The 144,179-nt window shown below is 39.2% G+C and overlaps 1 protein-coding gene across 2 annotated transcripts; it reads right to left on the bottom strand.

The window, feature by feature from the left end:
• Positions 1-800: 800 nt before the first annotated feature.
• Positions 801-58,697, bottom strand: EDNRA (endothelin receptor type A; the record flags this gene model as incomplete). 2 transcript variants are annotated; one of them, XM_079698391.1, is made up of 7 exons in its annotated part: positions 801-941; positions 3,472-3,580; positions 4,231-4,364; positions 8,967-9,119; positions 13,872-14,070; positions 27,758-27,885; positions 58,266-58,697. In XM_079698391.1, 7 exons carry the CDS (start codon positions 58,683-58,685, stop codon positions 801-803), a joined length of 1,284 nt encoding a protein of 427 aa, XP_079554517.1. The 2 variants fall into 2 exon arrangements, with proteins under 2 accessions (XP_079554517.1, XP_079554516.1); XM_079698390.1 differs by lacking the exons at positions 13,872-14,070; positions 27,758-27,885 and having other exon boundaries at positions 58,266-58,685.
• Positions 58,698-144,179: the final 85,482 nt, after the last annotated feature.

Below are 144,179 nucleotides of genomic sequence, written 5' to 3' on the forward strand. Positions count from 1 at the left end.
ATAAAAATATGCACAAGGTCTCCTGTAATGAAACACCATTAAAAAAAGAAAATATAGATTCTTAAAAATTGTTTGAATAGCAGCTATTAAACTGCCATGTGTGGATATCGGTCTGTGCTTTAAATTCTTGTAAGCTCTTGCAGCTTGAGAATTTATGTTTTAAAACTAAGCCAGTGACATGAGAAACATTAACCTAATTGCTCACCTGAAGTCCATTTTATGTCTTCTTCTTTTTGGGGGGCAAACTATGTGTAAATAAGCTCAAATCATCATTTGTATAGGCAACTATGCAGTTAAAAAATACTGGCACTGAATGACATTTCAAATAAAGGAGACTTAAACCCATACCGTGTTTGGCCAAAAAAACAAAATTACTTTAAAAAAATAGAAAACCTTGTTATAATTTCTAAACTTTTCATGGTGACCAGTTCTTACGGAACATTCTACAGAACCGCCATGAAAGCTAGCCACGTACTCGAAAACTCTATTTTCATGCAAAGATAGTATATATCCTTCTGGTTTAACTGAACAATCTCCTTTCCCCCACCAACTCCCACCATTTTTTAGGGCTGAATATAACATGCAGAATATGTAAATTAGATAAATCAAAGTAAGATTCGTTGAATTTGTGGGTATAAACCAGTCGACCCTTCAACGTTTTGGAAAACATTTTTCCAGGGGGTGGTACTGAGTCATGGGAGAAGGATGGAGGAAGAGATTTCTGGAGATGCAGTTGTGTTGATTTTTTTTTTTTTCTCCAATAGGATTTGAAGTATATTGATGAATGTTCCTTAAGATATTTAGTTTATACTGTCCTTATGGCTGCTCCTCTCTGTGTTATGGTTGTTTTGTTCATGGTTCTTCCATTGGATGCTTGTTCCATTCATGGGGACTGAGGTCATCAGACTCTTGGACTGGTAACAGCAGCAGCAGAGGCAAGACTGGGAGAAGGAATAGACTCAAATTAAGACGAGGCCACCAGGGCTTCCCTGGTGGCACAGTGGTTAAGAATCTGCCTGCCAATGCAGGGCACATGGGTTCGAGCCCTGGCCTGGGAAGGTCCCACATGCCGTGGAGCAACTAAGCCTGTGAGCTACAACTACTGAAGCCTACAACTACTGAAACCCGTGCACCTAGAGTCTGTGCTCCGCAACAAGAGAGGTCACTGCAATGAGAAGCCCGTGCACTGCAACGAAGAGCAGCTCCTGCTCACCACAACTAGAGAAAGCCCACGCTCAGCAATGAAGACCCAACACAGCCAAAAATAATTAAAAAAAAAAAAAAAAAAAAGATGAGGCCACCAACCTGTTCCCTGCAGAACCTGGAGGCCTACCAACAAGGGGTGAATGTCTGTAGACATTTGAGGACAGAGTGTGAGCCTTACTAGTAATGCAGGGTAGGGAGTTTGTAACCTCTAGGGAGAACTTAAACAGTGTATTCTAGTGCAAAGCGACAGATCCCTTGTTTCTTGTTTGAATTTATTCACCAAGTCAAAGAGTAAGGGAAGGCAGTGTTGGTGGAGGGAGAGTGTTCAATGATTTGGGGTGGGTATGGGTGGAAAGCGCTGGGAGGGTCCTGGCATTTCATTTTTTTAAAGTGTTTTTAAAAATTATTATTATTTAAAAAAATATTGATTTGGTTGTGCTGTGTCTTAGTTGCGGCACACAGGATCTTTCAGTTGCGGCACACAGGATCTTTCAGTTGCGGCATGTGGGATCTAGTTCCCCGAACAGGGGTTGAACCCAGGCCCCCTGCATTGGGAGTGTGGAGCCTTAGCCACTGGACTACCAGGGAAGTCTCAGGCCTGGCATTTCTTCAGTGTGTACCACCTACTTGGCTCTCTGCATTGGCCACCTCATCTGATGCTCTTAACAGCTTTTGGGGGTAGGTGCTATTTTCCTCATTTTATGAATGAGAACAGGGAGGCTTAGAGAGGGTAATAAGAGGCAGAACTGAACTTAGAACCCAGGACTCTCTCTATTGGGCTCTTACCCCTGGGGATGCTGCCTTTTTATGAAGATCAGTCAAAACTGTGTTCAATGTCTGAGGGTTTGCACCTTGATTTTTTCCCCTTCCCCTCTAGTTAATGTGTAAACGAATTAGAAACTGATATTAACTCCAGATGACATCATGTATTTGTTAGGACCTGCATTTTAGTCAATCTTTCTTAGGGCATTTCATGACTTGTAAACATGACCCACTAGACTTCAAAAGTGTGGCAACAAGAACTTCCACACCAGGTTTCATCAATTTGTATGATTTTTAAAAAAAATATTTGTCTGTTTCCTTCTAGATTATAAGTTCCACAAGGGCAGTCGCTTGTGTTTTTCCTCTCTTCTACCCCTAATAATAAGAACTCACACTGAGCACTCTCTGTTCTCTCAAGCACTTAAAATATATTAACCCACTGCATTCCACCTTATGAGATAGATACAGTGAGCATCTGATTTTACAGATGAGCAAACTGAGGAAGCAGGAGGCGTACCACTGGGAACTGATAAGACAGTTAGCTAGGGCAGAGCTGTGATCTAAATCAAGATTGTTGGCCTCCAGATCCTGCACCCTTGAACTCTATGCTACCCTTTCTAATACGTACCATAAACTGAAGTTAAACATCCTGGCCAAAGATAACAGAATCCAGTTAGGATTAACTTTAGGCTAAAATCATTCTAGGAACTGGAAAAATGACACCTCTGTAAGAAGTGCTTGGAGCTTCGGGAGGACGTGGGTTGGCTTAGCTACAGGGAACTTTGAAGAACGGAAGGAAACTGATTTCGAATTAAATGACATTAGTTCAGATTTCCAGAGCCATAAACATTTACTTTCCTTGAAAAGGCTATTATTAAGTGTACTATTAAATAGCATTTAGCAAGAGATTTCTTAACAATGAGTTTATGTTTTGTTGAGATCATGAATAAGTTTTATCTATTCTGTTGGCCTAGAGCTCAAGTTGGAGCATTTCTTTTTTTTTTTTTTTTTTTTTTTTTTTTTTTTTTTTTTTTGTGGTACGCGGGCCTCTCACTGTTGTGGCCTCTCCCGTTGCGGAGCACAGGCTCCGGACGTGCAGGCTCAGCGGCCATGGCTCACGAGCCCAGCCGCTCCGCGGCATGTGGGATTTTCCCAGACGGGGGCATGAACCCATGTCCCCTGCATTGGCAGGCGGACTCTCAACCACTGCGCCACCGGGAAGCCCTGGAGTATTTCTTTTTAAAGCAGGACACTAAATTGGCATGTTATTAAGTTAGCTCTTTTTGCTTTAACCTCTGAATATGTTGTTGTCTGAATAGATATTGCTTTTCTGTTATGCTGACAATTTGACCCCCTTTCTGGGTAACAAAATGTGATTTTTCACTTCTCTACTGAAAAGTACAGCTAATGAAAGTGATATTTACAACTGGAATGAACCATGCCTGTTGGTTACTTAATATACTCATTCGGTTGTTCTTAAAAAATGCTTGCAAAACGTCTTACCTGGAAACAATTTTTAAATTTCTTGCTCACAAAATATAGAGCTATTGGGTTTATACATGAATTCATGGTTGCCAAGTTAATACCGATGTAATCCATGAGCAGCAAGAAACTAGAGCAAAAGAAAATAGAGGAGATAGATTAGAACATGTTTTCAAATCTGCTAACTAGCATTTATCTCTAGAATAAGCATTTTTCTTGCCCAGAAGCCATTTCTTATAGGTGCAGTCAGAATTTTTCTTTTTAAGTCCTTTTTTTTTTTTTTTTTTTTTTTTGCGGTACGCGGGCCTCCCACCGCCGTGACCTCTCCCGCCGCGGAGCACAGGCCCCGGACGGGCAGGCCCAGCGGCCATGGCTCACGGGCCTAGCCGCTCCGCGGCATATGGGACCCTCCCGGACTGGGGCACGAACCTGTGTCCCCTGCATCGGCAGGCGGACCCCCAACCACTGTGCCACCAGGGAAGCCCTTAAGTCCTTGTTTAAATGGTCATTTCAGTTCTGCAGAACATTTACACATATACCCAGAACTTGGTTAACCCAAACTATTATGCACAGCCCCAGGAGGGGACCAGCAAAATTACTGATATGGCTTGTGCACATTTTTGAGATCAGTTATGGGCTATGTCAGCTAAAGAAAAACAATCAACTTTGCAGTTTTAATTTTCAGGGCTATTGAGAATGTAGAGTAGGTGGTTTTGTAAAAGTCTTATAAGTATGAAATCAGAGAAACTCCAATTTCCTCCTGAGTACAGAGGATCATACCTAAGTAATTCACATCGGTTCGTGTCCATTTCATCATACACGGTTTTCTTCAAAATACGGCTTAAATGAAGAGGGAACCAGCACAGAGCGAAAATTACGACCAAACAGAAAACTGTTTTTGCCACTTCTCGACGCTAAAGGAAAGTGAGAAAAAAAAAAAAAAGACAATAAGTTTAGTGTTTTTCTACTAGAGGAAAGAGCTACACAAAAGGAAGTCGTAAATTGGGGAAGAGTAACTCGAAGAAATGTCAGAACAGCCTGCCCCTCACCATGCCTCCAGCTCTTCAAGATTTGGAGTCCAGGGAATTCCCTGGAGATCCAGTGTTTAGGACTCTGTGCTTCCACTGCAGGGGGCACAGGTTCTATCCCTGGTCGGGGAACTAAGATCCTTCACGCAGCACAGTGTGGCCAGAAAGAAAAAAAAAAAAGAAAAGATAAAGAAAACATTTGGAGTCCAATTTCTAAGCAAGGAGTTGCTAGTGATTCTTTTGGGGCAGCTTCCAGGAAGGATGTTGGTCTCAGGCTGGTCATCAGGGCCAAGACAGAGGTTCGATGGTGGGCAGAGGTGGAGACTGGCTGGGGTTGAGCCAACACTGTGGCTGGGTCTGTGTGTGTGTGTATGTTGAATATGTGGGGTGAGGGTTAGTTAAAAGTCTCAATAGCAGTTAATTCACCAGCATTAATGACACCATGGCAGTCAAGGTGACTGACCCTAGCATGATAAAAAATGGACAAATCTAGGGAATTCCCCAGTGGTTCAGTGGTTAGGATTGTGTGCTTTCACTGCCGAAGGCTGGGTTCAATCCCTGGTTGGGGAACTAAGATCCCGCAAGCCGTGCAGCATGAGGGGAAAAAAAAAAGGACAACTCTAAAAAGATATTTGGAAAACAAAACAGGAGTAGGAAACAGAAAAGAAAAAGGAAGAGCAATGTATTTTTTCCATTTCTTGATCTTAGAGAAACCTGGCATTGAGATTTTTTTGCTTTTAAAATTCTTTCATTAATGACATGGACATGTAGTTTCCAAGGATATATTGTTTACAAATAGAGGGATGAGGGTAAAGGATTATCAGCAATGACGATTAGAAAAACTGGGACATGTTGACCCTGGCTTGACTCCAATGGCAGGTTTACATGCTTTGGGGTCTGCATAGGATCAGCAAAACCATAGGTTAAGAATTATCTGCAACCAGTCATTTGTGTGCATTGTACTTGAGTATTACAGGGCATGCGTTTGGAAGCCCAACTGGGAATGTAAAATGCAACTTGTCTGTAACTGGAATCACTTAATGTCAAAATAAAACTGATTGAAAACAGGGTTTGGAAGGGTAATGCTGGTTCAACCCGAAGCATATAGTGTTAAGTATGGGAAGCCTACAATAAACCCACATGATTAATAGAGCCATTTAAAAAGATTTCAGGGCAGTTGTCACAAATTGTGGCTCTAGTCCCAAGAACTGGGAGTTCTTTAATCTTGCAGGGTTAGCTGGCTAGTTAGCTGGGCTATGACTTCAGAGAATGTATAAACTGAACGATGATTGAGAGAAATAAAGGATTCCTTTATTTATTAATCTACAGGAATGAGGGATCATTTTAAAGGGCCAATTTTGTATACACAGAAAGACAGTGTGCCCAGAAAAATAGAAAAGGAGGGTATTGGGGAGAGGTTACATCCCCTGTGCACATCCTCAAAGAGGATAACTTTTTTTTTTTTTTTTGGCGGTATGCAGGCCTTTCACTGTTGTGGCCTCTCCCATTGCGGAGCACAGGTTCCGGATGCACAGCCTCAGCGGCCATGGCTCACGGGCCCAGCCGCTCCACGGCACATGTGATCCTCCCGGACCGGGGCACGAACCCGTGTTCCCTGCATCGGCAGGCGGAATCTCAACCACTGCGCCACCAGGGAATCCCAAGAGGATAACTTTTTAAAAGGTAATATTAGTACGTTGCCATGATAGTCTGATATTTGGTTAATCAATATCCATTCTTCTGTTTTCCTTACTATCAGTCAGATCCTTGATTTTGTCATGGCAGCACGGGAGCCTGGCCTCCTCATCTGCATAGTTCTTACCAATTACATTAAGGAGAAATCGTTGTGTGGAGTTTCTGGAAAAGCTACTTAAATGTGGGGGATAGGACTTCCCTGGTGGTCTAGTTGTTAAGATTCTGCTCTTCCAGTGCATGGGGCACGGGTTCAATCCCTGGTCGGGGAACTAAGATCCCACATGCCGTGGGGCGTGGCCAAAAAAAAAACGTGGGGTATACTCCTTTGGTGCACACACATTAATGTGATCTGTGTTCTTCCCTTTCTTGCTGCCTGGATAGAAGATATAATGGTAGAGCTATAGTGGCTGTCTTCCAATAAAAATGGAAAGGTCAGTACACCAGCAGAACCCTGGCTTCTGAGTCCCTTGACCACTGAGCCAATGACATCTGAACTTCTTGCCATGGGAGAAAAATAACCCCCTACTTGGTCTACTCCCTGTTATTTGGGGTTTTCTGCTACCAGCATCCAAACACAATCCCTAACTGATAAAGGTATTGTTGGGGGCTTCCCTGGTGGTGCAGTGGTTGAGAGTCCGCCTGCTGATGCAGGGGACACGGGTTCGTGCCCCGGTCTGGGAAGATCCCACATGCCGCGGAGCGGCTGGGCCCGTGAGCCATGGCCGCTGAGCCTGCGCATACGGAGCCTGTGCTCTGCAACGGGAGAGGCCACAACAGTGAGAGGCCCGCGTACCACAAAAAAAAAAAAAAAAAAAAAGGTATTGTTGGTATAATGAAGAGAAATTTGAGAAAAACACACAAGAAGCAAGACCAAAAGCCATATTGGGTATTGGACAGGGTGGCAGGGCCTTTCACTCTGAGCGAGCTCTCCTGCTGTTAGAACCTGCTCTAGCTTTGAGTGAGACACGAGGGAATGTCTATTGCATGGGGGCCAAGTCTTGGGTTCTAATCTCCATTTGGTTGAGTCAATCTCTTAAACACCTGTATAATAAGGGTAATGCCTGTCCAGCTTATCTCACAGGGTGTTTGGAGGAATCAAATACGAAAAGGACATGGAAATGCTCTTTAAAAACTTTAAAAAATGCGATGAAAATGTGAAGCAGCAGCATCTTATTACCGCTCCCAATCCCTCTTCAATTATTTTCAGAGCAGTTACCACTCATAGCTTAAATAGGCTCAATCGTGGTGCTAGTGCAAAATCAACATGTTAAAACACTGTTTTTCACAAATCTATTCTAATTAGTTATCTTCATTGCAGGAATGAGCCATAATAATTGCTTAATATGTTTCACATCTGGAGTACTTGAAACATTCATGCCTGGATGATGTCATACTAAAGTTTCTCAAGATAATTTTCCTGTTAAATTATAATAAAAGATAATAGCTACCATTTGTATAACATGTTAGATTTTATAAAGTATGTGTATGCACATTGATTCCTTAGATTCTCATAATAACACTGGTTCATATATTATTATGTCCAATTTACAGATAGGGAGCTGACGCTCAAAAATAATCAGCCCTCTAGCTGAAAAGTGTTGCCGATGAAGAATGATGCTTGTTGTATGGTCATCATACAGGGCAGATTTCCAGGCTCCATCAACAACTCACGTTAACTTTTGGTGTGGTTCGTCATTCTTATACACTTGTCTGTTGAAACTGAAAACTTATCCACAGTCCTAGTTTTACTCTTTGAATTAATATATATCAACATTTTCTGACTAAACTATGAGTTGGGTTCTATTAGACACCGCACATGCATTAGGTCATCCCTTTGATGTATTATTATATACATTTCATTAAAAATTTTTAAGACTCAAAATTAAGTTGGTATTTGTACAGAAAAGCGCAGGTATTATTATATACATTTTCTGAAGAACTAAAAGTTCAGAGAGATTAAGCAATTTGCCCAATGTCACAGAGCCAGCAAATATAAGCGTCACAGTGTTATCTGTTCTGTTTCCTGCCTGGGAAGGACCAATAGCATCCTAATGACACGTTCAGATTTCTTCTAGAACTTTGGGCCCTCCAAAATGTGGCTTCTTATGTACCCAATCCCATTTCCTATCATGAGTCTTACCTTAGATGTTGCTCTAATGAGGTCCATCTTTTTTTCCAGTTCCCCAAATGCATGGTGCCCATGCTGTGTTCTACTAGACCCCTGTCCACCCACCTGAAAGGCCCCCTGTCCTCTTCTTCTTCCCCATGGAACCCACTTATCCTCCATGAACCGTTCAATCCCCCTCATACAATTTCTCCATGACTTTATCTCATATCCTCCTTGGCTTTCTATAGCAAAGGCTACTTGTTACCACAACTTGTGATTCTATTTTCCAATTATTTCATGTTTGTGTTTTATTTCCACAACAAGACTGCAAAGCCTGCCCGTGGAGAAAGTCATATACTTCTTTTTTTGTCCTGGCACAGTTCCAACCCCAGTTCAACGTACTGCTAATCACAAACACGCATGTTTGATACACTCTAGGCAAAAGAAATGAATAGCTTCTCTCTGTATGGGCCCTGCCCGCAGGGCCACCTGTTTCACAGGTCGGATCCCTACTTCACAGAAGAAATGCCGAATACTCTAAAGAAAACAAGACATACAGACAAACAAGACAGTCTTTTTTATTTTTAGAAAACCAGGCTAAATCTGCAAAATACCGTATTCATAGGCCTTCTGTTGTCAAGGACAAAACGGTCTTGGCCACATCTTCATGATCGTATTAGATTTACCTGTTTCAGGTGTTCACTGAGGGCAATTCTCAGGCTGCCGTTCCTTCTGTTTAACATCTCACAAGTCATGAGGGTGTAAAAGATCGCCGTGCACACCAGGGGCATGCAGAAGTAGAACCCAAACAGCCACCAGTCCTTAACATCTTGGTAGAACTGGAACGAGAAGAGAAGGGAGAGAGGACGAGGAGCATTATAATGAAAATTAGCTGTACAGCGCCTCTGATGGCTTCAACGTTTGCATGCTTGCAGATATGTTTGTATATTCATGCTCTCTGGTTGTGGTAATGGGCTTGGAGGTGGTAGTCAAAACAACTAAATTGGAAACTCCAGACATTATCTTGGCTTTATAATAGCACACAGAGAAATTGCATTAAAAATTATCCTGACAGGGCTTCCCTGGTGGCGCAGTGGTTGAGAGTCCGCCTGCCGAGGCAGGGGACACGGGTTCGTGCCCCGGTCCGGGAAGATCCCGCATGCCGCGGAGCGGCTGGGCCCGTGAGCCATGGCCGTTGAGCCTGCGCGTCCGGAGTCTGTGCTCCGCAACGGGAGAGGCCACAGCAGTGAGAGGCCCGCGTACCGCAAAAAAAAAAAAAAAAAAAAAAAAAAAAAAAATTATCCTGACAAACAGCGCTATTCACCATAGCCAAGACACAGAAGCAACCTAAATGTCCATTGACAGATGAATATACAATGGAATATTGCTCAGCAATAAAAAGAATGAAATAATGCCATTTGCAGCAACAAGGATGGACCTAGAGATTATCATACTAAGTAAAGTAAGTCAGAAGGAGAAAGACAAATATCATATGATATCACTTATATGTGGAATCTAAAATATGATACAAATGAACTTATCTATGAAAGAGAAACAGATTCACAGACATAGAGAACAGACTTGTGGTTATCAAGGCGGGGGAGGGAGGGATGGATTAGGAGTTTGGGATTAGCAGATGCAAACTATTATATATAGAATGGATAAGCAATAAGGTCCTACTGTATAGCCCAGGGAACAATATTCAATATCCTGTGATCAAACATAATGGAAAAGAATATGAAAAAGAATGTATATATATGGATAACTGAATCACTTTGCTGTACAGCAGAAATTAACACAACATTGTAAATCAACTATACTTCAATAAAATAAATGTAAAAAACTATCCCAACAAAGATATTTTGAATAAACTGAAGTTGGTTTTAATTACACAGGGCAAGAGCCCTAATCAATAAAAAGAGTTCCCTTCCAAAACTCATAAAACATGATTTTGAGACATACAGACTCTTATCTTTGTTGGTGATTCTCAACATTTTGCTAGTGCCTGGCTTACTTCTGACTATTGTGGTTAGAGTGTACTTAATGTGTCTGTCTAGTTTGGAAACAGTGAGGGTTATGAATGGCTTATCTGTGGAGTTTCGGTTACTGGGAATTAACCCTTTGTCTGGTATGTCTGCTATGTGACCTCGCAGCCAGCCAGTTTGAGCCATCAATAACTGTGCCCTTTCTCCCTCTCTTTTAATACTTACCACCTGGAAACTATTGAGGCAGTGTAGCTTATCTGAAGGCATACTGAGCATTATCTCCCTGAGGACAGGATTTGTAAATACCAGGATTACTCAGTTTTATGTGTTCTTGAAAGAGAAAATATAATACCCCAAAAAAATGGAAATTAGAAAATTACATCTAAATTCTTCATCCCACTAAATTAATCACCAGCTTGGGAAGAAATGCTGTTCCTTTTCTTATGCTGTTTCTCCAGATTGTTTATTTACTAAGGATAATGCAACCTCCTGTAATATCTCAGTTCCCACAGTAAAAAATAATCACACTGCTCTGTGAAAAACTGGAGAGCTTCTGAATATAGAAAGAGGCCCAGTGGGCTGCACTTATAACATGTCTATTAAAATGTTCTTTAAATGGTTCCTGAGGAAAAAAAGTTCTGGGCAGGGGCTCTTAAATATTTTTATGCCATAGATCGCCTTCTGGTGTAGACTATAATTCTTTCTGAGAATAATACTTTTATGTGCATGAAATAAAATATGTAAGATTACAATAGAAACCAATTACATCAAAACACAGATATCAAAATATGAAAAAGAAAGTTCTGATGTAGTAATATATGTGTTTATTAACAAATTAAATCACAGATCTAATGGTGGTTCTATCAGAATGTAGAAGCAATGATGAATGTAAATGATATTTCGAGATTATACAACTGTTATGTGGTATGAAATGCCTGTTATTTCTATTAGTGAAAAAATCATGGTACTGCTAAATACTACTGTGGTTTGTTGCCTACTTTCATATTAGAAGGAAATGATAAATTTCAGTTAGAAGTTAGTGAAAATAAACATGTAATTTCCTTTCGATTCAAGTTTACAAACCTCTGAATTCTAGCCTCAGGTTAAGTGCAGACTCCCAAAGGGGTTGGTTTATTCAAATCTGTTTATACAAATATTTTCCTATTCACATCACACTGTAGAAAGATTTTAGTCCTGAACTTAAAAAAACAAACAAAAAATCAGAAGGACTCTCTCTTCATTTAAGTGCCACACAAACAAACACTCCTTGGAGGACCCCCTTCCTTTGTACTCCCTTCTTCTGGGTGCATTGCTGGCTGGGTGTGACTGCCTAGAAGCAGCTGCGGAGGGCCTGGAAGTTGACCCTACCTGGAGGGGACTGGACGGAGTTCCCTGCCCCTTCCGTGGTAGAGGCCTGTCGAGAATGGGGTCACACATTTCTTTTGAAACGATGTCACCAGCAAGGGTATGGAGGGACCTCCCTCCAGTCTAGGTTAGAGCAAAGTTGAGGAGGAAAGAGTGGAAAAAGAGGGGGAATCACATTAGAAAAAGAGAACAGGAGGGGAAAGAGAGTCCTAAAACTGTAGACTTGGACTGAAATCTTCAAAATCATCAGTTCAAACTCATACCCTATACTGCAACCCTCTGGGCGCCCACCAGCCACAACGCCCCCGCCAGCCTGAAGGGCAACTACTCTTAGCTTCATCTCTAGAAAGGATATGCGTCCTTGTGAAGAAACCCATTTCATTTTGTCCAGCTGGAATGGTCACTAAGTTCCTCTTTTTTTTTTTTTTTGTTTTGGCCACACTGCGCGGCTTGCGGGATCTTAGTTCCTTGACCGGGGATTGAACCCATGACTTCCATGAGTCCTAGTCACTGGACCGCCAGGAAATTCCCAGTGAGTTCCTTCTTATGTTGAGCCTCTTCTCTCTAATGTTTTAGTCAGGGGTTTCTAGATTGCTCATTCACACTGCCCAAATTCTGATAGCCTCCTACTACTTTGCTTTTCACTGTCGAGGTTGACTTCATAAAAAAGTCAGTAGATCAGCAGAAGACTTTAATTTTAAGGCTGCTAGTTTGGCTGTGTTCATGAGCACTTTTAATTTTGAAACAAGAATTTCCAAGCAGGATAACTGGTCAACTGTAAAACCACTAATTTTGTGAATTTTCCATGGAAGGAAAACATACCTTAAGATGTCTGTAAATGATTAAATGTGGAATCTGAACTGCATGAAACTTACATCAAAGTACTAAATTATGCTGATTTAAGAGAAATAGTTATTCTTGGTTTTCCTCCTCGTTCTACATGTGACTAGTTTTGCAGAGGAAATATGCATTTTAAATGTGTTTCCTAATACTCTCAGTTATGTAATTAAGCTTTTCAGAAACATTAATGTGGTCAGGTGTATTAAGCAACAATTGAATTTGTTACACTAAAATGCTTTTTAAAAAAGTTCTGGGGCTTCCTTGGTGGCACAGTGGTTGAGAGTCCTCCTGCCGATGCAGGGGACACAGGTTCGTCTCCCGGTCCGGGAAGATCCCACATGCCGTGGAGCGGCTGGGCCCGTGAGCCATGGCCGCTGAGCCTGCGCGTCCAGAGCCTATGCTCCGCAACGGGAGAGGCCACAACAGTGAGAGGCCTGCGTAACGGAAAAAAAAAAAAAGTCTGCAAATTTACATTATTTGGGGCTTCCCTGGTGGCACAGTGGTTAAGAATCCTCCTGCCAGTGCAGGGGACATGGGTTCGAGCCCTGGTGCAGGAAGATCCCACATGCCGCGGAGCAACTAAGCCTGTGAGCCACAACTACTGAGCCCCACATGCCGCGGAGCAACTAAGCCTGTGAGCCACAACTACTGAGCCTGCGAGCCACAGCTACTGAGCCCGCGTGCCACAACTACTGAAGCCCGCACACCTAGAGCCCATGCTCCGCAGCAAGAGAAGCCACTGCAATGAGAAGCCCGCGCACCACAACGAAGAGTAGCCCCTGCTCTCTGCACCTAGACAAAGCCCGTGTGCAGCAATGAAGACCCAATGCAGCCATAAATAAATAACTAAATAAATATGTTTTAAAAAGAGAAAAGAATCCAAATAAAATAAAATAAATATTTTTTTAAATTATATTATTTATATATTAGACAGAACCTGTACTAACATAAGCACACATGAGAATGACTTCCTACTTTGAATTAGTAAATCTGTCTTTAAAAACTGTGTGAGCAATGTGCATTTCCCCAAGTAACATCCAATAAGCATCAGCGTGTCTGTCAGATGGATATTGTGCTGTACTCCTTATTATCAAAACAAGTAGCACTACCTGCATACACATCAATCTCTCTTAGTAAATCTGTTTCAGAATTCTGAGTTGTTTGGTGCAGAGCAATAGTTGTGTCTACAGTTGTGCTATAATACAAGAGTGAAAACAAAATAGTTGTTTTATTCAAGAAGCTAAGCCCTGGTTTACCTCTGCTTTTCATGCAATTAAAGAATATTTGACTGAACTAACAGAGTAAACCACACTCGGCAGTGTAGAGATATCAGTAAATCTTGGTGATGGTAAATGAAGACCTTCTCCCCTCCCCAATTAATTTCCTTTAAACTTTTCATACCTCCATGAATTTTGACGTGGCATTGAGCATACAGGTTTTGTGCTGTTCACCCTTGTATTCAAAGGGCACCATGACAAAGCCGATTGCTTCGGGGATGGCCAGGATAAAAGAAAGGATCCAGATGGAGACAATCTCAATGGCTGTGACCAAGGGAATCCCAATTCCCTGAACACGACTCCAGGAGGCAACTGCTCTGTACCTAAAAAAAAAGGGGGTGATGGCACCAAGTGGTTAGGAAATTTTAAGTTTATTTCAATTAAATGAAAATTATAAATGCTGGAAAGATCCTTCCTTTGGCCAGTGACCAACCATTAGCTTTTTAGGAATTTTCTGTGAGTCCTGGTGTGAAAAACAAGGGGGGCTATTAAAAGTTCTACTCATTTGGAGTTCAACTGCCTGGCAGGCCTGAGTCTGAGATCTTCACTTGGGGCCTATCGAAATCTCATGAGAATTTAGGATGTGGCAGCAGAGGTGGGTGTGCTATGTTTATTAAGCTGGGGGGAAAATTGGATGATGGAAGGGGTAGTGAAAGCTGCTAGTACTTGTTATGGTAATGTCTTATTTCTGTTTCTGTATTAAAAAAACTTGAAATATTATCTATGAAGTGGATCTAGATATCCTTAAGTGAATAGTGACCATAGATATTCCATTGTTTTCTCCCTTCCTCTACCCTCAGAATATGATCACAGTGGGCTTGTACCAGGTGGCTGTTTTTTAGTAAATAAATATTTCTAATAATTATATTTGAAAGTCTCAAAGAATAACTATATCTCTCCCATATGGCCCTGTGCTAGACTATATAAAACGGAGCTAAAGATAGCTTGGTTCCTAAACTTTAGGGTTTACAGTTTAATAGGAAAGAATGGTTCATACAGAAGCATAAGATATAAATATAACTGAACAATCATGCCAATCAAAGCACTAACTGGGGGACTTCCCTGGTGGTGAAGTGGTTAAGAATATGCCTGCCAATCCAGGGGACACGGGTTCGAGCCCTGGTCCGGGAGGATCCCACATGCCACAGAGCGACTGAGCCCGTGTGCCACAACTACTGAAGCCCATGCACCTAGAGCCCATGCTCTACAACAGGAGAAGCCACCACAATGAGAAGCCCGCGCACCACGAAGAAGAGTAGCCCCCGCTCACCGCAACTAGAGAAAGCCCACGTGTAGCAACGGAGACCCAACGCAGCCAAAAATAAAAAAAATACATTAAAAAAAAAGCACTAACTGGCATTAAGAAATTGTGTTTGCCTTATATTTTACCTTAATATTTTATGATAATAATCACATTTAAATGTTAAGTCTAAAGAAAGTTTGGTTTCAGAAACTACGCTCTTTGACCTGAGATGATGGTCTGGTGCTAACTGCTTTCAGACTTACTATTAAGAAGGGACCTGTGGTACGGTATTTTTGTGACTTCATTCTTGAAATTTTTGCTGCTGTTGTAATGGAAAGGAAACATTTTCTTTTAATAGCTTTCATTAGATAGTGCCAGGAGAAGGCTGTAAAACAGACCAAGGCATCGAGACAGGTGCACATGGGTTTGCAGGCCAGGCAGCTTAATGGGAAAGATTAGTCAGCAACGCCAAGACAAGATACAAGCTACCCATAGCCACCAAAATGAGCCCCTATCATTTATAGTTAGTGTTCTGTCTCAGTACAACTAAAAGGTACACCTGTGAAAACACAGCTCCTAGGAATTATGCTACCTCGTTCTTCACTGTAGATTAGAACCTATAGTTTTGGTATGCACGGTGATGCCACATGGCATATATACAGCACATTTTGCTGGAGAAATGGTTTGCAAAAGATTTTTAGGATAAATAAGATTGGTGTACAATAAGAATCTCTGAAAAAGTCCAGATTAGCTCAGAATGGAATAAAATACAGCTATACAAACAGACCAAGAAAATCCTTTTACGATGTAGCCAACATTGCATTTTAAAATTTATGGTTATTACCAGTGGGATGAAGACTGCTATATATTCTGCTTTCTATTTCTGTTTACTTTTCTTTGCTGCCTTGTTAGACTGGCAGCCTGATGTCCAGTAAAAGCTAAAAGGAACGGAGACAGAATGTCTATATCCCAAGGTTGTCTGTGAGTTATAGCTGTTTCTTCTCCCCTCCTCTTATCAGGAAAGGTGATGTAAATAAAACACTTTCTATCTTAAGAGAGAAAGCCCGATTTCTTAGGCAGGATTGGAGATAGAAGGTGGTTTAGTAAGAAAGTGTGATCTACATGTTCTAATGATGAATATATTCACAGACCAGCTTCATTTTATAATGTGCCCATGAGTTCCCAGAATATGACATAGCTATAATCCAATGTGAATTCAACGTTTAAAAATAAATAGAAGTAATTTTTAGTGCCTAGTTGAGCAAATGATTCATAATCAGTCTGCTCCTTCATTAACCCACATGACTGAGAATTAGAATATTTCCCATTTGTAATCACACTGATCTTGATAACATCTCCAGGAGATGAGAAAACAACCATAAGAGCAATTAGAAACACTCACTTGTGATGATGGAGGTGCAGAAAGGTGTGGAAAATAAGAAATACTGGATGTTCCCAAAATGATTTCTATTTGGGTGATAATGACACAACAGATAATATACAATATGTTCTCCTTACTAGGTGTGGTTATGAACAGCCTGCCACCAAAAACTATTCCAGAAATAATCCCTCCTCTTTGAAATGTTTTCTTCACTTGGCTTTGACCACATTCTGCTAGTTTTCCTCCTGCTGATGGGATTGGCCACTCCATCTCATCTCCTTGGCTGGATCATGCCCATGCCTCAAATTCGTAGTGTTGGATTTCTCCTTAGTCCTCACACCTCTTTTCTTTTCTATCTACACCCTCTCTCTTTGTGATCTCATCTAGTCTCCTGGCTTTAGTATCATTTAAACTCTCTATATGCTGATAATTAATTCTCAAATTTATAACTCTAGCCTAGAGCCTCACCTCTAACTCTAGACTTGTATATCCACCTGCCTACTTGAGGTTTCCCCTTGGGTATCTAATAGGCACTGAACCTCACCCAGACCAGACTCCTGGTCTTCTTCCTTGACCCCTTCCTTGCCTTCTCTCTAGTCTTTACCATCTCAGGCCCAGAACTTTGAAGTTAGCCTTCCCTCCTCTTTTTCTCTTCCACCACACATCCAATTCTTTAGCAAACCTTGCAACCTCTTCCTTCAAAATGTATCCAGATGCAACCACTTCTCACCATCTCGCCAGTTACCACCTGCCTGGATTATTGTAATAGCTTCCCAACTGGTCTCCCTGTGTCCACTTCGCCCTCCTGCAGTTTGCCCTGAACATAGCAACCGGGGTGAGCCTGTTAAAATGAAAGCCAATCATGTCACCTCTCTGCTCAGATCCCCCAGTGGGTTCCCACCCCAGTGGGAATGCCTACAGGTGTCCTCAGAGCTGCCTCCTCACTTCCTTCAGATCTTTACTCAATGGTGTCTTTTCACACAGGCCTTCCCTGAATACCCTATTTAAAACTGCCAGATTCCCCTCCAGATGTACCCTGTCCCACTCAGCCTGATTATTTTTCTCCATAGCACTTACTACTATGGGACCAGTCAAATATTTTACTTATTTATTTTGTTTATGGTCTATGTCCACCTCTCCCTTTTGAATATAAGCTCCATAGGGTAGACATCTTGCATGTTGGTCACAAGACCTACAACAATAGGTTCTGAATAAATATCTGTTGAATTAGAATCTTTCTTTGTTCGTTTCCTTACCATGCATTTGTCTTTATTGGCCAAAGCCAATATACATTCCAAAGAGTTTCTTATTTTTCAAGCCAGCCCTGAATTAGGCAACAGATAAAGAGCTAATACTTTCAGAATCCTAGAACACAATAATTTAAAACCAAGCAGGACCTCTGGGCTGATCTTTCTCCCTTTGTGTTCTCTTTGGGAACCTGAGGAGGGGTGTGTCACCGAGTCCTCTGCCTGGTCTCCAGTGAATGTGGGGCGCCTGGGCCAGGGCTCTGGTCTGCTAAGTCCCAGGGGAGTCTTTTCCCATGACACCACCGTGAACTCTGTCATGTGACATGCCAAAATACAAGAATAAATTGCATGTTTTGTTTATGTAAAGATGTTTGTTACTGTATATGTCTATAAATAGATTTTTACATGTTTTCAAGGCTAGAGGCATTTAATGCATGTCTTTGAATCTTTAAGGTATGATCTGGGAAACTCATTAAACTGAAAATAAATATTATTGAATGTACTTTAAAACAGTGTAAAAGAAAACTTCAATTCAAAAGATCACTTCAGCAAAATCTATTTTCATTTCTTCTTATTCTTTGCCCATTTCTATTCTCATAAGTATAGTTTGAATATAATTATATTATAATCTTGTCAGTTACAATTTTGTTTTTGGCTTTATTTGCTTTTCATGTTTCTACATAAGCATGGCATTTATTAATTTCAAGGCTACCCAGTATAACAAGATATTGATAAAATTTACCTAAATCTTCCTCCTATGGTCACATCATTTCTAGTGTTTCAAGGTTGTGAATAACATGCCTATAAATATGTTTGCGCATACAGATTTTTTTTCTTTTTGAATGATTTTCCTGGGTTAATTATCTTGAGTGAGATTACTAAATCAAGGGAATGAAAGAGTAGCTTAAGTACCTTTAAAAAATGTTTCTCTTAAGTGCCTGTCAATGCTTGCTTTCATTAAAATGTATTTTTCTTCAGTTTTGCCACTTCCATAAGGTAAAGTGGCACTTATATCTTTATGTCTGCACATCTTTTTTTTTTTTTTGCGGTACACGGACCTCTCACTGTTGTGGCCTCTCCCATTGTGGAGCACAGGCTCCGGACGCGCAGGCTCAGCAGCCATGGTTCACGGGCCCAGCCGCTCCACGGCATGTGGGATCTTCCCGGACCGGGGCACGAACCCATGTCCCCTGCATCGGTAGGCGGACTCTCAACAACTGCGCCACCAGGGAAGCCCTGCACATCTTTAATTGAGCAAATGTGACCCTTGGTAATGTTTGTTTATGACTTGTGTCTCCTATGTGTTAGGCAAACCAGTTGCCATACAGAGGTTTGGGAGCAAAATGCCAGCAGGAAGAACTTTAAAGAGAAGCCAGATGAAGTGGATTAAAAGATAGCTGCAGGAAGGAAACCATAAACAAGATGAAAAGACAACCCTCAGAATGGGAGAAAATATCTGCAGACAAAGCAACTGACAAAGGATTATCTCCCAAATATACAAATAGCTCATGAAGCTCAATATCAAAAAAACAAACAACCCATTCCAAAAATGGGCAGAAGACCTACATAGACATTTCTCCAAAGAAGATATACATATTGCCAACAAACACATGAAAGGATGCTCAACATCACTAATCATTAGAGAAGTGCAAATCAAAACTACAGTGAGGTATCACCTCACACCAGTCAGAATGGCCATCATCAAAAAATCTACAAACAATAAATGCTGGAGAGGGTGTGGAGAAAAGGGAACCCTCTTGCACTGTTGGTAGGAATGTAAATTGATACAGCCACTATGGAGAACAGTATGGAGGTTCCTTAAAAAAGTAAAAATAGAACTACCATATGACGCAGCAATCCCACTACTGGGCATATACCCTGAGAAAACCATAATTCAAAAAGAGTCATGTACCACAGTGTTCATTGCAACTCTATTTACAATAGCCAGGGCATGGAAGCAACCTAAGTGTCCATTGACAGATGAATGGATAGAGAAGATGCGGCACATATATACAATGGAATATTACTCAGCCATAAAAAGAAATGAAATTGAGTTATTTGTAGTGAGGTGGATGGACCTAGAGACTGTCATACAGAGTGAAGTAAGTCAGAAAGAGCAAAATAAATACTGTATGCTAGCACATATATATGGAATCTAAAAAAAAAAAAAAAAAGGTTCTGAAGAACCTAGGGGCAGGACAGGAATAAAGACGCAGATGTAGAGAATGGACTTGAGGATACGGGGAGGGGAAGGGTAAGCTGGGACAAAGTGAGAGAGTGGCATGGACATATATACGCTACCAAATGTAAAATAGATAGCTAGTGGGAAGCAGCCGCATAGCACAGGGAGATCAGCTTGGTGCTTTGTGTCCACCTAGAGGGGTGGGTTAGGGAGGGTAGGAGAGAGATGCTAGAGGGAGGAGATATGGGGATATATGTATATGTATAGCTGATTCAATTTGTTATGCAGCAGCAACTAATACAACATTGTAAAGCAATTATACTTCAATAAAGATGTTAAAAAAAATAAAAGATAGCTGCAGAGAATGAAATAATGCCATTTGCAGCAACATGGATGGACCTAGAGATTACTAAGTGAAGTAAGTCAGAGAAAGACAAATATCATATTCACTTATATGTGGAATGTAAAAAAAATGATACAAATGAATTTATTTACAGAACAGAGACAGACTCACAGACATAGAAAACATATTTATGGTTACCAAAGGGAAAAGGGGGGGAAGGGATAATTTAGGAGCTTGGGATTAGCAGATACAAACTACTATATGTAAAGTATATAAACAACAAGGTCCTACTGTAGAGCACAGGGAACTATATTCAATATCTTGTAATAACCTATAATGCAAAAGGATCTGAAAAAGAATATATATTTATATATGTGTAACTGAATCACCTTGCTCTACACCAGAAACTAACACAGCATTATAAATCAACTATACTTCAACAACAAACAAAGAAAAATTAATAATAATAAAAAAGAAAGATAGCTGCAAATATTTGGACATTTCTTCAGTTGGGTCTTTCATCTGGGCTGGCCTGTGGCTCCTTTGACCAGCTGAGCACAGCTGGAATGATGCTTTGTCAGTTTCATGCCTGGCCTCTGAATGGAGCAGCAGGTTCCACCCTGGAGCCCTGAGCCCGCTGGAGGGGTGTTGAACAGCCCTGGACTTCATGGAGAGGGAGATGGGCTCCGCTGAGCTCAGATGTCCAGCTGTTCTTGCCAAGGGGCCCGTCATGTGAGTCTAGGACCCATGAAGCAAGCTCAGTGGCCAGCTGAAATCCACCGTGAGACCGCAGTCGAAGTAACAATGAGCTGAAGAACCGCCCAAATCCCTGATCCGCAGCATGGTCAGATAATAAGAAAATGGTGGTTGTTCTAAACCCCTAAGTTTGGGGGTAGTTTGTTATCAAAGAAAAATGAGGTAGCAAGATTTAACCAGTCACCTGATCTTGACAATACAAATAAGATAAAAGAATGAATAACTATGTGCGACAGGGATCAGACCCCCAAATGAGATCCCAAGTTGCCCTACACCCAGTGTGAAAGGAAAATCATAGCACCAGGAGAATAAGGAGAAACCAAGCCCAAGTCTAAGTAAAAATGAAGTTTTTTAGAAAATCACTTCCATGCCTTCTTGAGTTAGGATAAACCTTTGAGAATATCATAGAGACCACTAAGCAATTACTTGAAATGAGGGATGAAGAACTGGCTTTGAGTTTGAGGCAAATCAAAGTGCATTAGTAATGGATCCTTACAACTTTCCCAGGTATCTAATTACACATCATCTGGAGTAGTTGTTAAAAGAGTTATATCTTTTTACAGCCTCTTTCCCTAGGCAACTTTTAAGTACAGTCTGGAGCTGTACCCAGACCTTTTTTACTGGTCTGACCCCCATCATTTTCAACTGTAAACATGACTGTTAACCTTACAAGGAATAGCATTGAATTCCTCTTCCCAATCCCTGCCTCTTCTTTTTTTTCCCTCTGAAGCAAACTCAAGAGTAACCTGTAAAGCTTGTCACTTATGGCAGGTAAGAATACCTATTTGCACTATTGGTAATGGCTGGTTATTCATGTTTTGTTGGGAAAAATTCATTCATTTTAGAAGTATACTGCTTTAGCATTAGACAAAACTATTTCACTGATAAAGCTTGGATAGAGGTCAAAATATGTTTCTGAATTTCCCCAGTCTTTTTCTGAAATTCCTGTTTTATCTTATTCTTAAGTAACTAATGATGTGAAATAAAAATAAATAATAGATTTGAGGAAGAATTAGTGAAAAACTTTAATAAGACAAGTCCATAGTTGAAATGAACAATGGGAAGTCATCCATTCTGGTACAAAAGATGTGCTTTCTCTGTCTTGTTTACTTTATTCAGATTAAAAGCCTGGAGTGAGGAAGCTAGACTTTTTCTTTGATCCTAAAGTATTAGTATTCACTGATCAATCAATGAAGTAATGGAGAAATTGTATAAAACTTGGATGAATATTTACATTCATTATTTTCCCTCAAAAACAACTCTGAAATGAGAGATAATCATCATATTTAAAAAACAAAACCAAAAAAATCATGGGAACTCTTCCTGGGCCGTAATTTGATTCAGCTCATAGAATGAAAGCAGGGATTCCCAAGTTGCAAATTGTTTCATGACAGGTTCCAATTTCCCTCTTTTTACTCCTTGCTTTGTTTTTTTTTTTAAGTAAAGGCATTTTCTTATTTTTAGAAGAATATAATGCAACCGAATCAAGATTCAAAGCAAATTGTATCTTATCTTCAGAAATCAAGTGTGAATGATTCATTCTCTAGTGTGAAAGCTTTTGAAATAGAAATGTTCAAAATAGATTCCCTACATACCGGTCCCAAAGTTGAGAGTCAGTACCAAATGAAATGTAAAAATAATAAAGAAAGGACCCAGGGAACATAGGACGGTGAGTTGATTACCCAGAAAAAACCTCCTGGATTCAGGCAGATTTTTGCAATAGTGGAATTTTAAAACTGTTCTTCTCGTTGATGTAAAACTGAGGTTAAGCCTTAATGAAATAAATGCTTGACATTCTTTTTTCTTTCTTTCTTTTTTCAAACCAAGAATATTTCATGTGCTACATAGCTGACAGCTTGTGATTGAACACTGAGTTAATTTTTCTCCATGCATGAGGTGGGGGAGGACATGGTGTGGGTGAGGTATTCCTACACCAGAAACAGGAATCTATTACCTAATCCCTCCATTTCCCCATCCCATCATCTCCCACCACCCCCTTCTCCCTGCATACAGGTAGGGTTTATACTGGGGAGATTGAAGCTCAGCAAGATCGTCCTCTGAGGTTCCCCCAAGGAAGAAAGAGGCAGCAGAACAAGGTGAGCTAGAGCAGGAATGGAGGGTTTTGATGATTTAGCTGGCTGGGGAATCCAACTGCCTGAACACTTCACTTGTGCACTTCTTTCTCCATTGTTGCCAGGTCATTGTCTTCAACCATGGAAACTCCTAAAGACCAGCAGCCAGGCCTGATTCTTCATGTCTGTACCTCATACTCTTCTTGCCAAGTCTCTCTGTTGAACTAAATTATGAATTATGCTTCTCAATCTAGGGATAATTCATGATACAGTATCTCACTGAGGAATAAGTGCCCTAAAGTATTTTTCAATCAAGAAAAAAAATTTATTAAATAGATTCATACGAACTACAAAAGGGACCACTATACCATGGTACATAACACTATTCAGAGCATATACTCTAATTTTTGTAGCAAGAAAATATATTGCAGGGATGAAAAGTTGCCTATATTTCTTATCAAACCAAGCAAATTCTCTCCTCTCCTTGGTCTCTCTTTTCATCAATGCCTCTCTTCTCAGAGGATTATACCCAGCTGCCTTAAAAAAGGTTTTACTATTTATAGGAGCCAAGCATCTTCCTTGTCTTGCTTCTCCTGTTTTTCATTCTTGTTTGTCATGGGCTGTTCTTGTCTGGGTTTGTTTAGATGTTTCCTTGGAGGTGCAGTTTTCTTAGAACACTGAGTGGCCCTTTCCTAAAACTCGTTATCATCCTATTTTTACCTAAACTTTGGGACAAAGTTTAATTTTTTAAATAAAATACTGTTTTCCCAAATTTGATGGTGCTTTTGTAAAAGCAAGTGTAGGCATGGAAGTAACTCTGAGCTGGGCACGTACCTGTATTTCTCCACACACACACAGGCCTACATATGCTTGCATTTTACAGCCACCCAGTCATAGGAAATTAGTGTTAATTTAAAATAAAGGTCATAAGAATGAGCTGGGCAGATGAGAAAAATAAAATGTAGGGAATAGCATGAAGTAAATAAGGAAAATGGGTCACAGAAAATAAAATGAAATTTCATAAGTTTTTTTCTGCTTGCAGAAGAATGTTACACCTGTTACTCTATCCCTTGACATAACTACTACTAATATTTATCATATTCCTTTCAAGGAATTTTATATTCATATACTTACACATATAAATTGCATTTAACATCCCTATCCATTTCCCTAATACAAGGCTGCTTTCAACTCTTTCTTTAAATGATCTTGTAAAGCAGGGGTTCACAACCCCTGGGCCACGGACGGGTACCAGCCCATGGCCAGTTAGGAAGAGGGCTGCACAGCAGGAGGTGAGTGGCGGGTGAGCGAGAAAAGCTTCGTCTGTATTTACAGCCGCTCCCCATCGCTCGTATTACTGCCTGAGCTCCGCCTCCTGTCAGATCAGCGGCGGCATTAGATTCTCATAGGAGTGCAAACCCTACTGTGAACTGTGCATGCGAGGGATCTAGGTTGCATGCTCCTTATGAAAATCTAATGCCTGATGATCTGAGGTGGACCTGAGGGGGTGACGCTAGTGCTGGGGAGTGGCTGCAAATACAGATGATCATCAGCAGAGAGGTCTGACTGCACAGAGACCATAATAAATCAATTGCTTGCAGACTCATATCAAAACCCTATCAGTGAGTGGCAAGTGAAAACAAGCCCAGGGCTTCCACTGATTCTGCCTTATGGTGAGTTGTATAATTATTTCATTATATATTACAATGTAATAATAATAGAAATAAAATGCACAATAAATGTAATGCGCTTGAATCATCCCGAAACCATCCCCCCGCCACCAGTCCATGGAAAAATTGTCTTCCATGAAACCTGTCCCTGGTGCCAAAAAGGTTGGGGACTGCTGTTGTAAGGAAAATCTTTGTACCTGACTTCTTTGTTCAAATTTTGGATCATTTCCATAGAATTGATTGTAAAAATTGTAATTACGGGGTCAGAAGGCAAAAACATTTGTAGGACTTTAGTTTCTGGAAGGGCTATTCAATTCCCTACTACCACCAGATTTTGAGAAACATGCTTTTTAATGAGAATTTCTTTGATAATATGAATATGATTCATATGTTAGTCATTTTAATTTTTTCTTTGGTGATTTTTACACTCATGCCCTTTTTATATGGAAATAGTAAGATTTTAATTACTATTTGTATGGCTTCTTTAAATACCAAGAATATTAACATGTTGTAGTTTTGCTGCAAATATTTTCCCTGGATTATTGCTTTATTTATTTGTTTTTTAATTTTATGAATGTTTGATATTCACGTTTTAAAATTGTATGTCCTGAGATGCATTTATAGTTTTATTTAGATTTTCTACCATCCACTTTAGGTTCAAAAAGTCTTCCTGGGCTTCCCTGGTGGCACAGTGGTTGAGAGTCCGCCTGCCGATGCAGGGGAAACGGGTTCGTGCCCCAGTCTGGGAGGATCCCACGTGCCGCGGAGCGGCTGGGCCCGTGAGCCATGGCCGCTGGGCCTGTGCATCCGGAGTCTGTGCTCTGCAACGGGAGAGGCCACAACAGTGAGAGGCCCACATACCGCAAAAAAAAAAAAAAGTCTTCCTTTTCTAGAGATCAAAAAGATATTGGTTTATTTTCTTTTATTGCTCTATGGTTTGAGTTTTTGCATGCTTGTGCATAGTAGTTAAGAACTCACACTACTTTTATTTGATATGGCTCCAAAACTTAGTAGCCAGTTGGCCTTGATTAAGCCCTTTTGACCTCAGCTTCCTCATCTGTAAAATGGGGATAATTATAGCACCATCACAGGTGTTGTTATAAGGATTAAATAAAATAATTTCTGGAAAGTATTTTTAACAGGCCCTGGTACATACTGATACTCAATAAATGGTAATAATTATAAATGTTATTACTGATATATAGTACAAAATAAGACTTTACATGTTTTTTTCCCCAGATGGTACATAGCACTGTTTATTGATGAATCTTTCCTTTCCCCATTAAAGTGATTTCAGCCTATAATATGTTCTTGTACACTCTGACACCTGTTTCTGTTTTTCCCATTGATTTGTCAATGTGTTTAGTGTGTGTACTGCATTGTTTTAAAACTGTAGCTTTATAACATTTAAGAATATCATATAGGAAGAATATGTGTATAGGAAACATAATTCTTTTTTAAATTATCATGATTATTTTCTTATTTCTTTTCCCCATATGGGCTTTAGAGTTATATTATAATTAAAAATTTTAATTGGATATTATAATGAAAATACCTAGCTACATCTCTAAATATACAACTTGATAAATACAGGTAGGAAAAATTTTTCATGTATTAGTAATGTAATAGATATAATTTAATGACTTTAATCTTTAGATATTACAATACTTTAGTTACAAGAGGAAATGATATTATTGGCGTGCTAGGAGTGGGAACAGCAGAATGAGAATTCATTAGTGAATAAAGTCCAGATTATATATGCTTGCTCAATTTTTTAGGACATGGTCACAGTAGCATAATCTATTATTTGTCAAGTGAAAGTGATACAGTGGCCATCTATTGTATGTAAATATTTTTATGCAGCAGCACTTAACATCTGATATGATACAGAAGAAACCTATGTAGACCTCAGGTTTTCCTGGGAATCACTGTGAATCCTACTAATAGGTGATGAAATTATTTCTGATCTTTGTGTTTACCACTGCAGTGGTAGCATTTTTGTCAATAGCATTACTGCAATTTAAACTACTAATGGAATTTTTGTTTTAATTTCAGCAATAAATTTATTTTTAATAACACTACTAAACATTTTGTTTAGTGTTTCACAATTATTATAACCATAAATTTATAACAAGGATACCATTATAATTTTCTACTACCAATGGAATGAATATTTTTATGTTTTAACACTTTTGGTCCTGAAAATTAATTGTTAATGATAAATAATGAATATCTGTAAACACTAAAATGTTCTTTATGAAAGTGGGACTTTTATTTCTATTATGATGGGACTTAGGTGCTCTGATAAAGTGATTGTCAGAGTGTGAAAGGAAAAATGAAAACCTCTTCTAAATTGTAGGTAAACCACCTAAATAAGACATTAAACAGCATTTGCAAAGGATTATTTTCAATATAAAAAAGCACCACAAAATGTGTTATAGAGTTCCTAACTTCATTTTTTATAACTCCTGCTATGAAAATTAGAAGGTATAGAAAATACCTTCTAGAAGTTCATGGAATTCAGAAGGACTTCTTTCTTGACGCCTTGACATCCATGTTTGAGAAGAATTCTGGAAAGACTCTGAGATACTTGATGGTTTTTTTCAGAGTTGGATCAAGGGGTGCTTCTGTTGTCCTCTTTTTAAAAATTAGGAAGCATTTCAGGTATTCAGAAAAGCATAGATTAGAACATAATTCTGAGTACTCACCACTCAGTTCAACTAATCAAGCATTAGAAACACAATTGAACAGTATCTTCTTTTTTCTAATGAGAAATCTACCATTGAAAATACAGAATTTGGATGTCCTAGAATTTCCTTTTCCAACATTCATTCCATCTAACATGTTCCTTTTTCCTTCGTTGCCATAAGGATGTCAAATGGATATAGTTGGTGAAATGCTCTCGGTACAAGTTGCCTGAACCAAAGATGGCTGGTAATCAGCAACTGTGGAAAGCAATTCTAAACAGTAGAGCAAGATTGCTAGTATTTTCATTCCTGGGAACTAATGAACAACTGTCTTGAACACCAATTCTCAAGGCTCCTCGAGTTCTCTTCTTTCTGACAAAACTGCTTTTCTAAAGCCAACAACAGAGTAAAGGGAAAGAACCACGTTACCTGTCAACGCTGAGAGCGCAGAGATTGAGGACAGTGATCCCCACTGAGGACTTCTGCAAAAAGGGGAACAACTTGCAGAGAAATACGCCAAAGTCATTGTGATCAAAAGGCCAGCGCCCAGCCAGCAGCTGAAAAAAGGAAAGCGCATGGTAAGAAATGGCAGAGCCAGCATAGGATACACGGACACTTATATTTCTAACTAGGCTTCCAAACTTCTAAATTTTATCGTTCACTATGCTTTTCAGTTAGTGTGGTAGCAATAGAGTATTATCATCATTTTTTTTCATATTTTAAAGCCTCAGCAATTTTTTAATCCTGAACAATGTGGAGAGTGATAAATATAATAACAAGAGATAAAACTTTGATCTTATAGGAAGTAGTCATGCCGCCTAATTTTCAAAGAGGAGCAAAATTTGGGGGTTTGGATGACAGCTTAACTGAGAAGCAGTCAGTCATCTCTGATCAAGTCTTACTAAATCATGAGTGAAATGAATCATTTTCAGCTAGTGGCATTGGGAGATTATATTATCTCCTGACAAGCAGCCAAAGCTCTGAATAAGATGTTCTGGAGAATACTGGGAAAATGAAGTGGTTTAGAATGTACTGGCTTTGCCAGCTGGTTAACAGCTAAAGCCACTTGAAACTCACCTTTTCCTCCGTGCTTAACTTGCCAACCTGCTTCAGCAGGTGTGACACCAGTGGCCTATGTTTATATAGGCTCAGATTTTCCTTTATCATACAAGAAAATGTGGTTACTGTGACCTGTTTGTAGCCTTTGCAGGAACATCTATTCTTCCATGTTGACAATTTGAAATTTTTGCTCCAGGGAGAGGGTGATGACCCTCTAGTGGCTGTGGTGAGTAGTAAGAACATAAATCCTCTGTGAATTGCTGATATCTAATTAGGTATCATTCTAGAAGCATGGCCTTAAATAATAGCTCAGCTACCTAAAAGGAGGCAGTCTCTGCTGAATATCTATGATGGCTTTTCAAGAGTAAAAATGGTATTGATGTCCTTTCTTATGTTTGCTTAGTGACTCAGAATTTAAACTTACTCCACTCAATAGGAAATAATATTGTACTAACTTGACAAACTTCTTTTTTTGCAGAGTGCTTATCGCCATAGTAACTCTAAGTTGACCTTCCAATTTCGTTCTACCATTTCTAAAAGAGTAAGGTTTAATTTCATGGTTGGCGTGGTCATTAATATGAGTCCATGGAAAGAGGATAGGAAACTATTACCCGAGAAATACAAAATCAGAACTTATGCATTTTGAGAGTTTATTAACATAAGGCTATCTATAATTCTATTTTTTATGGCTAAGATCCTGTTTGACTTAATTTCTGATGTTCTCTCTTTTTGGTTTTCAAACATATTTCCCTTCCTCTGAGTAGTTTTCTAAAAGACCTTTTCCTTCAATCCAGCCCTACTGCTTTTCTCTTCTTCTTCTCACTCTAACTGGTCTTGGTTGGTGTTTTCTCAGAATTTCCATAAATACCTTTGTCCAAGGACAACCAGTAGGCTCTTCACAGAAATACTGCCCTAAACTCTGACAGTTCTCACGAAGCTAAAAAATAATTATACCATTGCTGATTGCTAGTTATGAATGCCTGATGCAAGTAAACACATAAAACATTATTTCTGAGATGAATCACCACCTAAAAAGAAAACCTGAAAATTACTTTTTACACAGTGAGAGTTTACTATTTTGTCCCAGAACTTTAATTCTCCACTAAAGACTAGAGAGATGTAATTAAAATGTGTAAGGATTATTATAGGATAAGTTTTGGAACAGCTGAATTGTTATGGTTGGTTCATTCCCGGAGACAGATGATCCTGAAATCTATGTGGATGGATTTCCCAATTCACACATCCAACAATGAGAGAAAAGAAAAGGATGTTTTTGGCTTAACAAGGGAGACTCTGAAATCCTGTGCAGGTCTAAGTAACAAGTGCTAAGAAAAATGATCTGGGAGAACACACAACAGAGCATGTATTGTCTCAGGCCCTTCCAATCTCAACTGAAAATTTTTTTTCATGCTTGCTTAAACTTTTAATTAGGATTAGGTGTAAAGGAAGCACTCAAGAGAAAGGTGTCATGGAATTGGTGAGCACCAAATAAATCACAGAGTTGTCCTTCTTTGACACAAATAGGTGTTTTCGTTATTTTTTTTTTTTTCTGTGCCAGCATTGATTCTTCTTGGGAATTACTGACAAAGGAGAATGAAAGAAATCATTGGAAAAAGATTTTAGGTACAATCACGGTGTAGACATCCCTGACGTATATCCACTTCATCCTCAAGGGATGTATGGATAGTAACTGTTCTCATGCTGCCAGCAGGAAATTAGGGTCCTACCTGCAGGCAACTTCCCTTTCTGGTTAAAGCTGGCTTCCTCAAAGAGGCCCTGCTTAACTACCCAATCTCAAGTAGGACCTGCTTGTTAACCTCTTTCATGGAACCAATATTGGAGTAATCTTAGATTCAAAGACTCCTTTCAGCCCACTCTGTCTTAGCAAGAAAACATATACAAAAGGAAGACATCAAAGAGACATAGAGTATAGCTCACCTATTTTTCTCTTATTTAGAAGAGGCATTTTGGAGCTTATGAAAGACTACAGGAAATGTATCCTTTCTGTTATTCACTAGCGTTTAAAATGGAAAATACAATATTTAAAATGGTAAAAGTTATGCTGTATAAAAACTTGTATAATGAAAAGTTAAGTCTCCCTTCTATTCAAGACCCCTTAATTCCCTGCCCAAAGGCAACCACTGTTAATTATAAATTGTGTTTTCTTCCGGAAAACTCCCTATGTACATAAATCCTGTTGTTTTTTTTTTTAAGTCAGAACATTATGGAAATAATACCTTTCAGCAGTCTTTTATGATTTTGTTTCCTAGAGCAGACTTCTGGGAAGCAGTTCTATTGCCTAATTAAAGTGTTTTGATTTTTTAAAAGCACGTTGAGGAAAACCACTTAGAGTAGGATAGGAAAAGATAAAGAACTGCTTAGCATATACAGACCATGGTAAAAGGACTAGTTGATTTCATTATTGTTAAGAAGCTAATATCAATTCAATGAAAGAAAAACCAAACCAGTCTGACAAACTAACAAGTCGGATTGGTTCAAGGGTAAATCTGGCACCTTGGAGCAGTCATAGCTTATTTTTGCCATAAGAGGGTCTGTGCTTTTATGTAACCCTCATATGTATAACTTCCAATGGCATCACAGAGTACCTCGTATGTAGTAGGTGTTGAACAAATTAATGATTTCAACTCACGAATTCAGGAAAATATTTTCACATTTTGAAATTTTGATAGCACCAATTTTCCACAGAAAACACATTCATCTTATAATTTACTTTCTATTTAAAAGTCATTTAACAGTATCTGAAAGTAGTATTTCCACTCTTTATGTTGAAACAAACAGTGCACTGTTCAACTAGTTGTTGGAGGAGGTGGGAGAATACAGTTCTGTTGAAAAGTCCACGGTAAAGAGGGGCTGCCAAACACTTTGCTTGGAGAGCCCTCCCTTTGTGCTGAGACTGTCCAGCTTGGTAAGAGCCACAGAGCAGGCACCTGAAGATGACGCCCGTCCTATGGTCCAATCGGGTTCTCAACTGGACCACAGAGGAACAGCCCAGGGCAACCTAGGCAGCAGAGGGTCATCTGCTGAGCATGGATTTTGCTTTAGGACTTTTCTGAGGGGACTTTAAAGCCCTGATCTCCACCTGAAAACTAAAGCACTACTAAATGGCACAAATTAATATAGAAATTCTGTATTTGTGTGGCTCATTCAGATTGTGGAAAAATCAACATAAAATTGATAGGCTGCATTTTTTAACCTGTCGCAACAGATTTACCTAAGGACTTGTACCACATGATCCACCAATAAGCACCCTGTTTTTAGAATGACTAGATCCAAAAGCAGGATGTCTGGTCACTACTATATTTGGTACAAAGCAATTTCTACTTAGTTGTGATCTTTTATCAATAGTATGTACAACGTACCTGCTTATGTCAGCTTTCTGGAACAAACCTGACAACCAGAAAGTAAACAAAAATGTAAGGCGCCAAATGATTGCTGTGAAATTTATGCCCTGAAGTTCACGTCCTTGACTTACGGGAGAACGGTCTGAGTCTTCCCTGCAGGTTGATTTGTTTTTACTTTACACCCATTTTTATTGTTCTTTTTAAATGGTTCTGTTATTTGTGCATTGCACATCCAAAGATACTCATTAATACGAACCCTCCTGAGTAATGGTTCTCAGCCTTGGCTGTACGTTAGAATGATTGAGGGAGCTTTTAAAAATACCAATGCCCAGGCCATGCCCCTAGATGACTGCTCTTCATTGTGGGGTGCTTTATCTCCCAGGGAACATTTGGCAACGTCTGGAGACATTTTTCGTTATTACAAGTTGTTGGGAGGCTACTAACATCTGGTAGGTAGAGGCCAGGGATGCTGTTAAATATCTTGCAATGCACAGGCCAGGCCCTCTAATGAAAAGTTATCTAGCCTAAAATGTCAGTAGCGCTGAGGTTAAAAACCCTGTCCTAGGCCAATTAAATCAGGATCTCTGGAGTTGGAACACAAGCCCGGAAGCTTTTAAAGCTTCCAGGTGATTCCAATGTACAGCCAAGGTTGAGAATCACTGCTTTAGCACACTTGTTTTCAAGCTTCAGCAGGTTCAGAATCATCTGGAGGGCCTATTAAACCACGCTGCTGTGCGCCCCCCACCCCGAGTTCCTGATTCAGTAAGTCTGAGGTGGGGCCTGAGACCTTGCACTTGTTTTTTTTTTCCTTTGGCTGCATTGGGTCTTCACTGCTACGCGTGGCGGCTACTCTTCGTTGCAGTGCGCAGGCTTCTCATCGCGGTGGCTTCTCTTGTTGCGGAGCACTGGCTCTAGGTGTGCGGGCTTCAGTAGTTGTGGCTTGTGGACTCTAGAGCGCAGGCTCAGTAGTTGTGGTGCATGGGCTTAGTGGCTCCACGGCATGTGGGATTTTCCCGGACCAGGGATTGAACCCATGTCCCCTGCATTGGCAGGCGGAGTCTTAACCACTGTGCCCCCAGGGAAGTCCATGACTTTGCACTTCTAATGAGTTCCCAGGTGATGCTGATGCTGCTAGTCCACCAACCTCTGCTTTGAGAACCTCTGCTCTAGAGATGCCATGATCAGTAAAAAAATGATAGTTGACAGCCAGATAGTGCAGGATGAGCAGAAAATAGAATATAATATAGACATAAATAAAAAATCATAATGGCTTGGGGCCACATAGCTTGCATCCCTCTCATGCCGACAGTGCCTAAAGCCATCAGTATAGAAAGGTACAGCTCAATAGCAGGTGACCTAACTGGTATGCATGACTCTCATGTCCCAGGCCTAATGTCCCAGGCCTCACCAGCTTGGCATTATGAAATAAGGCTGTTCTTTCCTTAAAATCAACTTAGATTGTCAATTCATAAGACTTAGGTTCAAATACAAGGTTTATCTCTTAGCAACAGTGACCTTGGGTAAGCCACTTACCCATTGTTATGTCTCATTCCTGTATTTGTTAAATGGGGTGGCTCTCATACCTGCCACAGTGGTATGATGACCATCTGGGAGGCTCAAATGGGACAATGCTTATGAGAGAATCCACAAACTGAATGTACACCGCACAGATGTTAGTTATTTTGAACTGCTATAGTTTGTAATTATAAACTGAAATGTACCAATTATTCATGACCATGAAGAAAAGGATAATATAAATGAATTTACCCCCTCTTTTTATCCATTCCAGATGCTAATGCCATTACTTGGATATTATCTTTGTTATTGTCATGGCATCTTAATAATGCGATAAGTAAAACCAGCAGTGCGTTTTTCTTTGTGCTAATTTTCATTCCAGCCCATCCGGTGAGGACGAGGGCTTCTTCTCCTTCCCTTCATCCCACCCCACCCATCTCAGGAAGGAATGAGGGGTTTATGAATATAGTCTGTAATAGCTGGAAACCTCAAAGTAAATAAAATGTTCTCTTCCCCTCAACATGGATTATTGTTGGGTCACTTGAAGCTGGACATGACGGACCAGGTACCAGTCTTCAGAAAGTGGGGTTCTGAGGTTTTCTTTCTTTCTGGGGCAGGGGCTGGGATGTAGAAGTTGGTACATAGTCCAATCAGCAGTAAAGATGTTCTACATCTCCTGACAGTACAGACTGGGATGGTAATAAAGCCTGTGATGCCCAGGACAGGCCTTCCATGAGAACATATTTTCTGGCTGTTGCAAATCTCAAATTGGTTACAAAAAACTAAATCACTTTGCGTGACTGAGAATGAATTTTGCCTTTCCCTTATGCTTTAATTGCTTCCGGATTGAGGCAGAGTTTTCTCAGAAATCAAATCAAATAAATAAAACAAAACCCATGGCTTCCACCCTAGCCATACACTTTTTCCTTTGACAGGTTCCTCCTGCCTCCTGACCAGCCCAAGAATTTGGAAAGCATGGCATCCTCAGAGCAGAGCAGACCCTCCGCAGATGTTCTCGACTCTGGGTGCCCTCCGTGACCTGGGGGGATGGAGAAGCTCTCCTTCTAACGAAAGCAAGTGGCTTGGTGTAGTAAAGAGTGTGGGCCCTGAAGCTTGACTTCCTGGGTTGGACTGAATCCCAGCTCTGCTATATTTCACACCATGTGACCTTGGCATGTTGGTTAACCTCGCTGCTTCTCAGTTTCCTCCTCTAGAAAATGGAAATGGTGATGGCAGCTACCTCACAGGGTTACTGTGTGTGACAGAAGAGACAATCCATAGAAAGCGGTTAACAGAAGTGTGAGCTATTTGCACGGCCTGTGGTTATCAGTCTCTACTTTCTGTCTGTTTTTTCCAGTGAGATTGTGAAGGACGGTCATCCAGGTTACCAGGTACAGGGGGGTGGCAGACCCCACAGGTACCAAGGGCCCCATTCACAAGGAAATGACTACCCAGAAGATGAACAGATGTGACGGTCCCTAAAGCTGCAAGCAACATTCTGTGGGAACTCAGCCAAAGAAGGCTCTGGAACCGGCTGCCTTGTACCCTACATGACTTATGCAAGTGAACTGTGCCTCAATGAAAACTGGAGATGAAAACTATGCCATATGATTGACGGGAGTGTGAAATGAATTAATCCAGGCAAAGCCCTTAGAACAGGGCCTGACCCATCGCAGGCTGTAAATGTTAGTTCCTGTAAGAGATGGGTTTTGAGGAACTGCTCCAGCTACTCTGCACTTAGATTAGAAAACTTGAGGTTGTTGCTACTACCCACTATCCATCTATTTCACCATTGAATATTCAGTGTTTCGGTGTTGGCTGAGGTCTTAACTTTTTAGAATCTGAAATACATAGATGTTAATAACAACCAGGTGAAGGAGAGAAAAAAAAAGAGGAAAAAATACTTTTAAATTTTTTAAAATTTATTTATTTATTTATTATTTATTTTTGGCTGCGTTGGGTCTTTGTTGCTGCGCATGGGCTTTCTTTAGTTGTGGCGAGTGGGGGCTACTCTTTGTTGTGGTGAGTGGGGGCTACTCTTTGTTGTGGTGTGCAAGCTTCTCATTGCAGTGGCTTCTCTTGTTGCGGAGCACGGCCTCTAGGCGAGCGGGCTCAGTAGCTGTGGCTCGCCGGCTCTAGAGCACAGGCTCAGTAGTTGTGGCGCACGGGCTTAGTTGCTCCACAGCATCCCAGACCAGGGCTCGAACCCATGTCCCCTGCATTGGCAGGCAGATTCTTAACCTCTGCACCACCAGGGAAGTCCCAAAAAAATACTTTCTAAAACCAAGTTCCAAACCCAGGAAGGTTATTTCATTAGAGGAAAGATGGTTCACCCAAGATATGGGCTTATTATCCCCAAGAACCTCAGTCACCTGAAGGCTGGGAATGAAAAGAAATGTCTCTGATAAAGCTGCTGTAAGGATGCCAATCTAGAATCAAGGGATTTATGACTTCTACTTTTTTGGTATGCCTAAAACCAAAGGATCATTGGATGGAGAAGAATTAAATGTTTTTAAAAAAGAAATATTAGAAGCACTCAGTATCAAAATTATATAGGTTAGTGCCAAATGTATGTGTCAGTATTTTAGGATTTAATTCATAATGGAGAGAAAATTTACGCTGGAAAGAATGAACCCGACTTTTCCTGGATGGAGAAAAGATAGTTAATTATAGAAAATAAGTGCTCTGACCTGGACACACAATAAGACCCAAAACCTATTGAAAAAATGTTATTGTTTATTTTAATCAGCACTCCCTATGGTAGTACATGCTAGTGCTTATTTAAAAGAAACATTCAGGCGAAAACAAAGCAGAACAAAACAAAACAAAAAATAAACTGGTAATGATTTCCACATGTAGATTTAGGTAGTAGCCCCAAAGAACTTATCAGGAAGGTGGTAATAAGTAGAAAAAAGCAAAAGCCAACGGCATATTTGAAAGCATGCTGCCTAGTTAATGATGTAATGTGTGAAATCTTAAGAACTGAGGTTAGTTCTTCATTGTAAAGTATGTCATGTGGTCACAATTATCCTGTGTTGACGGAAACGATGACCCAACTAAGATATGGTATGCGGCATGAAGAAAATGATACCATATGTGTCTTTTGGGGAAAAAAGAACACTATTGATGCTGAAGCTGATGTGTTCAGTAAATAAGGTTGAGGTGATTTTGAATATTTAATAACAAATTCATTAAAAAATAAGACAATTTGCAATAGCTGAGGTATAAAGTGAATTAAGAAGACATGCTCAAGATGGCTGAGTTACCAGTCATGTAATGATGCTTCACATAAGAATGACATGCATGTCAACAATTCACCCACTAAAGTTTTAGAAGAGGGAAGGATGTAATATACTGCAGGGAAGTTAGAAATTCTGGCTTCCAGCTCTAGCCCTGTCAGAAATCTTTGGGCTTTGCCTTCCTCCTCTGCCATATAATCTCGTTCTGGCCCAACATTTCTTATCTCTAAATTCTCTGCCAGCTCTTAAATTGCATGAATTTTTTTTTCATATCAGAACTCCAGTCTGCAGCTGGTTTCTCTGAAACTATTATCAACTCCATTTATCCTTAAACTCGCTTAACCTCAATCCCTCCTTTCATTTTATATGAATAATTTTGTCTTCCCAAGCTCTCTTTTATTCTTCCCAACTATGAGTATTTTAGTCCTTTTTGCCTTTCTTTTTTCTACCCAGTAGGATGAAGGATGTCAGTACCTGTGGAATCCCATAGGTGAAGTCTTGAGACTATTTATTTACCTCAAATGTATGAACAGTATTTTATTCCTCTCCAGGGAGAAGCTAAAATATACAGAAAATTTGCCCAGTGAGCTATAAGCACCATACTGTAAATCCTGACTATAAGTAAAATGCAGCAAAAACAGTAGGTAAGTGGCTATTTTAAGCTTCCAGTCAAGGGTCTGTTATAAATCATAGTGTAAAATTAAGAATTAAAAAATTTGAAAATGAGTTTGATCCTACTTTGTCCTATTTCCAGTCATTTGGAAATGAGATAACATTAAATTGTGTAAGTCAAGAATAATAGATTTTAACCTAGTTTTACTTCTCAATCTTGATATTCGACACATACTGTATCTCCATTATAAGTATTTTGTTTATTTTTAGTGCTACCTAGAACAGGAAACATACAAATTTGGAGTCTAATGTAATTAGCCTACTAATTAGCTGGGCTTCCTTTCCTAGACACTTGAGTACTGAGAGAGACTTGTACCATTTTCTTGAGATTAGGGCCAATGTTCTATTTCCTTGTCATCTCTCTCAGAACACTTGGTACATTGTTTTACATGCAACAATTGTCTAAGGAATATTGACTGCCATGAAATCAGCGACTTAAGCAAATGTTATTAAGACAAGTTTGGTAAATGACATTTATCTTAGATCTGAAAAATTACAGCATGTTAGACTTTGGACAGGTGCTTAGAGACCATCTAGATCAGTGGTTCTCTAAGTGTTGCCTGAGGACCCCTGGAGATCCCTTTTCACGGTTCAGGAAAACCTTTCATAGGACCTGCAAGATCAAGATAACGCTGAGATGACTGCCTTTTCTACTGGTTGACACTTGCACTATTGGTGCAAAAGCAACAGTGGTTAAAACTACCAGTGTCTTAGCATGAATCAAGCAGTGGCACAAAACTGTTCTAAGAGTCACTGCATTCTTCGACATCACACACTAGCTGTGGAAAAAAGTTGATGCTGCAAGTGTAATGGTGAGGACTTCAGAAAGGTCATAGGCTACAAAAGCAATATACAAACATTGGTTGCATTTGTATATACTAGAAATGAAAAATACAAAAATGAAATTGAGACAATTCCATTCAACATATCATCAAAAAAAAATAAAATATTTAGGAATAAATTTAACTAAAGTATAAGACATGTTTGCTGAAAGCTACCAAATACTGGAGAAATCAAAGACCTAAATAAATGTTTTTGCATTGGAAGGATGAGTATTGTTAAGATGGCAATTTTCTCTAAATTCATCCAGAGTCAATACAATTCCTATGTAGATTCAAGGAAATTAGCAAGTTGATCTTAAAATTTATATAGAAATGTAAAGGACCCAGAATAGCCAAAAATTTTTTGAAAAAAAAAATCCAACAAAGTAGGACTTATAGTACCTGTTTAAAAAGTTACTATAAACTACAGTAATCAAGGCAGGATGGTATTGGCATAACAATAGACACATAAGTCATTGGACTAGAAAAGAAAAGACAGAAATAAACCCTTACATTTATCATCAATTAAGTTTTAACAAGGGTGCCAAGGCAGTTCTTTGAGGAGACGATAGTCTTTTCAATAAATGGTGTTGGGACAATTGGATATGTATATGAAAAAAGTGAACTTAGATGCTTACCTCATATACTACACAAAAGTTAATTGTGATCATAGATCTAAATGTAATGGCTAAAATTATAAAACTGTTAAAAAAACATAAGAGAATTTTTTTGTGATTTTGGCTTAGGCAAAGGTTTCGTAGATATGACACAGAAACATGTCCATAAAAGAAAAAAAATTGATAAATTGGATTTCATCAAAATTTTAAAATTTTGCTCGTCAAAAGATACCATTTAGAAAATGAAAAGAAAAGCTATGGAGTGGGAAAAAAATATTTGCAAATCATATATCTGATGAAGGATTTCCGTCCAGAATATGTAAAGAACTCCTACAATTAAAAAATGTAAGAGAAATAACATAATTAAAAAGAGTAAAAGATGTAAATAGACATTTCACCAAAGTAGAAATACAAATAGCTAAGTACGTGAAAATGAAAAATGCTCAGTATCATTCATCATTAAGGGAAAAGTATATTAAAGCCACAATGAGCTACCGCTACACATCATTAGAATAGCTATAATAAAAACGACTGACAATAATAAGTTGGTGAGGATGTGGAGAAATTGGAACCCTCATAGAATGCTGGTGGGAATGTAAACTGGTACAACCATTTTTTTGACACTGATATGATCCAGTGATATTATTCAGATTTCTCCCGTGTTACTCATTGATTTGTTTGTATTTATGCAATTTTATCACATGTGTAGGTTTGTGTATCGACCTCCAGGCAAGACATGGAATAGGTCCATCACCACAAGGACCCCTTATAATGACCTCTTATAACCACACTCCCTTCCCCTCTCCCTTGAACTCCCTAGCCCCTGGCAACCATTAATCTGTCCTCCATCTCAATAGCTCTGTCAGTTCAAGGATGTTATATAAATGGAATTCTAGTATGTAATCTTCTGAGATAGGCTCTTTTTTTCTCCCCACTCACCATGATTCCCTTGAGATTCATCCAAGTTGTTGTGTGTATCAATAGCTTGTTCCTTTTTATCACTGAGTAGTACTCTATGGAATGGATGTACCATAGTTTATTTAACCACTCACCCACTGAAGAACATCTGGGTTGCTTCCAGGTTCAGGCTATTACAAATAAAGCTACTATGAACATGCCTGAACAGGTTTTTGCATGAACATAATTTTCATTTCTTTGGCATAAATGCCCAAGATTGCAATTGCTGGGTCTTATGGTAATTGCATGTTTAGTTTTATAATAAACTTCCAAAGTCTTTTCTAGAGTGCTTCTACAATTTCTCAGTCTCACCAGTGATGTATGAATGATCCAGTTTCTTCTCATCCTTGCCAGTATTAAGTGTTGTCACTATTTTTAAAATTTATCCATCCTGATATGTGTGTAGTGATATCTCACCGAGGTTTCAGTTCTGCATTTCGCTAGTGGCTAATAATGATGAACATCTTTTCATGTGTTTATCTACCAGCTTTATATCCTCTTCAGCAAAATTTCTGTTCATGTTTTTTTGCCCATTTTCTGCCTGGATTGTTTGTTTTTTTGCTGTTGAATTTTGAGAGTTTTTAATATGTTCTAGAAACTACTCCTTTGGTTAGACATGTTGATTGCAAATATTTTCTCCCAATCTGTAGCTTGTTTTTTCATCCTGTTGATTGCAATTACTTTCTCACAGTCTGTAGCATGTTTTTTCATCTTCTTAAGAGGGTCCGTTGCAGAGTAAAAGTTTTAAATTTTGATGAGGTCCTATTTATCAGTTTTCTATAGATTGCGCTTTTGGTGTCAAGTGTAAGAACTCTTTAATTAGTCCTAGATCTCAAAGATTTTCTCCCTTTTTGTCCCTAAATTTTTATACTTCTACATTTTCATTTAAGTGCAAAGTTTAAGATTTAAAAAAATTTCAACGGTGGTAAAGTATACATAACATAAAATTTACCACCTTAACCATTAGTCATGGACCATGTATGTCTTTAGAAAAGAAGAGGTAGTCTAAACAGAATGTGGAGATCCACTGAGGGTCACAGAACCTAAAAAGTGATCAAATAACAGATATTAAGCCCTAAGGCACTTGCTTCTCTCCAGTTGTTCAATTATCCAAAGTTTCTGGCTAAGAAATAATACTTTATTAGACATGTTCAATTCTAGTGCCAGCTTTTTCTTCTGGGCCATTTCCACAAACTAAGTATTTATCACTTCATGAGAGTTAATCAGAGTTATGGCAAACAAGTAAAAATTTCCAAACCACAGTAGAGGTAGGATCGGGTCTATCAGCTGAGAGACTGCCTTATTATATCAGCCTGCAAACAGGGCCAATTTGAATTAGTGTCTCTGTAAAATTATAAATAGCTCCAAGTTCTGGTTCACATAATTGGAACTACAAATGTTGACTCCTCACATTCTGAGAGTCTAGGTTCCCTCCCTCTCTCCCTTCCTCCTTCCTTCCCTTCCCCCCACCCTTTCTTAAATATATATGAACTGTCTTGGGTGTGACTGCTGAATTACAGAGTGGCTAAAAGTAGAGTCCCAAGGATGGATCTCCATCACCCATCTTTGTCTTCTTTCTCCCATCCCTGAAGCTCCCCCTTCCTTCACCAACAATTTTAAAAGGTCTGATGTATACAAGTAATACCTGTGCCACAAAATCACATACACACATACACATAGTGTTAAAAAAGAAGGAACATGGACTATCTCATATTTTTTCCCACCTCCCCCTTTGTCTATGACATGGCCTTTCTGTCCATTACCAAATATATATTCCTTGAATTTTATAGCCCAGAGATAAAAATTCATCTATCTTTAGTTATGACTGTATAATTTAATTGTTCTGTCAAAGAAATATAAAATATAGTGATTTTCTGATCAAATAATTTCAAGTATGTAAATCTTTTATCTTTAAGATCTCCGGGGAGTACCTCTGTTTTTTTTTTTTTTTTTTCCTTTTGTTTGGGATTTCCCTAAAATAAATGGAAATGTCATCTTTACCTTGTTCTTTTTCTTGTTTAACTGCAACATGAATGGCTGCTCAAAGATCTAGCCTCCTGGTTCAGTGCTGCTATTAATTGCTTGAAAGACAATGTAATGGATGTCTCTAAGCACATGACAAAGAATTTAAAACTTCTTCAATTTTGATCAGAAAATGCATGACTTTTTCCAACAGGTTTCAAGGATACCCAGTTGCTACGACCTTCAAGGAGGCCAAGTTCAGATGTTTGCTAACATAAATGCAGAAGACAGAGGGAGGGTAGTAGCTGTTCATCTCATTTAAGTCAGCAGTCACCTCAGGAACAGGCTTACTATGTGTCACTGTGCCTAATGGGATTCCATGAGATAGCCCGTCTTTATTTTTTCATACAAAGATAATGACTTGAAAGATCAAGTGATTTATACAAGATCAGTCACAAACCATTTTAAAAAAGAAACATACTTTGATTTCTTGGGATTATGCCCATTTACTATTTTGGGTATTGTGGGTATAAGCCACTTAAGAACAATAAAGGTTATGAAGCCTTATTCCTATTTTTGAAGCTCAGACCTTGAGCTCTGACCTCCTATAGGACAAAATATAGGAGAATGAGAGGCGAGGATGAAAAGTAGGGCCAGGGGACTTCCCTGGTGGCACAGTGGTTAAGAATCCGCTTGCCAATGCAGGGGACACGGGTTCGAGCCCTGGTCCGGGAAGATCCCACATGCCGTGGAACAACTACGCCCGTGTGCCACAACTACTGAGCCTGCGCTCTAGAGCCTGTGAGCCACAACTACTGAGCCCACACGCCTAGAGCCTGTGCTCCCCAGCAAGAGAAGCCACTGTAATGAGAAGCCCGTGCACCGCAACGAAGAGTAGCCCCCGCTCGCCGCAACTAGAGAAAGCCCGAGCACAGCAACAAAGACCCAAGGCAGCCAAAAATAAATAAATAATAAACTTAAAAAAAAAAAAAAAGTAAAAAAGTAAAGCAGGGCCAGGGCAGCGGGTGAGATGCCGCAGGAGTGGATAAACTTTTTCTGTAAATGGCCAGATAGTAAATATTTTGGGCTTTGCAGACCATCTGGTATCTGTCGAAACCATTTATGTAAGCAATGGTTATGGCTGTGCTCCAATAGAACTTCATTTATAAAAATAGGCTTTGGGCCAGATTTGGCTCATGGCTGTAGTTTGCCCACCCCTGGGTCAGAGAATCAGACAGGATCAAGCCGAAGTGGTGAGTACTCAGTGCTTGCAAATTAGGCCCTGGGATATTACCTTAATGTGCACAACTTCCCCCTGGATTTACTTCTCCTACTTTACGGTAACCCAGGAGCTGGAGGCATTTTAAGGACACTCCATGAAACCAATAAAAATATTACTGTGAAGGTAACTATTTCCTCAGAACAAAAAGCAGGAAAAATTTCAACAAATCCTCTAAGTTTAAAGGCACAATCATAAGACTGCAAATCCCAGTGTTCACACATTTCACAAAGTTCTGAATACCTTCTTGGCAGTACGTATTCAGGGCCTTGTAAGACCGCCATTGAATTCCATTTAAAATCTACTCCGTGGTTTTGATACGTAAAATTTCTTTTTAGTGATGTTGCAATGCAAATTTTGGTGTTGATGTTAGGAAGGATTTTCTTTTAGATCTGTCTTCATATGCTACAATTTGGTAAATTTCTATAACAACCCTCCCTTACCATTTTGTCTTAGAATAATGTAGTAACCAGATTACAACTAAACCTCCAAGTTTTACCTAGCAACTGGCATCCCAAAATATGTCATTTAACCAAAATAACCTCATAGAGATTGTCTGGAAAATTTCATCAATCCAACTTAAACTCTCAGAACATTTACTGTCTGAAATCAGTGCTTTTTAATCTGTGTTTCATGGGGTGTTTTAAAGTTTTAAAATAAATGGCCATTTACTGCAGCAGTAATGGAAAATGCTGAAACCTAATTTTATTTCTGTGTCTCTTGAGACTAATTTGATTGATTTTGGTTTAGCTGTATATATTACTTTAGGAGGAGAGATGACAGTTTTTCTGTTTTCAAAGAAAATGTTAATAGGTGTTTTACATTCAAAATGTTATTTTTTTCAGTAAAATTGTGTTCAATGGTCTCAAAAATTTCAACAGAACACTGGACTATAAAATTCGCCTGGCATTCAGGCTAACTTGATGGAATATATGTATCCTCACACAGAATGCAAGCCAGTCAGAGGCATAGCTGTCCTAGATTTCTTTGTGTTTTCTATAGACACTTAGTAAATGTGTGAGTTGATTTGGGGATTATCCAATATGAAGGCAGATAATAGATTTGTTTGAAAGACCAAGAAGAATTATAATGAACAAAGTTCAGACATATGCCACACAAGCCTTTAGAGCTTTTAGAAAATAATTCCGTCTAGGAAATTCTGCCTAGTTCCCAGTACTGTACCATGCCCTGGTGGCTCTCCAAAATTACTGATCAAAATATAAAAGGATTATGATAAAGATTTATGTTAAAAGCATATATTTAGTATATAAATATATATGTTGATATTTAAGTATTCATGATCAAGATTTATATTAAAAGCATTTATTTAGTATATAGGTATATATGTTGATATTTAAGTGTTATATATATTTATATATACATGTTAAGTTTTATATATCTGTATATATTTATTTTTTTCAGGAATATATATGCACACAAAAAGATGCATGTGAGAATGTCCATAGATGCACTATTCATATGAGCTCAAAATTGGAAACTATTTAAATGCTTACCTAAGTAGAATGAATAAACACATTGTGGCATATTCAGACAGTGAAGTGCTATACAATAATGAGAATGAATAAGCTACAACTAAACTCAACAGCATGGGTTACTCTCACAAACATAGTGCTGATCAAAGGAAGCCAGACAGAAAAGATTATATGTCATATGGTTCCATTTACATAAAACACAAAAGTAGGCAAACAAATTCATGCTGTTAGAAGTCAGGAAAGTGGTTGCCTTGGGAGTTTGGGTAATTAGTGACCGAGGGACTTCTGGGTGCAGGTAATGTTCTGATTCTTGATCCGGTTACACAGACGTGTTCATCTGGTGAAAATTCATAGAGCTGACACTAAACGTACTTTTTTTTTTGCATGTATATTACACCTCAATAAAATGTCGAAAATGTTTACAAAGTATTATGGCTCTTAAATGATGTAACACTACCCTAAATTTTCATAGAATTACCTTCTATAAGAACATCAAGGGCCTCCCTGGTGGCGCAGTGGCTGAGAGTCCGCCTGCCGATGCAGGGGATACGGGTTCGTGCCCCGGTCTGGGAGGATCCCATATGCCGCGGAGCGGCTGGGCCCGTGAGCCATGGCTGCTGAGCCTGTGCGTCCGGAGCCTGTGCTCCGCAACGGGAGAGGCCACAACAGTGAGAGGCCCGCGTACCACAAAAAAAAAAAAAAAAAAAAAAAAAAAAAAAGAACATCAAATTTGCGGAAACAAAGGAAATAGGCAGAGAAACACAGCATTTGTGACATACATGACATCATTTTGAAAGAGAAACGCTGGAGTATTCTAAACATTTTTGTTTTGTGAAACTAAGCTAAAAGTTCACAGTGGCCAGATTTTTAAAAATACACACACATTCTACAGAATTGCTTTATCTGACGTAAAACTCATGTGGGATGGGGCATAGTATGCTATTCAATATTTGGCAAAGAGATGTGTGCCTGTTACCTTTTATATTTTGAAAGGAATGATTTTGGATATTTTGAACATGCTCAATATAGTTTGCTTTTAAAATTAGGGATATTAGGGACTTCCCTGGTGGTCCAGTGGTTAAGACTCCATGTTTCCAATGCAGGGGGCATGGGTTCGACCCCTGGTTGGGGGACTAAGATCCCACATGCCGTGTGGCATAGCCAAAAAAAAAAAATTAGGGATGTTAGTAAAGTTCCTTATTCAAATAGCTTCAGATTTAATGAAACTATTTCATTAAATTTCATTGTAAATTTTTTTAATTGAGGATTTCTAGCTTATTTTATTTTATTGAAGTATAGTTAATTTACAATATTACATTGGTTTAAGGTGTACAGCATAGTGATTCAGTAGTTTTATAGATTATACTCCATTAAAAGTTATTACAAAATAATGGCTATAATTCCCTGTGCTATACAATATATCCTTGTTGCTTATCTATTTTATGCATAGTAGTTTGTATCTCTTAATGCAATGCCCCTATCTCCCCCCAAACCACTGGTGACCACTAGTTTGTTTTCTGTATCTGTGAACCTGTTTCTGTTTTGCTATATACATTCGTTTTATAGTTTAGATTCCACAAATAAGTGATATCATACAGTATTTGCCTTTCTCTGTCTGACTTACTTCGCAAAGCATAATATTCTCTAGGTCCATCCATGTTGCCGCAAATGGTAGAATCTCATTCTTTGTTTATTGCTGAGTAATAATCCATTGTATATATACATACAACATCTCTTATTTTTTTTTAATTTATATTTATTTATTTATTTATTTATTTATTTTTGGCTGCATTGGGTCTCCACTGCTGCACGCAGGCCCTCCCCAGCCACGGTGAGGGCCACCCTTGGTTGTGGTGTGCGGGCCCCCCACTGCAGTAGCCTCTCTTGTTGCGGAGCACAGGCTCCAGGCTTGTGGGCTCTAGAGCACAGGCTCAGCAGCTGTGGCACACGGACCCAGCTGCTCTGCAGCATGTGGGATTCTCCTGGACCAGGGCCCGAACCCGTGGCCCCTGCATTGGCAGGCGGATTCCCAACCACTGCGTCACCAGGGAAGCCCTACAACATCTTTTTTATCCATTTATCTGCTTCCATACCTTGCCTATTGTAAATAGTTCTGCTATGAACATTGGGGTTGCATGTAACTTTTCAAATTAGTATTTTCACTTTTTCCAGATATAAACCCAGGGATGGATCATATGGTAGTTCTATATTTAGTTGTTTGAGGAACCTCTATACTGTTTTCCATAGAGGCTGCACCAATTTATATTCCCACCAACAGTGCACAAGTGATTGCTTTCCTCCACATCCTTGCCAGTATTTGTTATGTGTAGACTTTTTGATGATGGCCATTCTGACAGGTGTGAGGTGATCTCATTGTTGTTTTGATTTGCATTTCTCTAATAATTAGCAAAGCTGAATATCTTTTTATGTGCCTGTTAACATATGTATGTTGTCTTCAGAAAAATGTCTATTCAGGTTTTTGGCCCATTTTTTGATTGGGTTGTTTATTTTTTTGATACTGAGTTGTACAAACTGTTTATATATTTTGAATATTAACCCCTTGTTAGTCATATCATTTGCAACTATTTTGTCCCATTTCGTAGGTTGTCTTTTCATTTTGCTGATAGTTTCCTTTGTTGCACAAAAGCTTTTAAGTTTAATTGATCTCATTTATCCATTTTTGCTTTTATTTCTTTTGCCTTAGGAGATAAATCCAAAAACAGATTGCCATGATTTATGTCAAAGCATATTCTATGTTCTCTTCTAGGAATTTTATGGTTTCAGGTCTTACATTTAGGTCTTTAATCCATTTTGAGTTTATTTTTGTATATGGTGTGAGGAAATGTCCTAATCTCATTGTTTTACATATATTAATAGCTGCCCAGTTTTCTCAGCACAACTTATTGAAGAGACTGTCTTTTTCCCACTTTATACTCTTGCCTCCTCCTTTATCAAAGATTGATTGACTGAATATGTGTGTGTTTTTATTTCTGGGCTCTCTATACTGTTCCATTGATCTGTATGTCTGTTTTTGTGCCAGTACCATACTGTTTTGATTACTGTAGCTTTGTACAGTAGTATAGTCTGCAGGCAGGGAGGGTGATACCTCCAGCTTTGCTCTTTTTTCTCAAGATTTTTTTGGCAATTCAGGGTCTTTTGTGGTTCCATATAAATTTTAGAATTATTTGTCCTACTTCTGTGAGAAATTTCATGAGTATTTAGATAGGGATCACATTAAATCTGTAGATCGCTTTGGGTAGTATGGCCATTTTAACAATATTAATTCTTCCAATCCAAGAGCATGGGGTATCTTTCCCTTTCTTTGTATCATCTTAAGTTTCCTTCATCAGTGTTTTATAGTTTTCAGAGTATAGGTCTTTCACCTCCTTGGTTAAGTTTATTCCTAGGTATTTTATTTCTTGCTTCTTTTTAAATATCATTTGAGATATATTCCCAAATGTCATACATTATGCTTTCACATTACCCTTTTAATTCCTATGCATCTGGTCAACTCCTAAGGAGGAAGATCTAGAAATGCAACATTTAGTTTTATCAATAAAACCAGATGTTTGTACCCCAACCGAAACCTTGGGATAGCCATAGACACTCACTTTTCTATCTCATGCCACAAATTGCCTAGCCTTTCCAATGATAACTGGATGAGACACCAGTTTGGCAAAAAGTGTTCCTCTGAGCAGATAAGTAGATGTATATGTCTAGGCAATCAGTCCATCAAAGAACTTAACATTTCTTTTCATTTTTAAAAAATTTTATTTTCTGGCTCCCTTCCATCAGTTGATCTCACCAACATGACAATGAGTATGGAATACAAAAATCTGTTTGACAGATGTTTCCATGCAATCTGCAAGACTTACAACATGAATGCTATTCTGGAGAGCAACCTCTGTTTCATACACATCTTCCTTTATAGTGTGTCACTTCTGTCTTAAATAAGCAACTAAAGAAGTATTGGGTTTAATGCAGGAGAGAAAAGGGGATGACTATTTTTGAACACAGTCTTTGAAAATATATTTCTGTACTAAGGAGGACATCTGGATGACTATCAAGTTTGCCTTATGAGGCATATGGAAGAGAAGCAGTGTGGCAGCTTAGCTAACAGCATGGCCTCTGGGATCAGACTGGATCCAAATCCTGGCTCTGCAACTCGCTAACTGTGTAGCCTTGAGGCCATTCCTTAAACACCATGCCTCAGTTTATTCATTTTCAGGCAACAGTCATATAGGATAAGTTTACTGTGAGTATCAAAAGAGTTAGCTTGGTACAGAGTAAACAGTAATTAGGCTTTAGGTCATGTTATAAATTGGTATACATAACATACTTTAAGACTGCATATTTTTCCTTCATCGATTCAGGAAATGCTTCTCAGCACAGTAGCCAGAATGTTTTTGTTAAAATGTAAACCAGGGGCTTCCCTGGTGGCGCAGTGGTTGAGAGTCCGCCTGCCGATGCGGGGGACGTGGGTTCGTGCCCCGGTCTGGGAGGATCCCACATGCCGCGGAGCGGCTGGGCCCGTGAGCCATGGCCACTGAGCCTGTGCTCCGGAGCCTGTGCTCCGCAAGGGGAGGGGCCACAGCAGTGAGAGGCCCGCCTATCGCAAAAAAAGAAAAAAAAAGTAAACCAGATCATGTCACTCATCTCCCCATAACCCTCCTTTTTTAAAAAAATTAATTTATTTATTTTTGGCTGCTTTGGGTCTTCATTGCTGCGCACGGGCTTTCTCTAGTTGTGGTGAGTGGGTGCTACTCTTCATTGCAGTGCATGGGCTTCTCATTGTGGTGGCTTCTTGTTGCGGAGCACGGGCTCTAGGCACGTGGGCTCAGTAGTTGTGGCACGCGCGCTCAGTAGTTGTGGCTCGCGGGCTCTAGAGCGCAGGCTCAGTAGTTGTGGCACACAGGCTTAGCTGCTCCGCGGCATGTGGGATCTTCCCAGACCAGGGCTCAAACCTGTGTCCCTTGCATTGGCAGTTGGATTCTTAACCACTGCGCCACCAGGGAAGTCCTGCTCATAACCTTCTAAAACTTCCTATCTCACTCAGAGAAAAAGGCTAAAGGCTTTATAAAGGTGTATACATAGGGTGACCACGCTTCCTATTTATTCCAGGAATATTGGTTTATGCCTATTGTCCAGGTGCAATTATTGATAGTGTCTACTTTCACTCTCAAAGCATCTTGGTTTGGGCAATAAATTATATGGTCACCTATTGTTAGGCCCCACGTTATCTGTTTCTCCCTATCACCTGCCCTACCCCAGAATCCCTGTGATCTCATCTGTTACTATTCTCTTCCTCCCACTCAACCACCATGGTTTCCTTGCTGCTCCTTTAACCCTCCAGGCACATTCCTGCCTCTGGGCCTTTGCACTTGCCATTTCCTCTGGCTGGATGCTCTCACTTTGGATAGTGGCATGGTTTGCTCCTTTTAAGTTCTAGTTTTTATTCAAGGTCACCTTGTATTGAGTTCTTCTTCAGCCACTCACACTAAGATGAATACCCTCTTCCTCTTCTTTTATTTCTCTTCCCTATTTTACTTTTCTCCTTAGCAGTTATCTCACATACTATATATTTACTTGCCTGTTGTCTTGTTCTTCTACTAGAATGCAAACTCCACGAAGACAAGGATGATTGCTTTTCTTCACTGCTATTTCCCCAGTAACTGGTATATAGTAGGAGCTCAATAAATATTTATGAATGAATAAATGAAGAACATTCAGAGAAGAGAGACATGATGTAACTGAGTAACCAAATGGCCAATCAGTTGCCCATCCACATTATTTTCTAGTATAAAATTTGATCTAAAAAATATTGGGTTGGCCAAAAAGTTCAGTTGGGTTTTTCCGTGAGATGTTATGAAAAAACAAAATGAACTTTTTGGCCAACCCAATAATAGGACTCCCGTGTTTAAGATAAGTGTTATGAGAAGCATGATTTGAGTAAATTCTGTTATCTATCCTAGTCTCCAAGTAAGTCATGATGGCAAAAAACGTGGATGAAACTTTTAGAGAAGTTTAAATTATACAAAGCAACCTCTAAATTTGCACATCCACAAAAATGGTATTAAATCTGAGGGCACACTTGATTTTTCTTCTTGAGTTCAGGAACACTGGGGATTTCAAACCTTCCAAATTTAAATAAATATTTTAGAGCATGTGGTTTTGTAAAATCTTTGATGTTCAAATTTAAAAATAAGGCTATCAAATATTAACATTGAATGATAGTTCAGTTCTATTATTGAGTTTAATTTCAACTATTAACTTTATAATGAAGGAAAGTTTTTCCAAGAAAAACTAGACCTAGTTAAAAATAAAACTGTAGCTATAGAAAGCAGTTACTCTAGCTCTCAAGAGAATACGGTAGCTCCAGAAAGCAGTTGTAGAATTTCTGGCTGTATATCAAATTTATTTTGACAGAATTTCTTAGAACATTCCTTATCTAACCACTCTAGTCTTCAAATCAACTTCAGAGACAGTAAACTTCATACCTCTTTCATTTCAGTTCACACACGCTTTACACGAACTGTATAAACTTTGTATGATAATAAAAAAATAACACTCACGTGCTAGCAACTCAAAAGATAAAGACACTATAGAAATATTTCAGAATAAAATAGCCAGGACATCTGCTTTTACTGCACACAGTGCTGGAATTACTGCAACATTACACACACACACACACAGTGTATATGTGAAAATTCTTTTCTCAAAAGTAAAACATTTATGCATCACTATTTAAGTGAAGTTTAGAATACAGCAACCTCTTCTGTGATCTGAAGTGTCTGATGGAGGAATATCTTCAGCCACGATGCTTTATACAGCCTAACACCTTCCTAATGAGAAGGGGACTGAATCCATCTCTCCCTCCTCAGCCATGGGAACGATCTTGCAGTTACGGATGGTTTCCATCCCCCATCACTGAAACGGGAATAACTGTGCTGTGAACCAAATGCTGAGGGTTAGCCCAGTAACCTCACATGAGAATAATTACTTAACAGGACCATGAGAGAAAGCAATGAGGTTCCCAGACACAGGAAACGAAAAGTCAGAAGGGGAGGTAGAGTTGGAGAGGGTTCTGAAGCCTTTCCAGACAGCAACTTCCTTATAACAAACAGCAAGTTGGGTAATAAATGTATCACTCTGTTATTTTATATGTACATATATCCTTAAGTCAGCTGGTTAGCATAATGAACTTTTGCAATGTGCTTGTGTTTTAGCCATGCTAGAAAATCAACATATTTCCTGTTCTCTAAATTAGTAACTAAAATCTTTTGTGATATGAATGTTCTTTTTTTTTTTTTTTTTTTTTTTGCGGTACGCGGGCCTCTCACTGTTGTGGCCTCTCCCATTGTGGAGCACAGGCTCCAGATGAGCAGGCTCAGCGGCCATGGCTCAGGGGCCCAGCCGCTCCGCGGCATGTGGGATCTTCCCAGACCGGGGCACGAACCCGTGTCCCCTGCATCGGCAGGCGGACTCTCAACCACTGCGCCACCAGGGAAGCCCTGAATGTTCATTTTGATATTCCAAATCACTTGTAGGTTTAATATTTCAATCAAAACCACAATTAAAACTATGCTCAAAGAATGCATATTGCACAGAAATCTTGAAAAGTGACTCTTCAATTGGTTATATGTACTGGAGAGAGAGGAAATTAAACAATATAATTCTGGAACCATAGAACAAGAACTCTTGACTTCTAAAGACAAAGGGACAAGGGGAAAACAATCCTGTTATGTGTCACTCAAGGTTGACAGATTTTTCACAGATTTATGGACCCTGAGACATCCCTGGTTTGCAGGAAAAAAGTAGAGTTCAGTGAATTCAAAAGGCAAGTCTGCCTTTAGATCTGGAATTGCATGGGAGAAAAACATTCTTACAGAGGCAAATAGAGTATTTGAGCAAAATGAGTATTTTGCTCATGCATCAAATATTTTGAAAGCTGGGCACAGTGCTGGATGTGGAGATACAATGATAAATGAGAATCATGGCAGTGTGCCTCAGGGGACTTGCAGTCTAGTGGGGCAGACAGGCAAGCGAATTGGCAGGGACAACAGAGCGTGTGTTAGATGCTCTTAGGGGGTTACTAGAGGGTGTCATGGGAGCACATGAGAAAGGCACTGACCTAGTCTATGTTAGGGATACTTGCCAGACAAAGAGATGCTTCAGCTGAGATCTGGAGAATAAAGTGGAATAAGCCAGAGAAGGCATGAGGGAAAATATTCAAGGTGGAAAGATCATCTTGGTACTCTTGGTTAGCTGGAGTGAAGAGGGGTAGATGAAAAACATGAAGAGAGAGGTGCCTGGAGATGAGGTAGGGTCAGAGCTATCTAACAAGCCACGATGAGCTGGAGTGCAATGTACCTTCAAGGGACAGAGAGCTTGGTGAAGGGACACATTTTCTCTCTTAAAATTCAGGGAATACAGTTTCTATACCTAATTTTACGATTATAGCGCTATTACTGGAATACCTGAGAAAGGCCTGTTTTTATTTGCTTGATGCTGAGTAAAAGGCAAACATCTATCACATATGCAACGGTGTGTAATTGGATCAGCTTGGGGGAGTAGTATGTGCAGACCACAGATAATACCCTGTGCCTTGTCTGTAAACAAAGAATCCCTCTGACAAATCAACATCATCATCATCATCAATATTTTAATTTGAAGGCCTCAGAAAAATTTGATTACAAGTATATTTTAGTGCTCCCTTCAGGAGCACATATACTAAAATTGGAATGATACAGAGAAGATTAGCATGGGTCCTGGGCAAGGATGACATGCAAATTTGTGAAGTGTTCCCATATTTTTTACTTATCTATGAAACAGAAACAGACTCACAGACATAGAGAACAGACTTGTGGCTGCCAATGGGGAGGGTGAGTGGCGGAGGGATGCAACGGGAGTTTGGGGTTAGCAGATGCAAACTATTATATACAGAATGAGATAAACAAGGTTCTACTGTACAGCACAGGGAACTATATTCAATATCCTGTAATAACCTATAATGGAAAAGAATATGAAAAAGAATATATATATAAATGAATCACTTTGCTGTACACCAGAAACTAACACAACATTGTAAATCAACTCTACTTCAATTAAAAAAAAGAAGTTAATTTTAATCATATCAAAAAACATTAATTGAACAGCTACTATATTTGAGACATACAACTTATATGTTGTGATATGTGTTTATCACAACATATATATGTGTTTCTTGATGTGTCAAGAAGCAACTTTTGTATGGCTGCCCCAACAGGATGGATCCCAGTTGCACAAGATGTCAAAGGCTGTGTGAATATGGAGATAAACTGGCTTTGTGTGAATGTCTCTGGTTTCCACATTGCTCAGATCCTCTGCCAGAGCAACATATTGGGAATCTTGGCTTTTCATTGCAAAATATTCCTGATAATTTCATACAGAAATTTTGTTTATTTTTCATCATTGTCCTCAGGAAGAGGTGGTTGCTTAGAGTGGACTAAAGTAGTCAACAGCTGATTACTGGATGTATCACTGGCTTCTTCGTTTGTTCTCAGAGATCTGCTTTACCCCACACACTAAGTGGAGACATTATTCATCTACAGTATTATCTATGATGTCACTGGTTCCAACTCCCTGCTGTGCTGACATTTCTATGTCAAGTCATTGGACTCAACTGCCTCTCTCTTCCCATGGCCATCATTCTCATCCTCTCCATTCTACTTCTCTCCTACATATATTTCTCCACACTTCTGTTTCTACTTAAGAGGCTAAGGTGCAGTGGTTTATGGGCATATCCGTGTGCACTTCTGGGTGACGGTTATCTTGAAAGCACATGACACCAAGCTTTGGCCCACCCATGCACAAACATCACTTTTAGGGTTTCCACTCTATTCAAAATTAAAACCCATCTCCCTATAGATGACACTCTAGGGCATAAATAAATCATTAAAGAATATGATTATTAAATTCTATACTTCTAATCTATATTGGCATTTAGTCACTGGGGGGCATTTTCGGATTCTAAACACAGATACAATGCTTTAATTATTTTGCCATTGTAATGAAAGTAAATATTTTATATACAGATTAACCTACTTGCGTAACTTTTTGCATTCCTTGAAAATTCAGGATATCAGATAGTGTAATTTCTTGACAAATTGAATCCATCATCAGTTTAGGTTACAAGTGTGAACATTTGAAAGGGTCTACTAACTCCTTTTCTTTCCTCTCTCCTGGTTTTGTCAGTCTGCTCATGAAATTAATGGTATGTTTTTTGCACAATTCCAAATTAGAGTAAGCCTTTGATAAATAATACCGTTTCTTTAACATTGCCATTTGAAAACCAAGAAGGTAATTGGCATTTATTTGCATCTTTTGGTGCCTTCTGTTTTACATTTTATTGTCTCAGACTGTCCGATTTTTATCACCAGGTAGTGTATGTATGTATGTGTGTGTGTGTGCATGTGCACGAGTGTAAGCAAGGGCTAGAGGAATTTCTCTCCACTTTCTGGGTTATTTCTTCTCTATGAAATGTATATAACTCCAGACCTAATTCATTTTTTAATTTAGGATCTGTACATGCTTCAGCAGCAGCAATTCGGCGACTATATCCAGCCTCTCTGAGAATGACATTTAGTGCAGAGAATGTTACTTAGGGGTAGTGATGACATTTGGACAAGAGCTGCACATGCGTGTTAGGAACCAGTAAGAAGCAGGAGCTCTTGGGGGTTTCTGAGCAGAGCAGCACTCGATAAGTACAAGCAAAGTCCAGTACAGCCTGGCAGAAGAAATCCTGAAGCTCTAGAGATCAACTAGGAAACTTGGAAATTCAGATGTGTAGTGAACCCCTCTTCCATGCCCACAGACGATCCAAAGCTACCCAGCACTAGCTGCATGGGATAATGACAGAACAGAAACAGCCTAGCCATCTGATATACTTGCTGCATTGATTTTCAGTTGTGTTTTACAGCATATCAATATATGAAACAGTTTCAGTACAACTCTTTCAAAGTGAGAGAAAGATAATAAAATGTGACTAGAAAGAACACTTTATCATGTGCTCTCCTTTTTCTTGTAATATAACTACAGTCTAATCAGCAAGTCTCACTTGCCCCAAGATTCAATCTTCATACTACTTTCACTCACTCTGACTCTAACCTAGCTCAGTGCAACGTTCTCCCTCTGGGGACACCTTAAAACTGAGTCTAAAGGCAATTGATAGAATTGTTAAACACAACGACCTGTGTGATTTGAAAACTTATCTTTCTTTGATGAACATAGCAGATCCTTTAAACCATTCTTCTTTCAACCTAATTCTAATAATAGGGGAGATAAAGAAGCTTCATGCATCCCTTTAATAGAATGTTCTTCAAGTCTATGCATTTTTCATCAGTACCTAAACGTAATGGTAAACTGAGACTGGATGGCTACTACTTTGCCCTGCAATGCAGAGGTAGCTTGACATGGTCAGAGGAATCCACAGGTCTGATATATGAGACTCCAAAGCATCAGACTCTTAGAGCAGGAGGCAGCTGTGGAGAAAAGGCATGAGGACCTAGAGCACACATTGCTTAGAAGGATTTCTCTTGACTCTCCTGGGCAGAAGTCAGAGAAACAGTAACATCTTATGGTTTCCTAACCTAGAGGAATGGACTGCCAGGAGGAAGTAGAAATAACGCTCAAATATTGTGAGGCTTTTCTGTTTGCTCCAATGCTTTTCTCTTTTCCTCTGGAAGAAGATTGAAATGACTAAAGAGTATTTCTTTCTTTAACCCCAAAGGTTTACTTTCTAAAATTAATGTTGGTTAAAGGACTCATTACATGAGTTTTAGAAAAACAGGAATTATACAAATGTACTCCTGCTATGAAAAAACACATCAAACTGTCCACGTTGTTGAGAACTACAATAAGGTATATAAAGTATTGGATTCCCAAGATGGAAGAATCATAAGGTCAAATAAGGAAGTGTCAGTTTTTGTCCATTGCTGTATGAATGTAAAACAAAGTTTTATTGGAATTTTCACCGAATTTGGAGATATTTCAGATGATCTGACTTAAAACGTTGCTACGGAATAGAAATGAAGTTTAGTCTCATGAATAGAAGGTAGCACCTCAAAGAGATAAGCAAGTCACCTTCTCAGCAGATATGGTTATGTCAAAAGCTGCTTTTGCACATGGTCAAATGGGAATTATTAATCAGAGATGGTTATGTTATTTTCCTGAGCCATAATGGGTTGGTTAACTAGTTGTGTAAGTGTGAACAATCAATGTTTAATACTCCACACCATGATTGTGAATGAGGCATGTCAACATTTTCAAATCTCTTATTAAAGAGAGATGTCCCGAGGAAGTCATGTTGAGTATGTGTAATATTTCACTAAGAGAAAATCAAAAACTTTTGAAAAGAAAAAAAGTTCTGTAGCATATGCTAAATATTTAAAATTATTTACATATTTTCAATTTTGCCTCCTAATTTGTTTCTGAAATCCTGCTTTGAGTTCAAATAGAAAACACATGTATTCATGCTCTTCTGTGGAAAGAGATGGTATGTGATTTAAAAATTTTTTCTTTTTTAAAAATTTTTGGCCATACTGCGTGGCATGTGGGATCTTAGTTCACCGACCAGGGATTAAAATCATGCCCCCCGAGGTCACCACTGGCCTGCATTGGAAGGTGGAATCTTAACCACTGGACCGCCAGGGAAGTCCCTTAAATTTTTATTTGTTGTCTAATTTCCCCAATTTTGCAAACAGTGTATTGGAGTAATTTTGAGATGATTTTTCCTTGTAATATTCAAATTTTTCACCATTGTTTTCATCTTTATGGTTAGACCACTGCTTTTTCTGGTAGGCTAGTATCATTTCACCACAGTTGGAGTGTATCTATTTGAAACCAAGATGCTACTATTTCACTTAAAACTAATCACGTTTTCAACTGACAAACTTTCCATTTCAAGTCATATTTCAGAATATCCTTGCTCAGAATAGTTTTGTTTCTACAGATAATACATAGAAGACAAAAAACTAAAGGCTGAGGAAAGTGCTTTCCCTGTGCTAGGAATAAAGACATTCTAAAACATCTGACACAGATGATGAAATTTCATTTGAATTTTAGCTCACTTGAATTCTTGCAGCAATTTCCCCCACACAACCACTAGACCAAATATGGAATAACTAATTCCTTTTGGCTTTAGTTGTTTTGGTACTAACTAGTCCCTAGAGCAAGGTGATCACACCAACAGTGGGTGAGTTCTCTTCCTCTCCCACTCAGGCTCTAACTTTGATTGTCCTTGGATCCTTGTTGCCTAGCTCTGCAGCAGGCACACAGTAGATGCTCCATGAATGTAAGCTGAAGCAATGCGGGAGGCAACAGTAAACTGATGCTTTTAGTAATGCTGCTCAGTGAGGTCACCACTGGCCTGCCATCTCGTGCACCCGTTATCCCTAAGTTGCCCTAACTGCGGAAGCCAGCATGACCTTTGTCTTCAATCATCCAGACAGTCAAAATAAAATAAGCCCTTCTCATTTCAAGCTATACTATGGATATCGGGCTTCCGAATAGCATCACGTTGAAAAGGTAACCGAAAGTGAAGATAAATTTATTTTAAGTACTTTTTGGGCTCAGCAGGTCCTACCCTGGAAATGGAATGTCAGAAAAATCCAGTGATCTGCCCCAGATTGCCCATCTACCCAGCAAGCTCACGGCTGGCATGAGAATCCTATTCATGCAAGACCATGACTTTGAAGAGTCATCCCTGAAATACTATTTTGTTAACAATTAAGTTAGAAAATCAGTGTCACATTTAACAAACAATAAAAATTTCAAATGTCACCCAGTTTTAAGAGAGCAGAAATGGCTCTCAGTAAAAACACAGACTGAAATTCCAAAGGACAGAAAAGTCTTCAGCACCTCTCTCAACTGTGGAATCAGAGCATATGTTCCAACCTGCAAATGCATTTGTGGTTACTTCCTACCTTAAATACATTGATAGGGAGATCAATGACCACATAGATAAGGTCTCCGAGGGCAAGGCTGGCTATCAGTGCGTTGGGGCCATTCCTCATGCACTTGTTCTGGTAAATGATCCTGAGCAGGGTTGCATTCCCCACCATTCCCACGATGAAAATAGTACACGATATCACAGTGTTAATGTATTTGAAAGCTGAAGTAATCTTAGTCTGCTGTGGGCAATAGTTGTGCATTGAGCCATTGTTGGGGAGGGCCAAATTCGTGGGTCTATGTGTGGTAACCATGAAGCTGAGTTCTGTCCCACGAAAAGTGGTGAAATCGTCCACATGGGTGCTTAGATTTGTGCTGTAGCTCTCAGGATTATCACTGATGACACATCCAACCAGCGCCAACCCAAACAACACCCTGAGGCAAAAGGTTTCCATCTTGATGCAAATTTGAGGTAAGGTCTCTTATTCTTTTGCTTTGACACCCTTTTATTTTTTTTTCTACCTGAAAAGAGAAAAAATAATTTTGGTTACAAAATCTAGCTGCCAATAAGACTGTAGTCAATGACAATTACTGCTTCAATTAAAAAAGCAGGATGTATCTGGTAATTAGATAAGATATATCTGTGTCAGGTTACCCCATGGAAGAACAAAAGAAGAAAAGATCAAAGCTCTACTAGGGCAAGTTTCATCTCTGTATCCTGCCTCTGTCTCTGTCTCTGTCGCTTTTGTCCATAGCTATAATTACATCTAGATTATAATATGAGGACATGGCAGTTTTTCCTTCAAGTAGTAGAGAAGAAGTTACATTACACCTAGGCTGATAGCCTGAATTACAAAAAATCTTCACGAGTTGAGATAACAATATTTTAGTTATTTTTTTCTCCATTACACCTAGGCTGATAGCCTGAATTACAAAAAATCTTCACGAGTTGAGATAACAATATTTTAGTTATTAATGGAAGAGAAAAGACATTATATGCTGAGTGAAAGTTATGTAGTATTAAGGTATAAAATCACCAAATTCTATAATTAACAATTCAGTATTCCAACATGTGTGTTGTTTTGCCAATGGCAAATAATGAACATGAGAATAACATGCAGCTCAGGTAGCCATTTGAAGTGTTATGAAATGTTCATTTAAAAACAGAACTCTGATTAACACCATCAATACATTTAACAATCTTAGTCATTTAAAATTGAGATAGTTGATAAAGACAAAATATTTATTTTATTGAAAACCTAGATGATACTGTGTACAATCAACATCTTCTGACAAGAGTTTTTCTGCTTTTCCATTTGTCAGAAATTATTATGAGGATATTTGCCAATGAATGAAACTAGGAGTCATAGACTTTCTCAGGCCAGGCATACTATTTGGTTTTCCAAACATCCTTTATACATCCTTTAAACATCCTTTATAGCTACATTGATTATGACCAGTCACTGTGCTGAGCACTTCACATGCGTGATGACCTATAATCCGTACAATGACCCTCTGAAGCAGATACATGGTTCCATTATAAACACAGGGAAACACAAGGTCAAGTACCTTGTCAAGGCCATAGCTGGTGTGGTGCCGCTGTGATTCAAAGGCAGGTTAGTCTGACTTTGAGCCTGAGCTCTTAACCACTAGACTGAACCGTCTCTCATTCTCATGACTTCTTAGCATCTAAAGTGTTTTAACAATGTTTCCAGCGTTTTGAAGAAGCAATAGACTTTGGAGGTTGGTTAGATATTTTCAAAAGACCGTTTTATTGTTTTGTTTTGTTTTGTTTTAGTCACTTGCAGAGAGCAAGTGGTCCTTCTTGTTCAGGAAGTCTAGGTTTCTACTTGAAGAAAAGATGCCGGGAAAATGAGGGAGGTTGGTGGTAACACAACAATTAAAGGTAAATAAAAATGGCTCTTCCCATTTTAATATTTTGTATATTTTCTGTGAATTTTTGTGAATCTTTAAATGAAGGCCATAAGCTCATTTATGATGTAGTGTGTGTGTATGATGAATACACCCAGGTCACAATTTAAGTTTTAAGAATTGTGTCCTTTTGAGTCTATTCATGGTTGATATGAATTTTGATATGAACTTTTAAGAATTTTGACAGTTATCTTGGTTATCAACAAAGTTTAGGGCTTAGTCGATATATGGATGAAATGAGATTTATTCAAGTTGTACAGAAGGTGTAAAATAAATATAAGGTGCAAATACTGCATACTTCTGCCTTCCCCAGATATTTCCCCCCAGGAACCTGAATTAATAATAACATTTTACGTATAGTAATAATCTATTATATACAGTATTTGTTGTCTGACTTGAGCTTTACAACTCTAGGTAGGCAGGGACAATATCATGAGGAAACTGAGCCTTGAAGAAGTTGTCACATTTTTGTGCCCAAGAAGTTGTCACATTTTGTGCCCAAGAGGTAAAACACCTCACTCTACTTTGCTCATAAGACTTGACTCAGTCAAGTCTTAAAATATCAATTTTTCTAAGCTAGGGGCATACTGGGCATACAGTTCTGCCTAGACTTAATTATAAGTAGTTTGCAGTTTTGGTTTTTTTTTCCTGCTTCTTACAGTTTGGAGTATTTGACCAAATGTTGATGGACCTACGAGACGCTGCTATTTCCATTCCGCCATGGAGACCAGAAGTCTAAGAACAAAGCATATCGTCATCCTCCCCTTCAGATCAGAGATGGGAAAAAAGAAATCCTTCAGTATTTTGTGAAGGATTTCACTAAATCCTTAATGACTAAAGCCTCCCAGTTGCCCAATAGGAATGAACCTTCAGAAAGAGTTTTCTTAACAGTAAAAGAGAGAAGGCCTTTTCCAGAAATGGAATGGCTCTTTGCCCATCAGAGTGTGCTAGGAGGCTATTTCGTGAACTGACCTGGCTATCTATGATGGGTTGACACCACTCACAAAAGTACCACTCGTGTTTGAACGTCAGCACATTGGTTTGCTTGGTGAGCTGATTACCGCAGGAGCTGAGAAGTCTTATCAAATCTGTGGGTTCTTATCAAAGTGTGTGCCAGCTACCATGAAAACCACTTTCTTTCTCCTCCAACAGTGACGCCACCACAGAAATCATTTCTGAAGACATCTCTTTCACATATGAAGCTGCAGAACTAAGGGATACCTGGCAAAGGCACGTGGCTGCCATGTCATCATTGGGTGAAAAATACAAAACCAAAGGAAAAAACCCTTTCAAATGCATGTTCCTCCAAGGATGAGTCTGTAGCTTATTTCTCTAAGTCACGCTGTGCTTCAGATCATCAGTCATAATCAGTCATAGCTCTAGTGAAGCACCTCAGGTTCAGACCTGAAGGACATGGTTTATAGATTCAGCGTTCTTCATATTTGGGGTCTAAGGATTTGCTGGAGTTCAAAAGCTACCGTTAAGGGCTTCCCTGGTGGCGCAGTGGTTGAGAATCCGCCTGCCAATGCTGGGGACACCCGTTCTAGCCCTGGTCCGGGATCTCACATGCTGCAGAGCAACTAAGCCTGTGCACTGCAACTACTGAGCCTGTGCTCTAGAGCCCACGAGCCACAACTATTGAGCCTGCGTGCTGCAACTACTGAAGCCTGCGTGCCTAGAGCCCGTGCTCTGCAACCAGAGAAGCCACCGCAATGAGAAGCCTGCACCACAGTGAAAGTAGCCCCCAACCCGCCTGTGCACAGCAACAAAGACCCAATACAGCCAAAAATAAATAAATGTATTTTAAAAAAAGCTATTATTAAGCAAGAGGACTGGATCCTTTCTGCTTTAACAGTTTAACATCTCAGACTCCCAGGATCAAAGTTCCCTCGTAATTAGCAATTTGGAAATTCCGACCTTACCCACAAGGCAAGAGGTTAGAGCAGGTAATTTACATGAAATGACTGCCAAGGTGTTTCTCAATTACCTAACACAAAACGGAGGGAATGGGAGGAGTCATAAATATCTACAAGAGGAGAAAGAAACCAAATAAACTAGGAACTTCGAAATAAGTTTTTTTGGTGGGTCTTGCTCGGTGGGTAAGAAATTAGTAACTCTACTGACGGCCAACGCCTGACTTTAATATGCCTCCCAGCCCACCCCCCCTCCGCCGTCAGGTCTACCCCGGAACGCCATTAGGATGGTGTAAACGGAGGCTGATTATGGGGAAACAGCTCTTGTTCTCGGCACGTGAAGGGCAACAAGTGTCCATGAAAGGAGGGCACAGAACAAAACGCCCAGACCTCCGCGGGCAGGTTTCCAAACTAGTTGCCCTGGGGTTTTTCCAGACACATCTGTTCCTCACACCCAGTGCCCTTGGCTACCCTTGGCATGCCCCGGGCGTGAGGGGCGAGAAGCAGGCTGCGGGGCAACTTCACAAGTAGGCTCTTGAGTCAACAACAAGGGCGTGAGGTTCCACAAAGTTCTCGCAAGCCTCGGGGAAAGGGAGACCCGGGGAGAACTGCTGGTTTTCTTTGACTAAAAATCCGACGCCCGCCTGGGGAGGCTGAGGCGCTTTGGATCAGTTTCCCAAACCCCCAGCGTGCCCGGAGCGCACCCCGCCCAGGAAAAGCGCCCGCGCCGCCTCGCGCCCTCTGGCAGGTGATGCCAGCCCTGGTGCAGGAGGTGCAGGCGCCGGGCTACAACGCTCCCGGCTCGCCTCTCCTCCTGACCGAAGGGCCCGCCGGCGTCTCCCCTACCCAGCTCGGGACCCCTAAAGGAAAAGAGTTGCACCGACCGTGGAGCTCGGCGGGCGCGGACGGCTGCCTGGTCCGCGCGCGGCTCCTGGGCGAGAGGAAGCCGAGACGGCGAGGGTGGGTGGCGAGTGTCCCGGGCTCCGGCGCGGCAGGGGCCCCGGCTGCACCGCTGCCTCCGCTTCGCAAAACTTCCTGGGCACGGCTTCTCTGGGGAGGTCCTCCCCGAGCCGCCCGCCTCCGGCCACCCGGTGGGATGCAGCGTCTCCACCTCCCGTCCGCAATCGCCAGACCAAAGGGATGACTGTGCGCGCGCACGAGAGCTCGTAAGAAAAGGAAAACTCGGAGGAACACGCCTCCCGTCTGTCCTCCCCTTCTCCCAAAGCTCCCAGACCTTCTACTCCACTCTAGGGCGACAAGAATGTCCAAACCTTCCAGCCCTCCAGGGATGCAGCCACTATAAAGCACTAGGCTGCCGCCCCCTCCCAGGCCCTGAAGGCTAGGAGTCGTTTTAACTATTTCCTTCCTGAAATGAAAGTGGTGGTGAGGGGACGGGGATCGAGGAGGAGGGTAGTTTAACAGACAAGACTCAGAACTGAGGAAGGCCTTGCAGAGAAAACGTTCCTTTCCCAGTAAGTGCAGGCAGACTTGATCTGGAGGGAGAGACTGCAGAGTCAGGATCCGAGAGCGTGGTTTCTGCTCTGCGTTCCCTGCCCCTTTGCTCGTCTTGTACGTTCCCTCTTAAGCTTATAGCAAGTAAAAGAGCCAACTTGGACAGCAGTTTACTGGATCAAGGACGTTTTGTTTCTATCTTGTCCCTTGAAGCCAGCATCCCAGGGCTACCTAGTACTGGCCCAGGGCAAAGCAGGAGCCCCTGGAGAGATTGTGGAAGGGTCCAGTCTGTGGCTCCGAGAAACCTATGATTCCTCAAGAAATCCAAACAGGGAGGATGCAGATACTGCAGAAGGTGGGTTTCAACATGTCTATACCATAGAGAGTTTATCCTAAATGGGGTCGTGGGAGAGGAGATGAGGGACAAAGGCCATTGCCTGTGACAGGTGAGAAAAAATCAAGGCCCCTTGAAAAGGAAACCCTTGTACATTGTCGGTGGGAATGTAAATTGGTTCAGCCACTGTGGAAAACAGTATGGAGGTTCCTCAGAAAACGATAAAATAGAACTACCATATGATCCAGCAATCGCACTCCTGCGTATATATCTGAAGAAAACTGAAAACACTAATTCGAAAAGATACATGCACCCCAGTGTTCATAGCAGTGTTACTTACAGTCACCAATATATGGAAGCAACCCGTGTCCATCAATAGATGAATGGATAAAGAAGATGTGGTATATATATATGTATTATGGAATACTACTCAGCCATAAAAAAGAACAAAAATTTGCCATTTGCAACATGGATGGACTTGGAGGGTATTATGCTTAGTGAAATAAGTCAGACAGAGAAAAACAAATACTGTAGGTAATCACTTATATGTAGAATCTAAAAAATAAAAAAAAACTACTGAATATAACAAAAAGGAAACACACGGAAATAGAGAACAAACTAGTGCTTACCGGTGGGGAGAGGGAAGAGGGGAGGCACAAGATAGAGGTAGGGGATTAAGTATAAACTACTATGTATAAAATAAATAAGCTACAAGGATATATTATATAGCAGTATTTATATATTATATAGCAGGGAATATAGCCAGTATTTTATAATAACTTTAAATGGAGTATAATCTTTAAAAATTGTGAATCACTATGTTGTACACCTCTAACTTATATAATATTGTAAATTAACTACACCTTGATAAAATCACAATATGAGACAATATTTAATAACCTGAGTAAATGTTCAATATCAAGAAAAGAATAAAAATAAAACATTCTATGGAAAAATATAATCAAGGGCTCCTTAGAGAAGGCCTTGCACCCCGGGAGTCCTTCAATGCATTGTTGGTATGAGGCATATTGTGGAAATGTGAGTTTGGATCACATTATATTACAGACTGTTCTGATTATCAGCTGCAGCTAAAGAAAATCACCCTAAAATGGTAGTGGTTTAAAACAACATACCTTAGTCATCAATCTGCAATTTGGGCAGGACTTGGCTGGAACAGCTCGTCATCTTTGCTGGGCCTGGAGGCTCCACTTCCAAGATAGTTTGCTTTCTTGGTAATGAGTGTTGGGCTTTCTCTATGTGTGTCTCCCTACAAAGTGGTTTATGTTTCCTCACAGCATGGTGGCTGGGTTCCAAGAAGGAGTGTCCCAAGAGACAGGAAATGGTAGCTGCCAGTTTCTTAAAGTCTGGGCCTAGAAACTGATATAGTGTCACTTCTGCGAATTCTATTAGTGAAGCAGTCACAGATCCTAGATTCAAGGTGAGCGGATACAGACTTCACCTGTCAATGCAAGGCGTGTCAGAGGATTTGAGGGGCATTTTGTAATACTATCAAAGAGATCCACAGAATACCACTGTTGAAAGGGACCTTAATAGTCACCTAGTCCAATAGGCTGGGTATTACCCTGTGCATTAATCTGTTCTATCTACAGCTTCCTCACATTGAAGAGTCAGCCAGAATAATTAATAGCTTTTATATGTGCCTTTGTTTGCATTTTAAAAAGGTGCCCCTTTAGGCACAAGGCTTGGCAAGCTGACAATATTTTCAGGGAAGAAAAAGTCCTACACCAGGGTTCAAACCTTGGGATGTGAAACATGTGCTGGTTTTTAACCCCCATTCACCCTATGACCAGACACACTTGGACAGTACAACTTGCACAACTGAACATGGCAGTCTATTTGGTCTTTGGTAGAGCACATCTATCAGCCTCTACCTCCTGGGACAGCTCATCCCACTGTGGTGCAGGTCTAATTGTTCAAAGTCTTTTCTTCATATTCATTAGGATGGCTATTATCCAAAAGCAGAAAACGAGTGTTGGTAAGGATGTGGAGAAATTGGAACCCATGTGTGTCACCGGTGGGGATGTAAAATAGTGCAGCAGCTGTGGAAAACCATTTGGCAGTTCCTCAAAAAATTAAACAGAAAATTACTGTGTGATCCAGCAATTCCATTTTTTGAGTATATACCCAAAATAACTGAATGCAGGGACTTGAACAGATATTCATATACTTATATTCATAGCAGCGTTATTTACAATAGCCAAAAGATGGAAACAACCCAAATGTCCATCTATGGATGAATGGACAAATAAAATGTGGTATATATATGTAACCTGAAATATTATTCAGCCTTATAAAGGAAAAAAATTCGGATACACGCTACAACGTAGATGAAACTTGGAGACATTATGCTAAGTAAAGTAAGCCAGATCCAAAAGGAGAGCTATTGTATGAGTCCACTTATATGAGGTAGATAGAATAATAGTCAATATCTTAGAGACAGAAAGTAGAATGATGGTTACCAGGGACTTGAGAGAGGGAGGAATGAGTGTTTATTGTTTAATGGGTTTCAGAATTTCAGTTGGGGGTGATGAAAAAGTTCTGGAGGTAGATGGTAAGGATGGCTGCACAGCAATGTGAATGCACTTACTGTCACAACCATACACTGACAAATGGTTAAAATGATAAGTTTATTTTAAGTATATTTTACCACAATAAAAGATATTCTTCCTGACATTAAGCTGAAATCTGTCTCCCCATAATATTACCTTTTGATCGGCCCTATAAGTTCATAAAAACAGTTTTCTCTCTCTTCTGAGAAAGATCTTCAGATATAAACAAATAGGTTTATGTGCATCACCAGCACAGATCTGCCTTTGTAAGACATTGGGGTTGCCTCATTCTGGATGAGAACAACATGAACTTTAGTTGTTGAAGATTTATTTTCTCATCTTCTCCGCTTTACTTTCGGGAAAATGACTCCAGTGGATTTAAAACAGTGGTCATTCAAATTAACTACCTCCAGTAACCCCTCTCCCTATAGCCAAGACTTTAAATACTTGCCTCACTATTGTATTCCCTGCTTTGTACTTTTAATGAACATATAATTCACATATTTGACTAAGTTTCTCAACTCAACTTCCAAAGGTTATTTCTTTTCCCTGAAAGGTGGGTTGGAAGCAATCTGCAGGTCTTCTGGGTTTCAGGGAGACTTTCTCAATCACACTTGACTTCTAGTTCACGCAGCTCATTAAGTGGAGCATTACTGTAATGGTATTTACAATGGTTTTTCTCAGCATCACATTATCATTATTGATTTCCTGAACAATAATTGCAGGAGATTAAGAAGTACTCAAAATATCACTTAAAAGCCAACTTTTCATGTGTCCTTGGGGGTAAATGTTCTTATGAATTTAAGTTTCTTGATTCAAATGTGCAGATCCATTTCACAATTGCTAATTCCTTAGCTCCTCATATCTGAACTGCAATAAAGGATCTGAATCGCACAGTATTTGCTAGGAATGTTGTGTTCACTTTAAGGCTCCCTGGGGGCAATAAAACACGATGGGTTCAGGGAAGAACCACGGAGATAAAGAAAGACTGGACAGCCGGTTATGAGAAGAAAGATGGAGAGACTGGGGAAGTGTACACCAAATCCTGAACCTGTCACTGCAGCACTGGGCAGTATCATGGCTGAGACTCACTATTGGCAGAGAACATCACTGACCTGGAGGAGAAAAAGCAAGCCTTGTGATTTGAAGGTCCATTTTTAATTAAAATTCACCAAAGGCAGTTTGTTTCCAAAAGGAAGTATTCCAAAATGCTAGGTTGTAGAGGGGTTGCTGAAGATTCTAGAAGTTTTCTCACTGCAACAATGTTGCACCTGGTGGTCCAGACTGCAGGGTATCTCATCAAAATATACCAAAGGCCTAATTATGTAGCCCAGTGTTTTGTAAACTGCTGGCAGCCTCATAGGAGGGCTGAAAAATCAGTCAATCTTAGCATCACTAATGACTGGATGAGCAGATATTAGGTGTCCTCTGATGACATAGTCCATCTGGCCCAAAATGTTTAACCTGAATCAAGACTTTAGCTATTCTTGTTTCCAGGAAAGATAGGAGATAAACACACAAGTTAAACAAATACCATGAAGAAGCAAATAGATAAATCCAGAAAGTATGACATTTTACTCTTCAGTGAATTAATCAATAAAAAAGGGATATTTTTCTAGATTATAAGAGACTTAAAGGAGCACAACAACCAGTTACACCATCCTGGATTGGATCCTGGCTTTGAGAAACCAATTATAAAGGACATTTTTTTGAGAACTGGGAAAATTTAGATTTGGACTAGGTATTAGATGTTATTAAGAAATTACTGGGCTTCCCTGGTGGCGCAGTGGTTGAGAGACTGCCTGCCGATGCAGGGGACGCGGGTTCATGCCCCGGTCCGGGAAGATCCCACATGCCGTGGAGCAGCTAGGCCCGTGAGCCATGGCCGCTGAGCCTGCGCATCCGGAGCCTGTGCTCCACAACGGGAGATATAATTTACTTTTAACTACCATAGCAGAAACAAAAATGACAGGAGTTAAAAAAAAAAAAAAAAGAAGAGGAGTAAAAAAGTACCTGAAGTCTTGGCACATAACAGGAGCTCAGTAAATGATAGACCTTTTCACTTTCATTTCTTCCTTCCTTGTTTGTCTGTGAGGTGACGGGTAGAGCAGAATAAGCAGCATCACGTGACAATCTGGCTGACTTCAGGAAGATGTCATAGCAGTAGGGCTAAGGCCAAGGAGACCAGTGGCATCCAAAGAGCTACAAGGTAAAAGCTGTAAAGGGATCTGATGCCTTGCATTGGCCCAGAGGAGACCAACCATCCACAGCAGAGTTTAATGTCGATGTTACAGCAGGGATCCTTAACAAGATAGAAGGGGCCTGGGACTTCCCTGGTGGTCCAGTGGTTAAGACTCTGTGCTGCCACTGTAGGGGGTGTGGGTTCGAAACCTGGCTGGGGAACTGAGATCCTGCACACTGTGCGGTGAGGCCAAAAAAAAAAAAAAAAAAAAAAGTAGGTGCCTGAGAGTTCCAGTGTTTGTTAGTGAGGACAGGCCAAAATGGGTACTATCATGAGGTCATTATGACTCTGACTCTTGAATGTTCCTTAGGCTGATGTGGGCTTGGGAACTGTGGGTTGCACTTGCAATCAAAGAAGACAAACAAACAGAAAGCCTGATCTTGAGTGAAGGAGACAGTGAAAAGAGGTGCATTGGGCTGCTCCCCCCAGGCCTGCAAGCCCTGTACTTGCCCAGCCTTGAGACCGAAGACAGAGCCTGGAGTCAGTGACAGAGACATCCATAGTTTAATAGATGGGAATCTTAAATGTCTGAGCACAAGGGTCCCGGAGTGATACCCCACCGTGGACAGCAGACAGCAGGCAGGACACGGCAGCAATCTTCACTCCTGGGAGGAATAGGGAGACTACTCCTTATAGGGGGAACTGACTCATCGGTTACCAGGTAAATCAGCTGAGGGGCATGGCCCTCTTAGACCCTCAGGCTAAGTACCTTCATGGTCAGAGGTCTTCCTTTCGATAAACTTGTTAACATTTTTTAAATATTTATTTATTTATTTATTTGGCTGTGTCAGGTCTTAGTTGAGGCACATGGAATCTTCATTGCAGGACTGGGGATCCTTCCCTGCAGCGCGAGGGCTCCTTATTGCATGGCAAGGGCTGCTCTCTAGTTGTGGTGAGGGATCTAGAATTCAGGCTCAATAGTTGTGGCACATGGGCTTAGTTGCCCTGCGGCATGTGGGATCTTAGTTCCCCAACTAGGGATTGAACCTGCGTCTCCTGCATTGGAAGGCAGAGTCTTAACCACTGGACCACTAGGGAAGTACCTTGGTAAACTATTGTAGGGGAGCCATTCTGATCTAAAGACTAGAACAGTCACTAGCTCAGGCTGGGGGCAAGTATGTAGGTATTTACTGATTAGTCTCTATGATTAAGAGGGAAGTTCAGTTATGTGAGTAGAGTGTAAATAAAACAGGGATGGGTCGAGCAGGGGATGTACAGAGAGCAAGAGAACAGCCATCTTGAATGGCCTGGCCATACAAGGTGACAGCAGGTCTCATGTGTAGTAACTTCAGATCAGGAGAGGGAAAGGCCATTAGCTTATAATTTTTGTTTAGATATGTCAGGGAAACATGATAGACCTTGACAATGGCAGAAAAGATTGGTAGGTGTCCTGTCTAGTTCACTCTTCTGTGTTATCTATGCCTTTCCTCATCTTTGAGCTATTTTATAACTCTGTTAATTGTAGAAAACTGACAGAAATGCAAGTGATTCTTGTCCGTAGAAATGAAAATTAATTTTGACTGGTAGAGATGTAAGTGTTTCTTGTCTTGTGGATGTTGATGTTGTCAGCTGGGCTGCCACCATAAAATACCCACAAAATGGGTGGCTAAAACAACAGAAATTTATTTTGTCACAGTTCTGGAGACCTGGAAGTCTGAAATCAGGGGACCATTATGCTCAAGATGTGGTGAGAGCCCTCTTCCTGGCTTACAGATTTCTGCCTTCTTGCTGTGTCCTCACATGACAGAGGGAAGAAAAGTGAGATAGGTAGATAGAGTACTCTGGTATCTCTTCTTTTTAAATTTTTTAAAATAAATTTATTTTTGGCAGTGTTGGGTCTTTGTTGCTGTGTGAGGGCTTTCTCTAGTTGCAGAGAGTGAGGGCTACTCTTTGTTGAGATGCACGGGCATCTCATTGCGGTAGCTTCTCTTGTTGCAGAGCATGGGCTTTAGGCACGTGGGTTTCAGTAGTTGTGGCACATGGGCTCAGCAGTTGTGGTTTGTGGGCTCAACCGCTCCGCACCATGTGGGATCTTCCTGGACCAGGGCTTGAACCCGTGTCCTCTGCTTTGGCAGGTGGATTCCCTACCACTGCACCACCAGGGAAGCCCTGGTGTCTCTTTTATGAGGGCACTAATTCCATCCTCAGGGCCCCACCCTCATGACCTCATCTAATCTGAATTACCTCCCAAAGCACCATCTGCAAATACCATTACATAGGAGGTTAAGGCTATAACATATGAATATGGAGGGGACACAGACATTCAGCCCATATCATTCCACCCCAAAATTCATGTTCTTCTCACATGCAAAATACATTCCTTCCATTCCAACAGCCCCCAAAGTCTTAACTCATTCCAGCATCAATTCTAAAGTCTAAGGTCCAAAGTTTCACTTAAACGTTATCTAAATCAGATATGGGTGAGACTTAAGGTATGATTTGCCCTGAGACAAAATTTCTCTCCTGCTGTGAATGTGTGAAACCAGACAAGTTATGTATTTCCAAAATACAATGGGGAGATAGGCATAGGATAGACAGTTTACTCATATGTGAGGGGAAGTTGTAAGATCATATTAACTATAGGCTTTTTTAATGCTTTATGAGTCTATGATTATCTTACAATGATTTTAGGATCAAAATGGATATTTAGGATATAAAATGGACTTTATATTTAGGAAATAAGATGTCTTTATTTATCATTGATCAGGTTATGTGAAAGAAAAGCTTTTGGAAGATGAATTTGGCAGAAGTGTTTCACATATCTGAATAGTAACTAGTGGCAAGAAGACAGGTTAGGTTGGTGTATTATTTTAGTATGAAGCATGTGGTAGAGAATAAAGTGGTGATGAACACTGCTTTGGTGGTTTGGGGATAATGTTTAAGGCACAAATCCTAGAGACATTTAAAATGAAGAAGACTGATGTAGCAGCTAGCTTATGCTGTATAACAAATCACCCCAAAACAACACGTTGGCTTAAAAACAACAATTTTTTACTAGCTCATGATTTTGTAGGTCAGCAATTTGGGCTAGGCTCATCTGGGTGGGTTTTTTGCTGGTCTTAGCCAGGCTCATTAATGCAGTAGAGTGCCCTCACATATCTGCAGTCACCCAGATTCTATGGCCTTGCTAACATATTTGGCTCTTGGCTGGAGTAAGGGGTTAGTTATCAGTGTCATGTGTCTTTCATCATCCAGCATGTTATCCTGGCTCATTCGCCTGGAGGTATCAGTGTTTCAAGTGCAGCAAGAAAGGGCAAGCCCCAATGCTCGTGTACTTTTCAAGTACTGGCATCATGTTTGCTATTATCCTGTTGGCCAAAGCAAGTAACATGGTCAAGCCCAGAGTCAGTATTGGTGGAGACTGGCCAAGGGCATGAAAAGAGAGAGAGACAATTATCGCAATCATTTGTGCAAACAATCTAATGCAACCCAGAATTTTTTTTTCTTGAGGGGGCTGGGGGTGATGTGAGGAACAGATTGGATCTATGGGATAAAGTTAGAAGAGACTAAAAAATTACTCTAAAATTTCCTGGAGTGAGCTCAGAACCGTTCATCAATATTTATTTAGTAAAAACCGTGTATCAGGTTCTGTGCTAGGAATAGAGATTTGAAAAAGCAACAACAAATAAGGCATGACCCTATCCTAAAGAAGCCTCGGGTCTAATGGGAAAAAGATAATCAACAGCTTAAAAACAACACAGTAAGTGTTAGGATAGACCTATTTGCTAGATAAGGGGCTGGGAAACATTTTCTGTAAAAGGATATCTAGTAAGTATTTTTGGTTCTGTGGACCCTACAGCCTCTATCACAACCAGTGAACTCTGCTGTGATCACACAAAAGGAGCCCTAGACAATATGTAAGCAAAGTGACCAGGTGAGAAAGATGGACAGTGAATCCATTAGGGTGTCTAGAAAAGGAAGCCAGGTTTGGGGGGTAAGAGGGGTTTATGTGGGAAGAAGAAGAATTCAGTTTTTAAATAGCTTGAGTCTAAGGGCATATGAGGGCTTCAGGCTTGAAATTAAAGCATGTAGAGATCAGTAACTGAAGCCAAGAGTTGGATGCATTTCATTTGGAGACAGAATGTGAAAAAGAAAAGGGCAAAGAAACGAGGATGAGCTTTGTACAAAGCATTCAGTTAGAAGCTTGTCAAACAGAGAGAATCACCCGAGAAAGAACCAGAGAAGAAGGGCAGAGTCTGTGACACAAAGAAAGAGGAGAGTTTCAGGAATGAATGAATGGTCAAGAGAGGTCAAAGGGAATGAAGAGTGGGAATGGGTCACGGAGACCGGAAATAAGGGGGATATTGTTCTAAGGCTGTCAAGCTGAGCCTTTAGGCAAACTTTTCTGCTTTACACACATACAAAATACCTTAGTAATTAGAAACAGTGCAAAAAGACATGCAGAAACATTGCTAAGTAGTGAGTATAAATCTTTTCGCTAGGTTTACTTTCATAATAGGTGGAAGAAAAATCAACACCATCTATAATTAGCATGTGCTACATTAGCCTTTTTTTCAAGACTTCTTGGTAACTTTTGGAAAAGGAAAATTATTTTCTTGGGAAATAATTCTATTTCTATTTTTATATGGAGGTGAACAATGACAAGGAAGCTTGCATGTCAGGTAAAGCCTTTTATTGATGCTAATTTCTAATTTACATTTTTAAAAGGTGAATATGTTTTCCATGGTTTTATCTGAATGCTAAGTTAAAACAACCTACACGTCCATCAAAAGAATGGATAAAGAAGATGTGGTACATATATACAATGGAATATTAATCAGCCATAAAAAAAGAATGAAATAATGCCATTTGCAGTAACATGGATGAACCTAGAGATTATCATACTCAGTGAAGTAAATCAGACAAAGACATATCATATGATATCACTTAGATGTGGAATCTAAAAAAATGATACAAATGAGCTTATTTACAAAACAGAAACAGAGCCATGGACTAAGAAAACAAATTTATGGTTACCAAAAGGGAAAGGTGGGGGGAGGCATAAATTAGGAGTTTGGGCTGAACATGTACACACTACTATATATGAAATAGATAATCAACAAGGACCTCCTGAATAGCACAGGGAACTCTACTCAATATCCTGTGACAACCTAAATGGGAAAAGAATTTGAAAAAGAAGAGATATATGTATATGTACAACTGAATCACTTTGCTATACACCTGACACTAATGCAACATGGTAAATCAATTATACTCCAATATAAAATTAAAAATAATAAAAAAAGAAAGAAACAATAACTGAGAGAGGGAGAAGGCCAGGAGGCAGAGGCGGGAGAAGCAGCCAACGAAGGTGGGAAGGCTGGGGCCCCAGCGGTGATGAGAAAGGGCCCTGGGAGAGCCACAGGGATGCCCTGATTGAAAGAGGACGCAAGGTCCGGACCTGCATGGACTTCAGGGAGCCAGAGGAATGCGCGTGCGCGGTTGAGCAGGGAAGAGGCACTCCCTCGCCCTCTCCCCATGCACCGTCTCCTCGGGTTTCCCTCCATTTCTCGCATCTCCTTCCCATTGCCGGCTCCTCCCGCCTTCTTCTGTGAGGGCTCCAATGGAGGTTCTGCCACCACCCCTGCCTGCCCTCATGCCAGACTGCAGATTTCATGGTTTCTGAAGTCTGCCACCCACCGTCAGCCCAGAGGAACACGCCAGGTCAGGACCCGAGCTCAGGCGTGAATCCTTCCCCGTGCTGCCCGCTCCAAATCTCCAAAGTGTGACCTCAAGTTCAGGGCCCGGGTGGGTAACAGGGTGAACCATCTGTCTGTAGGCTGTAAACCAGAGCTGTAAGACAGGTCCTAGTCTTTGAGAACCTCACTTATATGCCAAGGGCTGAAAGAAGGTTTCAACCCTCAGAAAAGGAGGTGGGAGAACTGGACATCTTGCCTTCCCCAACGTGTGTTTGGTGCCTTGGTTGGATTTTGATTCTCAGTGTAACCTGCAGCTGGGGCTTGTTCCCAGCCACCACGCCCCACCAAGGTTAACAGTTTCAGTCTCTAGTTACGATTAGAAAGGCACCTGAGATAGGACCTTTTTTGTTGAAATTGATGCTGAATCTGGCCTCTATACCCTGACATGGAAATAAATCTCTGAGACAGAGTTTTGGGTGAAGTAGAAAAGGATAGCTTTATTGCTTTGCCAGGCAAAGGGGGCCACATCAGGCTAGTGCCCTCAAAACTGTGTGTCCCTACCTGGAGGGGGTAGTGAGGAGTTTTATAGTAATGGTTCAAAAAGGAAGGTATGATCAGCTCATGGACATTCTTCTGATTGGTTGGTGGGGAAGTAAGTGGGAGTCGGCATCATCAACCTTCTGGTTCCAACTGGTCTGGGGGCTACGTGCCTGTGGGCAGCATACCTGTTACTTCTCTTACCTGGTAGGGGTTTCAGTATCTGCAAAACAGCTCAAAGATATTATGTGTATCCCTTGAGGGGAACCAGGACCCTGTCCCAAGGCTGCACTATTGTTTCTTTTATTTTTATTTATTTATTTATTTATTTATTTATTTTTTTGTATTGTTTCTTTTAACTGTTCCTCCCTTGACTCCACAACTCCTCCCTTCCCTGATTAGCAACTGTTTGAACCTGCACATTGGAATGCAGGGAAGGTCATGGAGGCTGAATGAAGCCTATTTCCTGTAATCAAGAAATGAGGGGGTGGGATTCCCTGGTGGTCCAGTGATTAGGACTCAGTGCTTTCACTGGGGGGCCTGGGTTCAATCCCTGGTCAGGGAACTAAGATCCCGCAAGCTGCACAGAGTAGGAAAAAGAAAGAAAGAAAGAAAGAAATGGGGGACACAGAAAGACTTTTGTGCCCAGGAGCCCCACGGGGTCCTGCTTGATTTCAAAATGAGGAAAAAGGAGCCATTAGATGGGACAGTGAGTTGGGTTATGGAGTGTTAATGGCTGGATCAAATAGATGTGGGAGATTTACCAGTGAACAGAATATAGAATCCAGAAATTGCTGTGTACGTGTAAGTGTTTAATATAATCATAGTAGCCCACATTTGCTGAGTGCTTATGTGTCAGCTACTGGAGCCATTTCTCAGGTTATCTTATTTAAGTCACTGTAAGTTAGGCACAATGACTCTCTTGATTTTACAGCATTACCTGGTAAGTGTTGAAGCCAGGCAGTGTGACTCCAGAAGTCTCAGTGGTATCGGTAAATTATCTGTTACAAATCATTGGTCAGTGGGAAAAAGATTATCTGAGGAATGACTAAACACTAGGGACAGGCTTTACATCTATTTCATTTGTTAAATAAATACTGGATGAATCAATAGTTTAAATGTAAAGAATGAAACCATAAAACATACTACAAGAAAAAAACCAATAATTGAGACTTCTGGCTTTTCATGTATATTTATTGATGACATTTAAGTAATCTTTAATGCAGAGTATATTCTGTCACAAAGCTTTCCAATTTTTTTCATCTTAATTTGTCAATCAAGGCTTTAGGACTACTACTTAGATGTCCAAAACTGGGTGATGGGTTTTGTGCTGTAAAGAATTTAGAATTCAGATTTCAGAATTCTCTCAATGTGCCATTACCAACAGCTCAGTCATCTCTCATGGATGAGGTCTCCTTCCCAGGCATTCTTGTTATCCCTCAACTGGAAGACTTAGAGGTGGCTTTGCCTAAAGGAGGGTGGATGGATTAGACAGCATCTCAAGGACATTTGTCGACAGCTTTCTGATTTGAATATTTTTGGGTGGGCCTCTGTATTTGTTTGCTAGGGCTGCAATAACAAAATACTGCAGACTGGGTGACTTCAGCAACAGAAATTTCTCACAGTTCAGGAAGCTGCAAGTCTGAGATCAAGGTCTTGGTAGGTTTGGTTTCCTCTGAGGCCTCTCTCTTTGGCTTGCAGATGGCAGTCTTCTTGCTGTGTCTTCACATGGTCTTTCATTCTGTGAGTATGTGTATGTCTTAGTCTTATCTTCCTACAAGGACACTGGTCCTATTGGATTAGGGCCCACCATATGATCTCATTTTGCTTTAATTACCACTTTAAAGGTCCTATCTCCAAATAGAGTTGTTGAGGGTTAGGAGTTCAACATATGAATTTTAGAGGGGACAAAATTCAGCCCATAAATACATCTAATGCTTGCACTCTGTGTCTTGGAATGGCAGCATGATTTTGCAACCATGGAACCCCTGCATTCCAGGCCTTGCTCCCACTTGCTGCTTCATGTACTGCCCTTTGGGTTTGAGTGATTTAAAGAAAAATATTCACAGTTTGCTTTATGTGCTTCACAAATGTATATATTTCTGTGGAAGCATTTTAAAGTAAATTATATACATCATAACCTTCACTTTTAAATATTTGATTATCTCAACTATAAGAAACTTTTCCTATTGGAAGAATTTATCTGCAATTTTATTAAATGTTTATTTCTTCTCAAACATATGAATTCAGTTTTGATATTTTCCTGATGCACTTATTTTTTGCTGTCCCCTTTTAGTCAAGTGTGCAGAGTACCTTCTAGGTTGGTGTTTCATCAACATTTTATCCTGGCAAAGTGTTCTGTGGTTAAGTAGCATTCGGAAATGCTGGTGTTAGGTGAGTCTCAAGGATGTGATGATGTCATTAGTCACCATTTTAGTCATACTATGTTGCTAGTAGTCACTACAGGGAAAGTTTATTCATGCTATAGTTTTGTGATTTCTGCCCGTGTGAGATTTAAAAAAAATTATGCCTTGAGGGTATTGCATTTTAGACATTGCTTTTTTCAACAGCATTTTAAGCTTTTTTATATTGAGCCCTTGCCTACTTTATTCCTTGGAGATACTCTTTTGTTTTTCATTTCTGGGCTGTGGTAATATTTCCCCAGAACATTAAAAAAATTTTTTTTGATACATGGTAGGAACTAACTGAAGAGTCATATAAACGACTCCACCCCATCCACTCTTCCTGTCTTTAGTCAGAGCCAGCTGTATATCCTTAGACCCACATATAGTTAACTTCCATCTACACTCCTGTCCCAGGACCCTGTGAGTATTTTCACTGTCTTCTACCTTGAACTACGCGAAACTAAAACACCTTATCTCTTGTCTTATCTCTCCATAGCATTGCAAATTGAAATCCTACTAGTCTGTATTTATCATTTGTTACAGGTCAGACCCTAATTTTTTTCTTTTTTCTTTTTTTAACATTTATTATTTATTTTAAACCATTTCTTAAAAATTGAAGTATAGTTGATTTACAATGTTGTGTTATTTTCAGGTGTACAGCAAATTGGTTCAGTTATACGTTATATATCTATATCTATATCTATATTCTTTTTCAGATTCTTTCCCCTTAAGGTTATTACAAAACATTGAGTAGAGTTCCTTGTGCTATGCAGTAGGTCCTTGTTGGTTATCTGTTTTACATATAGTCGTGTGTATATGTTAATCCCAAACTCCTAATGTATCTCTTCCCTCCCTTACTTCCTCTTTCCCCTTTGGTCACCATAAGTTTGTTTTCTATGTCTGTGAGTCTGTTTTGTAAATAAGTTCATTTTTTAATATCCCACATATAAGTGATATAATATGATATTTGTCTTTCTCTGACTTACTTCACTTAATATGATAAACCCTGGGCCCTACTTTTGAGCCTACGTGTTCTCGAATTCCATCAGACAAATATATTTGACAACTCTCAAGCAAGGCTCTCCATTTCCGCCCTCTCCTGCCATCTAGCCTTGTCACTTACCACCCACTCCGACCAGAGTGCCCTCCCAGGTTTGTTTCAGAAACACACTCATTCTTCCATTGCAACCTCTGACTCACCTCACCTGTGAGCTCTTTCCGCATGTGGCCAGCTGAGTCCACTTATACTTACTACCGCAGGGGTTAGAATGTATCCATTTCCCCTGTCTTCTACATTACTTAAATGCTTATTTATTGCCCCCCCCCTTTTTTGGTTTTTCTTATTTAGGCTTTATAATGGAAAGGATTATAACAGATACAGTCCCTGGTCCCACAAATTTTATTTTGTTTCATTTTATTTTATTTATTTGTTTATTTTAACATCTTTATTGGAGTATAACTGCTTTACATTGTTGTGTTGCTTACTGCTGTATAACAAAGTGAATCAGCTATATGTATACATATATACCCATATCCCCTGCCTCTTGCATCTCCCTCCCACCCTCCCCATCCCACCTCTCTAGGTGGTCACAGAGCACCAAGCTAATCTCCCTGTGCTATGCAGCTGCTTCCCACTAGCTTTCTATTTTACATTTGGTAGTGTATATATGTCAATGCCACTCTCACTTTGTCCCAGCTTACCCTTCCCCCTCCACGTGTCCTCAAGTGCATTCTCTACATCTCCGTCTTCATTCCTGTCCTGCCCCTAGGTTCTTCAGAACCTTTTTTTTTTTTTTAAGATTCCATATATATGTGTTAGCATAGGGTATTTGTTTTTCTCTTTCTGACTTACTTCACTCTATATGACAGATTCTAGGTCCATCCACCTCACTACAGATAACTCAATTTCGTTTCTTTTTATGGCTGAGTAATATTCCATTGTATATATGTGCCACATCTTCTTTATCCATTCATCTGTTGATGGGCACTTAGGTTGCTTCCATGTCCTGGCTATTGTAAATAGGGCTGCAATGAACATTGTGGTACATGACACTTTTTGAATTATGGTTTTCTCAGGGTATATGCCCAGTAGTGGGATTGCTGGGTCATATGGTAGTTCTATTTGTAGTTTTTTAAGGAGCCTCCATACTGGATGAGGCTGCATCTTGTCTTTCTGGTGGGGAGGACTGTGTCCGGTGGTGTGTTTTGGGGTGTCTGTGAACTTATTATGATTTTAAGCAGCCTCTCTGCTAATGGGTGGGGTTGTGTTTCTGTTCTTTTTAAAAATATAATTAATTAATTAAGTTTTGGCTGCATTGGGTCTTTGTTGCTGCACATGGGCTTTGTCTAGTTGCAGCCAGCGAGGGCTACTCTTCATTGTGGAGTGCCAGCTTCTCACTGCAGTGGCTTCTCTTGTTGTGGAGCATGGGCTCTAGGCACAGGCTTCAGTAGTTGTGGTACATGGGCTCAGTAGTTGTGGCTCGTGGGCTCTAGAGTGCAGGTCAGTAGTTGTGGCACACGGGCTTAGTTGCTCCGCGGCATTTGGGATCTTCCCAGACCATGGCTCAAACCCGTGTCCCCTGCATTGGCAGGTGGATTCTTAACCACTGCGTCACCAGGGAAGCCTTGTGTTCCTGTCTTGCTTATTTTTTGGCATGTGGTGTCTAGCACTGGAAATTGCTGGTTGTTGTTTGGAGCTGGGTCTTAGCTGTGAGATGGAGGTCTCTGGGAGAGCTCTCGCCAATTGATATTACATGGAGCTGGGAGGTCTCTGGTGGTCCAATGTCCTGAACTCGGCTCTCCCACCTCAGAGGCTCAGGCCTGACACCTGGTCAGAGCACCAAGACCCTGTCAGCCACACAGCTCAGAAGAAAAGGAGAAAAAGAAAGAAAGAAAGAAAGAAAGAAAAATAAAATAAGTAAATTTATTAAAATAAAAAATAAATTATTAAAATAAAAAAGTAATTAAAAAAAAGAGAGCAATGAAAGCAATAAATAAATCCACCAATGATAACAAGCGCTAAAAACCAAACTAAGATAAACATATAAATCAGAAAGTAGTCAGTTGCATACAGCAAACCCTAAGTCTACAGTTGCTCCCAAAGTCCACAGCCTCAATTTTGGGATGATACGTTGTCTTTTTAGGTATTCCACAGATGCAGGGTACATCAAGTTGATTGTGGAGATTTAATCCACTGCTCCTGAGGCTGCTGGGAGAAATTTCCCTTTCTCTTCTTTGTTCGCACAGCTCCTGGGGTTCAGCTTTGGATTTGGCCCCGCCTCTGCATGTAGGTTGCCCTCTGGCATCTCTTCTTTGCCCTGACAGGAGGGGGTTAAAGTAGCAGCTGATTAGGGGGCTGTGGCTTACTCAGGCTGGGGGGAGGGAGGGGTACGGATTGTAGGGTAAGCCTGCGGTGGCAGAGGCCAGCGTGATGTTGCAACAGCCTGAGGTGTGCTGTGTGTTCTCCCCGGGAAGGTGTCTGTGGATCACGGGACCCTGGCAGTGGAGATCTGCACAGGCTACCGGGAGGGGAGGTGTGGATAGTGACCTGTGCTTGCACACAGGATTCTTGGTGGCTTCAACAGCAGCCTTAGCATCTCATGCCCATCTCTGATGTCCGCATTGATAGCCACGGCTCATGTCCATCTCTGGAGCTCATTCAGGCGGTGCTCTGAGTCCCCTCTCCTCGCTCACCCCAAAACAATGGTCTCGACTCTTAGGCAGTTCCAGACTTTTTCCCAGATTCCCTTCCATCTAGCTGTGGCTCACTAGCCCCCTTCAGGCTGTGTTCACGCCGCCAACCCCAGTCCTCTCCCTGGGATCCGACCTCCGAAGTCCGAGCCTCAACTCCCAGCCCCGCCCGCCCCGGCGGGTGAGCAGACAAGCGTCTCAGGCTGGTGAGTGCTGGTCGGTACCGATCCTCTGTGCGGGAGTCTCTCCGCTTTGCCCTCTGCACCCCTGTTGCTGCACTCTCCTCCATGGCTCCAAAGCTTCCCCCCCATCCCATGCCCCCATCTCCACCAGTGAAGGGGCTTCCTAGTGTGTGGAAACATTTCCTCCTTCACAGCTCCCTCCCAGAGGTGCAGGTCCCATCCTTATTCTTTTGTTTCTGTTTTTTTCTTTTTTCTTTTGCCCTACCCAGGTACGTGGGGAGTTTCTTGCCTTTTGGGAAGTCTGAGGTCTTCTGCCAGTGTTCCGTAGGTGTTTTGTAGGAGTTGTTCCACATGTAGATGTATTTTTGATATATTTGTGGAGAAGAAGGTGATCTCCACATCTTACTCCTCCGCCATCTTGAAGGTCCTCCCCCACACACATTTTAAAAGCTAAAAGTATGACCATGCGTAGCAATCATGCTGCCTACCTTAGGATGGAATATTTCCAGGGTAGGGATTGGAGATTTTTTTTTTGAGGGGGGTAATAGTTTGCATTGAATTCACTTAACTTTTTCAAATTGCATTTATAGCCGACATTTTTAAAGCCTCATAGTATTCCTATAAGAAAAGTAGGGCAGGTATAGGCAAATCTTATTTTCTTATCAGAGTTTATCTGGAAACTGCATCATAAGATGAATCATTGTAAGGACATCCTATTTCCCCCCAAAAGAAAATGTTAACTTTTGAGATTGCTTACCTTACTAAAGACTCCCACATATCTTAGAGCTATTCTAAAAACCGTATAGTAGGTTCTCAATAAAAAACCTGACAAAATGCTTTCATATTTTTTTCTCACTCAGTTGTTCTTAAAAATAACACCCAGTGACTTTCACCTTTACTCTCTTCAACATCCTCAATTTATTCAGAGTTATAAGTGTGGTTGCTTGATACCAGATGGTGGAGGCATCCATCCTTGAGAGACACTGGACCTCCTAACACTTCGTTGATGGCTATCAGATATCGAGACTCCTCACACTTTATTGATATCTGTAAATACTGTTACCAGGCTATAAGATCAGAAATAAAAAATAGAGCATTATCACAGCAGTACTACAACTGGAATAAGATAGTGTCTTGAGGACTTCCCTGGCGGTCTAGTGGTTAAGAATTCTCTGTTTTAATTAATACGGTTTTATAGTTTGTTTTAATAGTTGCTAGGGAAAAGTCTCTCATAATTATTCTTTTTCAATGTTAAGCTCTTTTTCTGGTCACATTTACTTTACAAATAAACTTTAAAATCGATTTTTCAAGTGTCATTGAAAATAGTTTGGATTTTTGTCAGAATCATACTGAATTTGTAGCTATCGATTTGGCCAAAATGGATACATTTACCAATAGAATATTCCTATGTGTAAAAGAATAATGTATTTTGATATTGCTTCAGATTTTTCAAAAAGTTTTTCAGAAATATTTAATAATTTTCTTACACCTTTTTGTTTGGTTATTCTTAAAAATAAGAATAAATGTAAGAATATGATTTTTTATTTCATTTAATGGTATTATTGATTTATGGTGATGTAATTATTTTGGTATATCTATCTTATATTTTGATCCTTCAGGAAACTCTCTCATTAGTTCCAATAATGTTTAATTGATTATCTTGAACTATAACTATTCAAAGCATTGTCTATTTTCTTTCTAATATTTCTGCTTCATTTCCTTTCTTGTCTTATTGCATTATCTAGGAACTTCATAATAAGTTTGAATAATAGTGAAGATTTTTCTTTTTCTTAATTCTTATCTTTTACCCTTAAGAACATCATTTGCTTTATGTTTCAGATACATTCTCTTTATCAAATTAATAGTTTCCAAATAGTTTCCTTCTATTCTTAGCTTACTAAGAGGTACAAAAGAATCAGGAATGGATATAAAGTATGTGTGTGGGTGTGTCCATCTACCAAATGGTTCTTTAATATGTTAACATACTGAATTCTGTGAATTAATTTTCTAAAATAAACCAGTCCTTGTATAAGCCATATTTAATTATGATGCTTTGTTCTTTTACTCTATGCTAGATTTGATTCACTAATATTTTAGTAAGAATTTAAAAATTTACATTCACAAGTGAAATTGGTTTATGGTTTATGGTAAGAGCTGTAATCTCAGATGCCTAGAGGAGGCAAATTTGTCTAAAAAAATTGAGTAGATGAGGCTCACAAAGAGAAGTGGAGACTGCGGTAATAGGAGAATGGATGTTGGGTCTCATAACGTGTATTCAGCATTAAAAAATGCTATCTAAACATAATCATTGGCAAGACAGGTATGGCCCATAGAACTCAGCTTGTAGCATTTAGTATTTGTGTATGTGTTTGTGCTAGCCTTACAGAATGAGTTAGGAGGCTTTTTAAAAAATGTATAGAAACAATTTAAATTAAATAGAGTTTATTGGTTTTATTGAGACAAATTCACCCATAAAATGGTCTGGACCCAGGACCACCCTTTCGGGGGCAAACATATTTATTTAATTTGTCCTAAAGTTATTATCTAATTTGGGTTTACAACTTCTTCTGGAACTCTGTATATTTATGTTTTCTAGGAACATAGTGTTTCATATAGAATTTTTAAATTTGTGTGTAAACAGACATGCATTCTTTTACACTGAGTTAGCTGGGAGCAGCTGTGCAAGCTGAGACCCCAGGCTTGCCAGTGCAAGAACTGTTTGGGTGCAGAAGTTGCCCCCTTTCCTGGGTGTGTGTGTGTGTGTGTTTGTGTTGATTGTGGGTGTCTGGAGTTACCTCAGTCTTGGCTGTGCTTCTGTTTCTTGCCCTATGCTGATAGCCCTGCTCAGTTAGACCTTCTGGAAGCAAATATCCAGCCAGAAGATTTCCATAGACAGGGAGATTCAGGGACAGAGCTGGCTCAGGTATTCTATAGGTATTTCTTTAATTGCTTACCTTGGTAATCTCCTCATCATCCACTCTGCCCCTCACATTTGTGGATTCAGAACTTACAGTTTCTCTGTGACGAGGCCTTAGAGATGAATGTCTTTTTCATGGTTGTCTTTCCCACACCTATTTTGTGTTTCAGTTTTCTCTGGTTTGGATTTCCATCAGTCTGATCTCATCTGCTTTTTATTTCCTCAAAGTTTCTGGTCTACTGATTATAGTTTTTCTTGTTTCCAGCGCTGTTAGGGGTTTATTCTTTAAAAAAAACTTTTTATATTTTCAAATGGGTTTTGGGAAGGAATGAAAAGTAAACATATGTGTTTCTTCTGTCACCTTGAACTGAAAGCTTTGTGAGCTCTGTATAATTGCCTATTATTTTATTAGACTCTTATTCAGTCTCCTGTCTAACAAACATACACTTTTTTTCTCTAACAGTTGGGAAGTTAATATTAGATAGAGGTTTTTTTTTTTTATGGTTTAACATTATGGTATGAATGAAGTATTGACTAGAAATATTTCTTTTAATCACTTCTAAATTTTTAGACTCCTTATTGTGTTTGAACCATGAACTTATTTGAGCATTACAAGTTTTGTGGTTTAAACATTTTTTTAAAAAATTATAAATTCTATGGTCTTTGCAGTAGTCCATTCAGTAAGGCCAGTATGGAATTCAATTACTAAATCAGCTGAGAAAGGATTGATATATAACCCATTGAAAACAGGGACTGTAGAGGTGGATTCAATGTCTTCTGCTCAGATACACAAAGGGGACATAAGTGATGTCATGAAAGGCTGTGGAGTTGGTGTTTGAAATCATATAATTGGGTTTTGCCTCTAGCATTCTGAATTTTGGGACCTCGAGCAAGTCCCTTAAATTTCTGAACCTCAGTTTCCCCATCTGCAAAATGGTAATGATTGTATCTGTTCATCCTTATCTTGAAAGTTTTGAGAAAATGAAGGTGAATCTCCTTTAAGAAACCAAAGTTAAGTAAATGTGAGTCAGTTATTAAGTGTTCTTATACCTTACCAATGACTATCTTCAAAGATGTTTTTAAAATCAATAGAATTCTTGACTTCTTTCGAGGTGGGGACAACTTGAATTCAAACATTTATTATTTTTTATTATGAAAATGAGACCTTATGTCTGGGAAAATGACAAACGCAGAATAATAAGTTCTTTGTTTAATAAAGTAGAACAATTCATTAGATCTGATGAAAAATAGAGGTTTCATTTCTAATAGAGCCTTCATCAGTGTTTCAAAATTATGTTTCCCAAAAGGAACCAATTTGGAGATGTTTTCATAGAAACATCTGGATAGTGGGTTAGAAATGTTTAGAATGTGCCTTGTCTAAGTGTACTTAATTTATTTTGGCTGGCTAAGCCTTTTCTCTAGAATAGATATTTAGGACTCACCTTTCCTTGGTTAGTTTCTCCCAATAACTAGTGTCACCTGAAGAGACTCATTCTTTTAATCAGAATGCCCAGTCTGGCAGCCTGTGTGAGTCAGTCTTCAGTTTGAGAATTCTGCCAGGCAGAGAATTATTAAAGAAAAAAAAAATTGAAGTCAGGCCATGAAAACTCAGGATTCATTTGTACCCAGCTAATTCACCAGGGAAAATAACCTTGGGGTATACTTATTGTAGAAGAAAATTAAGCATTCTAATGGATCAGGATCAAGCCTTTGGAAAAAGAGAGGGGTTCTTTAACAAAAAGTCCCTCTCTCCTACCCAACCTTCCTGTGACCTGAAGTTATGGAAACAAAATGCTCCAAAGAACAAATACTGTTGAAAGTTTGTTTGTGGTGGTTGAAGGGGAATGGCATGCCACAGAAATGGAACTGAATAACAGATGCCTTACGGAAAGTCCAAGACTGTCCTCTTCGTGGAAGACAATCTTTTCTAACATACGTATTTAAGATTATAATTGCCACTTTAAGTATCACTTTATTGACATTGTGCAAGTTTTATATGTAGTATTTTTGTCAGCATTCAGTTTTAAGTATTCTGTAATTCCAGTATACTTTGTATTTCTCAATTAATTATTTAGAAGTATGGTTTTTAGTTTCTCATTGTATTTTTTACAGGCTTTTTGTTATTAACTTTTAACTTTGTTGCATTGCTGTCAAAGAATACTATCTCTGTAATATCAATTCTTTTGTACTAGATGAAACTTCCTTTGTAGTATAGGGCATGGTTAATTAAGATTTCCATGAGATCCTGGAAACATTTAAGGCCTCCAGACATCTTCTCTACTTAGGTCCTTTCTTTCTGTCTATTCTATGAGATTCTTGACCAGTGGTTCTCAAACTTTAGTGTACATCTGCACCACTTGGATGACTTGTTAAAACACATATTGCTGGGCCCCAATGCAGAGTTTTGGGTTCAGTAGGTCATGTGTGGTTGAGAACTTTGCATTTTTAAGTTTCCAGGTGAGGCTGAAGCTGCTGGTCTTGGGACCACACTCACAGAACTGTTGGTACAGACCATAATGCCTCCTCTATTTCTCATCACTTTGTTGTTCACTACCCCTGATGTTCAGCTGACAACTCATTTTTGATCTTTGCTATATTAACAACTCCACGTTTGCTGGGACTGTTTCACCCAAGAAACTGAGCTCCGTTTTACAACCTGACTCCAACTTCTGATTGTTCCTTTCCCTTTTTCCAGACCTTGAGCTGTAGTTCTGCTGATCAATCTCATCATGGGTTAGTAATTTCCAACCCTGATTTCACAATAGAAAGACCTTTCCAAAGATATATGTTCAGATTCTCTCCTAGAGATTCTGGGGTATGGACTGGACATGTGTGAATATTAAATGCTTCATAGTTCATTCTAACGTGTAGCAAGGATCAAGATTCACTGACCATATGGTTTGGCAGTAAAGGCTTGCATTTTTGGCTTTGTTGCCTGCTGTGCCATTACTTTACTTATCAGAGAACATATTAATATGTGATGTCTCAAGTGTCTCCAAGTGGAAGCCTTAGCCCATTAGAGGAGACATTGAAGTCAGGAGACAGACTGAGGCTGGATATAGATGTGGAATTAAGGAATTATGAACATTCAAATTAACATTGAATCTATGAGAATGGATGAGCTGTCTGTAGGGTAAAGGATGGGAAAGAAGAAAAGAGGGTCAAAGGCTAAGCCTTGGGAAATAGAAACATGGAGTGTCGGAGACAGAAGTAATACAACGAAGAAACCATTTGTGTAGGAGAACCAGTGACTTCAGGGAAATGGTCAATTTAATTCATCATTGTCTTTGTAAAATCAACTCTCCAATATGATACCATATTCCTATTTGTCCAGGTTGAGTTCAGAGTCATCTTTTGTTCTTCATTTTTTTTCTGACCGCTCAGGTTCATTCAGTGAGATCTGACACTTCTTTTTGTAATGTTTCTCATTCATTTCTTCCTTCTCATTACTGCTTGTCCAAGTCTTTATACCTGCAAACCTGACTTATAATGAAGATCTGCTAACTAGTCCTTTAGCTGTTTGAATACATCTTGCACATAATTGTCAGTCATCTTTCTAAAATATCATTTTGATTTTTCTGTTTCTTGCTTAAAAGTCTCAGAGGTTTTGTTGTTGTTACCAATAGCTAATCTTTCCATTCTTATATTTCTCCACTTCTGGCAAACTGTGACTTTTCTCACCTTTTTGCTTTTGCTCATCCCTTTCCCCACCAATCTCCTCTTCATTTAGTGAAATATTATCAGTCCTTCAAGACCCAGATGAAACCTAACTTTCTTTGGGTTTGTACTTTGAAGCCAGAATGTGTGGATTCAAATCTCAGCTTTGGTATAGTACTTACTAATTGTGTGAGCTTGGACAAGTCACTTAACTTTTCTGAGCTTCAATTTCCTCAGCTGTAAATGAGGATAATATCACCTGTCTCACAAGTTGTTGTAAATATTATATGAGTTAATACATATAAAGTACGTAAACTAGCCAGTGTACATGATAAACACTTTTCACATGTTAGATATATATATGGTGGTGATGGTGAGTTTGATGATGATGATGGTGACACGATGACAAACAAGTCTTCTTTGAGCATCTTACATCACCCCTCTTAACTCAGCATTTATTGACTAAATTACTCATTTAGTAATTGGCAGAATGATGTCTTTTCTTGTGTTGGTAATTATCTTTTAAACTGTTTAAGTATTATCTCCTCTCTTAGATGCTAAACTCCTTCAAGAAAATGGGAGAATCTTCCTGACACTACTCTGTAAAGATTTAAAAGGGTCTAAAAACATCTTATAGCTAGTGTTTGAGGACTGAAAGGAAATTGATAGTGGTCACCAAGTGAAAGGTCAAGAAATCTGGTTAAAAAGTAGAACCAAGTACCTCTGCCATTTTCCTAAGTTGATCTTGGGGCATATGCTGATGTCAAAAATAAACATAAACCAAAATCCCATTCCAGGTATTTTTTAGTGACTTTTAGTGACTTTTTAGTTTGAACTTTGAAACAATGAAAGAAAGAACTGAAACATATTCTTATATTCCCTGCATGTATTCAACAATAGGCCTCATTGGCTGGAACATATAATTTTTTTTTCACAAAAAAAGGGTTTTTTTTTTTTATTTGAGAAATACACTTTCTGGCTGCAATTTAAAAATAACAGCCAAGGGTATAAGGCATTGAAAAAGATCTATGTTATTATAGCTGCTAGGATTTGGCTAGAATAAGGGAAAATGTATCAAGAAGCACTGGTTGCCAGGAACTAATGATTCTGGTATTAATTGTCATGTCTGGGCTAAATTGTCTTCAGAGGCAGTGGTTACAGTAACAAAGAGGTAATACTTATTTACTCCAAAGAGTAACATGCTCAGTCTTGGCAGTCTTATAATGAATAAAATGTTCAAGAGATTCTTTAAGTTTATATTTAAATAGAATCTGAAACACTATTCATTAAATTTAGGAGAAAGTCTTGAAGTGACTTGGCCAAAAGCAATTAAAAAATTCAGGTAATACATTTTGGAAATTTAGGTCAGCCAGGGCTGTGCTTATCCCCTGTTTATGGTTATAAGTAATCACCCAGCCTTGCCTGACATGAATTTTCTTTTCTAAAATGACTATAATAGATTTTTTTTTTCTAGAGAAGAGGTCTATTGCAAACACACAGTGTGATCTTGAGTTAGAACCACTTTGGGCTTCAGTTTAACTATCTATAAAATTGGAGTTGAATTCAATAATTTCTGAGGGGCGTGGCTAGTCCATTATACTACGTCCAATAGTGTATAACAGCAGGGGCTTTCTTTGCTATTTTATTTGGCTATGTATATTTCTTTTCGAGCTCCCTAAGTAGAGATTCCTTTCTTTCTTTGCTTCCTTCCTCCTGTCCCTTTGTCTTTCTTTGTTTCTTTCTCTCCCTTTCTTTGTTTCTTTCTTTTCCTTTCCTTCCCTCACTCCTTTCCTTCCTCTCTTTCTTCCTTTCCCCTTTTCTTCCTTCCTCCCTCTCTTTCTTCTCCATCCCTCCTCTCCCCCCAGCCCTTCCTTCCTTTTTTTCTTCTCTAACTCTTTCTCTGTCCTCTCTGACCCCCAGTCCCTGTAAATGCCTCAGTAGTCCTTTTTTTTAAAAAAAATTTACTTATTTGGCTGCACCAGGTCTTAGTCGCGGCATGCGGGATCTAGTTGCCTGACCAGGGATCAAACCCAGGTCCCCTGCATTGGGAGCACAGAGTCTTTTTTCTTTTTTTCTTTTTTTTCTTTTTTTCTTTTTTTGTGGTACATGGGCCTCTCACTGTTGTGGCCTCTCCCATTGCGGAGCACAGGCTCTGGACGCGCATGCTCAGCGGCCATGGCTCACGCACCCAGCCGCTCCGCGGCATGTGGGACCTTCCCGGACCGGGGCACAAACCCGTGTCCCCTGCATCGGCAGGTGGACTCTCAACCTCTGCACCACCAGGGAAGCCCGGGAGCATGGAGTCTTAACCACTGGACCACCAGTGAAGTCCCTGCCTCAGTAGTCTTTGTGGAAGGCACTGTACTAGGTATTTTTTCGTATTATGCCACTTACCTCTCCTCATAACTCTGTTGTTATCCTTATTTTATGAATGAGGAACGTGAAGCTTGGAGAAGTTTTGTAACTTGTCCCATATCACAGAACAGTGAGTGGTAAAAGGGGATTCATATCCAAGTGCGTCCAACTCCAAATCTAGGCTCTTTCTATCTGCTTTTCTATGCTGCTGCTCTCTGCACGTTGTCTTTCTCTCTTCTTTCCTTATTTCTGTACCGAATCACCTACCCTGTCTATCCCTTTTGTTTCCACTTTAACTGTGTTAGCAATAGTCACAGGCTTTAGATCCTCATGTGGATGTAATTATTCCTGTTCTTACACAACATACACTTGATCTATTATATATTCTAGAATTATGCCCCTAAACTCTAAGTAACTCCTTGGATCTCCAGAATATCTGTAGTCTTTGTTAAGTTTTTCTTCCTATTGGTTCTTGAGTTCTGCTTTTAAAGCAGGATTTTCAGCAACTTTCATTTCCAAAATTTACCTTTTCCTTGAAAATCTACCTGCATATGTTTCTTGTGTCCCTCATAGCTGGCATCCTTTCCCTTGATATCTGCACTCCCTTGTTTTGTCTCTTGCTATCAGCCTTTATTTTTCACTTCTTAATCTTTTCTATAATGTTTTTCCATGTGCCAGAGTTAGGCTTTGATGGAGACACTTTTCTCCATCATTCCAAGGAAGAAGAATAAAACCATTCCTCTACTTCTGACACTAAAATGGAAACACACCCACTGTACTCCAAAAAGCTTTGGACTATAGTAAAACATCTAAGCTATTTTAAAGTTCCATTGGAACTATTATTCTCTGGAGAATGCTCACTTATTTATGAAGCTAGAGATGGCTCCTTGTATCCTTGTATGCCTCAGTAGATTTGAAGATGAAAACCAGTTCTACCAGGTGTCACCATGGACTGGTATCTGGCTTTGATTAAAATGGTAAAGTTTGCTTATAAAAAACTAAGAGAAGGAAAGACTTTAATATATTGTCCACATTCTTATACATTTTTCTACAATAATACAATTGTAGCATCAGTCACAGACATATTAACCTCTCATAAGTAAGAGATGAATTATACATTTATGCCAAGATAAAAAAAATAGCACTCTTTCAGAAATACAAATGCAGGCTCCTTCCATGAGACCTCAACTGTTATCAATTATTGTTTAATCTAATGATGAATGCCTTTTGGAAAATTTATTACCAGAAACAAAGGTTTTCTCCCTTGAAGCATTTGTATGCTTTCTTTCATTGGCATTGTATAAATCACTGTGTTTTCCTTTTGGTCTTGACTGCCAAGAAGCTTGGGGCCAGGCGTGGAGTTCAATCACAGTAACTGTATTATCCTTTGTGGTTAGGATATTTGTTTCTTTCTCCTTTTCTGGTTTTAATTTCTATTCCATCAGTGTTTATGCCCGACTTTCACAAAAAGCTATATCAAATCCCCACACCCTCTTTTGACTAAGCAAGAAGTAATAATACATAAATAATAATGGATTTGCTTCTTCAGATAAAATACAGTCCATTTGGATTTTTCTTTCAGAGTCAAAACTGTGCTTCTAGGTTCTACTTGTCTGACAGTCATTTAGAACTTGATTTAACTTTGCAGTATAACACACATGTGCACACACGATACAGCCACCAAGTCTTAAGTTTCTTCTTCTTGATCAGGAAAGGAGGAAGAGGTTTTTCTGTTTAGCTCTTAGAATTAGCCATGGCCTCCAGCTTTTCAAAGACCCCTCTTCTGAGTTGAAGGGTGATGCTCTTTTCTGCTTCACTTCCGAGTGGCTGACATCTGGGGGTGGTGGGCATGCGAATGGGTGAGGGCAAGTCCCCTCTTTCAGTCTTTCCCTTTAGCTATCTTTTTGGACCAGCCAGGAGAAAATTCCCCTATCAGCGTAGTCATTTAATCTTCCCAAAATTTGTTTCTTTAGCTAAATTATTATTCTGTTTAGCCTAGTGAACCCAAAGTTCACAACCGGCTTCCAATCTATGAGTCTTTGCCAGTATTCTTAAAGAAAAGTGTACATATATATATATATATATATATATATATATATATATATATACTTTTATATTTTATTACACATAATATACAAAATGCATATAATATAGGTGTAATTATATATATTACACACACACTTATACATATTCACAATACATATTCCAAACAATATTAGAATTATCTAAACTTAAAAAGTGTTCCCAGTCTACCATCTCAGTAGATTATACTATATTTCAATATTTCTATTTAAAAAGCCAAACTTTTTACATACTGTAAACCTACTGAAGCAAAATGGAATTGTATTTAAATAAATTTATGAAATAGTACTCTTACAATCTATGTTAAAGATTAAAATCTTTTTTTGATGAGCAGATGTTCATATTTATAGAGCTTTGCTTTTTTTCTGTCTCAGTTTTCACTTCTTTCCATCATCTTGGTTAGCTTTTTTTCTCTCTTGTTATCAGCTGTATCATTTACATTTGTTCCATGTTGGCTTAATGTATATATTAATGTTGGTTTCATACCAAATGCCAAAGTCAAAAAGTTTTCATAAATAACCTTGCCTTGCATTGTGGAACACCTTTCCTATCCAGCCTATCACTAGCAGATAACCATGGTATTGGGCTAATTCCCATCAAATGACACAACATTGAATTTGACATCCTTGTCAGCAGCTCTTGTCCACGAGAAGTGTCTGCTGCCTGTGGCTGACTGTCATGGACTTTAGTCAAGGAGACACTTGCACTCTCTCTCAAGATCGAATGTCTCAAGATTGCATATTTTGAGAGATCAAGGGACCCTGACCTTTTCTTTCTTCTTGAGAAGTGGACAGTCCCTTTCCCTCCCTCTCTGGAGCAATGACTCCTGGATGGGTCCCAGGAGCTCTCTCATTCCAGCCCACCAGCTGGAATAGAGTCCTTTACTTTAACTTGACTTGGATAATTTTGATGACTGATTCTCTTTAAAGGGTTTATCTTAACTTAAAAGAACAAAGTTTCTGCTTCTAGAGGAAAAGATCCAACAGGCTATCTGAACTTCCCTGATAGAATAAACCCAAATCTCGGGGCTCACCCTCTTCCCTCCTCCCCGCTTCTTGCCTTGCCTGAGCCTTTCCTGCCTCCACAGCTGGAGCTGCTTGCTCCTCTCCTCTCTGCAACCCCCAAACGTTCAGTGGTAGTCAAGTCTTGGAAATCTTACTTCTACAAAAGTGGGAGTGTAGACAGCACCTCCAATTCTAAAACAGAGATAAAGGAGACCTGACTTACAGTCCCTGCTCTGCCATAAACTACTTATGGAACCTCAGGAAAATTACTGAATCTCTGAGATTCTCTTTCTTCATCTATAAAATGAGTAAAAACTACCCTCACAAGGTACATAAGAATGGAATGTGGAAGTGTGTGCAGAAGAGCTTTAAACTCAATTTATTCTTTTATTATAGTCTGTGATGGGGGAGGTGGGGAGTCATAGTTGACCACTGCACTTGGCTGGGGAAGGTTCAGTGGCAGAGTTAGGAGATTCTTCTTGCAAGAATGAGGAAGTTGAGGCAATTCCAGGAGAGTGAGTACACCTTGGTTCTTGCTAAATTCTCCCCTTCACTGGACCCCCTGTCCTTTTCTACTTCTCTATGTCATTTTTCTAAGGACATTTTCTCCCTGGTCTTTAGGGTCCCACGGGCTAATGACATTGTGTTATGCTACGGAATCCCTGAGCCTTCAGAAAAGTTGTTTTAGCAGCTTAACCTGGGCTTGTGAAACTGTCCTTCTTTGGAGCTATTGACTTTTCCATCCCATGACATCTTAAACATTTATTTGGGCGTGGGGCGTTAGGTGTTGAAAAAAAAATGACACAGTAAATTTTTTGAGTCAGAGCTCACAAATAATGAGAAAGATACAAGGAACCCCAATCTGAAATGTGATAAAGGCTCTAATTTGTGTAAAGACAGTGCATTCTGAGAGTACAGAGGAGGAGAGATTAAATTCTCAGTGATTAGAGACATGATAGGGAAATGATCTAGAAGGCTTATGGAAGATATGGGAATTGAGTGGTAAGTACATAGCAGACAGGACTTTTGATGGGTCTAAAAATGGGAATGGATTGGATTAATTCAAAGGGAAGGATGAATTTGAGAGGGTAGGTGAAGGTAGCAGGAGATAAGTCTAGAATATAGAAAGGTGGATAGAGGGCCAAGTTGTAGCATGGGCATGTTCTATTTTTTTTTACCCCATATGAATGAATTTACTACTAGTTTCATTTCAGTTAATTTACATTGACTATTGGAAACTAAGTCCCTTTAATCATACGCAATTCTTACACTTCCTATGAATATCAATTATGGTGGCATTTGGTCCATGGAATCTTTCAAAGTCTGCATGGAGTGGAAACAAACCGATGCTTTTATGATTTAAAATAAATGTGCTTTTGCTGATCTTTTCTCATTAGCAACTGAGGGTAACTGGTAATCATGGATTTTAGTGGTGTCTTGTGGAATAAGCAGATACAAGGAATGTGGCTTGTAATATTCCAAGTGAGGCTCTGTCTCTGACCAAAATGCTTAGAAAAAAAAATGCCCCAAGGATTATGCCAAGGCATGGCAAAAAGACTTCACTTGGATTGCAAGTTGGATATTAGAACCTGTGATTCACAAAGTTTATGGTTAGACTTTGAAATAAGTGGTAAAGGAAATCAGTCCAGAAACCTGCTCCCTCAATATTTAATATCATCGTGAGGAGGAAGGATTTCTATGGATTTATAACTTAATTTCCTCTTCTCAGATAATACCACTGCAGTCTATGTATTCATCAGTTCTGAATAAAAAATTAGGAATAAAGGCAGAAGGACTTTGTAGTGGGAGGATAAACTTATATCTTTCATAGACCATGAATTCCATGGTCTGAAAGAATTATTTTTTTTTTCTAGAAGATGAACAAATTCCCTTCTCTTCCATATACCAAAGCCAGGGGCAAATTCAAGTTCAGCAGGCTGGAAAGGCTCTTTTAATGAAAACCCTTTTTTCCTTTCATCAGTGCTTGTTTTTTGAGATGCTCAGAGTAGTTGACAAACATTTATTTTCCAGATTTCCCGAGTGATCATATAATCAGCCAAATGTAATTTCAATTTTCAGTGTCTTGGGTGGGCTTTGGCAAGGGAGAGTTTGGGGAAAAGAGAAAGGCCAACACTTTCCATTCTCCCCTTGTCCTAGAGCAGTCTCAGTGCTGACATCAGGTGTCCCCACCTGAAAGCTCATGGCGACTTTGCGATTGTCCACAAACTGAACTGGACAGGTGACAGGTGGCCCCCAGAGCTGAGTATGCCTTGATTACAGCATCACTATCATTACAGTTTCCACTGGTGTTGCTGTTGAGTTGGAAAAATGAAGCAAGAAATGGAGCTGGTAGGGAAGCCTCAAATGCTAGGCACCCAGAGCTAAAGATTTTATATAACCTCTGTGCCCCTGTACCTGTTAATTTTCTGTGTCAACTTGGCTAGGCTATGGTGCCCAGTTGTTTGGTCAAACATGAGTCTAGATATTTCTGTGAAGGTATTTTTTACATAGGACATTTAAATCAATAGCCTTTGAATCAAGTAATTTCTCCATAATGTGTGTGGGCCTCATCAAATCAGTTGAAGGTCTTAAGAGTAGAGCCTGAGGCTTGCCACAGAGGAAGGAATTTTGCCTTCAAACTGCCTGCAGACTCAAAACTACAATATCAACTCTCCCTGGGGTTCTAGCCTGCTGGCCTACCTTGTGGATTCAGACATGCTAGTCCACACCAGCACATGCACCAACTCCCCAAAAGAAATCCCCTCTCTCTAGTAATAAATCAATTATTAATTAATACATATTAGAATATAAAATTTAAATTTCATATATATAATTCTAGCTCCCTATATATCTATCTATCTCCTATTTGTTCTGTTTCTCTGGAGAACCCTGACTAATACAGTCTTTTTTTTTGTGTGTGTGGTTGTTACTTGTATTAAATAGTCAGAGTTGAGTATTTCAGAGAGAGCTGAACATAATGTGCTCCACATACCTAGACTTTTTTTCTCACTGGTATTAGTTTCCTCATCAGGTCATGAGATAGACTGATAAAAGTTAAGGGTAATGAGAACGGCTTTGGAATGAAGCATGCAGAGTATGGGGCCTATTCTGTTAAGCTTCAGCTGCTCTCTGTTACCCATCTTTCCCTTTTAGCCCATGAATGTCACGTTCCATTTGAGGTTGAGCTGTACTGCTCTTTGCTGGGAAGAAAGAATGTAAGCTGCTTTTATTAATGGGTATCATGTTGTCCTGACCTATCCTTCCTTTTTTTTTTTTTTTTTTCCTGAGCAAAGGTGGCTGGAGTTTTACAGATAGTTCAAGATTTCACTTTTTGATTTGTTTTAAAGTGGAGTAAACTTTATAGTTTATTCTTTAAATTTTTGCTTGGTAACTGAACCATCTCACTGTTTGATAGAACTTTCTATGGTAATGGAAATATACTTCCATGCTCTCTGATATGGTAGCCACTAGCCATATGTGGCTGTTGAGTACTAAAATGTGGCTAATATGGCTGAGGAAATAAAATTTTAATTTTATTTCATTTCAAGTCATTTAAATTTAAAATGAAATAGCCACACAAGGCTAGAAGTTACCATATTGCACAGCACAAATCCAATGGAGTCTTTATACATCAATTTCCAGTATTTTTTTAAAAGAAAGAATTGGAGAATTTTATTTGAGCCAAATTTGAGGATCATAACCGGGGAAGAGCATCTTGGAAAGTTGTGAGATCCAGTTTTTTTTAAATTAATTTTTTAAAAGTGGAGTATAGTTGATTTACAATGTTGTGTTAGTTTCTGCTGTACAGCAAGGTGAGTCAGTTATACATACAAGACTCAGTTTGTTTTTACTCAAGTGTATTAGTTAGGGTTCTCCAGAGAAACAGAACCAATAGGAGATATAGAGATAGAGATAGAGATAGACACAGGTAAGAGGAGATTATTATAGGAATTGGCTCATGTGGTTATGGAGGCTGAGAAGTCTCATAATCTGCTGTCTGCAAGCTGGAGAACCAGAAAATCCAGTCTGAGTCCAAAGACCTGGGAATTGAGAGGCTGATGTCCAAGAGCAGGAGAATATGGATGTCCCAGCATAAGCAGAGGGAGCAAATTTGTTCTTTCTCCACCTTTTTGTTCTATTCAAGCCCTCAACGGATTGGATGATGCCCACCTGCCAGGGGTGAGTGGTGATCTTCACTCGGTCTTACTGCTTCAAATGATAATCACTTCTGGAAAAATTCCCACAGACACACCCCATAGTAATGTTTTTCTAGCTTTCTGGACATCCCTTTGTCCAGTCAAGTTGACACATAAAACTAACCATCATACCAACTAAAATCAAGTCTCCTTCTACATATCAAATTATTGACAAAAATATAATAAATAGCCTTACTCCTGTAATTGAGGTCCTCAGACCAGCAGTGTCAGCACCATCTATCAGTTTCTGTTAAGTGTAGAATCTTAAGCCCCACACTAGACCTTCTGAATCAGAATCTGCATTTTAACAAGACCCTCAGTTTATAAGCTCATTAAAGTTTGAGAATCACTGCTTTAAACCAACCATATAGTCTTAGTTCACAGATGGAGGTGGGGGGAAAGTGGTGAAGATCTTACCCAAATCATTTGTGTAACTTCTTCTGAGGACCCTCTCTACATGCCTCCCAAACTCGATTTTGGAGTTCAGGCACCTCCAACCCTGGTTCTGGCATGACCTTTTAAGGGGAAGTATTAGAATCTCTCTACACATGTTTTTGATTTTTCAAGATGCTACACCTGCTCACAAACGTCTTTTTTTCTTGCTGTCTTGGAGTAGGGGGTGGGTAGCATGTTTGAATCTGAGGACTTTCCTAAAGTGAAAAATCATTGCTTCTGAATCAGTACCTACTTGTGCTATGTGATATCTTATGCAATGTACCAATAGTTCATTGATAAAAGAACTCTCCAAAGTACAAATCAACCTCTGCTTTGGTTTTCTGTTTACTATCTATCAAATCAATTATATCTTATTAATAGCATTACATACAATATATGTTGAATGCTCTATGTTTGTACTGTTCTATCATTATTTTGGGCAGTGAACATTGTAGCATAATCGAGGCTGGAGGTGGTGAATTTAACATTTACTTGATTTTAAATTAAATCTTTATCCCCTGTAGGCACTGGTAACCACAACCAGTGTGATAGAAAAGTCAGATAACTGCTGTTACGAGTCCCGCAAGGTCTTTTGGTCCACAAGCCATGTTAATGTATTAGGTTCTAAAAAATATTCTGAACTACTAAACTTTTCTGACCTATGATGGGTGTCATGTAAAGCAACTTATACCAAAGCTGTCCTGTCTTTTTAGGACATAATGAGATACTAGGTAGTCAATCATGCTGACTTCGAGTTTTACTGGCACAACTCTAAAACGCCACTCTAAGTTTATAGAAGAACGAACGCCCAAGCACAAAGAAGGATGTTGTGCTGTGATTTTGTCTTGGCCTCAATCTTGGTACCTTTTTGTGTCCCTACCTGTGTTCACTTTTCTTTCTCACCTACCTCTAATTCATATTATTTTGCTACATTTTATGCATCTTTGTAAGATATTTATTGGTAACAAAGTGGGGCTAAAAATTAACAAATGATAGTTTGGATTACAAGTCAAGATTTAGTTAATTTGGATCAAAATTAGGAATTGCCATCAGGCCCATGGCTTCATCCACTCCATTAGGTTAAGCACACTCTGTATGCAAATATTAGTACAGGGCTTCCCTGGTGGCACAGCGGTTGAGAGTTCGCCTGCCGATGCAGGGGACATGGGTTCGTGCCCCGGTCTGGGAAGATCCCACATGTCCCGGAGTGGCTGGGCCCGTGAGCCATGGCCGCTGAGCCTGCGCGTCCGGAGCCTGTGCTCTGCAACAGGAGAGGCCACAACAGTGAGAGGCCCGCGTACAGACAAAAGAAAAAAAAAATTAGTACAATGCTTTCCTTCCATAACCTTAATAGGGAGCAGATGGGGAGAAAACTGAAAGCCTAGGTTAAAATTTAGCCTGAGGTTTGCAGTCTGACATTTTGAATCCTGGGTTGTTCACGTATTTTTACAAACGAGATAACAGCACTGACTCAGAGGTAGCTGTCTCTCAGAAAGGATGAGGTCTCCTATTCTCCTCCTAGGAGGTGGCTTTGTAGGTTAGAAGCACCCACAATGTAAGATTCTGATTATTGTAGCCACATTCAAGGTGAAATGTTATGATTTGGGGTGATCTGGCCCCAGATGTTTTTGTTTTTTTAACATCTTTATTGGAGTATAATTGCTTTACAATGGTGTGCTAGTTTCTGCTTTCAGATGTTTCATATAAACATGTATCAGTGGCAGGTGCTGTGGATGATTTTTTTTTTTTTTTTTTTTTTTTTTTTTTTTTTGCGGTATGCGGGCCTCTCACTGTTGTGGCCTCTCCCGTTGCGGAGCACAAGCTCCAGACGCACAGGCCCAGTGGCCATGACTCACGGGCCCAGCCGCTCCGCGGCACGTGGGATCCTCCCGGACCAGCGCACGAACCCGTGTCCCCTGCATTGGCAGGCGGACTCTCAACCACTGCGCCACCAGGGAAGCCCGATGATATTCTTTAATAGGTCCAATTCCAAAACGACTTAACACACGGAAGGAGCTTAAAAAGACTCTCCTGTGCTCTGACTGGGGGCCAGTATATATCTGACTCCCCTGAAGTACCTGTAGATTTCCTTGTGAGTTCCTTTCCTTGAGAATTTCAGTGATATAAGTTCTTTAACTGTAGTGTGGTTCTACTCATACCCACAAAACTTCTCCCAGCACTTGCACCTGTGGTGACCTTCAATGTGCGATGATTCAAATGTGCAATGGCTGCCCAGACCAAGAATTGTCCCAGAGAGCCTGACCTTGAATGTGAGTAAACTCTATGCCTCTTAGTATCAATTGATTTCAACATACTTATCCTAGGCACTCGACAACTATGCAGCAGAAAATTGAAGTTATCTAAAATGCCACTACTCAGAGATAATGGTTTACATTTTTGTGTATTTAATTTCAAAGGTCTTTGGGGGGGTGGCGTTTAAAAATATACACACACATATTCACTTCCATATGAATTATATTGGTGTCTACCAATATTCTACTCTTTAATATGAGAAATAAAGTAATATGGGATAATGAATGTTATTAAATATTTTCTGAAAACAGGATTTTTTTTTTTTTTTTGCGATACACGGGCCTCTTACTGTTGCGGCCTCTCCCGTTGCGGAGCACAGGCTCCGGACGCGCAGGCTCAGCAGCTATGGCTCACGGGCCCAGCCACTCCGCGGCATGTGGGATCTTCTCGGACCGGGGCACAAACACATGTCCCCTGCATCGGCAGGCGGACTCTCAACAACTGCACCACTAGGGAAGCCCTAAAAACAGGATTTTTAATGGCTGTATTCTTTCCTATTAGATGGATGTTGCACTACCTTTTGAACCATCTTCTTATTGTTGGACTTGGTGTTTTTCAGTTTGTTGCATTATAAATAGCACTTCATTGCTACTGTTTCACATGATATGAATTCTTTCTTGATACATATTGCTAAATTTAATTCCTGGAAGGCTGTGTCAATAATGTTCCCAGTGGCAGTAGCTGAAAATAGCATCCCAGGACCCTAGCAAGCACTGAGAATTAACATTTATAAGATGCCCATTTGGTGAAAAAGATGAATTGTTTTAACTGATGAATTATTTTAGTTGATTGTTTTAGTTGTACTTTTTTCTTTTTTCTTAACTGGAGTATAATTGGTATATAACTTTATATTAGTTTCAGGTATAGAGCACAATGATTCAATATCTGTATATATTGCAAAGTGTTCACCAAAATAAGTCTGGTTAACATCTGTCACCAGACATAGTTACAAAACAATTTGTACTTCTTTACATGGTCACGTGGGAATTTATTTTTAAATATTGCAGTGTTGAAGTTTTTGTTTAAATAGAGTTGTCTATTTCCCATAATCAGAGTTACAATTGTTTACTGCAGAAAATCAGAAAATGCAGAAAACAATATGGAAGAAAATAAGTCACTTATAATCCACTCACTCAGGAGTAACTGCAAGTGACACTGATGCCTAGAAGCCCCTTCATATTCTTTTCTGCGCCAACATAAACCCATGCTGCAGCCATCCCCACTTTCTTTTCTGTCACCAAAATGGAAGCAGGTACCGTTTGTGTAATCTGACCTTTCTCACAGAAAAATATATTGTGGGAAAAACGGACAGCATGGTGTGATTAGGAACCTGGCCTTGGAAGTTCAACTCCCTGTTAGCATCTCAGTTTTGCCACTTATAAGCTATGTGACCTTGAACAAGTTGTTTAATTACTCTGCATTCATTTCCTTATTTGTAAGGAAATGGGGACTGGGAATAACTGAGAATAATAATTAATGAAAATAATTTACAGTCTATTCACAGAGTTGTCATCAACAGCAAATGAAATAGAGCATGTAAAAAACACCCAGAACAATGCCTGACACCTAGTAACACCCAAGTGAACTTTTATTAACTTCTCATCTCAACAATAGATGATGGCTAGGAGGATAATTGCATTCTATTCTATCATTGGTGGTATTTGATTGTATCATCTTTTGTATCTGTATGATAATTTACCAAAACAATCCCCTGGATTTTTTAAAGTACTTTTCGGTTGTTTGTAATTTCTCATTTTTAAACTTTACAGTGATGAATGGTGAGTGGAACAGCACAGAGTGGAAGAATGCTGACTCTTAAAATTGCTATATCCCTGTGAATCCTGGCTCTGCCACTTACTAGACAAACTGCTTAACTAAGCCTAAGAATCCTCATGTATAAATTAGATGTAACAAAACTCTCATAAGGTTATTATCTATTTCTGCAGAACAAACTAGCCCCAAACTCGGTGGTTTGAAACAACCATTTCATTTGCTCATGAGTCTGTGGGTCAGTACTGGGGCTGGACTCAGCTTGGTGGGTCTTCTGCTTCTCTCACCCGGGGTCACTCATGTGGCTAAAATCATGTGAGAGCTCAGCAGTAGCTGGATGGTCTCAACTGGCCTCCCCTCCCCACCATGTCTGGTGGTTGGTACTGGCTGTTGGCTGACCTTGAAATCTTCAGCGGGTGAGGATTTCTTAACACTGTGGCAAGATTTCAAAAGCAGAGAGAGGGAAATCCTCTATTTGTGATGTGTGCTTTATATCTCATTCTCCAAAAGAAGTGACATGGTGAAACCCAGAGTCACTGTGGGAGGGACGATGCCAGGGAATGGACACAAGGAGACATGGCTCTTGGAGCAGGCCATTGCTGTAATTAATACTTCAGTTTGGTTGTTACAAGGATTACAAATTAGGTTTCTCATCCTTAAAATGTAGATGATCATAATAGTATCTACCTCATAGAATTATCCTCAAATGATCCAATGCATATGTACCAGTTTTCAGTGTCTGGAACATTATAAGTGTTCAATAAATATTAGTTATTATATTGAGTATTTGCTTGTTTCCTTAGGAAATGAATTGAAGTATGTATTTGATAAAGACATTATATTCTATTGGCAAATTATATATTTTCAGTGTTGAAGTTTTTGTTTAAAAAGAGTCATATGTTTCCCATAATCAGAATTATAAATTTTCATTGCAGAAAATCAGAAAATGCAGAAAACTATATAGAGGAAAATAAAAGTCACTCAAAATCCACTCACTTTTGAGGAACTTTGGGTGTTATCACTTTTGAAAATCATTGTCACTCTGATGGGTGAAAACTCATTGTTGTCATTTACACTTCTTTGATTATTTGTATTTTTTAAATTCATAATTTCCATATATTTTTGACCATATGCATTTTTTTAGTGATTTGCCTATTCATTTTCCTTGTCCATTTAAAGGAAAATAAGTGTTTATTTTGGAACAATTTTAGATTTACAGAAAAGTTGCAAAGATAGTACAGAAAGTTCCTGCATATCCCATGTAACATTTTGCCTCACCTTGGTCCATGTGTCACAGCCAAGAAACCAATATTAGTACATAACTGTCAACTAAACTGAAGACTTTATTTAGATTTCACTAGTTTTTCCATGAATGTCCTTTTTCTGTTCTAGGATCCAGTCTAGGGTATCATGTTATATTTAATCTTTGTGTTTCTTTTGTCGCCTCTGATATGTCGCAGGTTTTCAGTCTTGGTTTTTCGTGACCTTGACAGTTTTGAGAGTACTGGTCAGATATTTTGTGGAATATCTTTCACTTTGGGTTTGTCTGATGTTTTCTCATGATTCAACTGTGATAATGGGTATTTGGGAAGAATACCACAGAGGCCAATGCCTTTCCCATCGCATCCTATCAGGGGGCACATGCTGTCACCATGACTTAGTACTTCACTCTGTATGACAGACTCTAGGTTCATCCACCTCACTACAAATAACTCAATGTCGTTTCTTTTGATGGCTGACTAATATGCCATTGTATATATGTACCACATCTTCTTTATCCATTCATCTGTTGATGGACACTTAGGTTGCTTCCATGTCTTGGCTATTGTAAATAGAGCTGCAATGAACATTTTGGTACATGACTCTTTTTGAATTATGGTTTTCTCAGGGTATATGCCCAGTAGTGGGATTGCTGGGTCGTATGGTAGTTCTATTTGTAGTTTTTTAAGGAACCTCCATACTGTTCTCCATAGTGGCTGTATGAATTTACATTACCACCAACAGTGCAAGAGTGTTCCCTTTCCTCCACACTCTCTCCAGCATTTATTGTTTGTAGATTTTTTGATGATGGCCATTCTGACCAGTGTGAGATGATATCTCATTGTAGTTTTGATTTGCACTTCTCTAATGATTAATGATGTTGAGCATTCTTTCATGTGTTTGTTGGCAATCTGTATATCTTCTTTGGAGAAATGTCTATTTAGGTCTTCTGCCCATTTTTGGATTGGGTTGTTTGTTTTTTTGATATTGAGCTGCATGAGCTGCTTGTAAATTTTGGAGATTAATCCTTTGTCAGTTGCTTCACTGGCAAATATTTTCTCCCATTCTGAGGGTTGTCTTTTGGTCTTATTTATGGTTTCCTTTGCTGTGCAAAAGCTTTTAAGTTTCATTAGGTCCCATTTGTTTATTTTTGTTTTTATTTCCATTTCTCTAGGAGGTGGATCAAAAAGGATCTTGCTGTGATTTATGTCATAGAGCATTCTGCCTATGTTTTCCTCTAAGAGTTTGATAGTGTCTGGCCTTACATTTAGGTCTTTAATCCATTTTGAGTTTGTGTATGGTGTTAGGGAGTGTTCTAATTTCATTCTTTTACATGTAGCTGTCCAGTTTTCCCAGCACCACTTATTGAAGAGGCTGTCTTTTCTCCACTGTATATTCTTGCCTCCTTTATCAAAGATAAGAAGCTTTTTATTTTAACTTATATAACATACTATTATAATTTTTCTGTATCTCCAATTTCATTTAGCACTGCTAGTCCTTGAAAAATAATGATTGTATCTATTTTTTTAAGAGAAAGGATACTGTATCATACTTTTCCTTTTTCTCAACAGTTAAAAACAGATGTAAAGAACTAAGAAGGAGACTTTGGTGTCAATGACATCTTAATGTCCACTGCATTGGTTAGGGCTATACATTGCAAGTGACAGAAAATCCCATACAAACCAAATATACAAGGGGATATTTTGGTTTACTTAAGTGGGAACTTCAAATGGTAGGTCTGGTTTCAGACACAGTGGGATCCAGAAGTTCAAACCATGTCATCAGCTCTCTGTCTGTCTGTTACTGTTTCTGTCACTGTCTCTGTTGTCTGTCTCTTCTTGTTTCTCAGTATTGCTTATCACTACTCTGTTTTATCCCTAGACTCTATGGCAACATATCCCTGGTGGCCACAAGTATTCTTACAGCTTGGGATCAAAGTGCAGAAGAGCCATTCGTGTTAATCCCTCAGAAAGGACTTAGATGAATGCTTGTTGGGCTGCCATGTGAGGAAGATAAATTTTTCAGATTGGTCAGCCTGAGTGACATGTCCAACATCTATGGCAGGGGATATAGAGCTTTTTGATGGATGGATTCAACGGAATCACATGGAGATCCAGGAGACACTTACCAAAAGGAAACCATGCTGTACTGCTAGCCTGCCCGCAGCTCTGAAAGTGATTCCACCAGAGAAGGGGCTGTGTAGTATTTGTAATATAGATGGTGAAGTTCAGCAGTGAGATGACTTCTAGATCCCTGGAGTGACTCTAAACTCCCAGGATTTTTCATTATTCCATCGATTTGGTTTAGTAATACTGAAATATTTTCATGCCTGGATAAAATTTTTTTTGTCTTGAAATATCTCCACGTGAAAATGAACACACACACACACACACGCACACACACACACACACACACGTAAAACCACAGAAACAGAGACTTAATGAAGACCAAGGAGGTAGTTAGTAGCAGAGGTAGGACAAGAAAACAGGCCTTATTCCTGGCTCTTTCATCTAAAAGCTAGAGGAGAGCTTACCCTGAGGAGCAGGGAGCGGGCAGTCACATTTGAACATTGGATATGAAACTTCTTGGTGAGTCAAAGCCTCTGGGACTGTCAGGACTGATTCAGGAATGATGACTCTGTACCTAAGCAAGCTGTTTATGTAGGGAGGCAGGAGGGAGTGGGAAGGGACCAGAGCTGGTTTCTGAGCACTTCACTCTGCCCAAAAACATCTCATAGAGATCATATTGATACAGAAATTACGGTGACAGCATACCCTGAAATTTATCAAATTACACACTGTTCAGTGCAATGTAGTGGTTAAGCTGGTAGTCTCTGGGTCAGGGCAGTTTTGTCCATTTCCTCCATTTCCTAGCCCTTAGATCATTGTCAAATTACTTAACCTCATAAAGCCTTAGTTCCTTTATCATTCAAAGGGCAGAAAATAAGCAAATTGACCTCAGAAGGTTGTGGAGAGTATTATAAGAGATAACACGCACCAAGTGTGTAATACACTGCCTGGAACAATAGTAAATACTCAATAAAAGTTGGCGTTTCTTGTTATCATTATTCTTATTACTGCAACTATGTTACTGCTCTATATCATCATCATTGCCACCACACTTGAGTCACCTAGGCCTCATTCTAGCCCAGAATATAAGCATTTCTTTCTTCTTTTTTTTTTTTGGAAGTCTTCAAACTTTATTTTTTAATTTTAATTTAATTATTATTATTTTTTAAACATCTTTATTGGAGTATAATTGCTTTACAATGGTGTGTCAGTTTCTGCTCTATAACAAAGTGAATCAGCTATACATATACATATATCCCCATATCTCTTGCCTCTTACGTCTCCCTCCCTCCCACTCTCCCTAACCCACCCCTCTAGGTGGTCACAAATCACCGAGCTAATCTCCCTGTGCTATGCGGCTGCTTCCCACTAGCTATCTATTTTACATTTGGTAGTGTAAATATGTCCATGCCACTCTCTCACTTTGTCCCAGCTTACACTTCCCCCTCCCCTTGTCCTCAAGTCCATTCTCTGGTAGGTCTGTGTCTTTATTCCCATCTTGCCCCTAGGTTCTTTGTGACCATTTTTTTTTATATTCCATATATATATATATATGTGTGTTAGCATACAGTATTTGTTTTTCTCTTTCTGGCTTACTTCACTCTGTATGACAGATTCTAGGTCCATCCACCTCACTACAAATAACTCAATTTCATTTCTTTTGATGGCTGAGTACTATTCCATTGTATATATGTGCCACATCTTCTTTATCCATTCATCTGTCGATGGACAGTTAGGTTGCTTCCATGTACTGGCTATTGTAAATAGAGCTGCAATGAACATTGTGGTACGTGACTCTTTTTGAATTATGGTTTTCTCAGGGTATATGCCCAGTAGTGGGATTGCTGGGTCGTATGGTAGTTCTATTTGTAGTTTTTTAAGGAACCTCCATACTGTTCTCCATAATGGCTGTATCAATTTACATTCCCACCAACAGTGCACGAGGGTCCCCTTTTCTCCACACCCTCTCCAGCATTTATTGTTTGTAGATTTTTTGATGATGGCCATTCTGACTGGTGTGAGGTGATACCTCCCTGTAGCTCTGATTTGCATTTCTCTAATGATTAGTGATGTTGAGCATCCTTTCATGTGTTTGTTGGCAATCTATATACCTTCTTTGGAGAAATGTCTATTTAGGTCTTCTGCCCAATTTTGGATTGGGTTGTTTGTTTTTTTGATATTGAGCTGCATGAGATGCTTGTAAATTTTGGAAATTAATCCTTTGTCAGTTGCTTCATTTGAAAATATTTTCTCCCATTCTGAGGGTTGTCTTTTGGTCTTGTTTATTGTTTCCTTTGCTGTGCAAAAGCTTTTAAGTTTCATAAAGTCCCATTTGTTTATTTTTGTTTTTATTTCCATTTCTCTAGGAGGTGGGTCAAAAAGGATCTTGCTGTGATTTATGTCATAGAGTGTTTTGTCTATGTTTTCCTCTAAGAGTTTGATAGTGTCTGGCCTTATATTTAGGTCTTTAATCCATTTTGAGTTTATTTTTGTGTATGGTGTTAGGGAGTGTTCTAATTTCATTCTTTTACATAGAGCTGTCCAGTTTTCCCAGTACCACTTATTGAAGAGGCTGTCTTTTCTCCATTGTATATTCTTGCCTCCTTTATCAAAGATAAGGTGACCATATGTGCGTGGGTTTATCTGTTCCATTGATCTATATTTCTGTTTTTGTGCCAGTACCATACTCTCTTGATTACTGTAGCTTTGTAGTATAATCTGAAGTCAGGGAGCCTGGTTCCTCCAGCTCCATTTTTCTTTCTCAAGCTTGCTTTGGCTATTTGGGGTCTTTTGTGTTTCCATATAAATTGTGAAAAATTTTTTTCTAGTTCTGTGAAAAATACCCTTGGTAGTTTGATAGGGATTGTATTGAATCTGTAGATTGCTTTGGGTAGTATAGTCATTTTCACAATGTTGATTCTTCCAATCCAAGAACAGGGTATATCTCTCCATCTGTTTGTATCATCTTTACTTTCTTTCATCAGTGTCTTATTGTTTTCTGCATACAGGTCTTTTGTCTCCTTAGGTAGGTTTATTCCTAGGTATTTTATTCTTTTTGTTGAAATAGTAAATGGGAGTGTTTCCTTAATTTCTCTTTCAGCTATTTCATCATTAGTGTATAGGAATGCAAGAGATTTCTGTGCATTAATTTTGTATCCTGCTACTTTACCAAATTTATTGATTAGTAGTTTTCTGGTAGCATCTTTAGGATTCTCTATGGATCGTATCATGTCATCTGCAAACAGTGACAGCTTTACTTCTTTTCCATTAGAATTCCTTTTATTTCTTTTTCTTCTCTGATTGCTGTGGCTAAAACTTCCAAAACAATGTTGAATAATAGTGGTGAGAGTAGGCAACCTTGTCTTGTTCCTGATCTTACTGGAAATGGTTTCAGTGTTTTACCATTGCAGACGATGTTGGCTGCGGGTTTGTCATATATGGCCTTTAATATGTTGAGGTAAGTTCCCTCTATGCCTACTTTCTGGAGGGTTTTTATCATAACTCAGTGTTGAAATTTGTAGAAAGCTTTTTCTGCATCTATTGAAATGATCATATGGTTTTTGTTCTTCAGTTTGTTAATCTGGTGTATCACATTGATTGATTTGTGTATACTGAAGAATTCTTGTATTCCTGGGATGAACCCCACTTGATCATGGTTTATGATCCTTTTAATATGCTGTTGGATTCTGTTTGCTAGTATTTTGTTGAGGATTTTTGCATCTATGTTTATCAGTGATATTGGCCTGTAGTTTTCTTTCTTTGTGACATCTTTGTCTGGTTTTGGTATTGGTGTGATGGTGGCCTCGTAGAATGAGTTTGGGAGTGTTCCTCCCTCTGCTATATTTTGGAAGAGTTTAAGAAGGATAGGTGTTAGCTCTTCTCTAAATGTTTGATAGAATTTGCCTGTGAAGCCATCTGGTCCTGGGGTTTTGTTTGTTGGAAGTTTTGGGTTTTTTTGTTTTTTGGTTTTTTTTGCAGTACGCGGGCCTCTCACTGTTGTGGCCTCTCCCGTTGCAGAGCACAGGCTCCAGACGCGCAGGCTCAGTGGCCATGGCTCACGGGCCCAGCCGCTCCACGGCATGTGGGATCTTCCCAGACCGGGGCATGTACCCGTGTCCCTTGCATCGACAGGCGGACTCTCAACCACTGCACAACCAGGGAAGCCCTGTTGGAAGATTTGTAATCAGTTTTAATTTCAGTGCTTGTGATTGGTCTGTTTATATTTTCTATTTCTTCAGGGTTCAGTCTAGGAATGTTGTGCTTTTCTGAGAATTTGTTCATTTCTTCCAGGTTGTCTATTTAATAGGCATATAGTTGCTTGTAGCAATCTCTCATGATCCTTTGTATTTCTGCTGTATCCTTTGTTACCTCTCCTTTTTCATTTCTAATTCCATTGAGTTGAGTCTTTTCTTCTTGATGAGTCTGGCTAATGATTTATCAATTTTTTTCATCTTCTCAAAGAACCAGCTTTTAGTTTTATTAATCTTTGCTATTGTTTCCTTCATTTCTTTTTCATTTATTTCTGATCTGATCTTTATGATTTCTTTCCTTCTGCTAACTTTGGGGTTTTTTTGTTCTTCTTTCTCTAATTGCTTTAGGTGTAAGGTTAGGTTGTTTTTTTGAGACGTTTCTTGTTTCTTAAGGTAGGATTGTATTGCTATAAACTTCCCTGTTAGAACTGCTTTTGCTGCATTCCATAGGTTTTTGGTCATCGTGCTTTCATTGTCATTTGTTTCTAAGTATTTTTTGATTTCCTCAGTGATCTCTCAGTTATTAAGTAGTATATTGTTTGGCCTCCATGTATTTGTATTTTTTACAGATTTTACTGCAATTGATATCGAGTCTCATAGCATGGTCGGAAAGGATACTTTATATGATTTCAATTTTCTTAAATTTACCAAGGCTTGATTTGTGACCCAAGATATGATCTATCCTGGACAATGTTCCATGAGCACTTGAGAAGAAAGTGTATTCTGTGGTTTTTGGATGGAATGTGCTATAAATATCAATTAAGTCCATCTTGTTTAATGTATCATTTAAAGCTTGTGTGTCCTTATTTATTTTCATTTGGGATGATCTGTCCAATAGTGAAAACGGGGTGTTAAAGTCCCCTACTATCATTGTGTTACTGTTGATTTTCCCTTTTATAGCTGTTAGTATTTGCCTTATGTACTGAGGTACTCTTATATTGGGTGCATAAATATTTGTAACTGTTATATCTCCTTCTTAGATTGGTCCCTTGATCATTATGTAGTGTCCTTCTTTGTCTCTTGTAATAGTCTTTATTTTAAAGTCTATTTTGTCTGATATTAGAATTGGTACTCCAGTTTTCTTTTGATTTCCATTTGCATAAAATATCTTTTTCCATCCCCTCACTTTCAGTATGTATGTGTCCCTAGGTCTGAAGTGGGTCTCATGTAGACAGCATATATATGGGTCTTGCTTTTGTATCCATTCAGCCAGTCTGTGTCTTTAGGTTGGAGCATTTAATCCATTTACATTTAAGGTAATTATCAATATGTATGTTCCTATTACCATTTTCTTAATTGTTATGGGTTTGTTATTGTAGGTCTTTTCCTTCTCTAGTGTTTCCTGCCTAGTGAAGTTCCTTTAGCATTTGTTGTAAAGCTGCTTTGGTGGTGCTGAACTCTCTCAGCTTTTGCTTGTCTGAAAAGGTTTTAATTTCTCTGTCGAATCTGAATGTCGAATCTGAATGAGATCCTTGCTGGGTAGAGTAATCTTGGTTGTAGGCTTTTCCGTTTCATCACTTTAAACATGTTCTGCCACTCCCTTCTGGCTTGCAGAGTTTCTGCTGAAAGATCAGCTGTTAACCTTATGAGGATTCCCTTGTATGTTATTTGTTTTTTTTCCTTGCTGATTTTAATATATATTTTTTTGTATTTAATTTTTGATAGCTTGATTAATATGTGTATTGTCGTGTTTCTCCTTGGATTTATCCTGTATGGGACTCTCTGTGCTTCGTGGACTTGATTAACTATTTCCTTTCCCATATTAGGGAAATTTTCAACTATAATCTCTTCAAATATTTTCTCAGTCCCTTTCTTTTTCTCTTCTTCTTCCTGGACCCCTATCATTCGAATGTTGGTGCTTTTAATATTGTCCCAGAGGTCTCTGAGACTGTTGTCAGTTCTTTTCATTCTTTTTTCTTTATTCTGCTCTGCAGTAGTTATTTCCACTATTTTATCTTCCACGTCAGTTATCCGTTGTTCTGTTTCAGTTATTCTGCTATTGAGTCCTTCTAGAGAATTTCTAATTTCATTTATTGGGCTGTTCATCATGTTTCTTTGCTCTTTAGTTCTTCTACATCCTTGTTAAACGTTTCTTGTATTTTCTCCATTCTATTTCCAAGATTTTGGATCATCTTTACTATCATTAGTCTCTATTCTTTTTCAGGTACACTGCCTATTTCCTCTTCAGTTGTTAGGTCTGGTGGGTTTTTGCCTTGCTCCTTCATCTGCTGTGTGTTTCTCTGTCTTCTCATTTTGCTTATCTTACTGTGTTTGGGGTCTCCTATTTGCAGGCTGCAGGCTAGTAGTGCCCGTTGTTTTTGGTGTCTGTACCCAGTGGCCAATGTTGGTTCAGTGGATTGTGTAGGCTTCCTGGTGGCGGGGACTAGTGCCTGTGTTGTGCTTGATGAGGCTGGATCTTGTCTTTCTGGTGGGCAGGTCCACGTCTGGTCATGTGTTTTGGGGTGTCTGTAGCTTTATTATGATCTTATGCAGCCTCTCTGCTAATGGATGGTGTTGTGTTCCTGTCTTGCTAGTTGTTTGGCATAGGGTGTCCAGCACTAGCTTGCTGGTCATTGAGTGAAGCTGGGTGTTGGTGTCGAGATGGAGATCTCTGGGAGATTTTCGCTGTTTGATACTACATGGAGCTGGGAGGTCTCTTGTGGACCAGTGTCCTCAACTTGGCTCTCCCAACTCAGAGGCACAGCCCTGATGCCTGGCTGGAACACCAAGAGACTGTCATCCACAAGGCTTAGAATAAAAGGGAGAAAAAAAAGAAAGAGAGAAAGAAAGAGGATAAAATAAAATAAAGTAAAATAAATTTATTAAAATAAAAAATAATGATTAAAAATAATTTTTAATGTAATAAAAAAAGGAAAGAAAGAAGAGGGCAACCAAACCAAAAAACAAATCCAGCAATGATAACAAGTGCTAAAAACTATACTAAAAAAAAAAAACCCCAAACCCAAAAACGGACAGACAGAACTGTAGCACAAATGGTGAAAGCAAAGCTATACAGAGAAAATCACACACAGAAGCATACACATACACACTCACAAAAAGATAAAAAGGGAAAAAAATATATATCGTTACTCCCAAAGTCCACCTCCTCAGTTTGTGATGATTCGTTGTCTATTCAGGTATTCCACAGATGCAGGTACATCAAGTTGATTGTGGGGATTTAATCCGCTGCTCCTGAGGCTGCTGGGAGAGATTTCCCTTTCTCTTCTTTGTTCGCACAGCTCCCGGGGCTCAGCTTTGGATTTGGCTCCGCCTCTGCGTGTAGGTCGGCTGAGGGTGTCTGTTCTTTCCTCAGACAGGACAGGGTTAAAGGAGCCGCTGATTCGGGGGCTCTGGCTCACTCAGGCCGGGGGGAGGGAGGGATACGCATGCGGGGCGTTTCTGCGGTGGCAGAGGCCGGCGGGATGTTGACAGAGCCTGAGGTGCGCCGTGCGTTCTCTTGGGGAAGTTGTCCCTGGATCCTGGGACCCCGGCAGTGGCGGGCTGCACAGGCTCCCGGGAGGGGAGGTGTGGAGAGTGACCTGTGCTCGCACACAGGCTTCTTGGTGGCGGCAGCAGCAGCCTTAGCGTCCCACGCCCGTCTCCGGGGTCCGCGCTGTTAGCCGCGGCTCACGCGCGTCTCTGGAGCCCCTTTAAGCAGCGCTCTGAATCCCCTCTCCTCGCGCACCAGGAAACAAAGAGGGAAGAAAAAGCCTCTTGCCTCTTCGGCAGCTCCAGACTTTCCCCCGGACTCCCTCCCGGCCAGCCGCGGCGCACTAACCCCTGCAGGCTGTGTTCACGCCGCCAGCCCCAGTCCTCTCCCTGCGCTCCGACCGAAGCCCGAGCCTCAGCTGCCAGCCCCGCCCACCCCGGCGGCCGAGCAGACAAGCCTCTCGGCCTGGTGAGTGCCGGTCGGCACCGACCCTCTGGGCGGGAATCTCTCTGCTTTGCCCTCCGCACCCCTGTGGCTGCGCTCTCCTCCACGGCCCCGAAGCTTCCCCCCTCCACCACCCGCAGTCTCTGCGCGGGAAGGGGCTCCTAGTGTGTGGAAACCTTTCCTCCTTCATGGCTCCCTCCCACCGGTGCAGGTACTGTCCCTATTCTTTTGTCTCTGTTTTTTCTTTTGCCCTACCCAGGTACGTGGGGGAGTTTCTTGCCTTTTGGGAGGTCTGAGGTCTTCTGCCGGCGTTCAGCAGGTGTTCTGTAGGAGTTGTTCCACAGGTAGATGTATTTTTGATGTATCTGTGGGGAGGAAGGTGATCTCCACGTCTTACTCTTCCGCCATCTTGAAGCTCCTCAGTCCAGAATTTAAGCATTTCTTCCAAGCGGACTGAAGATTTAGGGCCTTTGAATTTTTCTGAGATTAGGAAGTGTGACCCTCTGAGTCCAGTAGTTTGGATTTCTTGCATCTGATACACTGACCTTGGTGTATAGCTCTGAGCTCTCATATTTCCTGGCTAGATGGAGGTTATGATCATGAAGACTGTTCCAAAGTTGTAAGGATGCCCAGTGGACGTTCAGATCATTAAGAGTCACGGCTCAATGCCTCCCACTCACCAGGTGGCTGTCAGGAACGACTGGCTCATGGAGCTCACGAAAATTAAAATAAATTTCCCAGTATTTCAGATTAACACATCCTAGCTTTGATGTATTTTCAGGGGGGAAATATGTAGCTCCCTGCCCTGTGTTTGGATCATGCCCATTGTGATTTCTAGTACTTACACCAAGACAAGAGTTTAAACAGCAACAGACTTTCAAAAGAACGTGGGGGAAATTATAGCTTGTAATGATTATGAACTAGAATTGTCAAGGTCATGTAATGGCACGATACTGGGTCTTTAGGGCCTTTGTTTTTCCAGAAGGACATTTGAAGACACTTGTCCCTTCTACATAGAGTTCATGCCCAGAGGAAGCACTGCCAGGCCATGAAGAGCCCCGTCTGCTAAATTTTCAGGTGAAATACAGTTTCCCAAATGTGCTTTTTGTTTGCAGAGCTCCAGGTCCCTCTTCTGTCTTAGACCATTCCAGCTGGAAGGTGTCTCAGTACTCAGGGTGCCTGGAGAAATCTTCTAGAAGACAGGAAATTAAGGGCTCTGGGGAAAGTTGCTTCCCATGTAGTACTAGTAAGGAACTACTTCTGGTCAATTCTTTCAGAAAATGATGGGCCCCTATGGGCTGCAAGGAACTCGCCCTGTTACCCAAAGTAGCTATTTGTCTGCCTTCCCCTCCGCCCCATCCTGGCTTCAATTCAACATTTATACTTGGAATATAGGATGAGCCATCTCCTTCCTCTCTTCCTCTCTCCCTCTCTTCACAACATTTTTTTCAAATTTAATTTTAGACCTAGGGAAGAATTGCAGAGTGATTACTGAGAATTCCCATAGTTTTCACCCAGCTTCCCGTAATGTTAAAACCAACCATAACTGAAATATAATTGGCAAAACTAAGACATGACATTGATACAATATTCTTAACTAATCTAAAGACTTCATTCAGATTTCTTCAGTTTTCCATCAACGTCCTTTTCTGTTTTAGGACCCAACCCAGGATCATACATTACATTTAGTTGTCATTCCACCTTAGTGTCCTCAAATCTGTGGCAGTTCCTGTGTCTTTTGTCTTTTGTGACCTTGAAACTTTTCAAGAGTACTGGTATTTTGTAGGATGTGCCTCAGTTTGAACTTTTCTCATGCTTCTTCATGGTTAGATTGAGTTTATGGATCTTTCCTTCTCTCTTTAAACAGCTTCTTTCCTGGCTACTCTTTCAGAAATACTGATGTGGAATGTTGTAAAATTAGTATAGCTCTATCAGTGAATGAAAGGTATGTTGTAATTGTATCCCCTTGCAGGAGGAGAATGGATTGGGTTGGAAAAAAGCTTAATGCTCTTAAACATTTTTTTTAAATGAATGGAAAGCTCTCCTAAAGGAGAATCAACAATTACCTTTAGGCCAAGACATAATTGTGAAGTTGTTTTGGATGTTCTCCTTTGTAAGACTCTCTGGTATCAAAGCGTGGGTTGGCCTGTGAGAATCGGAGGTTAATTGCTATTGCAAGCAAATGTAACCCAGGCAAAGGAAGTTTATAAAGCCATCACGCTTGAGGTTTTTCAGAAAATGTACCTAAATGTTGGATTAAAAACAGGTGTATTATGACATCTGTTATTTCTATTTAAGTCAGCATTAAGTTTATTCAACAGATATTTATTGCCTGTTTTTCTTCATCCTAGACACTGTGTTACACTAGCGCATGATGCATTTAATGTAATATTTGTGGAAAGCATGAGTGAATTGTATATTCAGTCAGTTCTCATTATTCATGGTGGTTATGGTCTGTAATGTTGCTGCAAACAGTAAATTAGCAAATACCACAGCATCACTCCTACGGGAAATACAAGGTTAGCTTCCTCTGAGCCTCTGGTGGCAGCATTTTTGTCAATTGATCAACATGTAATCTTGTTTTATATGTGCTTCTGTTTAAAAACACCTTATTTAATGTATATCATTGATTCATTACCATTGAACTCACAGCCAACCGCACTGTAACTCATGCCTTGATGAAACATATCTAACACGTGTATTTTTCCCTTAAGACACATCACAGCCTTCTTGCACTTAAGAACACTAGATGACAATTCAGCACTACACTAGGTGGCCATTTAATTAAATTAAATTAACTAATTTATTATTTTAATTTCACTACAGTTGATTTACAATATTGTGTTAGTTTCAGGTGCACCGCTTCAGATTCTTTTCCAGGTTATTACAAGATACTGAATATAGTTCCCTGTGTTACACAGTAGGTCCTTGTTGCCTATCTATTTTATATATAGTGGTGTGTATCTGTAAATCTCATACTCCTAATTTATCCCTCCCTCTTTTCCCCTTTGGTAACCATAAGATCGTTTTCTAAGTCTGTGAATCTATTTCTGTTTTGTAAATAAGTTGATTTGTATTATTTTTGTAGATTCCACAGGTAAGTGATATCATATGATATTTGTCTTTCTCTGTCTGACTTACTTCACTTAGTATGATAATCTCTAGGGCCTGCCATGTTGCTGCAGATGGCAATATTTTGTTTTCTTTATGGCTGAGTAATACTCCATTTTGTGTGTGTGTGTGTGTGTGTGTGTGTGTATACATATATCACATCTTCTTTATCCATTCATCTACTGATGGACACTTAGGTTGCTTCCACTATTCTTGGCTATTGTGAATAGTGTTGCTATGAACATTGGGGTGCATGTGTATTTTTGAATTAGTGTTTTCATCTTTTTGGGATGTATGCCTAGGAGTGGGATTGCTGGATCCTATTTTTAGTTCTTGAAGGAACCTCCCTACTGTTTTCCATATTGGCTGCACCAATTTACATTCTAGGTGGCCATTTTAAACAGTGAAATCACTAACAACAAAGAGCATGAAAATGTGAAAAATGTGGCCTTAAATAGACCATGGAAAGGACACTTGTTCACAGTCTAAGAGCTGAAACAAGAAGGCAGGACATGATCTAGAGGTTTTACCTTAAGCTGCTTTATTTGAGGAATATATAAATGCCTTCAAAAATATATGTGCTTGTACTTTATTTGAAAAAAAAAAGGAAGATTTAAGTTTTTGGAGTGCTCTCTCTCTGAAATGTGTTATTCAGATTCCATTCCTCCCCGTAGTAGGCTATGTGTCCATGCAGTTACATGTACCATATAGTGAGAAGACAGGGCCACTGAGATGGGCATCCCAGGAAACACCATAGTATCAGTCGGGGTGCGGGGGGTGACAGGGAAGGTGCACCCAGGAAGGAGACAGAGACAGAGAAGCAGAAAGAGGACAAGAGAACCTGGGGAGCAGGATGTCACTAGGACTGGGATGAGGCAGTTCCCAGAAAGCTGTAAAGTTTCCATTACACAGCAGTGTAAGTGCTTCAGAAAGTATTCAAAAAGTCAAGTAAGACAAGAGCTAAAAAAGTGTCCAAGGGTGCAAAGGGAGGACAGACATCTGGCCAACCGTAGGCCGAGGTGCACGCATCAGTGACCTGTTTTTCACATGGGCCTGTTTCTGTTTAGTTCCTGTTGGACTTTTTGGAGTGTGTGTGTGGGGAGTGATTGTACAAACATGGATTATTCTGGAAGCAGCTGGCATGATTTGCTTCAGGCTACCTGCTTTGGGGAGCAGCAATTCCATAAATGCAAAGAAGCAAATAATTGCAGATACTATCTGCCTGCTTTTGAATTGCCATAAAAGGCCAATTCCAATTTTGTTCTAAAAATGGGCAAAAGTTTTCAATGGACCCATCTGGCACGAGACATTTTAAAGAAGACTTTTCGTCCATTCAGTAGCAATGTAAACCCTTGACAGGAGGGAGTTGGTTATTCCAGCAGTGAGTTCGTGGTCTTTCATTTTAGTACCACCCCTGACCTGTGACAACAATTGAAATGGCATTTTTTGTGGCTGTGAGTGGCGCAAATTTGCATTTGGGGTTGAATCCTTTCTTCACAAGCGCGTTTAGAAAGAGCTATGAGGACTTGTGCTTTTGCAGCGATGGAGCAGGCGGTACTAAGGTTAGGAGCAATGCACTAAATCCTGTTGGCCGCTTTGATGCTTCCTGGTGGCAAGGACATCCAGGTGAAAGGAACACCTTACACTTCGAAGTGCCTCTTGGGACTAACTTGGAAGAGCTGACTTAGATCTTAAAGTTCTTTCCATTCTGAGCTTTCTCTGACTTTGCTTAGGAAGAGAATGTGAAATAATGCAACAGTGATAATGGCAGTGCTGCTATTAATAGCAAATATTCACTAAGCCACCCCTCTGTTCCAGTCTATGTGCAAAGCCCTTGACAGTGTTATGTAATGCAGTCCTCACCATGGTCTTTATGAGATATGAGCCATTCGATTTTACAAATGAGCAAAGTGAGGTACAGAGTGGTTAAGTACCATGCCTGGAGTTGCTCAGGTGATGAGGGGTGAAGTTGCATGTCACACCTTGGTCTCCCTGACTCCTCGGCCCTCCTTGCATCCATTGCTACTTCTATGTCTGTAAAGTGCCCGGCACAGTGCCTGGCACTTAGTAGGTGTTCACTGGATGGTCCTTTCCTTCTTTTCTGGGTGGTAGTGGGCTGGAAGGGAAGGCCTACTCTCTTTTGTCAGATGGATGGCGACACACCACGAACACCGCCCAGACACTGGTCCTTCAGGCCGGAATGACAAACATGAGGAGGGAAAACGTTGCAGGACTCTCTGGACCCCCTAGGGGAGTCGAGAACATTATATAACCTTCTGAGTCACTCTTTGTCATATTGTGGTATTTCTTGATCACATCCTTAGCAGTGGTTCATGATATTTGTTATTAAGTATCTCTGGGCTTCCCTGGTGGTGCAGTGGTTGAGAGTCCGCCTGCCGATGCAGGGGACACGGGTTCGTGCCCCGGTCCGGGAAGATCCCACATGCCGCGGAGCGGCTGGGCCCGTGAGCCATGGCCGCTGAGCCTGTGTGTCCGGAGCCTGTGCTCTGCAACGGGAGAGACCACAACAGTGAGAGGCCCGCGTATCGCAAAAAAAAAAAAAAAAAAAGTATCTCTTAAAATTAAAAAACAGCAACAACAACTAGTTTTTCTTTACCAGTTGAAGACTGATTGCTGTGGTTTGAGGAGAATGAGGAGGTGTTTGAAAGGAATGTTCTTTTTATCTAAAATTCCAACATATGCTGTGAGGTCAAGGAGAGGAATTTTTTCCTATCAGTTTGGAGCTGAATCAGCAACTGAGTTTCAAGGTCCAGCAGTAGAGGAGAAACTGTCTCTTTTTCTCTTTACACAGAGACACGAAATTTTGCTGCTGCTTTCAGTGTTCAGAGGCCTGAAGGAAAATGGAGAGGGTCCAAAGAGGAAAGCTGAAGGTTATGGTTTCTTTCAACCCTGCTCAGATTTTGCCTCTGTTCACGGGGGAGGTTGGTGGAGGCGTTCAGAGTGTCAGAGCTGAATCCTTGCTGGATGGTGGGCATGGAATGGCGCCTCCTACAGGTCTTGGAGGGAGCAGTATTACAGGTGGCAGGAAGCCTCCCATTACCTACCCAGCAGGGATGAAGGGTGCTGGGCCCTTACTGAGAGTGGAAGTGCATTCAGGGGCACATATAACAGCAGTTCTTTTAAAACCAAGTACTAAAAGCCTGATCACACATTTATATTTTAAATACAGCATGGGTGCCTGAGTTTGAACTCTTTATTGGAATTGAGTTACATTAACCAGGTTTATATCTATCTAGAAGGCCTCTGGGCTTCAACTACTTTAGGGTACAGCTGGCAACGAAAGAATAAAATGAACTCCAGTGTCAGACCAGCTGGGTTTGAATCACAGCTTCAGGATTTACTGGTTGTAGAGCTTGGACAAGTCACTTGCGATCTTAGTGCCCCGGTTTCCTCATCTGTAAACTGGAGCGAACAATAATACCTACCTCATGGAGTTGTTGTGAAGGTTGAGTCTTAATAAAATAAAACATGTAAAGCAACCAGAACTATGTAAATATTAGCCAGTCTCATTTTTATTATTGTTGTTGTTATGGTACAAAATGGCCTATGCTTGGAGGTGGGGAGACTCCCTGCAAGACAACAGCAATAATTGTTAAGGAAATTAGTTGATGGATTTCTCTGTGTTCAAGCTTTATGTAAAAACAATGGAAAGTCCACAATGAGATATCACCTCACATCCACTTGGATAGCTATAATTAAAAACAAAAACCAAAAGCAAAATGAGAAATAACAAGTGTTGGCAAGGATGTGGAGAAGTTGAAACTCTCTTAACATTGCTGGTGAGAATGTAAAATACTTCAACTGCTGTGGGAAATAGTCTGGCAGTTTCTAAAAAATTTCGTCATAGAATAACGCTATGACCCAACAATTCCACTCCTAGCTGTATATCCAAAAGAAGTAAAAACAGTTACTCAAACAAATATTTATATGTGAATGTTCACAGAAGCGCTATTCACAATAGCCAAAAGATGAAAACTCTCCTAATATTCATCAGTGGGTGAATAGGTGGACGAATTATGATATATACACACAATGGAATAGTATTCAGCCATCAAAAGGAATTAAGTACCGATGTGTGCTACAATACAGATGAACTTTGAAGACATTATGTTAAGTGAAAGAAGCCAGATGCAAAAGGTCACATATTGTATGACTCCATTTATTGATATATGAAATATCTAGAATAGGTAAATCCATAGAGACAGAAAGCAGATTGGTGGATGCCAAGGAATGGGAGAAGAAGGATTGGGGAGCATCTGCTTAATGGGTACTGGGTTTTATTTTGGGGTTATAATTTTTTAGAATTAGATGGAGTTGGTGGTTGCACAACATTGTGAATTTACTAAATGCCACTTTAAAATGATTAATTTTATGTTATATGAATTTCACCTCAAAAAAATGAGATAGGCTCTTTCGGATTATAGGAAACAATAGTCTGGTTCACACTATTTAAAAAATTATTGTTAAAATTTCTTTCTTTACGGTTACCATAAAAATCAGGAAAATGTTTTATTTAGGTGAGTGATGGAATTGATTGGGAATACTATTTTTTGACCTGTATGGTAGATACATAGGTATTTTCTGTATAATAACTTTTTAAGCTTCAAATTTTTGTTTTATGCACTTTTCTTTATTTGTATTATATTTTACAATAATAAAGTAAAAAGCAAACTTGGTTAGACTGTTCTCTGAAAGAGGACTGAAACTTTCCCCCTTCTATTGAGTAAACACCCTTACTTCATAAACTTATTAACTAGTAAATATAAGTATAGATTTCTTCCTAGTTTCTCTTAAAGAGATATATTTTGAAACCTAGGAAATGGGCCTTTTCTCAGACATCATGATCATTTGAAGATTTCTTTAGGGCTTAGCACAGCGCTAAAAATTTTGCTGAGTAAATGAATTAATGAATGGGAAAGTGACCAATGTAAGAATATAGAATGAAGAGAAAGTAGAGAGTAGAATATGTGATGAGTCACTAATGCTTTGTTTCTTTCGATTGGGATAATTGAAATTCTGTGCTGTCTACTTCAATGTTGCCTACTCTGTGTTTAGAAGGTAGTTAAAATTTTTTAGAAATGGGATCTTAAAGTCATGCAGTCCAACCAATTACTGACACACAGCACAAATCAGATGGCTGTGAACCTTATGAGCACTGCCTTTGAGGCGGTCCGCTCCTTCTTTGGACAGCTTTAGATATTTTCATGTTCTTTTTGGCATATAGCTGCATTCTATCCCTGGATTTCCAACCAAAAGAGGTTTTGAAGGTATGCGGAAGGAGCACCCTTACTATGAAAATATATTTGGGAAAAGGCATGTTCTCTTTTAGCATCATTTTTTCATAAATCTTGTGAGCAGGAGGACCCTGCATAGCATGTTCATCATTGTGTGAGCAACTCAGAATATCAAATACTCATTGGAAATGAGTGACCAAATTCTTGAATTCAGTAAAAATATAGACTGTCACATTTATGTGTGCCTTCCCACCCTCCTAACTGTCCTAATATTTTAGTAAAATTGATAAAACTTAGCAGAGTGCTTACCTGAAAGGCAGGGTAGATTTTGTATTTAAACGCAGATGCACATACAGGTAAAAATGTGGCAAGAAGCCAAACTCATTCCTCTATGTCTAGTGGAAATCTTCCCCACAGGAATATTCAGCCAGGGATACAGAGGCTCCTGTCCTGTTGCTCAGTTAACTCAACTCAAGACAGAGCAGATGCCCAACAACACACACACACACACACACACACACACACACACATGCACACACACACACATTCATATCCACCCCTTCCAAGTCAGTGCGCCATGTAAAACCATAACACGAGTGGTGATCTAAATAATGGGCATTGCTGTGCTGACTGCTAATAAAGCTGACCTGTTAGTGAGGAAAAACAGCTGTCAGTCTTTTCATTTCTTAACACTAAATTAAGTGAACTTGTATTAAATGCCAAAGAATACACTTTCATAAAGTAGTGAAAAGATTTTGGATATCAGCCCTGTGAGCTATCTATGTTTTAACTTTAGAGCCTGAGCTCTCCCTTTAAAAGTAATTTTAGACATATATAATAATGTAAATACTTTTTACTCGGACAATTATTTATGGCAGTTTAGTTCTACAGCTCTTTCTACAACATGTCCTGTCCTTCTTCAGAAAGGTAAACCTGTAGTAAACGCTGAGTCATGACACTAACAAAGAGCTAACAGAGTTTTATTGGCAAAAAAAATCAGTCACTTGAAATATGTTAATGTATTTCTGTTAAAGTGATAGCCACAAATGTCTAGATTAATATTAACCTCAATGAAACTGAAATTACCCAAGAAAGTTGATTCTATTTTCAGAGAAATATTTTGTTTGCTCTGTTTAGAGGCTAGGCAACCGTAGAAGTTACTATCTTAGAAAGTCTCCCTAGACTAGAGCCAAAAACAGTTCCAAGATTTTTGACTCTCTGGTTTTCCTTTTTAGTGTCTTACTCTACATAATATCCCAGACAAGCACTTATCAAATGAATCCTCTTCTGTTCTATGTGAAAGAAAAGACATTATGGACTTACATGGGGGTGAAAATCTCATTATTGACAAAGCTGGCCCCATTTTCTGTGTTGTTAGACTAATAGGACAATGATCGACTCAGTCTTAAATGTGTATGTGTTGGTTGCACCTTTGAGGAAAAATAGGCATGTAGGGTCTCACTGGTGAGAGTAAGGGTCATCATGTCATTTTTGCAATACAATTTTTAAAGATCAAAGTATAGTTGATTTACAATATTGTGTTAGTTTCAGGTGTACAACAAAGTGTTTCGGCATACGTGTGTATATATATATATATATATATACACACACACACACACACACATATATCCATATATATATGTACACATATATATTCTTTTTCAGATTCTTTTCCATTATAGGTTATTACAAGTTACTGAATATAGTCCCCTGTGCTATACAGTAAGTCTTTGTTGATCTATTTTATATATAGTGATGTGTATCTGTTAATCCCATACTCCTAATTTATCCCTCCCCCACTTTCTCCTTTGATAACCGTAAGTTTGTTTTCTATGTCTGTGAGTCTGTTTCAGTTTTGTAAATAAGTTGATTTGTATTATTGTTTTTTAGATTCCACATATAAGTGATATATAATATTTGTCTTTCTCTGACATACTTCACTTAGTATGATACAGTAATCTCTAGGTCTGTCCCTGTTGCTGCAAATGGCATTATTTCATTCTTTTTTATGACTGAGTAATATTTCATTGTGTGTGTGTGTATATATATATATATATATATATATATATATCCACATCTTCTTTATCTGTTCATCTGTTGATGGTTGCTTCCATATCTTGGCTACTGTAAATAGTGCTGCTATGAATATTGGGGTGCACGTATCTTTTCACATTATTAAAGTTTTCATCTTTTCTGGATATATGCCCAGGAATGGGATTGCTGGATCATATGGTAACTCTATTTATACTTTTTGAAGGAATCTCCATACTGTTTTCCATAGTGGCTGCACCAATTTACATTCCCACCAACAGTGTAGGAGGGTTCCCTTTTCTCCACACCCTCTCCAGCATTTACTTTTTGTAGACTTTTTGATGATAGCTATTCTGACAGGTGTGAGGTGATACCTCATTACAGTTTTGATTTGCATTTCTCTAATCATTAGCGATGTAGAGCATCTTTTCACAGGCCTTTGGCCATCTGTATGTCTTCTTTGGAGAAATGTCTATTTAGGTCTTCTGCCCATGCAGTACAATTTTTAAAGCAACAGAAACTAGCCATGTACATTTGAGATGAGGTTGAGAGGGTCAGTTTGCCTGCCAAAGATTAAGGGTATTGGAAGATCAATCGGAGTCACCAAATTACCACATTTATCTGAATATTAGCTTAGAGTCAGGTTAAGGATTTAGCCTGTAAATGGGGGCATAAGGCATGTTGAAGCTGGAGAAATCCATTTGGTAGAGGAAAATGCTAGTTAATGAAAATGTTGACTTCCTTGCCCATAATATAATGTATTTTTTAATCCATTTACTGGCTAAACTTTTTTCCATGAGACAATTTGTCAAATTTCCCTAAATGTGAACATTTACGTCAGTAGAAACTATTTCTCTTTTATTTATTTTATCACCATTATTACTGTTTGTTAAACACTGGTCATTAATTCCTGAATGTTTTAAATTCTAAATAAAGGGGAATTTCAATTTTTAGATGATTATTTTTAGTGTATGTGAATAGGCATTTCAGATAAATCATAAATATTTAAATTTTCCTCTTCATAAAGTAGCAAAATGTATTATATATATGAATACAATGATTTGAATGGTACTGAGTTTCAACAAAAATGGCATTTAGCTTTAAATTGGATGGCATATGTTTTGGATTATTGAATTTCTATATGTGGTATTCAATAAAATAAAAATATTTTTGCCTCCATAAAATAAAAAGTCAGGTAGCCATTGTGAGTGGCTTTTCTTTAAAGAAAGAGACATCTTTCTAGTTCAAACACTTTGTTATATAACATGCTTGTTTTCTTTGTCCTTCTGGCTGGGGCCATGACTCAAGATATGCCCATTCTGCAGCCTACAAATCCTTATCTGTATTTTTATGTTAGGCATATATTTCCAGAGAGAGAGAGAGAGAAAGAGAGAGGGAGAGAGGCAAAGGAGAAAGAGAGGGAGAGAGAGAGATGACAGAGAGAAAGAACATGCGAACATGCAATAGAAATTTTCAGAAATTAATCAAGATTAAGTAGAACCAAAGAATGTAAACTGTATACATTCAATTTTTATACCTGGTGAACTGCAGAAATAGTCTTTGGAATACATTAAATTGAGAAAACTAAGAAGTGCTTTCTTATGTAGAAATCCCTTTAATTATGAAGGGAGAAAGTATGTTGTTACTATATTATGGATTTCTATTTGTTGGCTTCTATTCAGGAATATCATCTCTTGGTACAAAGAGGGAAACCTAGAAGTGGCAATATAAAGAATTTTCTCACTTTTTCATTAGCTGGAGTTTGGCTAAACGTAAGGTTGAACATCAAGGCTAGAACCTTGTTCCCAGTGTCAGTCATCTGTGCTGTAGAAGACTGCTGATTTACCATAACTCCTGGATAGGTTTAGAGGGCGGGGCTTTGCTATAACTTTCCTAGAAAGCATTCATTCACTCATTCATTCATTCATTCTTATAGTTATTTATTTATTAACCCATTCAAACAGCAAGTATTTATTGAGAACTTTGCATTAGGCAAATGTTCAGTTCTCTGGAGATATGTTACTAAACAAGACAGATGAGGTCCCTGCTCTTGGGGTGCTTATATTAGACAGGGAACACAGACAGAAAACAACTAAACAAACAAATGAGCAAGATATTTCAGAGAGAGAAAAGTGCCATGAAGAAAACACAGCTGCAGGAGAGAGGGATTGATAGTTGTGAGGGAAAGTGCCATTTAGGAGAGTGACCTGGGAAAGCATCTCTGAGGAGGTGACTTTTCAGCTGAGTCATGAATGACAAGTCAAAGCAAACTGTGCATCTAACCTGGGAGCAGGGTGTTCTGGGCAGAGGGAGCAGCAAAGTACAGTGACCCCAACAGGAACAAGCTCGGTTTATCTGAGGAACAGAAAGAAGGTTGGTGTGGGTGGAGAAGAGCCCTCATGTAAAGGAGTGTTAGGAGGGAAGTCCAAAGGAGGCTTGGCCTTATCACATGGTATCTGCAGGCTGTGCTTTATTTGATTTAAGACACAGACTGTATCCTTTGTATTTTGCCAATATAGCATCAGCATACACACTTGTAGAGTGAAAAATCTGCTCCCTTCATGGTTTCTTTCATTCAAGGAAAAATAATCAGGTTATTTTTCTCTCATTGATTAAAAAAAATACCCAATTATTTATGCTTCAGGTGGACAAAGCCTGAAGAACCTAAAAAAAAAGTCAAGAGTACAAGTATTTTAAAACTTCATGCATCACATGAGGAAACTAGGAGGCTACAAGGCGGTTCTTCTTTAGCTCCCCTGAACTTGAGGTGTGCCTTTGGTCAAGTCCACGTGGGCCAACTGTAACATAAGGCTTAGCACGTCTTGCTCAAGAATGTTGGAGAATGTATAACTTCATCATGTGTCATTCATGTTCTCATGATGGAATTGCCATTAAATTTTGAGGCTCGTGAAACATGGACAAAAGCCCAAGGAAGTTCAAGTGTGGGCATGTCCCACACAGGTTTTCGCCTGTCACGTAGGGAGAGAAGTTCAGAGGAGCAGCTGAGGTCCACCCCTCCACCAGGTGTTCAGTTAACAGCATAAGCCCTGGGCTGCACAGGGGTCACCTTCTGGGGATAGTGAAAGTACCTCCTTTTTATATAGAATCTTTTTGACCTCAGAGCTTGGAGAGGAACCCATGACTTGTTTAAGTGTGATGTGAAGTTTGACCTTCGTTTTCCTCTGAGTAGCTCTACACTTATCTCTTTTCTTTTTTGTTGACTATGCATGAAAAATATAGGAAGTCTGTGGGGTTTAGTAAAAGGATGTACTTTCAACTTTGAAACAGTCGAAAGGAGTCTTTCCCTAAGACTTGTTCCATTTAATATTCCAATAGCTTGATCAACAAATATTTATTTTTAGTGACCAGCTCCATGGCAAAATCCACTTCCAAGATCACTTCCTTCATGAAGCATTGCTTTATAACATGTGGGGCAAAGGGCTCTCCAAATTACAGTCCAACACAGCACACTGTTTGATGGTTGTGTTCGGTGTGAGATGTTTTGGTGGATTCCATACAGAAAGTCAGTGTGAGGTGGTGGAAACTACACAGGGCTAGTTCTCAGACAGCTCCTTACACTTGCTGAGCTCCTTACACCTGCTTTGACATTAGTAAATGGCAATAATACCAATCTGAGGGGTTTTGTGAGTTTAAACCAGGTTATGTGCGTATAGTGCCTGGTAAATAGAAACCATTAGAAAAAAGACAGCTGTTATTTTATTCTGGGTAAACTTGATTGCCAGTATTAGTGACCAAAATCTTGAGGTCTTTGGTGGGGAAAGATAGCTTCTCTCGCTCTGATCTCTTTTTCTCTTTGTAAGGTAATATTTCTCTGCTTCTGCCTTCTTTAAAAAATAATTTCACATTTAAATGACAAGTCTCAGGCATATGTAACTTCTCACTAGAGTGGATTTTTCAATCTAGTACAAATCAGTCAAGATGTTTCTTAAAAATTGATCATGTAATTGACTAGTTATCAAATTTATTGCTTCTAAATTCGCTATCTTAAAGGTAGAAATAATAATTACACACAGTTTTCAGAAGAATCACATAAATTCGTTTTTGTTGTTGTTTTTGTCTGCACCGTGAGGCATGTGGGATCTTAGTTTCCCCACCAGGGATTGAACCTGTGCCCCCTGCAGTAGAAGCATGGAGTCTTAACCACTGGACCACCAGGGAAGTCTCTCATGTAAACGATTTATTTAAAAATATACTATCTCACAGGTAGAAGTGAGGTGGAGGATCTGGAAACATTTTTCTCTCTGTGCTTGGGGGTAAATTTCACAGTGAGATGTGTGAAGATCTTCCTTTTTTTTTTGAAAGATTCTAGCAGGTTTGTATGTTAACCTTGTCTGATAAGCAACTAGCTAAATCTGTGACCCTAGGAAGAAAGAGTTGAAGTGAGAGGGGCCGTGTGGTCTGGTGACTTATATGGACAATATCGTAGATATTTTGCCATCTGTCTCACAAAGTCTTCACTTGTGCAAAGAACACTGATGAGTGTGTCTGAAGAGGGGGGACAGACACGTTTTCATTTAGTAAGGATAAATAATTGTTATGGACTGAATGTTTGTATGCCCCCAAAATTCCTACATTGTGATCCTAACTCCTAATGTGATGCTATTAGGAGGCGGGGGCATTTGGGAGATAATTAGGTTGTGAGGGTGGAGCCCTTGTGAGTGAGGTCAGTGCCCTTATAAAAGAGACCCCAGAGAACTCTTTTACGCCTTCTGCTTTGTGACAACACAGGAAGAAGACAGCTGTCTATGACTAAGAAGCAGGCCCTCCCTAGATATTGAATCTGTCAATGCCTTGATCTTGGACTTCCAGCTTTCAGAACTGTGAGAAATAAATATTTGTTGTTTAAGCTACCCAGTCTATAGTATTTTTGTCATAGCAACTTTAATGGACTAAGATAATGATGTGTACCTAATTGTTTTATGAGCTGTGGGATCCTTATCTAAATTTTACAGTGGATAACAAAAGGACTTGTATGTAGGAATAATAGTGAAGAATCCTATTTCATTAAATAGCACCATCATGCATCCAGTCTCATAAGCCCAAAATCCTATCATTCTTACTTCCATCTCTCACAGCTTTCATATCCACAGTATCATGAAAATCCTGTCTTTTTTTTTTTTTTTTTTTTTTTGGCCACACCCCACAGCTTGCAGGATTTTAGTTCCCGCAACCAGGGAATGGGCCCAGGCCCTTGGCACTGGAAGCTCAGAGTCCTAACCGCTGGACTGCCAGCGAGTTTCTGAAAATCCTGTCATTTTAATGCCTGTATATCTTTTCTCTTCTCCACCACTACCACTAGTCCAGAGTACCATTACCTCTTTTTTAAAAAATTGAAATATAGTTAATTTACAATGTTGTGTTAGGCTCAAGTGTACAGCAAAGAGATTCAATTATATGTATATTTGTAGATTCTTTTCCATTCTAGGCTATTACAAGATACTGAGTATAGTTCCCTGTGCTGTACAGTAGGTCCTTGTTGTTTACCTGTTTTATGTATAGCAGTGTGTATATGTTAATCCCAAACTCCTGATTTATACCCCTCCCCCTCCCCCACCCTGGCTATCCTCTTTGGTGACATAAAATTGTTTTCTGTGTCTGTGAGTCTATTTCTGTTTTGTAAATAAGTTCATTTGTATCATTTTTTTAAGATTCCACATATAAGTGATATCATATGATGTTTATCTTTGTCTGACTTACTCCACTTAATATGATAATTTCTAGGTCCATCCATTTGCTGCAAATGGCATTATTGCATCCTCTTCTTATGGCTGAGTAATACTCCATTGTATCTTGTTCAAACTCCTCATTAGCCTCTGGACTTTTCTATCTTTTCTGTCACTCTTGATTCAGAATATTCCAGTTGGATATCCACATTGTAGCCCTGTGATTTTACAAAAGGCAAATATGAGCATATTATTCAACACCCTATTACGACCACTTAAAACACTGTGATTGAGCTCCTAGGCTTCTGGGATAAAGTGAGAAACTCTTTAAAATAGCCTATACAGCCGTGGACTACAGAGCCTTCCCAGTTTCATCTTGCTCAGCAAGCCCTCTCATTTTTCAATCCACTCACAGTGGCTTTCTTCACTTTCATAAAATAGACCCAGCTCCCTCTCTTTTCCTGTGCAGTTCCCTCTGGAAAGTGCCTGTCTCATCTTTGCCCTTAATTTCCTTTTCTTCTAATCATCATTCAGAATTAAGTTCAAGTGATCTCTCTGTTGAGGTGAAATTCCTGTAATAGCAGAGGGCACCTGCCTCCTTCCTGGCACTTTTTCCCATTTCAGCTTTACACTTACTTGTGTGGCTTGTGTATTTTGTATTTGTTAACTTCTCCTGTACACTCTAAGAACCTAGACAACAAGAATTTGCTCACCATTTATCCCCAGTGCCCATCTCAGTGCTGGGCACATAAAAGTCACTCAATAAATACTTGTTTTAAGACTATAAGCTCCATGATGGCAGAGGTGATGCTCATATTGTTCACATGTGTTTATCCAATGCAATAACTGTTTCTTGGATGAATAAGTAAGTTTTCTAAGCATTTTCCCATTTGTTATCTTATTTGAGCCTCCCAGCCACCCCTTGAGATTAAGGTATAAGTGAACAACTCAAGTTCGCACTTCTCATAATTACGTGGTACTTGACCTTGAACACAATACTTCTTTAAACCCATTTCTTATTTATTACCTTGTTCCCATCAGAGACATCAAATTCTGTTTTCCTGATTTTCAATTCATTCTGATATTTTACTATTATCTAAGTACAAGTCTTTTTGTTACACATTGTAAAATGTAGATAAGCATTCCACATCTCATAAAGCAGTTGTAGGTATACATCATTCATTCTTATTAAAAGTCTGTTCCCATCGGATACACTCACCAGAGTGTTTCCTTACACTGATGAAAGTTTCACAACACACATGACAGAACATCTACAGTGTTGTCTGTATAACTCACCAAACCACATGACCTCCTAACTCATTTTCCCTAAGACCACAGTTTCAGCTCATCAGACAAGTTTAACGTATATAACTGCTGTCATCTTTCAAAGTGAAGGAAGATTTCCCACATTTTACTGCAAAAATTAACACCAGGCCCAAAGAGAAAATTTTTTCCAGATTCTTTTGCATCCTTTTAGGTGTGAGGGAAGAAGTATTTGAGCCTTAGTGGTCTCCAGTTACCAAATGAGGATATTAATAGCCATCTCATAGGGTTATTGTGAGGATTAAAATGAATATGACTAAAATGTGTGAGATTACTTTACAAATCATAGTTTATAACTATAAATTATTATTTCAGGGGTATGTACAGAAATTAGCTAAAGTTTGTTTGTTAGGTAAATCATTATAAAGTTGAGGATCATTTCAGACTATTTCCAAACTTTTTTCTATTCTCTCTTTCTTCTCTCCATTCTTGTCATCATCCAATGCCTCCTTCTTGGGCAATTTCCCTAACTTTATAACTCTACCCACTAAAATCTCTCTCCTTTTCTCTCTGATCTATTCTACTTTCTATTTCCAAAGTAATCTCTCTCTCTCTTTTTTAAAAAATATCTTTTTTGGAGTATAATTGCTTTACAATGTTGTGTTAGTTTCTGCTGTACAACAAAGTGAATCAGCTCTATGTATACACATACCCCCATATCCCCTCCCTCTTGCATCTCCCTCCCTCTCACCCTCCCTATCCCACCCCTCTAGGTGGTCACAAAGCACTGAGCTGATCTCCCTGTGCTATGCGGCTGCTTCCCACTAGCCATCCATTTTACATTTGGTAGTGTATATATGTCAATGCTCAAAGTAATCTCTCTTAAACCTTTTATGTTCTTTCCTGCTTTTAAACTTTCTTCAAGATTAGTGACCTGACCTTGTCTTATCCTTTTTTTTTTTTTTTCTGCATCTATCCCTAGTTCCTGGAGTACAGTAAGTGTTAAATAAAGTTTTAGTTTGTTTAAATGACAAAATCTTGTGGCCTAGAGCACAGTAGTCTCCAAATTTGGACTCATCATCCCAGGAAATGCTTAATACCATACACTGGGAAATGGAAAGAAACTATTAGGACTTTATTCCTAATTTTCAGATCATACCTTTCAAAATTTTAATTTATATTTTGTGTGTATTTTGTAGTTGTACATGTATATACATCCAAATAAATAAGTATACATGTGTTGGGAATGTATGCTCAGAAGTTTTTCTGATTATATTGAATTGTTTTTTGCTGCGATAAGGCTGTGACACAAATAATCCCACAATCTCTGTGGCTTCCAATAATAAACATTTACAGTAAGTCCCCTACATACGAACCTTCAAGCTGCGAACTTTCAAAAATGTGAACTTGAATTCAGTTCTCTACAAATGGTTGTGCTTTTGTGTACTTTACTGTACAGTACTGTGTAGAGTACAGTAGTACAGTATCTTTATTTCAAGCCCAGGATGTCCGGAAGCAAGTGTAAAAACAGTGGTGATGTGGCTGGTACTGTAATGTACTTTTCAGGGTACTGCACTGTAAGACTAAAAATGTTTAGTTTTTGTTTGTTTTCATGTATTATTTGTGTGAAAAGTATTATAAACCTATTACAGTACAGTACTATATAGCCAATTGTGTTAGTTGGGTACCTAGGTTAACTTTGTTGGACTTATGTACACATTGGACTTATGAATGTGCTCTCGGAATGGTATTCGTTCGTATGTAGGGGACTTACTGTACTTCTTACTAGGTTGGCTGGAATTAGCTGTGGGGCCCCTCTGGTTGGTTGTGAGTTATCTGAGGCTCTGGTTTGGATTTCTGTGTTGGATTTAGGGCTGCTTGATGTCTCTCTTATTCTAGGACTATCAGCTAGTCAGGGAAACTCTTCTTGTGGCAAAGTACATGATTGCAAAAAGCCTGGCAGAATCTCGCCCTGCCTTCTCAATCCTCAACCAGGACTAACGCTCTGTTTCTTCAGCCCACAGTCTATTGATCAAAGCAAGGTACATGCCTAAGCCCCATGTCAGGGAGGGAAGGATTATATATTCTCCCCTGGAAGGAGAGGAGAGAGTAAACATTTGCTGAACAATAATCCAATTTACTGCACTTATAAAAAGCACGCAGTAAAAGACTTTGTGTGTGTCCATTGGCTTTGCCCTAGAGGATGAAGTCCAAATGTCATACGGTGGCACTCTGGGACCAAGTCTACCTTTCCAGTCTCATCTCCCAGTGCTGCTCTTCATATACACTGTGATCTTGGGTGTCTAGGCCAGTTGGGTGCTATCCTCCAAATGTGCTATGAAAGTTTCCACCTGTGCGTTTTATGGACAATAACCCTGACTATGAAGCAGGTTGCTACTGGTAGGGATGAGAGAGTTCAAGTCACCACATCCAAGGGTTACAGCAAGGGGTAGTCTGGGCTGGGCCAGAATCGGGATCCTGGAGGTCAGTTTGACCTGAGAGCATCAATGAGGGATACTTTGGAAGGGGCCGCTCTCAGTTTCAATAGAGTTTGAGTCATTGGTCAAGGAAGTCCAGAGTAACCATGCAAGGGATTCAGGCCTGGCTCAAGAGTACAGTACTTGGCATCTGGCAGGCACTTGGGAAATGTTTGTTAAGAGCTTTATGTATTCATGAATGGGCACTGCAGACCATCTCCACCACTGCCACTCTGGTCTGAGCCACTATCATCGTCAATCCAGAGTTTGGAGATAGTTGCCTCTAATTTTTTTCCTTTTCCCTGGGAGATAGCACCCTCACAATAGTCTACAGGTCCTACGTGATCTGGCCGCTCAGTTTCTCTCTCTCTCCATGTCTCCTACAACTCGGCTTCCTCTTCACTCCAGCCACTAGAGTGGCTGTTCTCTGAATGTGTAATTCCTCCATTCTACCATTCATACTCTCACACAGGCAGTTGGCTCAACCTGCATGAGATTCACAAGAGTCACATGAATCTTTATTTACCTCCTCGCCTCCTTCAGGGCTTCCCTGAAATGTGGCCTTCCTATGGAGGCCTTCCCAACTACCTGATCTAAAATTGTACTTCTCCAATACAACTCCAGTTCTCTGCCATTACTGTTCTCCAGAGCACTTTGCACTGTGTGAGAGATGTTTTAATTTTTAGCTGTCTATGGTCTGCTTCTCTCTGTAGAGAGAAGCTCTGTGAAGGTGATCGTTTTTGCTATTTTGTTTGCTCTAGTACTAAAAATAGTTCTTGCCCATCAGATCCTCAATCCATGTTCGGTCAATATCAATTAATGAAAATTTCACCATTCTTCCTCTTTTATTTCCTCAAAGCACTTTCTCTGTACCCATTTCATAGTATATGTCATATCCTAGCAGTATAGAATTAATCTGTGTGCTGCTTGTCTCTCCCACCAGGATGGGTATCCAATGCTGAATTCTGCATGTGTTTAATACATTTTTCCCCCCAATTTATTGAAAGCAAAACAATAATGCAAATGTAAAACTTTTTCACAGTCCTCTTGAAAGGCCACTAATGACATATTCACCAGGAACCATAATTTCTCTCTAAGAGAATCCTGGGGCTTCCCTGTTGGCGCCGTGGTTGAGAGTCCACCTGCTGATGTAGGGGACGCGGGTTCGTGCCGTGGTCCAGGATGATCCCACATGCCGCGGAGCGGCTAGGCCCGTGAGCCATGGCGGCTGAGCCTGCGCGTCCAGAGCCTGTGCTCCGCAACGGGAGAGGCCACAACAGTGAGAGGCCTGCGTACCGCAAAAAAAAAAAAAAAAAAAAAAAAAAAAGAATCCTGATAGGTGTCATTTGCCCATACAGAAACAATTCACCTTACCTTGGTGATGCTTTTTATTTTATTTTTAAAAATTTTTATTGGAGTCTAGTTGATTTACAATGTTGTGTTAGTTTCAGGTGTACAGTAAAGTGAATCAGTTATACCTATACATATATCCACTCTTTTTTAGATTCTTTTCCCATATAGGCCATTACAGAGTACTGAGTAGAGTTCCCTGTGCTATACAGTAGGCCCTTATTAGTTATCTATTTTACATATAGTACTGTGTATATGTCAATCCCAATCTCCCAATTTATCCCTCTCCCCTTTTCCCTGGTAACCATAAGTTTTAATAATTTTTAAAAAATGAATTATATTTATGCTTTTAAAGACATTGCATTATCGTTTTTCTTTCTCTTGCTGAACAACTATTGTTTCACATTCAAAATCAGTCATTTCTTAAACACCAAGTAGTTGCATTCTAGCTATTTATGTGGACAGCCCATCCAAATACAGAATTACTACATTTCTAACCCTTCCATATTTTAAAAAGTTACTCTTTCTTTGGGCTTGGATGACCATCTCGTTGAGAGGCACAAAATGCTTGACATTGCTCAGAACAATCTCACCTTTCAATAATGAAGGTTTGGGGATCCAAGTTCTATGTCATAATATTTAAAAGGGACTTTCACAATGGGAAAAAAAATGAGAAAGATAGTGGGGATGGGAAAGAGAAAAAATAAAAAGTAGACATAGATTAGGCACCAGGTGCCATTCATTCAACGAATACAAGGGTGCCATAGCAAATGGGATTGTATACACATATAGGCATCCTTATTATATTGAAAATATAAAATGGTTTTATCCTAATTGTTGACTCTAAAGAGGAATGACCTGCATATTAATTACGACAAATTCCTGGCTTTGACAGGAGTTTTTCCCTATCAAAACCAGCATAGTATGACAAATTTCCACCTAATGGATGTATAGTGGCTTACTATATACAACAGAGAAAATATGTATCATTCTGCTTTACCTTACAAAAGACGAATTAGTTTAATAATAAAAAACCTCTTTGATCCAGTAACCTGGGCCTATAAACAAGAACCTTCTTGTTAAATATCTTGGTGAGTATCTTTAAAAAAGTCCCCTATTGGTTTTAGTACACTGGCTTAATTGGATATCATATGCTACAATTTATACTATCTGCTATTTGTTTCCCGGACCAGAATTGTACTTCCAAATTGCCAATTAATCTACAAACTCTTATGTTATGACACAAATTTTAAAATAATGATTCAATTTCCATTAATAATCTACAAAGTTGTTTTACATAGACACAAATAGACACAAGTTAGAGTTTACCATGTAACAATTTGCTAATTATGTTATAGTATTGGCTTTGTTGTTGTTGTTGTTGTTACTATTGAACTGTTGTTACAAAAATTAACTACTTAAGATATGGAGACATATTATTTTTAAATGTTACAAAATTTTGAAAAAGGTGCTATTTTCCTTCAGATATTGAAAAAAATTTTTAAATAAATTATTGGTATCAGAAAAGATATATTTGGAAAGTTGTTAGAAAAAAAAGTAAAGAGAAACTTTGGCTGGTTAAATAAATTTTTTGGAGAAATAGGTGGAATGACAGAACAAAAAAGAAAAGAGTTTCAGAACTAGAATATTCAGCAGAATGCAGCATAGATATGTCATTAATGGAGCAGTATGTAAATTTACCTTCCACCTCAATGTCAACTCTAAATGAAGAATTTTAAGAACAACTTGAATGGGGAAAAACACTAAAGTATCCTTTAAACTGAACATTCTATATGCCATCCAGGTTCATGGCCATCTAATTTGAATATGCAACAAAAGGACATGCCATCTTGTAGAAAATTATCTAATTTTTGTAAGAAAGTATAACATTCCAATAGAAACTGCTAGGCAAGAATATTTCAAATATGATTATTTACAAATTCTCCCAAATGTTTAAACTGATTAGATTATGGTTATTTTATCTCAAAAGATTCTATTTTTTGTCTATATTATACGTACTTGGGGATAGAAAAAAATCCACTAATGAATGAGAAAGTATTCAGTGACTGACAGCTTTTATTACATATTTTTACTAAGCATGAAAATAAATGAAATGCACATCAACAGTAATGTAAGTATTCAAAATTGAAATCTTATATAGAAAAATTTTATAACTATCAATGCTACCAGAGATGATTTGGAAAAGAGAAAAATATTGGCATACTATGAAGACCTCTTAATATACATGATTCAGTTTTTGGCAAAGCTATGCTTTAGCATTAAGAAGATTATTCAAGAAACTTTGTGAGTGAGATAATGGTAATTTGCTGAATTTTGCAGAAACTATAGCAGAGTTTTATATTATGGAAGACATTTGCACAGAATACAAACTTTGGCAACATAACATACTTCTTAGGGGATGGAATGAAAAAACCAAAATTGTAAAATTATAACAGAATAGCTTGGATAAAAAGAAAAGAAAAAGAAATGTAAAACATAATATAATTATTATAGATAAAATCCCTAATGTAAGCCAAGTAGAGTAAAGAGAAGTTATTGTTAGGTGTGTGGATTATAGAAATGCATATATTTCCATATGTGAACTCTTGGATTGGAATTTCCCATGTAAATTAAATAACTAAAGAAGAATTATGTACATTTCTTGTGGACTAAACCACTTGAAAAAACAATAATAAAGGTAAAAACAGTTTGAGGGTCCAGGGATGTACATGTATATAGAAAACATAACAGATTGCACAAAAGTGCCTTTATTTCTTGATTTGTACATTCTTTATACTTGATAGTTAACAATGCAGTTGCAAAACATTTTTTGACACCGTTAAATTTTCTATCTTTCGAGAACTAACTGACTACTTTCTGACTTCAAACAAACATTGAATTTTATTTAAACACATTTACTAAAGATTAAAAAACTTAAAAGCCTTTGTCAAATATGTGATGGGGAAGAAAACTGATAGCATTATGTCACTAAAAACTAAATTACAGGCAGTGTGTTGTGCACTTTTAGAAACTGCTGATGATGTAATTAAAGATACATAAATACATAGATATACTAATAGTATGATCAATAAAGAATAACATGCAATATGAACACAGTAAATCTAGATCATAATAATACACAATAATAATTTGTAATAATGATGTCATAATATAACCATTACTAGTGATACATAATAATGACATATATGTCTCATTTTAAAAAGTTTTCAGTATCAAAAGACTATCTCAGCCATCTTCTAGTTTCAGATCAAGGGTTTGCAGAAGGGTTAGACAGTAAATATTTTAGGCATTGTGGGCCTTTTGGTCTCTGTTCAATTACTCAACTCTGATGCTGTAGAGTAAAAGTTGCCATAGACAATACGTAAGCAAATGAGCAGGACTGTGTTCCAATAAAATTTTATTGGTGGATGCTGACATTTTAATTTCATAAAATTTTCAGGTATGATGCGATACTATTAACATTTTTTCCAGTCATTTAAAAATGCAAAAGCTGTTCTTTTGGGCTGTACAAAAACAGACGGTGGGTCAGATTTGGCCCTGGAGCCACTGTTAGCTGACCTCTGTTCTAGATGACATATACACTTTGAAATCTGTAGAAATAAATTAGTACAAGTACATAAAAATTTACAACTGAAATTTACTGACAAACATGCTAACAAAAACATATTGATGGGACATCATCATGCAGCATTAATTTACTTCACACAGCTCCAAATACTTATCTGGCTGTCAGTTTACATTTAACTCTGTCAATATCAGTGCCAGTGGAGAATTTATTCTCAAATTGAAAATTTATTAAACATGATTTAACATCTACAGTACTACAAAAAATGTAGTCTAGTCCAGCGGCCATTTCTATAGAATGAGACACAGTTACAGATAAATATTGGAATTGCTGTAATAAATTTATTTGCCATGGAAGAATGATGTGTAATTATTTTAAACAAATTACTATATTATAATTAGTTAACTTTTTTATTACTGGGATTACAATTTTGAATTTTGTATTTTATGTTCAGTAGTTTGATTTGTGAATTTTATAAAGAATGAATTTACACCTGCTGCAGTTGTTATAACTGGGAGATAAACACTATACTGACTTAAAAACTTTTACATGAGTAAGAGATGTCTTTTTTTTTTTTGCGGTACGCAGGCCTCTCACTGTTGTGGCCTCTCCCGTTGTGGAGCACAGGCTCCGGACGCACAGGCTCAGCGGCCATGGCTCAGGGGCCTAGCCGCTTGAGATGTCTTTTTAAAATTTGTATGGGTGCCCTGTGTGGACCAATGGAAGCCAGTCCTTGGTAGGGATGGAGAGCCCCATCCAGTACAGTCCTAAGGGAGACAGATTACAAAGATGAACAAAACATGACTCTTGGCCTTAGGGTGCTTCTGGCCTAGGGTGAAGCTATATGTTTTGCAGTCCTAACATTTATTTTAAAACATCCCTCCCTGTTATTGTTTTCTTCCATTGCTGTATTGCAGTGCAGTCCAGGGTTTTACTTTAAAACAAAAACAGCAAAGTAAAATTTACCCTACCTAACAGCAATAAAGCAAAAAAGGATGAAAAAATGGAAGCCGCTCTGTCAGTATGCTGTGATGTGTAAAATGTTACATTGTGTGAGTTTTTGGTTGTTTATTCTACCTCTTATCTTTAACTGCACTTGGTAGAGTCAAGAAGCTTCACAGACCCTGCTGCGATTAGCCTCATGTCTTAAGGACAAAGATTAGTCAGATTGACAACTTGTTATTTTTGACAGGACCTGTCAGCTCTATGATCAGCAAAAATATACACTGAAGATAACTTCAGGTACAAAAAGAAATTCCTCAAAGCTGAAGCTCATTGGCTTTTAGACAGAAATACGAAATCCTGTAGAATTGTAGAGTCAAACAAAACTTTTTTTTAGAAATAAACTTTGAAACTCGTGGAGGCTGTTTGAAGATAAAAGAAGAGTTGTTTATGAGCCAGTGATGAAAGTGTGTAAAGGGCCACAGGTATTTTGCAAAGTCTATCTGGAGATCTCATTAGAATTTGAAAGCACCTTGAGGAAAAGAAGTTCTTTAAAGTATGAAAGGTTGGCTGAGCTTGAGTGAGGTGAGTCACACCTGGAAACAAGGATCTGAGGGAAGTTCTTGCCCTGGTGGTGGTGTGTAGACTGATAGGAGTCAGTCCTGTATGCCAATCTAGTTATTGGTTCTTATTATGAGCCTTTTGAAAGCATGACTGTATAAAAGGCAGAGACCCAATGCAACCATGCCTTTTATTTTTTTATTTAAAAAAAATTATTTATTTATTTTATTTTTGGCTGTGTTGGGTCTTCGTTGCTGCACGCGGGCTTTCTCTAGTTGCGGCGAGCGGGGTCTACTCTTTGCTGCGGTGCGCGGGCTTCTCATTGCGGTGGCTTCTCTTGTAGTGGAGCACGGGCTCTAGGCGCACGGGCTTCAGTAGTTGTGGCACGCAGGCTCCAGAGTGCAGGCTCAGTAGTTGTGGTGCATGGGCTTAGTTGCTCCGCTGCATGTGGGATCTTCCCAGACCAGGGTTTGAACCCATGTCCCCTGCATTGGCAGGTGGATTCTTAACCACTGCACCACCAGGGAAGCCTGACTGTGCCTTTTAAATGTTCTTGGCATTTTCCTGTATATCTGAAAGCTTTTTTTCTGTTCCAGAACTTGTATGATAAAAAGGTCAGTGATAGAATATCTAGTCTGACAACTGTTTATTGATTTGTAGTATCTTTTTCTCCACCCTGGATAAATTCATTTTCACATAATATGATGAACTTGTTGACCCTTACAGGATAAAAAGACAAAGCTATATGAAGCATATTGGAGCTATTTGGCTTTCTTCCTACAGAAATGGCATAAGCTACCCTTAAAATATGATCTTTTATAAAACTCCATGTAATTGCAAAAGATGCTGAAATAAAACTAAGGACTGAAATAGATAAAATGAAAGATTAATAAAACAACGTTAAGATCAAAGTTCTTTAAAATAACGAATAAATTGAGTAAACTGACATGATTTATTTTAACAACTTGTTCTACTTGATAAGAAAAGAGAGTAAATATTACTCAAAATCCAGAACGCAAAGGATCATTGAGAGCATGTTTTAAATAATTTCTGTATTATTATTCCCATTTTATGCTAAGAACTTTGATGACCAATTTAACTGATTAATTATAAAAATGATATAACTTAAATAAGCACAAGAAGTAAGGAACATAAACTATTAAGAGAGGAAGAAATAGAAATGTTACTATGTGATTTAAAATTGATATTTGTTCCCAAGTGTTATGAAACTGTGAAATTCCAAATTTCCAAAAATACATTCTTAGGAAGATACACTTTTCTAAAATATGTTACCTGATTTATTTAACAGGGCAAATATAGTTTTGACTTTGAATATAAGAACACTATTAAAATGTAAAAGAAAAAAGCAAACATAGGCAAATATTAAAGATAAACTATAGGAAACTTAGCAAGCAAAGTATAGTCATACAGCAGATGAATAATATGCTCTAATCAAATAGGGGTACTGCAACAAAGTGAGGAGTCTGTGTCACAAAGATACCACTTATTAGATTAACAGGAAAGAAAACAAAAGCCCACAATGTAAGCTCAAATGATTCCAGGAAGGTATTCAGTAAAATTTACCATCTTTTCTTAAGTCACATAATAGGTAACTAAACTGTTAAAATTTAAAATTTATTTATTTACAATTTATTTAAAGTAATTAAAATAGTTTTTAAATAGTATACACTTAGAATGAATAAATATTACATTCACTTCGGAAATACTAAAGCTGTTTCCTTGAACCAGGAGTAAGATGAGGATACACCCTTGTCACCATTGCTATTTAGCATAACACTTGAAATGCTGGCAATAGCTCTTTGAGATGAAAACAAAATCAGACATAAAAATAAAGAGAAAAACATTTTAGGAATAATTTTCTTATGAAAATACATATATATAAATTAGAAAAGTCAAAGAAATTATGGAAATAACTGACACTATTAGAAGTCACAAATGAATTTAGCAAATTTTCAGAATATAAGAAAGCTCCAAGGGCTTCCCTGGTGGCGCAGTGGTTGAGAGTCTGCCTGCCGATGCAGCGGACACGGGTTTGTGCCCCGGTCTGGGAAGATCCCACATGCCGCGGAGCGGCTGGGCCCGTGAGCAATGGCCACTGAGCCTGCACATCCGGAGCCTGTGCTCCGCAATGGGAGAGGCCACAACAGTGAGAAGCCCACGTACCGCAAAAAAAAAAAAAAAAAAAAAAAGTATTAAGGTTAGTTATCAAAAACAAGGTAAGTCTGAGAAACAGTTAAAGTTAAAGAAGAGCCTAAGGAGACATGATAACAAATGTAATCTGGTATCCTGGATGAGATCCTGGAACAGAGAAAGGACATTAGTTAAAATTTAGATTTAAATAAAGTATGAAAAAAAATAAAGTATGGACTTTGGTTGATAATAATGAATTGATATTGGTTCATTAATTGGAGCGGCTGGGCCCATGAGCCATGGCCACTGAGCTTGCGCGCCCGGAGCCTGTGCTCCGCAACAGGAGAGGCCACAGCAGTGAGAGGCCCGCGTACCACAAAAAAAAAAAAATAAATAAAAATAAAATAAAATAAAGGTTATTATTTTAAAAAACCCCTTTATGTCATTGGATTAAAAAGATAAAACATAATTACATTGAAATTTCAGAGGAATTCACAGACTATTTTAAAACAAGAAATATGACAGATCAGAAATACTAGCACAATAGAGAATGGCATCACTAATTACTAAATATATCAGGGACAACTGACAACTGGTATAGGGAAGAGCTGAATTATTGACAAAAGCACCACAGATTACAATAAGAAACTCCAGATTTATCTAAGAGTAAGGCACTAAACGGATAAACAACAAGGTCCTCCTGTATAGCACAGGGAACTATATTCAATATCCTGTGATAAACTGTAGTGGAAAAGAATATGAAAAAGAATGTATATATAACTGAACCACTTCGCTATACACCAGAAACTAACACAATATTGTAAATCAACTATACTTCAATTTAAAAAAGCAAGGCACTAAAAAGCAGAAAGGACACAAGATACTTATCCTAACTCCCTTTAGTTTTTTTTTTTTTTTTAACCTGATCTTGACTTACCTGATCTATTTCCCCTTGGCCTAATTTCCAAATTCTATTTCTATTTTGACATTATTATATTGTGTGTATTCCTATGTAAACTTTTTCTACTATTTTAGGAACAAGAGAGGAAATTTATAATTGCAAAATAAATTCCCAGCTATTGAAGAAACAGAGTATCACGATAGATGAGATGGAAGGTTCTGATATTCTGATATGGTTCTGCCTTTTTTCTGACCTATTCCAAGCTTTTTTTTTTTTTTTTTTTTTCCCTCACAAACCACACAACAGCCACATAGAGGTAAGAACTAGTGGCAGTGCAATTCATCTAGGACTGGCCCAGATCACTCTCAATTTGATCCACCACTGACTCTTCCTTAGCAATCTGACCTCAGTGGACCCAGCCCTTCCAGTGTGCACTCTGATCGGCCAGATTCAGTGGTTCTCTCAGACTCTCTGTCATCATGGGTTGTGTGTGTGGCTGTCTGTCTGCTGAGAACTGCCCCAAGGGCAACCCTGTTGGCTGTGATGAGCACTCTCAGCCTCTGCCTGCATTCCCAAGCCTAGACCTCAGACAAGGGGATTTAAATACATAACGCTAAAAATGTTCTATATAACAATAATGGGACAAAATTTCAAAGAAAACAACAGAATAACAAAATAATAGGTAAAATCTGTTAGAAAAAAATATGCTATGTATAAGAAAAATATAATACAAAAGTTGTAGAGGTGCTACATGAATTTATATGTGTCATACCAATACTAAAGGCCAATTCAATATGGAGATGAGAAGACAGTATATGTACTCCCAAGAAAAGGGAGAAAATCAGCACGTGCGTGACAATATGCTTTGCTCAAAATGGAGGGTATGGATTTTAAAACAGTATTGGGGTACCATTATATACCTATTTAAATATCATAAATCAATAATTATAGCAAAAAAACCAATGGTGGTTGGTGGGCTTTGGGGAAGGCACGATTGTAAAGAACCGCCAGCACTGTAAATTGCTTAAGTCCTTTTGGAGAGTAGTATGGCATAATTTAAAAAAAAAAGAAAAGTTTTAACACCTTTCCTTTGTTTTGATGTTGTGGTTCTACTTCTGGGCCTCTACCCATGGAGGTGATGTGGTGATATTCGGACCAGGCTCTAGGGAGTTCTAGAAGAAAAGAGGGTGGGGGAGGTTAGGGTTTAGAGATTTTCCTTTGTTACTGCTCCTGTGTGTGTGTTTTAAATTAAATTGGCTAAACAAAAGGTTTAGATGAAGCTAAAATTTAGTTGAAGCTAGTGCTCTATGGAGGTATCCCTAAAGAGAAAAATGTAAATTACACAACAGTATTAAAAATAACTTAGTTTAAAATAGGAGAAAATAGGACACCAAGCCAAAAGCCAAAGGCCAAAAAAAAAAAAAAAAAAGACTAACAGCAATAGCATCACAAAGGAGCACCCACCACATAATTATTCTATGACACATAAAAGGCATATTTTGTGTGCAGAGTCCATTTAGGCACAAAGGAATATTAATAAAGTGAAGAAAACACAGAAT

This window comes from Hyperoodon ampullatus, assembly GCF_949752795.1.
Source record: "Hyperoodon ampullatus genome assembly, chromosome: 1".
Classification (NCBI taxonomy): Eukaryota; Metazoa; Chordata; class Mammalia; order Artiodactyla; family Ziphiidae; genus Hyperoodon; species Hyperoodon ampullatus.